Here is a 121,896-nt window from a genome sequence, read left to right on the forward strand (position 1 = left end):
CCAAACTGCAGGCACAAATGAAGTTTGCTCCAATCCAATCCAATGTCTTACACCATCTCTATATTGGAGCTGAGAGCCCATATTACGTTCCCGTCACAAGCCCTACCTCCTTCATTGTTCGCTTTTTCTAGTTCTCTTCGTTTAGTGCTGCACGCGGTGTATTCCTGCTGGTTAACTTTTGTAAACTCTCCATTTCAAGGCAATCGTCGTTGTCAGGGACACGCCTCTGTCATTATATGACGCGGAACTTGCGTTCTTGATGCCATGCGATAAAAAGTTCATGGATGTTGATCGCTTTTACCCCTCACACTAATGTAACGCATGCGCAACGCAAGTGGTTTGTTTGTAGAAGGTTTGTGCTAGGGAATAAAATTTCAGCTGTTTGAAGCGCTTTGTTCGGCTTTCACCTTTTTTTGCGTACTTGCGAGTTCGTGTGTTTGCACCGTTCACGCTGACGTTAAGCATGACAGGTGTATTCAAGTTTATAAATGAGAGAAGTTCTTGTTTTAAAACTCCCACTTTTTCCGTCTTTATTAGAGCAATGATGGCTATTGTGTATTGGCAACTTAAATTACAGGTTGCAGGTTCTGCTGCATAGGAGCAGCTTGGAACATACTATCTGAATACATCTTGGTACATGTTATCTGAATGAGCAGCTGGACAGAAAATATGACTCAGTGCACGTTTGAATACACTGTGGTTAAAGTCATGTTTTCATACGACAGTCAAGGACGCAATGAACACTTGAGCGCGTTCGCCGCCGCACAGGCATACGTCCAAAGCGAGCAACATTCTTGTCAGCGGCAATATCACTCCACCTATTGTGAGCCACCCCTGATTATCGTGAAAGGTCGAGGCCAGGCTCGGCAGGGCGGTTGCTGCAGAACAAGGAAACGCGTGAGCGGCCCCAGCGCGGCGGCGGCGGCAGCCGCAACCATTCTGAGGTATCGCTCAACAGCGTACGCTCGTTCGAGTGGGAAGAGAGGGCAGAGCGCGGAATGTCCTCTGTGCACAGGAAGCTCGACTACGAGCAATAAAAAACAGCGCCAAACAACAGGACGAGTGAAGGGACACACACACACACAAAAAGACAGCGCTGGCTAACAATCCAAAGTGCCTTTTTTTTTCAGTCAGCACATATATATACTCCGCCGCCATCTCAAATCACAGGATCAACAGAATTTGGTATGCGCAGGGGGGATTGCAATTAATGCGATAGGAAGGCAATCTCCTTCGGAAGGAGAGAAATAGAGGGAAGGCTTACACATGCTTCACCGCTAACATGAATGTGGAAAGCTTCGGAAATAAGGCGAGCGCGGTCATCGCTGTAGTTCGACAGGTAGGTCACATATTTGAAAGACGGCTTGCAGCCGCATTCATTGCATTGCAGTGATAACCGACTACCTTTATCTCGTTTTTGAACTTTGTTTGAGTGCTCGCGCATGCGGTCATTGATGCACCGCCCCGTTTGGCCGATATAAAAACGCTTGCATGAAAGGGGACTCTTATACACCACACAGTCACAACAGTCACCAACAAACTTCTGTCTGTGCTGCTTTTTACAACTTATTTTGTTGTCCTTGGTTACCCGATTGACTTGATGGCACAGGTTACCTAACTTATTTGTGGCAGTGAACAGCAACCTGACGCCTGCCCTGCTTACAACCTTTTTGAGATTTTGCGTAACCTGGTGCACATATGGTATATGCGCAACCTTTTGCCATGAGCGATTCTCAGATTGAGCAGCTGCCGACTGCTTTCCTTTAAGGTTTGTTGCGAGGCTTTCAACGAGGCGGGTCAAAAGCGGTACTGGGAAACCTGCGAGCTTCAGCCTGGCTACTTGCTTTTCGAAGCTTACCTCCACTTGGTGGTCACAAGACCTGATGAGGGCCGCCTTCATGCGAGGTCTAGCAATACCACGCTTGACTATATTTGAGTGCGCGGACGAAAAAGGGAGAAGGCTCTTATGAGACCGAGGAGCGTAACCGTAATATTGTGCTCGGAAGCATTTTGACAGGTACGCTTCTACACCGACTGCTTGCAGGTTGTGAACCAGAACGAGCTGCATTTCCACAGTGCTTAGAAGAAGTTTCTTCAAGATGTGCGATTGGCATCTCAGACAGCCGACTTACTGTGGGACAACTTGGTGGTTCGACTGCTTAGGAGAGGACTTGGCAAGGCCAAGAGGTAACAGTGTTGCCGATCCACTGAAGCTTGGTCCTAAATTTTGTGCGCATCCTGCTCTGGACAAGACGGAACTGCTCAGCCTCGTCAGGACAGGTGCTGGTAAAAGAAGCTGACAGATGCATCAGAGAAGGTATTGACTGCCTGCCCCAGCAGCTTAAGAAAGGTAACACAGTTCGGCTCCGCACAGCAGTGACCGTCCTTCGGGATGCGGGGCTCAAGCTGCTCCTATCCGACAAAGAAGGTGGTTTTGTCGTGATGCATGGTGGCTTGTACAAGAGCAAAGCAGATTCGGCCATTCCAGGCAACTTCAAGAAAGTGCATGGAGTGGCTCCTGCCAAGGTGAAAACAAGGGCTGTTCAGCTTTGCGAAAAAGCCGGACTCACCAAGCTGGCCTCGTCCATAAAGGACTGCAATGGAACCAGTCTTTCTGTGTTTTTCAGCGCCAAGGCGCACAATGAACTGGGCCCGTTTCGGGCCATTGTTTCTGGCAACGACAAGTGGGAGTGTTCCTGCAAAGGTTTCTGTGCCTCCTCGACATCGATGACCCCTTCCTCATAAAGACGCCAGGTGCTGTCTCCACCTTTCTCCGTGAGGAATGTCCAAAGACTGTCCGAGCCTTTTCTGTGGACATCAAGGACTTATATTACTCTTTGCCTCAAGAAGATGTATGCATTGAAGTCGGCCATTATATTGACAAATATGGTGTTCTTAGGTTTCGGAATGCATGTGGTATCAATGCCGACAAGGTTTTAGAGCTTTTAAGGTTTTACATGCTTTCCACTTTCGTTTCCATGGAGGATAAGCTTTTTATACAGAAGAAAGGTGTGTGCATCGGTTTATATATAGCCCCTGTTCTTAGTGACATCTTATTAGCCAGCTATGACAGCAATCTTGGAACTAAGCTCAGCCAGACAAGTACTGTAAAAGTGATGCGATACGTCGATGACTTTTTAATTTTTTACAATACTAACACTACTGACGCGCAGCCTGCTGCTGCTATAATATTTGACCTGTCCCGCATAGTTTTAGATTCCTTTGAATTGACCACGGAGCATCCGTCAGACAACAAGCTCCGTTTCTTAGACTTGGAGACATCGTTCTCAAGCAATCATGTATGTTGGGTTTACGCTCCTCGGTCTCATAAGAGCCTTCTCCCCTTTTCCTCCGCGCACTCAAAGATAGTCAAGCGCGCTATTACAAGATCTTTCATGAAGGCGGCCCTCATCAGGTCTTGTGACCACCAAGGGGATGTAAGCTTCAAAAAGCAAGTAGCCAGGCTGAAGCTCGCAGGTTTCCCGGTACCGCTTTTGACCAGCATCGCTGAAAGCCTCGCAACAAGCCCTAAAGGAAAGCAGTCGGCAGCTGCTCAATCTTAAAATCGCTCACGGCAAATGGTTGCGGTTATACAATATGTGCACCAGGTTGCGCATAATCTCAAAATGTTGTCAGAGAGAGAGAGAGCGAGAGAGAGAGAGGGCTCTTTATTGGAAAAACAGAGAATTTTGCCGGCGCGTATATAACCGCTGGCATGCTACTCTGTATGGGGATGGGGAATGGGATTAAACGATTCCAGAGGAGTGTGGGAGAAAAAGAGAATAAAAATAAATATTAAATGTCCGAGTGGACCTGATACTAATATTGACAGGTGACATGGCGGGTAAATTTAGGCTATTCTATATCAAATGGGCAATCTTTAAAGCTTTCCTATTAGACCAATTTCTGACAGGTATTTGAACAATAAATCCAAAATCCGCCGCGGTTTTGAAGGGCCGGGCATTGGACCTAGGATTCTGGGTTGTGTTAATGGATCGTGGCAAATCATGTCCATCTGTTCCTCAAAAAATTGTCACTCGTCGCGGTACTCGGGGCATTCTAGTAATATGTGCTCCATTGTCACTAAGTTGCCGCAGTTATCACAGTAGGGGTTAGTGGTAAACCCTATGCGGTACAGATAACTGTTCTGTATGCCAAGTTCAGTCGAAGACGATGGTATGATGTCTCCAAGTGTCGAGGATGTGATCGTAAAATTTTCGGTCTCATTTCTGGGTCATTGTAACACAGGAAGTTATCTTGGTCAAGCGGCAGATTCCAGATGTGTTTTTTTTCTTGATAGGCATATTTCTTGCCATGTTTGAAGCGTTGGCTTTTGCAAAAAAATGTTCTTTTGAACTTGCAGTATTGGAGCCCATTTCTGGCAGCTTCATCCGCTCTTTCATTTCCCGAAATACCGGCATGGCCAGGTACCCACTGGAACTTGATGCAATGCCCAGCAATCTTAGCCTTGTGGGGAAGATAAGCAATGTCAAGTGCTGCAGGTTGATTGTTACAACGCTTGTGCCTGTTCCACATACTTTGTAGGGCTGCTTCTAAATCCGTGAAAATCACCCATATCTTTGGCGGCAGCTGTGTGTATGTCGAAGTACATACATAAGGGCCTCCTTAATGCCATATAGCTCCGCTGAAGTAGATGATGTCGCACGCTCAAGACGAAACGATAATCGTGCCCTGTAGAGGGAACAAAAAGTCCGCACGCTGAGCGATGTGTAGTTGCAGAGCCATCTGTGAAGATGTGCGTTGCGGCTGCGTATTCTTTGTGAATATATTCCGAAACTATCTGATAAGTCGCTGCTTGAGGCATTTTCTTTTTCGCATTTATTCCAGATATATATGGCACGATTTCCAGTGGGGACAGCGTCCATGGTGAAATGTATCGTGGCATAATTTGTGACGTCTGAGCAGGGATCGAAATAGATATGCTTCCGACGGCCTGCCCAAAGCTAGATGTAGAACGGGTTCTAGAAATATCTTTTAAAAAGTGAGTCTTCGTATGAATGACGTGGCGTAGGTGAATCAGAAGTGTCTCCTGCGAAGATAGCACTTCAAGAGGCAGGCATCCAGCTTCTGCTACAGTTGCTGAGCGGGACGACCCCTTCGGAAGGCCAAGACATAAGCGAAGGCAGTTGTTTCGTGCTGCCTCAAGTTTTCTCGTGCTTGTGGGAGACATTTTGTGCAGGATTGGGAAGTAATATCGTAGTGTTCCGTCGACCTAGGCCTTATGGAGGAGCACCACTGATCGACAGTTGCTGCCCCACTGTGATCCGGCTAAAAATCGGAACCCGTACGACGTTGAGGAAATCTTCTCACTCAGTTTTTTCGCTTAAGGCGACCATGTGAGGTTCCTATCGATTGGCACTCCAAGAAACCTTTGCGTCTTGACGTATGGAAGGGTACGACCACCCAACACTAGTGGGTATTTTTCCGTACACCTCCGCGTGAAAGCCATGGCGACGCTTTTGTCGCGGGACAATTTCAGACCCCTTGGATTTATGTAGGTCGATATATTTGCTAGCGCTCTCTGGAGACGTTGTTGTGGGGTACTGCGGGAACGCGCCGCGCTCCAAATGCAGATGTCGTCCACATACAGTGTGATTTTGACGCCGCGGGGCAGGTTTCTCTTCAGATGGATGAGGACTAAATTAAATAATACCGGGCTTAACACAGCTCCTTGTGGCACTCCTTTCTCGATGGCGTAAAGCGCCGTGGGGCCATCCGGGGCACACATGAAAAGTTGGCGTCCTTGAATATAGTCTTCAATCCATGCCTAAGGTCGTCCTCCAAGACCAAGTGTTTCCAAAGCGTCAAGTATTGCTTTATGATAGACCGAATCATATGCTGCCTTAATGTCCAACAATAATGCAGTAAGTATGTTTCCAAAGACCAATTCCTCTTCAATTGATGAGACCAAGGCAATGACATTATCAATTGCGGACCTATTTTGCCGGAAGCCATTCATTTCCTCCGGGTAAACTTTTGTAGTTTCCAGGAACCAATTTAGTCGTTTGTAGATCATTTTTTCGAATTGCTTCCCTACGCAGCTAAGCAGAGATATGGGTCTGAAGGAGGCGTAATTTGCTGGCTGGTTCCCTGGCTTCAATGTAGGAATAACTTTCGCAAGCTTCCATTCCGTAGGAACCTCCCCAGTTATCTATGAGGCGTTGTAGTACTCCAGAAGGCGTAGGCGAGATGTGTGGCATAGATTTGCGAGCGCTTCATAACTCACACCGTCATGGCCAGGTGATGATCGCTTGTTTACGTCGCCGATTGCTGCCGTGAGCTCTTCGATGGTGAATGGTAATTCTAAGTCAGGAAGGGTAGCACGAGGTGGACTAGGCTGATGATCTGGAATTTGCCGAGAAGGTTGCGCCCCGTTGGAAAGGAGCCTGCAGTACTGCCCTGCCACCTCTTTCAGGGATGCGCGCTCATGTACTGAGAGGGCGATAGAAGGATAAAGCTGTTGCGCCTCTTTGCGAATGCCTCTGACCACTCGCCAGATTTTGATCAGCGGTTGTCGTATGTCCAGTGTCCCACAAAAGTCCCTCCACCTTTTTCGGTCCAGTTTGGAGAGGTAACGTCGTATATGTCTTTGTGGCCGTCGTCAAGTTCTGAGGTTCTCGATATTCTTAGTACGTAGAGCCTTCCTTTCGGCACGCCTTCGAATGGCACATAACCTGTCAAATTCCTCGTCGTTAGTTGGTACATTACAATGCTTAGTTGCAGAGCGGGTACTTTGTTTGAGGCAATGAGATATTGTCGGTAGTAATTCTGCATTCGTAGTCGAGGCTGTGATCCCTTTGTCTACGGCTGCTGTTTAAGCTTCCCAGTCTGCCGACTTCAGTTTCACTTTTCTGGGTGACGTCCGAAAATGAAGGGCAGAGAATAGGATCGGGTAGTGATCACTACCTCGAGTCTCGAAATCTGCACACCATCCGACCATAGGGGCCACTTGACTTGATACGAATGTGACGTCAATGCAGCTAACAGTCTTCGGATTTTTCAGGTACGTTATGCTGCCATCGTTCCAGGGCTCTATATTGTATTTTGCAAGAAGCTTCGCCAGCTTAGCACTCCGAGCACATGTATGTGAACTGCCCCAGACCTCGTTATGTGCGTTAAAATCTCCAAAAATATTATGTGGAGATTGAGTGTTTATCAACAAGTTTTCCAATCTTGTCACGTCGAAAGGTGATCCTAGTTCCAAGTAGGCGCTGATCAGGGTAAACACTTTGGATGCAATCACTATGGTTGCGCAAATATATTCATTCTTGTCATGTGGTGCTACGGCAATCGCAGAGGCAGGCATGTCGTTGCGAAATCCAACGAGCAGTCCGCTAATTCCATTTTGTCGCTTTGAATGATGAAAATAATAACCCTTTATCCTAAACTGCTCGTCGACGTGAGACTCGGAAATGACCATAAAAGGGAATCGGTACACTCGCGCAAGATGCTTAAAGTCTGCTAACTTCGAGCGCAAGCCGCGAGCGCTCCACTGGAATATAGTACATGTGCGGAAGTGTTTGTTGGTGGACACCGCTTGTGAGACGATTGTTGGCGAAGCCATCGTTGCTACTGCGAAGAATCACGGCTTTGCGCCGTGAAAGAAGACGACACCAGCGGTTCCAAAGCCAGGACGACCTCTACCTCAGCGATGCTTTTAAACGATGGGCTGGCACGGAGCCATAGCCTATAGTCTTGATTGCGGCGAACATCATGGGAATCAGCATACTTGATATCTCATTTGCAGCGCTACCATCTAATAGCTTTTCTTGGTTCTTCCTGTTCTTCTGCTTCGACCTTGGGGACACTTGATGGTTTTGTGGGCTTGAGGTTATATCACTTGAGGGCTTTGATTGACTCTTTGCAGTTGAATGCCTTTGCTGGTTTTCTCTCACGACTGAGGCGAAGTACTCTTTCAAAGCCGTGTCGCTGCGCTGCACCGTGTCGTGTTGCTTTTGGTTTGTGGATGTATACATCACATCCGGATTCGGTGGTGGTTTTCGTCGTTTCCGCACTTTTCCTTGGATTTGCTCCATCGTCCGTGCAAGAGTGGCTGATTTCTTTTTAGGGCACCCTCCGTATGACGCAGCATGCTCAGCTCCACAGTTTGCACACCGAGGCTGGGAACGTGACGTACACTCCTTATGCGTATGTGCACCAGCGCATATGTTGTAGTGGATGGGGCGTTTACAATATTTCGCTATATGTTCATGTCTTTGACATTTGAAACATTGAGTAGCAGACCCCATGTATTCCGGCGCGGTATAACTGCAGAATCCAAGCGACACTCGGTTTGGTAAAGGGGCGTCCTTAGAGAATTCCAGGATGACCGAGCGTCTTCGGGTTTCCGTTACTACGCCATCTTTGTTAGGAACGTACAAAACTTGCCTTTTAGCAGATATGGCTCCTTGTTCGCTCAAATACTCCTTGAGGTCGTATCCGAGTACTCAACAGGAACGTCCTGTATCCTCCCGTACGTGGCAGAGCAGGAGTATGGAACTCGAGCTTCTGTCACTGTGAGGAGGCGATTGGCTGCGGGAAGTTTAGACACTGTCACCATGAGGCTGCCATCCTTGTTGAGACAGTGGCTGAGTATCTTTTCTTGGGCTGTTGTCACGACCGCAAAAGCCAGAAGATTTGGGTTTACTTTCCATAAGCTGCTGTCAGGCTGAGTTGGCTTGAATATAACAGGAACACCCGCGGCTCTTTTCTTTTTGTCAGAGACAACAGTGAAAGCTGTCTAGTCTATCTCTTCATTGTCTCCTGCAGATTCCCTTGGGTCGATGTCATCTTCACGTAGCCTTTTCCTTGATTGCTCATCTTCTCTGTAGTCTACAGAAGGAACATGCTGACCTGATTGCTGATTGCTTGCGACGGATGCCATCAGAGCATCACGAAGGGCGACCGACGGCGGAGGCTCGCCGCGCTGCTTCGGTCCGGTGCGCTTCGGGAGCCGCTTGCTGTGCTTCTCTCGCAGGCCGGTGACCCCCAGACCGGCGTTCGGTGAGAGAGAGGCACAAATAGTAAAAATTATCTCCACACTTGCTAAAAAGACTTAAAATTACAGACGGGCGTTCGGAAGCGAGTCTATCGCTCGTCGTCTTCTTCTTCCTCCCAAGAGGTTGTCAGCAGGGCAGGCGTCAGGTTGCTGTTCACTGCCGAAAATGTTAGGTAGCCTTAAAATTACAGACGGGCGTTCGGAAGCGAGCCTATTGCTCGTCGTCTTCTTCTTCCTCCCATAACGTTCTCAGCAGGGCAGGCGTCAGGTTGCTGTTCACTGCCAAAAAACGTTAGGTAGCCTGTCGCATCAAATCAATCGGGTAACCAAGAAAAATAAGTTGTAAAAAGCAGCACAGACAGAGGTTTGTTGGGGATTGTTGTGACTGTGTGGTGTATAAGATTCCCCTTTCATGCAAGCGTTTTTATACTGGCCAAACGGGCGGTGCATCAAGGACCGCATGCGCGAGCGCTCAAACAAAGTTCAAAAACAAGCTAAAGATAGTCCGTTATCACTGGATTGCAATGAATGCGGCTGCAAGCCGTCTTTCAATGATGTGACCTACCTGTCAAAATACCGCGATGACCGCGCACGCCTTATTTGCGAAGCTTTCCACATTCATGTTAGCGGCGAAGCATGTGTAAGCCTTCCCTCTATTTCTCTCGTTCCGATGGAGATTGGCTTCCTACCGCATTAGTTGCAATCCCCCCCTACGCATGCACAATTCTGTTGATTCTGTGGTTTGAGATAGCGGCGGAGTATACCGAATGGATTCCAAGGGAAGGGAAGCGTAGCAGAGGGCGGCAGAAAGTTAAGTGGGTGGATGAGATTAAGAAGTTTGCAGGGACAACATGGCCACAACAACCCGCCGTGGTTGCTCAGTGGCTATGGTGTTGGGCTGCTGAGCACGAGGTCGCGGCATCGAATCCCGGCCACGGCGGCCGCATTTCGATGGGGGCGAAATGCGAAAACACCCGTGTACTTAGATTTAGGTGCACGTTAAACATCCCCAGGTGGTCGAAATTTCCGGAGTCCTCCACTACGGCATGCCTCATAATCAGAAAGTGGTTTTGGCACGTAAAACCCCATAATTTGATTTTTAATTTTAACATGGCCACAATTAGTACATGACCGGGGTAGTTGGAGAAGTATGGGAGAGGCCTTTGCCCTGCAGTGGGCGTAACCAGGCTGATGATGATTATGATGATACATATGCTGACTGAAAGAATAAAGACACTTTAGCTGTTAGTCAGCGCTGTTTTTTGTGTCCCTTCACTCGTCCTGTTGTTTAGCGCTGTTTTTTATTGCTCGTAATCATGAATCAACCAGTCCAAATGGGTACTCTTCTGATGCTCGACTAACCTGCGACGGATGCTCTGTGGAACCGGCTGCTCAAATAACGTACAGATGTTTCTCCCACCGTGCCTACATAACTGGTCCCGACGGCCAAGTTAACGCTCGGGTGGCGGTGGCCTCACGCGAATTAGGTTCACTAAAAACATCCCTCCCTCAGCGGGCCGACGCTCAACAGTGCATCCTCCGAATGCGTGGGGAAAAGAAAAGTGTCCCCCCTGGTTACCAGCGAGTGAAGGTGACGATGGTAGACGGCATGTTTTACGGGGAGAAACTGCCGGACGCGGATGGCACGACCTGCAATGACGCAAGCTACGCAGGTAAGCGAGCTTTTGTTATTGCCGCGTGCCGCGTATCTTCGCTAATCGATGTAGGAACCAAAGCAACAGAATTCAGGAGCTCGCGGCGGAAACTGCGCCGTTACGTAGTAGCAGGAATGGTCGTTGTAGTGTGTCTCTGTTTACGAATACCTACGGCAAGTAGCTGAGAAGAAACTATTAACGATTAACAATGCTGTTGTTATCACTGATTCGTAGATTTTAGCGCCGGTAACTGCATGCAGCGTTATGCTTGACAGTTAATTGCGCTCACTTCGAGTGGAGGAAAATTCACGTTGTAAGATTGGCATTTGATTTTGTTGCTTGAAGTTATTCCTGTTTGAACAGCGTTAACAAAATTTAAAACAAGAAGAATAGTCAGATTGCGCTTGCTTATAACAAATAATTCATTTCAAAAGTACGAGATTTTTGCCTATTATTAAAGCTGATTTTTCCTTTAAATCGCCTGGAGCACGCAACACAATATGTTTTTCTGGTGGATTACTTGGACAGGTGGGTCTTACATACGCGACAAATCGCGAAGAATAGGTAGGTAATCAAAACTGTTGAATAAATACCACTTGAGCTACTAACTTTAGGGCACACGTTGCCAATGTGATATTCAAGTCAGACAATCTTAAAGTCCGGCCCTAATATTTGTGGAAGATTTCATGGACGTTCCAGTTCAGATCGTTCCAGTGAGCTAGAGGAATGCTTTTAGGAAACTCCACTGCAACGCTTAGGTACTTCGAACACATATTTAGGACTAATATTCTTCATAACTTTAGAATACATGCTAAACAGACCTAATTGGCTTACTGCTCAGCTTCGCTTTGGGAACTCCAACATGTCCGGTAGCGGCAATACCTAAAATTGAATCCTCTCCTTGAAGTTGCGTCCTTGGACATAGCGAGTTGTTATGGATGCAATCTCAGCCTTTTGCGAAAATCGGCATGAAAGGGCAGAAGTGTGTTATCGGCCACGAACAAATTTTGTGCGTTCAAACTTAGCAAAAATGAAAATTTTCAAGTACACTCGTGTTGACATTAGTAGAAGAGTTGTTTGCAAGTAAGTGCCGTGCGTGCCTTCTTTATTTGCCATCGTATTTCATGGCGTATTGCATCGCGGGAAAGCGAGCGTGTTGAGCCGCTTTGTGCGTTTAGGTTTGGCCTCGCCAGGCTTAACCGAGGCGCCGTTGAAACGCAGGCGAGAGGCGCGCGCAGACAACGAACGGCCGGATAACACGGCCTTCCGGAAGCGAAGGCCAGCGTGACGTGTTGTCGGGGCGTTTCACTCTCCCCTCAGGCAACGGCTGGCGCGCTACTGCCGCAGCAGATGACCCCTGATTTGTTTATATATGTGGCTATAGGAGACTTGCGGTTTAGAGTTGCGTTAAAATATGCTCGAAAGTGTGTCGCTGAGATTTATCTTTGAGAGATCTGATTATCAATTGTTTATGAGGAACTTCAACAGGCAGCGTCGCCAAACTTTTTGAAACGTGTCGGTGATCGCTGTGCAGATTCCCGGAAAAATACGTATCCCCCATATTTGCAGCGATTAGTACGACGACAGTAACGAGCTCTTAGAATTATGACGCATTCGATACACAGAGATGCTGCAGAACTCGCAGATATCCGTGGTGCTCTGGAGTTTATTGGTCCGAAATAATCACATTCATGGTCCACTTTTTGTAACTCGAAGGCAACTCTCCAGTGTCTGCTGTCCCCTTTCAACCACGGACATAATGTGCAATTAGTCGCAGACATCCAACTGCTGCATCATGACGCAATCGACAAGGGGCACAACATCATCTACCAGAGGATACCGGGTCACTGCGGAACTTCGGGAAATCGCAGGGCGGATGACGCTGCCCGATCGGTCCACGATGGTGCCCATATTATACCAATACCGCTGTCAAGAACAGATGCAGCCACAAGTATTCGCTCCCTCGCACGCGACCTTACGTGATTCTGTGGACCGTCAGTGAATTTACGAACGCCCGTCTCCATAGATTGGATCCACGTCTGCAACTCTGTCTTCCACCAGGGTTACCGCGAGCGGAAGCAACACTTCTGTGCCCCCTGTGGCTCGGCGTGGCATTCAAGAACTCCTATTCCTAACGCATTGGAATGGCTTATAGCCCTGCTCGCGACAGCTGCGGCTGCGAGGAGATGATCGCGCACCTTCTTGTGACTGTCCCCGTTACAATGTGCCAATAAAATGCTTGTGACCGGACCCGAAAAAGTGGGCGATCACCCCTTCACAGAAGAAAAAGTTCTAGGACACTGGTCCAGACGGGTTTCGGCACTCAAAGCCTTAAGAGCTTTGCTGAAGTTTTGAAGGGCTTGCCATTTGTGCGACCGGCTTTGAATTAACGCGTAGCATCGCGTTAGTGTGTGAAATATTTCAGTTTTTTTCTTTCTCCTTTTATGCCCTTTACCCCTTTACCACCACAGGGTAGCCAGCCGGTACTTACACTGGCTAACCTCCCTGTCTTTCCTCCCCTTTTGTCTCTCTCTCTCTCCCCGAGCAGACTTGGGTGTTAGTCTTCCCACATTTTAACTATCGGATCTGCCGCACACTACAAGAAGAATTGCTGCAAGTTATCGTGTCCCCGCCCGCTTTGCGCATTATTACAATGAGTAGTTCGTATAATTAACCATGAACAGGAGTTTATTTAAACTATACCGATTAGTCTGTTAATGACACTCAAGATGAACACAAGGATTGCAACAACTAATGTATAACTTACCTATATGCCGAAATACTTGAAATGAAAGGCCACATAAATTCCGTTGCGCTCTCGTATAGAATGAAATTCTCAATAATAAGTTCCATAAGTATAAAGAGCAATAATTTAAGCCTTGTTTAATAGGCTCTCAAAAGCTGGTAAATAATTTAAGGAAATAAGAAAAATTGTTCTTTCAATTATTTTGTGTACACCTTCAATTTCTTCAAGTTCTAGTGTGAAGCCTGAGTTTGTGTTGTCTTCACTGGCTGTCCAAATATTTTTACGTGCTTCTGACGTCTATCTCCGCCCTATCGCTGTTTTGTATGCCTATTTTGCCATGTATACCAGCCTTGTGGATATGGGTGGACACTTGTATGTTCTTATTTTGTGCGCAAATAAACAGTACTAAATTATGAAGGAAAAAAGACAAAAATGTTGCTAATGTTCTGACTAGGACTGTCAAGTGGATTTTTTAGAAGGACGTATCTGTTTTGAAGCACTATATTACAGGCTAACGTGACCTGAATCATCTACTTAGTAGGAGGGGGAGGAGGAGTAGATTTTAATGAAGAGAAAGGAGGAGAGGTCGGCCTGGAGAGCGTGTCTCTATCCTGCTACTCCTCACTGGGGAAAGGGGAAGTGGGAAATACAGTGAAAGGTAGGTGGCGGGTGATTATGTTAAGGTACAATGACCTACTATATACACGTTGTCCAATATGCGGATCTGCGCTGTAGACGCAATACACGGAAGAGTAATCTTGTCCACACAAAAAGTAATCTTGTCACAAAATGTTATTGCCCAAACACATTTCGCATTGACTGCATGTCTCACAGGTTCTAGAGGCGATCGTCTAAACCAGTCTGACTTCGAAAGTTCAAAAGTGATGTTATGGCACGTTGGACACAGTCAACACTCCTCCACGCGCCCAAAATCTTCCGAAAAGTGGCGGGATTCCAAGCAGCCAACAGTAGACTTGAGTGTTCTTCGTTCGGGCGCATATTGAGGGCATACGTAAAGTACGTGAGCTATTGTCTCGGGAGTGTGACACGCAACAGTCAGGGTCCCGTGCTTGTCCAATCTTGTGAAGGTATCGGTGGGTATATGCCACACCTAGCCGTAATCGATGATTGAGTGTTTCCTGGCATCTCCGCAACTGAAGTGGAAGCCGGAATCGTAAACCAGCGTCAAGTCTATAGAGGTGCTCTTGCCGATGTTCGGGGTGGTCCCATTATCGCGCCATAGAAGTTTTGATGGAGTTATTGAGCAAGGCGTTAATGTCATACCAGGAAAAATGAATTTTTATATTGTTTCTATCGGTGTGCGCCTTTCTTGCTTCCGCGTCAGCCTGTTCATTTCCAGCTAGTCCACAATGGCTAGGAATCCACTGCAGCACGATGGTATGCCCGGATTGAGACACCTCAACAAGCAGAGACATGATGTCATAAAGCAGATGTCTATATGCAGTTCCGTCATTCATATAATTCCTGATGAGTTGCAGTGCTGGTTTTGAGTGACAGAGCACTGTCCCCTTCTCAAGGCTTTGTTGCATGATGCAGCGAATTGCTTCTCAAACTCCGGTCAACACAGCTGCTGTAGACGACGTCCTGATTACTATCTTTAACCGTTGTGCGATCCCCATTCCAGGTTCTGTGTAAGCCGCCGCGGAAGAGGTCTGTGTCACAGAACCATCTCTAAAAACATGTTCGGAATATCCATACATGTAACATGTCAGCAATGTATGATGAGGCGAAATGCTTGAGCCCAGCAAGCGGCATTTTCGACTTCTTCGTTATTCCAGGGATTGAGAGTCTCGCCGTTGGCCTTACCATCGTCCAGAGTGGATCTTCGGGTATGTCATACGGTTCTAAGTCCGGCGGCAATAAGTCTTGCTGCGACAACACGGCTTCCGAATAGGCGGTGACAGACCATATGCTTGTGACGTCCGTGAGTGGATGATTCCTGTGTCTAGTCAGTAGCCTTAGATGCACTCGCAATGGCTAATGTTGCATATAAACTCGAGCTGGGCACGCACGTGCCTCTGCAATAGTGCCCCAAGTAGACTAACATCGTGGTAGTCCTAAGCAAATTCTCAGTGCTCGAGCCTGAACACTTTCAAGTGTGCGTACAGCAGTTGTACTAACCTGAGAAAGTACAGGCGCACTGTAGCGGAGGTAGCCAACAAAAACTGTCTGGTAGAGCTGCAGAAGATATGATTTGGATGGCCCCCATGATTTTCCAGACATATGTCAAATGATCTGAGTAAAGCTGTCCAGCTTTTTTTCTTAATCGGGAGATGTGCTTCGACCAAGATAAGTCACGGTCGATGATGACTCCGAAAAACTTGTAGTGGGTTGCCGAAGGTGTGATCTTCCCATCAATCATAACGGGGTGCCAGGCCATTGACTTCCATGTAAATGCCATAGCTACGCTTTTTCTCGGTGAGACCTGCGGTCCGCGACTGTTAACGTATATCAACGTTATCGACACCGCGCGCTGCAGCTTCGTTTGCACTTGCAAGCGCGTTAAGCTCGTGGTCCATATACAGACGCCATCTGCGTACACAGAGACCAAGACTGTGCCTGCGTGTTCTTCGACCAGTCCAATGAGAACGACATTAAATAAAGTTGGGCTCAAAACACCTCCTTGAGGCACCCCATGATAGACAGGGTGGTTCCTTGTTTCACCGTCTGGAGTTGTCATGAATATCGTTCTCGCTTGAATATAGCTGGCTATCCACTGATGCATACGTCCACCGATGCCCTATTCTTCCAGGGCATTTAAAATTGGAAGATGTATAACGTTGTCAAAAGCACCTTTTATGTCAAGAATACAGCAGCTAGTAATCGACGGCGACGTTTCTGACGTTCAACAGTTGTTACTAGGTCAATGACGCTGTCGATTGACGACCTACCCTTTCAGAAAGCTGTCATTGCGACTGGATATAAGTTACGCTTCTCCAAAGACCACTCCAGGCGCGTTAAAACCATGTCCTCCATGGTTTTACCTATGCAACTGGCAAGCGCCACAGTTCTGTAGGAAAGCATCGCATGGGGTGTCATGCCTGGTTTCAATAATGCTACGATTTTGCTTGTCTTCCAGTGTGCAGGCACAGTTCCCGAGGCCCAAGAGAGATTGTATGAAGCCAGAAGCTCTTCAGTAGCTCGAGGGCCTAGATAGTGCCAGGTAGAATAGGTAATGCTATCAGGCTCAGGCGCACTTGAATGTCTTAAACAGGAAATCGCTGCACGTAGCTCTTGCAGCGTGAATGGGAGGTCGAGACGATCGTCCATTGTTAGAAGAGCACACCTGAGCACTGAAGCTACCTATGTTTTAGATCCGGAGAGGTGCATGCAGAAATCTCCCGCGATTTCCTTCTCACTGCGCGTTTGGATGATAGCCAAAGCTCGGAAGGAACGTAGTTGTTGTGGAGAAGATGGTAGTGCTCGTACAACATGCCATATTGTGGACAATGGTTTTCTTGGGTCCAGGCTGGTGCAAAAGGACCTCCAGCGCTGTCTGTCGAGCTTGTCTAAGTGTCTTTGAATTTTCTTTTGCACACGGCGTGACGTCCTCAAGTGTGATATCAATTTAGTTCAGCTGTATTTCCTCTCGGCGCGACGTCGGACTGCCCGCAGCTCTTCATATATAACGTCAACGGATGTTCTTGAATTTGATGTTTGGATGATGCGTGTTGTTGCGTGCATTGCTGCTGTAATGCGCTTTTCAATCTCTTTCGGTGAAATTATACAGTTCCAGGATTCTTCCAGCTTGTTCTGAGAAGCATCCCTGTCAGTGCGTCGCGTATGAGAACTTGGGAGTCTTGTAAACCATCTCAGTTGTACATAAGTTGGTAGGTGATCACTGCCATACGTTTCAGCATCTGTGCATCAGGAAGCAGAAGAGGAAAGGCATCGTGAAGCGATAGCTAAATGGAGACAGCTGCTGTACGTTGTACTACGAAAAAAATGTTGGTGAGCCGTCGTTCAGGATGTCAAGACCATTGCTGCTTGAGAAGTTAAGAAGTTTTCTTCCTCGAATACTTGTGATCCTACTACCCCAAGGATGGTGGTGTGCGTTGAAGTCACCTATAATAATGTGAGGTCCTTGGCAGGATTAACGAACAAGTTTAAGGTGTCCAGAGTCAAATCTTCACCTGGGAGAAATGTAGCCACCGATGATCAAGATTATCCGGCGCTTTAGCTTCAGTGCTATAGAGTCGTACTCGTTACTCTTATGCACCAGAACTTGGTTTAGCGAATACGTGAAATCACATCGCACACATAGTAAAATTTGGTAGGATTTCCACTTGTCTCAGACGCGAATTGCTCGTATCCATAGAGTCTAAATGGCGATGTCATACTCGGCTCGCATAGCACGATAACCGGAAATCGATGCTTGAGCACTCTCTGTTTAAAATCTCCCAGGTGTCCCCGTAGACCTCGTGCGTTCCACTGAAATATTGCGGAACCGCTTATTCTTTCCTGTAGCGACAACCTAGAAGTTGATGACACCATGGCGTTTGCTAGCTTTTATAGAGCAGCAAGCACTGGTTTTAGTGCGTCAAGAATTTGCACCGCAGCCTTGGCAACGGGCGTCTTCACTCCTATAAGCAGCCTTCGGAAGGAACGAATCAAATGTGCAGGCATTGCCTTGATTTGCCCATCCGACGATGAAGGTTCATGTTCACGCTGGCATCCCGGCTGCACTTCTGTACTCGGAGATGGCAGGGAAAGCCATATAGTAGTGTCCTTGGTGTTCAGAAGAGTAGATGTGGTTAAAGGTGGCTCTGGCGTTTGGGGAATAGCAGTAGCGCGCGATGACGTTTCAGGGCGTACAGGTCCACTTATAACAGCCGCAGATATAACGAACGCTCGCTTAATACGAACGAGGGTGGTGCTACCGTCAAAATATATATTGGGGCAATGGCACAGTGTCTCACATAGAACGAACTGTTGTGGCCTCAACACTCGGTTAGAGCGAGCGCGAAGCTGTCGGGCTGGATGGAACTCACCGCGGAGTGCATAGAAAATTGCTTCCGCAAGGCGGGTTTTATGGGCCCAGGCACCGAGGACGCCATAGATCACCCACCGGAAGGCCTGTCGCACGAGGACTTGTGGCAACGCGTCGTTGACACGCAGCTGGCCGGACCTGACGTTGCCTGGGACGATTTCGTTTCTGCTGATGACGACGCCGACATTGTGGAGCCATGCACTGACGAAGCTATTGTGCGTGAAGTGCGAGCCCTTCCTGACTGCCCAGAGACCTACGAGGACGATGACGAGGATACAGCTATACCGCCGGTTGCTGTGAACGCTTCAACCGCGATCGGTTACATCGCGTCGCTTAAGGAACTCGTGTGCAGCAGAGGCCTTGGCGATGAACATATTACCGCGCTGGAAAAATTAGAAACGGCAGTGATGCGATCAGCTTTGAAGAAGCAGACATGCTTCACGGATTTTTTTCAAAAATAAAGTGAACTTTCGTCTCGCTTGCTCTTTTTTCCCGTATTATAGGTGGTCCACTTATTACGAACTTTGGATGCAACGAACAAATGCCACGTGACGATCAAGATCGTTATATGTGGGCTGGACTGTACCCCAAAGATGGTGGTGCGCGTTGAAGTCGCCTACAATAATATGAGGTCCTTGGCAGGAGTAAAGAGCAAGTTTCGGGTGTCCAGAGTCAAATCTTCACCTGGGAGAAATATAGCCACCGATGATCGCGACTATCCGGCGCTTTAGCTTCAGTGTTATAGAGAGGTACTCGTTGCTCTTATGCACCGGAACTTCGTTTAGCGAATACGTGAGGTCACATCGCACACATAGTAAAGTTTTGCTAGCATTTCCACTTGTCTCAGCCGCGAATTGTTCGTATCCAGAGAGTCTAAATGGTGATGTCATACTCGGCTCGCATATCACGATAACTGGAAATCGATGCTTGAGCACTCTCTGTTTAATATCTCCCAGGCAACCCCGTAGACCTCGCGCGTTCCACTGAAATATTACGTAACCGCTTATCCTTTCCTGTAGCGACAACCTAGAATTTGATGACGCCATGGCGTTTGCTAACTTTTATAGAGCAGCAAGCACTGGTTTTAGTGCGTCAAGAATTTGCACCAACGCTTTGGCAACGGGCGCCTTAACTCCTATGAGCAGCATTCGCAAGGAACGAATCAAATGTGCAAGCATTGCCTTGATTTGTCTATCCGACGATGAAGGTTCATGTTTACGCTGGCGTTCCGGCTGCACTTCTGTACTCGGAGATGGCAAGGAAAGCCATATAGTAGTGTCCTTGGTGTTCAGAAGAGTAGACGTGGTGAAAAGTGGCTCTGGCGTTTGAGGAATAGCAGGAGCGCGCGATGACTTTTCAGGGAGTACAGGTTGTCCTGTTGTCGATGCGGATCTCTTCCTGCGATTACGTGAGTGCCTCTGGTGGCGGTGTACCTTGGTAGCTGCTTCTTTGTGTGCAGATCGATCTCGTACCATCTTCCTTAGCAGGGATATTTCAGTCTGTAGTTTTGGACAGTCCTTCGACGTTGCCTCGTGCGGCCCATCGCAGTTAGGGCACTTCAAGTCAGAGCCAGCACACGTCAACTCATCGTGATCGCCGCCACAGCGGGGACATGCCATCTTGTTCACGCACACAGCACTTACATGCCCGATTTTCTGGCATTTAGGGCACTGCAAGGGCCTAGGGATGTCTTACATAACATGATGCCTCACATAACCCACTTTTACATGTGTTGGTAAGGTCTCTACCTCAAAAATGAGCTTTATGCACCTCGACAGTCCAAAACGGTGAATGTCTGTGATATGGACAGTTAAGTAGGTTAGCGTTGGTATATCACCATTATCAATATCTGTATCCACATTGTAGATAACACCGGCGGTGGTGCTGCCTCCATGTACGACGAATGAGCGGACAAGTATATTTGCTAGCTGAGTTACAGCTTTCAAGGTGTCGAGGATGGTTCGTGTAATCACATCACCATTAAGTATGTTTCTTCCGGGGTTAATTCAGACCTCTCTGATTTGCCCTGAAGCCAGCCTCTCGATATAGGCAGTGAGAGTTTGCCTATTGAGGGAATTGAGGTTGCCTGTAGCAGTGACGGGGATGTAGGCGTTTGTGTGCGCTTGTTTTGGGACGGCTTATTGTAGTTAAGCTCACTCACGCTTCATGTCCTATACAACGTTTCCTCTTCAACCGACGATTTGTAGCCTCGGTATATCCACCGTCAGAATCCATGTCGTCGACGTCTGAGCAGCTAGATGACCTTGGCAGAGTCGTGTTAAGGTGGTCGGGCACAGCAGACCGAATTGCAGCTTGGAGGCCAGCCCCCAACCTTGGCGGCAGAGGGGGCGGAACGTCCGTGATTGCTTTTGATATCGTACCCGCCAAGAGAGCGTCGGTACGCACAAATTTAACTGAAAAACCAGAGCGAAGCAGGACTAGCAGCTGATGAAGAACTCGTCTTTTTCATCTTCCATCTACATAGTAGTTTCATGTCTGTCTACTGTATGTGCAGGTGACAAAAAAATAAAATAAAACAGTGAATCTAACAGCAGGGTCTTTAGGGCTCTTACCTTGCTAATATATATTGATAACGGATGATGACAGCTTAAATTATGCATTTGTCTTCAGATTGTAGCAGGGGGTGGCAGAAAGTTAGGTGGGCGGATGAGATGAAGACGTTTGCAGGGACAACATGGCCACAATTAGCACGTGACCGGTGTAGTTGGAGAAGTATGGGAGAAGCCGTTGCCCTGCAGTGGGCGTAGCCAGGCTGCTGCTGCTGCTGCTGCTGCTGCTGCCGAAGATGATGTAGTGATGTATGCCGCTTTGTTAGGCGACCTTTTATAAAGACTTTTAAATATTTTCCCTCAATTCTCTATGTCACCGCATGCGCAATAACGTTCCTGTTGGTTTGTTTCTGAAGATAAACTTAGTTGCAAGTAAGAGCGTCTTTCCTGTCTAGATCTCGCCTTTCTCTCTTTTGCAATACTTGTGCGCTCCCCTTTGCAAAATTAATTATGAGCTCTGCGGACAATTAAGGAGTGCTGCTTCTTTCCCAATCTTCATATGTAATACTACGCACATAGTAGGCATCCAGATTGTCCTTGGTTAGCTGAAATAGCTAGACAAACCACTTCATATTTTTTAGAAATGGCGCAGGGTACGTCAAGTGTGCCTGGAGAGCTTAATTCGTTTTTGCTATTTATGACTTTATCTAAGCGTTATACTCATATTTTAAGGCGTCTTTGAAGAACGAGACGTGACCCCGGCTTTCATTGTGGAGGAGATGGGATTTAAGCGTGAAATGATTGCTAAGAGACCATCCCGGCCGCAGCAGCCACATGGCACTGCGACCGGGATGGCCAATGGTTGTTAAATGTAAAAATGCTCGCACGCCATGTATTGGGTGCACGTTAAAGAACCCTAGGTGGTCAGAATTATTCCGCAGTCTCCCACTACGGCGTGCATCATAATTATGCCCTGGTTTTGGGACGTAATACCATACAATGTAATTTTTTTCTAAACCTGGCTATTTAATTCATTTTAATTGCCTGTTGACGATGTGCGTTGCTGTTACGTCTACTTCTGTTAAGCGCGAAAATTCTCGGCACGCTATATCAACCATTGCACATCTGCTTCCTCAAAGGGCTGGTTGCGCGTAGTGTTTGCTTGTGAGCTAAAGATCGAACACAGTTCCGGCCACACCAAACAAGGCGGTCATCGGCTCCTAGATGTCAAGTGACACAGAATGTGCAGTAAGCCGGCCTCTCGACTTGATACCGCTCGGAACAGCTGGGCTGACACGAACCGCCAGATAGCCTTGTCTACGTACAATCTCCGCTGAGAGCTGTCTGTATATACAGAGTGGGCTTAAGATACCCCCGTTGCTTTTCATAGAAAAGTTACAAGAGCATTGTTGTGCCTGTACTGTTCTTTTATTACACGTGGGTTAAATTACGTTCACGTGAATGCATGCGAGGTCCATCAGACGATTCCTCCCTTTCTAAAGTAGGGCCACTTGATGGATGTCACCGAAGGAACTAAGGGGCCGTACAAAACTGGGGTGCTGTCCTCACTATCGCACGTCGAGTACCCAATCAAGTGCCTACACTTTGCCGCATGGCGATCTTTACGGGCGTGCGCATTTGGCAGTTTCCACTATGGTTTCGGAATTATGCCGCTGAAGAGTGCTGGAGAAAGAGGAGAAGGTGATGGGGATAGCGGGTAGAGGAAAGCATAAAATGAGCAGTTGCAGCTGGCTTGAACGCTAGCCGAAACAAATTTTGACATCCTGACATTTGGTTATAAATGAGTAATGTATACTATTGAAACAATCAAGGCAAATTTGCGGGGCTGGTAGTTGCCTGGTTTCTTGTTCAAGAGACATTCAAGAAAAAAAAATGTTTCTGTACGAAATGCACGACCAAATTCCCCCATGAAACCGCACGAAGTGGTAAAGGACATAACCAAGACTGTTGCGATGCCGTATGTGCATTTTGTGTCCCACCGCATCAAGAAAGCCGTGGGCCGGGCCTGTGTTAAGGTGGTGTTTACCGCACCTAACAAGTTGGGAAGGTCATGCAAGAAAGTCAACGATAGTGGGGAAACGGCTGGTCTCTATAGTAAGTCAGATACCGCCAACCCTGTAAATTGCAAAACGAATGTACTTTATGCCATTCCCATCTCTTGCGGCTGCGCTTAATAGGACAAGCGGGACGCTGCGTTAATGAACACTTACGTGAGCATGCGCACAGTGTCAAGATCAGGACTGGTAGTAATCTAGCTGTTCACTGTGCAAAATGTGGCTGCTCACCCTGCCTAGAAGACACACGTGTGCTGAGAAGGTACAGCGATCAGATGGCCAGGGAAATCTTTCAGGCCTTTTCAATTTGCGAGTTAGGAGCCACTTGCGTGGGCACCCCTTCTACAGCTCTTTGTGATAAGGAACTTAAGTTCCTTAGAAGTTAATCAGTTTCGATTCTGTACATATTGCGTATTATTTTTATATTTGTTTAGTTTTATATTTGTGACGCATGCATACAGGAGTTGATTGACGATCACTCGCCTTCCCTTTCTTCCTTTCTCTCTTTCAGGCCGTTGCGAATAGTATATATTTGTGCAGGCTTCAATGAAGATGTTGTTGGCAGTCAGCGCTGGTCCTGTGGTCTTTCTTGTCCGTCTGTTTTTTGGCACTGTTTAAAATAATTGTTCACATTTCGCTTAAAGCACCAGACGGGGCTCCGTCTTTAACTTCTTCCTTACGTTTGCGTTCTCGAACATTGAACTCAGTTTAAAATTAGGGGGTTTTACGTGCTAAAATCACTTTCTGATTATGAGGCACGCCGTAGTGGAGGACTCCGGAAATTTCGACCACCTGGGGTTCTTTGACGTGCACCTAAATCTAAGCACACGGGTGTTTTCGCATTTCGCCCCCATCGAAAGGCCGCCGCCGTGGCCGGGATTCGGTCCCGCGACCTTGTGCTGAGCAGTCCAACACCATAGCCACTGAGCAACCACGGCGGGTCGTTGAACTAAGTTTAACGTATTTAGTGCAATAGGGTTCTTAGCGGAATAGTGGGTTCGAAACGTGTATGCGCAGAGCGCTGAGCAACCGATAGCGTTTATCGCGCGTACGCTTTTTATCAGATATAACGTTACTGTGTTTGATGACGATCCTAGAGAGAGAGAGAGATGGCTGGCGCCCCCCTCCCCCCACTTCAAAAATAGTTCGTACGCCACCGGTAGAAGAAGCAGCCTGAGACTAAGCGAAACACGTTTACACAGTCATTTGCTACGAACAAAGTGAATTCTACCAAAACAATGCCAAATTCTGTATATATATATATATATATATATATATATATATATATATATATATATACAGAATTTGGCATTGTTTTATATATATATATATATATATATATATATATATATATGTTGACACGTGTACTTGTTTGTCTTTATCGGGCGACACGTTTTACCGCCTAACAAATGTTATCGCACAGCGTTGGACGCGCTTGCATGTATCGGAAGTTTCTGTAATGTTATCGATGCTTCTATCCGCTGTCTGTTGTCGCCGAACCTTGCGTAATCTGATTGCATGTATGCGCAACGCGAAGGGGGCAGAACTTTGTGGAAGGAACGCGGGTCCCAGCGATTACTCTGGAACATTCGACGATTGATGTATACAAGCCGACGCGCTTGACCGGCTGATCAGATTTTCGACGATCACCGACCGTATTCGCCGCTATCGTTGGGCTATAAGTGTAGCCTGTTTTTGTGGGCACAAGTTCGCCCAATAAAAGCTAGTTTTGTCTTTCACAGTATTGCTACTGTGTTCTTCAACGTCACCACCACGTGACATCTAGTGGAGGTGCTTGTGCGTTCATGTACCAAACGCCCCCGCAAATCCGCGATCCAAGCCCGAAGCCCGAGGACAAAACCAACATCGCCCAAGACCAGCGTGCTAGCCGCCGACTGCAAGGACTGCCCCCAGAGCACGGACTTCTACCTGAGACGAGTAGCAAGATTGCCACCAAGTCCACCCCAATGGCAGCCCCAGCGTTCCCCGTCGTGCTGCAGCAGCCCAGGGAGCCCCCGACGTTCCGCGGTTTAACATTCGAGGACCCGGAAACCTGGCTCGAGACGTATGAGAGGTTCGCTGCATTTAACAGCTGGAACAGCGACGACAAACTGCGATATCTCTTCTTCGCATTGTAAGACGCTGCCAGGACGTGGTTCGAGAACAGAGAAGCCACCTTAACGACCTGGGACCTTTTCCGAAGCGGCTTCCTGCAGACATTCACAAGCGTCGTACGCCGAGAACGAGCCCGAGCACTACTAGAAACCCGAGTGCAGCAGCCTAATGAGACCACCGCGATTTTTACAGAAGAAATGAGCCGCCTAATCCGCCACGGTGACCCGGAAATGTCCGAGGAAAAGAAAGTCCGGCTGCTGATGCGTGGTGTAAAGGAGGAACTTTTCGCCGGTATGGTACGAAGCCCACCGAAGACTGTCGACGAGTTTCTTCGTGAGGCCACCAGCATCGAGAAGACACTCGAAATGCGAAACCGGCAATTCGACCGCCGCACCAACTCTGCAAGCTACGCCGGAGTTCAGTCAATGGCCACCGACGACCTGCGCGAGACTATCCGAGCGGTCGTGCGGGAGGAGCTACAGAAGCTGTTCCCGTCATCACAGCCTCAAGTGGCTTCGATTGCCGACGTCGTACGTGAGGAGCTCCAACAACAACTCGGAGTAGCCCCTGAATCGCCGCAGCCTCAGCCGCAAGCGATGACATACGCCGCTGTAGCCCGCCGTCACGTTCCCCCTCCGCGCCCACGGCAGGGCCTAGTGGCGACACAGTTCCGTCGTCCACCACCACCCCCGCCGCCAGCACGCCAACCCGTCACCCCACGCGGCATTCCAAGGAAGACTGACGTTTCGCGCCCCCGACCACCGTCCGCTTTGCTATCACTGCGGAGAAGCCGGGCACATCTACCGCCGATGCCCATACCGGGAGATGGGACTCCGAGGGTTCGCCGTTAACGCACCGCGACCTCAGATTGGCGAGCGGCCTCGCGATATCGCCGACTACCTCGCCGCCACTCAGTGGAGCCCTTGACGACCATCCCGTTCGCCGTCACCAGGCCGCTACCTGTCGCCGCAGCGCAGACCATACACCGGCCCAGCCCGGGGCCGCCCTACGAGCCCATATCCGGAGAACTAAAAGCAGCAACCGATGGAGGTGCGGTTGCTGTTCGTCGAACTGACGAAGATCCTCCGCCGCCGACGAAGAGAATATCTCGACAACATAATAACGACCCGCTGCCGTCCCGACCAAGTCAGGAAGCCAAGACTACACCGACGAAAGACGACTTGACGACGCGATGTTCCAGCCTCAGTTCAGCACGACGCAGCCGTGATCCGACGCCAAGACCTAGCTGCAACGCCAGACAAAGAACCACCGATCTCGACGTGCTTCTCGACGGCCACGCAGTTGCCGCCTTAGTGGACACAGGGGCTGATTACTTCGTCATGAGTGGACAGATCGCCGCCCAGTTGAAGAAAGTTAAGACTACATGGGAAGGCCCTCAAATTAGGACCGCTGGAGGACACCTCATAACGCCGACTGGAATGTGCGCGGCAAGAATTACCGTTCACGACCGGACTTACCCTGCCACCTTCGTTATCCTCCAACAGGGTTCACGAGACGTCATTCTCGGCATGGACTTCCTGAATCAACATGGCGCAATCATCGACCTGAAGTCCAAGTCAATAACGCTGTCAGAAGATCTAGCGATTCCGCCGCAGAGCCCACGTAGTCACCACGCCTTGAGTGTGCTCGAAGATCAAGTGAGCATCCCGCCTCGCTCCAGCATTGTTATCTCGGTCGGCACCGAAACGCCCGGTGACGTAGAAGGCGTCATCGAAGGCGGCCAACGTCAACTGCTCGACCGTGAAATTTGCATCGCAAGAGGGATCGCTCGACTGCACGCAGGAAACACGAAAGTGTTACTGACAAACTTCAGCCAGGAGTTCAAGCACATCAACAAGGGCACGACGATCGCATATATGGAGGAAATTCTGGAAACCAGCAATGCGTTTGTCCTCTCGGGTTCTGTCGCATCTACCCCGACGACCGTAATTCCCGAGCCAGACTTCGACATAAATGCAAGTCTCCCCGTGATTAAGCGGCAACAGCTCAGAAGTCTGCTTCGACGATACAAAGACTGCTTTTCGACGTCATCGAGGATTCCACAGACACCAGTTGCAAAGCATCGCATAATAATCGAAGAGTGCGCTCGACCACTCCGCCAGAGCCCTTACCAAGTTTCGACGCGAGAACGCGAAGCTATAAGACAACAAGTCGACAAAATGCTGCGCGACGACATCATCCAGCCGTCGAAAAGCCCGTAGGCGTCTCCAGTTGTTTTAGTGAAGAAAAAGGACGGAACCCTACGTTTCTGCGTCGTTTATCGCCGACTGAACAAAATCACGAAGAAAGACGTATACCCCCTCCCACGGATACACGACGCATTGGATCGGCTCTGCAATGCTAAATACTTCTCATCGATGGACCTAAAGTCTGGCTACTGGCAAATAGAAGTCGACGAAAGGGATCGCGAAAAGACCGCCTTCATCACGCAAGCCGGCCTCTACGAGTTCGAGGTTATGCCAATTGGACTGTGCTCGGCGCCTGCAACGTTCCAGCGCGTGATGGACACGGTTTTAGCAGGATTGAAGTGGCAGACCTGTCTTGTTTACTTGGATGACGTCGTCGTATTCGCCGGAAATTTCGACGATCACCTTAAGCGGCTTGCGACAGTATGAGAGGCCATCAAGTCATCAGGGCTCACTCTGAAGCCGGAAAAGTGTCGCTTCGCTTACCATGAGCTTCTATTCCTAGGCCACGTCATCAGCAAATCTGGGGTACGTCCCGACCCGCAGAAGACAGCTGCCATCGCAAAGTTCCCGCAGCCAATTGACAAGAAGGCAGTGCGCAGGTTCCTTGGCATGTGTGCCTGCTATAGGCGCTTTGTCAAGGACTTCTCACGCATCGCGGAGCCGCTAACACATCTAACGAAATGTGATGTCGAGTTCAAGTGGGAAACGCTGCACGCCGACGCATTTCAAGAACTCAAACGAAGCATGCAGTCGCCGTCGGTACTTGCACGCTTCGACGAGGACGCCGATACTGAAATCCACACTGACGCCAGTTGCCTAGGCCTCGGTGCTGTCCTAGTCCAGAGGAAAGACGGACTTGAACGGGCGATATCTTATGCTAGCCGGTCGCTGTCAAAAGCGGAAGGCAATTATTCTACGACTGAAAAGGAATGCCTCGCCATCATTTGGGCTACAGCAAAATTCCGCCCTTACCTCTATGGCAGGCCATTCAAAGTCGTCAGCGACCATCACGCGTTGTGTTGGCTAGCTAACTTAAAGGACCCTTCAGGACGGCTGGCGTGGTGGAGCCTCAGACTGCAAGAATATGACGTCACCGTAATATACAAGTCCGGAAGAAAACACTCTGACGCCGACTGCTTATCACGCGCCCCCATCGATCCCCCGCCGCAAGACGACGAGGACGACGACGCCTTCCTTGGAATAATAAGCGCGGAAGACTTCACTAAACAGCAGCGAGCAGACCCGGAGCTAAAAGGCCTCGTCGAGTATTTGGAAGGGAACACCGACGTTGTCCCTAGGGCATTTAAGCGCGGGTTGTCTTCGTTCGCGCTACAAAACAACCTGTTTGTGAAGAAGAACTTCTCACCAGTCCGCGCCAGCTATACCTTCTTGTTGTACCGTCAGCGCTGCGTCCAGAAATACTGCACGCCCTACACGACGATCCAACCGGTCACCTCGGATTCTCCCGGACGCTGTCGAGCATACAGGAAAGGTGTTACTGGCCGCGTCTGACCGCGGACATCGCCCGTTACGTCAAGACATGCCGAGACTGTCAACGACGCAAGACACCACCGACAAGGCCAGAAGGGTTACTACAGCCGATCGAGCCTCCTTGCCGACCATTCCAGCAGATTGGGATGGATTTGTTGGGGCCGCTTCCGACGTCAACATCCGGGAATAAGTGGATCGTCGTGGCGATGGACTATCTCACCCGCTTCGCTGAAACTAAAGCTTTACCAAAAGGCAGAGCAGCCGAAGTGGCGAAATTTTTCGTCGAGAACATCCTGCTGCGACATGGTGCCCCAGAAGTCCTCATCACCGGCAGAGGAACGGCTTTTACAGCAGAGCTCACCCAAGCCATTCTGCAATATAGCCACACAAGCCACAGGCGGACAACTGCCTACCATCCGCAAACGAGTGGTCTCACGGAGCGCCTGAACAAGACCCTCGCCGACATGCTAGCAGTGTACGTCGACGTTAAGCACAAGACGTGGGACGCGGTCCTGCCGTATGTAATCTTCGCTTACAACACGGCGGGGCAAGAAACAACACAGATCACGCCGTTCAAGTTGGTTTACGGCAGGAACCCGACGACCACGCTTGACGCCATGCTGCCGCACGTCACTGACGAGGAGAATCTTGACGTCGCTACTTATCCAGCGCGCCGAAGAAGCCCGACAGCTCGCCCGCCTACGGATCAAGAACCAGCAGCGTACCGAAAGCCGGCACTACAACCTCCGGCGACGCTTCGTCGAGTACCAGCCCGGCGACCGTGTTTGGTTATGGACCCCGATACGCCGACGAGGACTGAGTGAGAAGCTATTGCGACGCTATTTCGGACCCTACAAGGTCATCCGACGCATTGGCGCAATGGATTATGAGGTCGTGCCAGACGGCATTTCGCATTCACAACGGCGGCGCACACGATCAGAGGTGGTCCACGTGGTGCGTCTTAAACCCTTTTACGGACGCTGACGAACTTTCCTTATTTCGTTGTTTTCTTTGCTACGAGTGCTTTTTTATTACTTCCGTTTGTGTGCAGCATCGGGTCGATGCTTTATTTAAGAGGGGGTATTGACACGTGTACTTGTTTGTCTTTATTGGGCGACACGTTTTACCACCTAACAATTGTTATCGCACAGCGTTGGACGCGCTTGCATGTATCGGAAGTTTCTGGAATGTTATCGATGCTTCTATCCGCTGTCTCTGACCGAACCTCGTGTAATCTGATCGCATGTGTGCGCGACGCGAATGATGTAGAACTTTGTGGAAGGCACGCGGGTCCCAGCGATTACTCTGGAACATTCGACGAGTGATGTATAAAAGCCGATGCGCTTGACCCGCTGGTCAGATTTTCGACGATCGCCGACCGTGTTCGCCGCTATCGTTGTGCTATAAGCGTAGCCTGTTTTTGTGGGCACAGGTTCGCCCAACAAAAGTTAGTTTTGGCCTTCACAGTATTGCTACTGTGTTCTTCAACGTCACCACCACGTGACTATATATATATATATATATATATATATATATATGTTTCTGTGTGTGTGTGCGTGTGTGTGAACGGGAAGAAAGGAAACCAAAGGCCCGATTCTTTTAGTGATATCCTAAAACGTCAGAAAAGAAGGACGCCATAGGGGAAAATGCATGTACTTATTAATTGAATGAGAACGGGTCCAGGTGGCACGTGCTGTAAAGATCGCCTCCTCTGCGGATTATCTGATTTCGACTGCATTAACGCAGGCTGAAAAATGCGTCAGTGAAAGTTATCTTGTCATCACCAAAGCTGGTTTTCAATCGCACATTATAAGCCGTTACACTCTAGTGTTGCCAATATTTTTTGAAGCTTGTCGCTGAAGTGAGACAAAAGCTCACCAAAACTGTCGCTATAGCTGTGATGTGGATTTTAAGAACGTAGGCGTTTTGAAACACTCTAATATAAGGTAATGGGACGTAAATCATTTGTTTAGACTGTCATGATCGTCTAATGCTCGTGCAGCTGAAGGACAATAGTGAAATAGTGAAGCGCTCTATACTAGCAGCGTATAGAGGGCTTTAGCTTTACTAATGTATTTATTATAGGGTGGGCGAATATTTGAAGTTTCGAATACGAGTAGTTGGTGTGTATTATTTAATTTGTACTCGATAATGAACTATTCGCATTTTCGAATATCAAAATTGACCAAAAATTTCGCAACAACCGACTGTTAAAGTCGGGTTACCGTTCTCCACCTGCTGAACAAAGTATGGGAAATTTTATCTGAAGTAAAGGAGTGACAAAATTTCTGCCTCAATGCAGAAGCAAGATCGGTAATGGAAGCATTCTTTTTGGTTTGGCCGTGGAAGTGTGGCGCTGGTTAACACTCCTTGGATTAGACCTTGTGCACATGCATTAATACACGAGTATGCATGGACGCGGGAACTGCCGTCAGCGTAGCACAATTGGCAGCGTAACGCGCGTAGTGCGGAGGTCGTGGGTTCGGCTGTCACCGTCAGCGAGTTGTTTCTTCCTCCATTTCCCTTTAGCTTCTCATTTTTACACCTCATTTTAAAACTACAAGTAATTTCAACTATGCCTTTCTTGTTTTTCTTCATTATATTTAGGTTTTGCATGATTCTGACTAAAAGATATCTGCGAGCCTCTACAAAAACGGTGCCCTTACAAAATCGGGCCCCTCCGTTCCCCTTCATTTCATCCAATACATGATAACCGGCTATTTTTGGTTCCTTGCCTGCCGATTAGTCTTTCTTTCAGTCTAATCATGTATCATTTTTAGTTCTTACGTTACAGTGATGTTATCCTTGTAACAGGCCCTTTATTGTGTCTGACACACAATACCTCATTAGTCTTTCCTTTTCCATAACTTCAGATATTTTTTCAACATCCACTTTTGTGTTTTTGGAAAGTCTGTCGAACAGCAGCCTGACATTCTTGGAAAGCGTGTTTGCCACTAGGCTCTGAATGTCTCAAGAGGCTATTTCTGGAGTTCTTTTCGTGACGGTTGTAGTGATCTCGTGTTTAAAACGGTCCTAGCTGTCCGTAATAGTTGACTGTCTATTCAATACAAGCGTGTTCCAAATTATACCGAAATAAATGTTCCTGCTGCAAATATGTGCGTCTGCGTTTGTCTCTTCGATATTCTATTCCATATTCGATACTTACTATTCACATTTGGGAAAATCGGCATTCCATCGCCTACCTCTAACATTTACATAAGGGGTTATGACAGCTTAAGTGCTACATTACCTTCGGGTTGCAAGGTTAAAAATACAGCGTGATTCAAAGGAACATAAGCAACGTAGTTTTCCTCGTATGAAAATGCACTTATTCTGCACATTATCCCTAAATTTGTTGTGCTTCTCGACGTTCGTGATAGCAGAACTAGGCTCTGCGGAATGCGCTTGGCCGCGCGTTTTTAACACGGCGTTGACAATTGCCCGAGCTTTGTGCACATTATTAGCATATTTTCTCCCTTGATCTACCTAAAAGGCGCCGTGAAGTATTGATTGGTCTGAAAGCTGTGACTAGTACATAAGTGATTTATTCAGACACACGTGAACGAGCTCAGCCCTTCCGATGGTCACGCCTTTTTTACGCAGTCGATGCGTCTAATTCACCTGCTGTTTTGTGCATTTGAACACAAAATATATTCCATTTGATTAGGGTAAATTAGCTCTCTGACACGCTTGCGCACGTCTACAAATGAAATAGATCTGGCGACACCACTGAACCCGCAGCGTTTAAATACATTCAGATATGTTGAGTAAATAATAAAGAAACTCCAATTTCGGGAGCAGTGTGATGGCTATGATGACCACTGCACTCTGAAGCGCAATCGCAATGTGGAGGCTCCGAAATTAAATTTAGGCAACCGTTGGTTCATCATGATCACGGAGCCTATGCATCGTACAGCGAGTTTCGGCAGCACACCTATTGAATACTGAACTTTTGTTCTAGAAGGTCATTTTTCAAGCAAGCTTGATAGCTTATAAGTCGTTAAAATTGTCGCAAATGATTCGTTCAAGTCACTAAACAAAGTAGCTGATTGCTAAATATAAAACTTTGCCGTAAACTTCGTCGTGAAAGGTGTTGTAGCGCCGCGAAACGGCGCTCCCGTGCGCAATGCCAAGATCGCATGCGCGAGGAACCACGTGACTTTTTTTCGTGAGCTTCGGAGTGAACAAACGTTCAGTTGTTGTTTGGGACGCGTGGTTGCTTATACTCGCTTAGCTCAGCCTAGCAGTGCGTTCCAACATTGGTGACCCGGACGTGATAAGGAGCCACCGCGGTTGAGCATCAACGACAATGATTTCGACGTCTACGACGGACGTTACGCCGCCAGTCTCTTCAGTTGACGGTAAGCTGCCCCCCTTTTAACGCGACAGCGTTAAGGAGCTCGTGGCGCAGAAAAGCCGGTGTCGTCGGTGTCGGCGTCTGCGGCGTTGGCCGTGAGCGAAAAATCCAGGCAGGCAATTCATAAATAAAAACAACTTGCAACATGGGAGACGCTACCACTCAGCCATGAGTTCGATGCTTCAAAGCGGTACAAAAGCGCCTCTAGTGAATGCGGTGTTGTCTTAGAAACGTGCCGTAGAAAGTTATACTGCGGTGTATATCGGTAATTATGAGCATGTAACTTACAGATGTTGCAGTTACACGAGTAGCGAAGTGCGTTTCGGCTACATTTCTTCTGCGCTTTCCGCACACGCAGAGCCATCTTGTGGCAAACACAGAAGACCCCCTCCTCTCAATGTACGGCGCTGCCCCGACAGGTGGCGCGCCACGCGCGCATTGGGGCTGTGCGGGGACCGGTGCGAGGCGCGTCGCGGCCCCGACTCCCTCTCCCCTGACGACGCTTCGCCGTGCACCCTCACGGTTTGCAGAATCAAGCGTCCTTCCTTTCTTTAGATCACTATCTATATATCTCACTGCCCGTGCCGATCACGACGTTTGGCTGGCGTAGATCGTTTCTCCCTCCGAGACACCGAGTTCTTGGGTTCATTCCGCTTGCTCAGGCACACGTTTCGTCGCCGCGCCGAACGCTGCGTTGCTCGACGCTCACCGCGTGATTGGTGGGTGCTAAGTCCGATGCGGGGCGCCTCGTAAATGATCGCTGCGCCGTAGCGCATTGTCTTACACCCCTTGGTGGATCGACGGGAACGCTGTCGCGTTTCACTCTTGAAGGCGAAGCTTAAGCGTCCTCCAATTTTTTGGACCGCGGACCCTGCACTCTGGTTTATTCAAGTAGAAGCGCAGCTCGCAGCATGACGCATCTCAGCAGACCTCACCAAATACCACTACGGCAAAAGCAGTCTCCCGCCGCCCACAGCCATTGAAATACGAGACCTTTTACTCGACCCGCCTGCTGAAAAAGCATATGCAACGCTAAAAGAAACCCTCATCAGCCGTGTCACGACCCCCGAGTCGCAGCGACTACACCAATTGCTTCGCGACACGGACATCGGCGACCGTACTCCCAGTCAGCTGTTGCGGCACATGCAACTATTGCGCGGCGAAACAATAAACACTGAAGACGAAGCATTATTTCGAGAACTCTTTTTGCAAAAGCTGCCGTCAAGTGTCCGCTTGGTTGTCGCTGCGTCATAGCAGAAAGACCTACCTGCGGTCACCGAGCTTGCCGATCGGCTCATGGCGATCACGACGCCCACATCACTGGCTGCCGTGCGGGCATCACAGGCTCAGGACAAACTTCAGCAAATGCGTGAAGATATTTCGCTACTTACCGAGACGTTATCAGCTTTGCGCACGAGTAGGAAAGCACCAAATTTAAGCGAGCCAAACACGTCACTATCACAACCCCAGCGGGAGAATATATGCTGGTGTCATCGGCAGTTCGGGAATGCTGCGCGTAATTGTGCTCCACCCTGCCTGCGCTCGGGAAACTACCGCGGCAAGCACTGAGGGCGACCAGTGCTTCTACGTTGCCTTCAAGTCGTCCCTTGGTATTTTTTGTTACTGACCGCAACAACGGGGCCCGTTTCTTAGTCGACACAGACGCCGAGGTGAGCGTGATACCCGCGTCACAAGCCGAAAGGAATAACCCTAGTACATCACCACTACAAGCCGTCAATAACACGGTGATGCGAACATACGGACATCGTTCGCTCACGCTGAACTTCGGTTTCAACAGAACATTCAAATGGGTGTTCATAGTCGCTGATGTCAAGTTCGCCATATTGGGCGCTGACTTTCTGCAATACTTCGGTCTGTTGGTTGATGTTCGGAACAAACGGCTTCAGGATCCTTTATGTCGTGCAGTGGTACAAGCCAAGCCGTGTTTGCGTCCTCCTCTCTGTGCGACATTACTCCTTCCGTCTGGAGAATCGCGCTTCACCACCATAGTACAAGAGTTCCGAGAGCTGACGCGGCAGCAACAGCCATTCGCCGAAGTAAAACACGATGTTCAGCATCACATAGAAACAGGACCACTGGTCTACGCGCGGCCACGGCGTCTTTCACCCGAAAAGCTACGGCTAGCCTGACAGGTGTTTTCGCATATGATGGAACTCGGCATAGTACGCCCTTCGTCCAGCCCATATGCGTCGCCTCTGCACATGGTCCCGAAATCAACAGGCAGCGATTGGCGTCCTTGTGGGGATTATAGGGCACTAAACCGTGTGACTGTACCGGACCGTTACCCAGTGCCGCACGTCCACGACCTCACCTCTTGCCTGCATGGGGCTAACTTCTTCTCAAAAATATATCTGGTGAGAGCATATCGTCAGATACCTGTAGCACCAGAGGATGTTCCCATGACTGCAATAACAACGCCATTTGGAATGTTCGAATTTCTATGGATGCCTTTTGGCTAAGGAATGCAGGCCAAACTTTTCAATGGTTCATGGATGCCGTTGTCTGGGGCCTCGACTTCTGCAAGGTTTACCTGGATGACCTGCTGATTGCTAGCCGCACGCCCAAAGAGCACGAGAGTCATCTACGCTGCGTGCTATACAGCGACTAGCAGAGCACGGCATCGTTATCACTACGGCCAAGTTCGTGTTCGGGATACCGTCGCTACCATTCTTGGGCCACAGCATTTGAAGCGCGGCAGTGCAACCACATCAGGACAAGGTCGAAGCAGTACGACGGTTTCCACAGCCAAAAACAACCCGCCAGCTCCGAGAGTTCCTGGGACTCGTAAACTTTTACCGTAGGTTTGTTCCGAAGTGCACCCACATCCTTCACCCGCTGCACAGCCTACTAGCAGCATCAGGAACTAATGCAAGCGCCATTCAGTGGAACGACCAAGCCGTAGAAGCGTTCCCGCATATTAAGTGGGCTCTCGCAAATGCCGCCCTGCTCGCATACCCGGAGCCCCGCGTTCCGCAATGCGTAAGGGTAGACGCCTCCGACGCAGCTAGTGGAGCCGTACTGCAGCAGAAGTCGAGTGGAAGGTGGCGACCGATTTCCTTGTTTACCAGAAAATTGAGCCCGTCCGACCGACGGTACAGCACCATTGGTAGGGAGCTCCTGGCCATATACACTGCTCTACGACATTTCCGCCACTATGTAGAAGTGCGAGAATTCTTTTTACTCACGGATCACAAGCAGCTGACTTAGGCATTGCGCGCGATCAACTCAGATATGGGTGCACACGTGGCACAAGAGCTCCGCCAAATGTCGTACATCGCAGAATTCCCGAGGGATATCCGCTATGTCAGCGGGAAGGACAATGCAGTGGCAGATGCTCTTTCGCGCAGCCCAGTGAATGCCATCAGCCTACCGAGCGGCATCGACTTCCCCGCACTAACGACGGCTCAACGCAGCGACAGGGAGTTGAAACACCTACTGAAGTCCACAACCAGCGCCTTGAAGCTGCAATGGGTGGATGGACCGACAGGATCTGCATGCTGTGACGTGTCCACAGGTAGGGCCAGGCCGTTCGTGCCCCCCGATCTGAGCCGCAACATTTATGAATTGCTGCACGGCCTCTCGCATCCGGGTATTCGAGCCACTCAATGGCTGTGCCTAGCTAGGTTCGTGTGGCCCGGAATAAACCGGGACGTCCGACATTGCACACAGAAGTGCCTATCATGTCGGCGCTCCAAAGCGCAGCGCCATACTGTAACCCCCTTAGGATCCTTCCCCGTGCCGGACACTCCATTGTCCCATGTGCATTTGGAACTTGTGGGATCATTGCCTTATTGCCAAGGGCAAAACTGCTTACTAATTTGCGTCGACCGCTTCACGCGGTGGGCGGAGGCCATCCCCATCCTAGATATGACTGCCGATACTGTGGCCCGCGCTTTCATCTACCATTGGGTAGCGCGATTCGGAGTTCCATCAACAGTGAAAACGGATCGCGGAACGCAATTCGAGTCTGCCCTATTCGGGAACATCACGCGGCTTCTAGGAATCATGCACATCAGAACAACGGCCTACCATCCCATCAGCAACGGCATGGTGTAAAGGTTCTATCCCCAGCTGAAGACTAGCCTTACGGCAACTTCAAGTGACAGTTGGGTAGAGGCGCTACCCCTGGTTTTATTGGGAATTAGGGTGGCTCTGAAAGCAGACATTGGCTGCTGCTCGGCTGAACTCGTATACGGCACAACACTTCGCCTTCCGGGGGAGTTTGTGGCTGACAGTAAAAACTCAAACGCCCAGGTCAACAACGATTACGCCCTGCGACTGCGGGACATTATGAGCAAGCTATGCGCTGCCCCTCGAGGTCTGCCGGCACCACGACTTTTGCACGTCCACAGTGATCTCTCCTCCTCCTCCCACGTGTTTGTAAGGCACCACGCCGTACAGCGTCCACTCCATCCCCTGTATGATGGGCGGTTCAAGGTGGCGACGCGAGGAGAAAAGCACATCCCGATCAACCGATCGGCTCCGTGATTGCAAGCCAATTACGCAGTGCTAATTACCTCGAACCACAGTTTTGGTTGCAACAATGTGTCCGTGAAGGCCAGCGGTATCGACCGATACCAGCTGACCCCAGAGGTGCGTTTTTCTTTGCCACATTTCGTGACTACTTCTACTGCCACCGTGCGAAGGATTGCTAGGCTTAGGCGTGTTCCGCGGACGCTAGGCCCAGCACGTCGCACCGACAGCGGCGTGCCGTACATCTCGGCGGCTACCGCTCGTCAGCACCAAGATGGAGGCGCCCTCTCAAACAACAATGATCGTGGCCAATCACATGTGCGTTCAAGTTCAAGGAAAAGAGATATCACCCGAGGAGTACCACAGCGACGCCGGATGGACGCTCGCGGGGGAACGCATGTCGAGGCTGCGCCAGCGGACGCCCGCCAGCGGCAAGACCGACGGACCCGGCGGGATTCAAACAAGCACGAGGTCGAAATTCTACAAGAACGTCAGAGCCTCGGCCATCAAGGCAGCACGCATGCCAGCCATGCCACTGGAAGAAAGCAAGATAGCTGTCAGGCCCAGAGGGGGACTGGACATCGTCAAGACCGGCACCACCACCGTCGCTGCGGCCATACTCGCTGCGGCCAAGATCATGAGCGAGGAAAGTGCCGCGGACACCATCTGCCCCAACACGCAACAGAACATCATGGTCGTCAGTACACCGAACGAAGACAACGCGACAAGGTACGCTAAAATCCAGGAAATATATATTCAAGGCAAACCCTACGAGGTCAGCGCATATCGCACGGCACCTCACGACACGTAAAGGGCGTCGTCAGAGGCATCCCTATCGACGCGAGCGCCGATGAGCTAGATAGACACATCGTCAACGAGAGGAACCCGCTAACAGTGGGCGCAAAAAGGATTGGAAGCACGACCACTGCGATCGTGGTGCTACAGGGACCCAAGGTACCGAACTTAGTCCGATACGGAGCCACCCTGATACCGTGCCGCCTCTGTAAGAAACAGATCGACGTTTGCCAGCAGTGCGGCCGAGTGGGATACCGCAAGGACGTGTGCCCGACCCCCACAATCAAGATGTACATGGCCTGCGGACTCGCGAACCGTACAGAAGACCATCGCTGTACCCCAAGATCAAAGTTATGCGGGGACGAACACCCGACCGGAGGCCGAACGTGCAAGGGAAAATACAAGATCCCCTACGTAGTGCGCAAGCGACAATGGGAGCGCCGGCAGGCCGAACGCTAGCTGCTGTCGGAGAGCGATTTCCCGCCACTCGACAAGCCGCCAGGTGCGCGAAAGTCAAGGACCCCATCGGAAAACCGCGCGCTTAAATCCAGAGACAGCAGCTGCTGCAAGAAATGCCTCAGCAGGAAAACGTCACCATCACGTGAGCGAGTGAGCTGGGTCGACGCAGCGAAAGGAAACAATGCAAGGAACGCGCAGAAAATCACTGAACCCACGAAGAAAGAAGATATGGACAAGGTGCGGGAGGCAAATGAGATCCTAAGACAAGACATCGCGGCGTTGCGAGCGACCATCAACAACCTCAAGAGAGAGATCTCCGAGATCCGACATTTGCTGCTATGCAACAACGAGCCTCTACAGATACCCACGCCAAGCACAAGCAACACCGAGGAAACGACAACGAAGATCCAGGAGAAAGCCATAGAGGAACCGGCACCGAAGAAGCGAGCCATCGAGGCCACGCGTACGCAAACAGAAAACTATCGCATCGACAGCCTCGAAGCAAAATTCGAAGCGACATTCACCAAACTCGAACAGCTAATCACGGCGAACATCGCAGCAGTGAAAGCATTGAAACAAACAATGGATACCTACCAAGCCGAGAACACGAACAGATTCGCCTACATCGAAAGGACCCCACAGCCGATGGTAAGCCATCCGACGTTTGCGCCCCTCTTCGCGCAACTTCCACCCAACCAGGGAGCCCCGTGCACGCGAACGCAATTGTGGCCGCCAACCCAACACCAGCAGCAGCAGGTGTAACCGCGTGGCAGTGGAACTGTCGCGGTTTCGGAAGGAAGAAGGCAGTCATCCAACAACACATCGTACATGCCGCGCGCAAGCCGGACGTTATACTACTCCAAGAAACACTAACCGACGCACCGTCCCTCCCCGGCTACATAGTGCATAAAGGACCGCCCGACGGGAGAGGCCTGTGCACCCTGGTCCGGAAGGGACTCACGTTCGTCGAACACGAGCTGCAAAGGAATATCAAGATCGAGTGCACACTCATCGAAATCATCCCGGGCAAGAAGAGAAAAGGAAGCATATTTCGGCTCAACGTCTACAGCAACCCATCGCCGAGAAAACACAGATTCAAGGCATAATTGCACAGAGCCAGCACAGCAGCGCGCCGCAACACGCTGATCGCGTGCGGAGACTTCAACGCGATGAATCCTGCCTGGGGCTACAAGTACACAGCAAAGGGCCGTGACCTGTACCAAGACGCCATGGAACTCGACTTCACCCTCATCACGGACCCGACACATCCGACGAGAATCGCTAACTCCGTGTCCCGGGACATGACTCCGGACCTCACGTTTGTCAAGAACGACATCCGGGGCGCGATCACCTGGAGAAACACGAGGACTGACCTAGGCAGCGACCACACCATCGGGGAAATCAGCATACTGGAACACAACGCCACCAGCATCAAAACAGACAGATACACTGGGATGCCTTTCGAGACGCCAGAGGCCAGAAGAGCGACGGTGACGACGAGATCAAGGACATCGACTCGTGGACGGCCGAAATCACCAAGAGCGTACGCGACGCGACCAAAGAAGTTGAAACGGGCGCGGAGATCGAGAAAGTAGGCAGCCGGCTTGCGCATCTCATCGAAGCCAAAGAGTCGATACTCAATCGCTGGAAGAAACAACGGCTTAACCGCACACTCGGAAAGAAGGTGGCAGAGCTGAACCGAGCGATCGATGATCACTGTCACGCTCTCTGCACGCAACAGTGAACGAGATCTGCAACGCGGCAGACGGGCAGATGCACAGCGGGAAAACGTGCAACCTGCTGCGGCACCTGCTCGACGAAACCAGGACCAAGTCGCACCAAAGGAACAGACTTGCCAGGCTTATACATCGGGCGGTCTCAGCACACTGCGTCGACGAAGTCACCAGGCGCATTAACGACAAATACCTGCCGACTACACCCACCGAACAACACGCGCCGTACAGCGGCCGGCGTAACGCGAAGCTCGATCGTGACATCGACGTTGAGGAGGTACGCGCGGTCTTGCACGACCTCAACAGCCGGTCGGCAGCCGGCCCGGACCTCGTCACGAACAAGGCGCTCAAGAACCTCGACGACGGCTCGATTGAAAACTTCGCAAAATACTTCAACAAGAGCTGGAGAGCGGGCGCGCTGCCAAATTTGTGGAAGACAGCCAAGACCATCCTGATCCCCAATCCGGGGAAGCCGCCAGACACGGATAACCTCCAGCCCATCTCGCTCACGTCCTGCGTGGGCAAGGTGCTGGAGCACGTCCTGCTCAACAGGTGGCAAGACTACCTGGAACGAGAAGGGCTGTATCCGGCCACTTTGATCGGCGTCAGACAGCACCTCAGCACGCAGGACGTGATGCTGCAGCTCAAACACCAAATCATCGATGATGGCGGCAGCGCCCGCGACAACAAAGCAATTCTTGGGCTCGACCTGCAGAGCGCCTTCGATAAGGTGAAACACTCGGCAATTCTGTCCCAAGTCTCCAAGCTCAACATGGGCGAAAGATCCTACAACTACATCAAGGACTTTCTTACGGACAGGACCGTCGAGCTACGAGCAGGCGATCTACAGACGCAAGAGAAGAAGCTCGGGAGCACCGGCACACCGCAGGGATAGGTCATTTCGCCGATGCTGTTCAATCTGGTAATGATCGGAGTGGCCGAAAAGCTCGGGGACATCGAAGACGTCAGGCACACCATCTACGCGGACGATATCACGCTGTGGGTGACCGGTGGCATTGACGCCCACATCGAGGGCGCGCTGCAAGCCGCTGTCGACGCAATAGAAGACCAGCTGGAAGGCTCCGGACTGAGATGTTCGCCGAGCAAATCGGAGCTTCTCATACTCCCACCTACCAAAAACAGCAGAGGCAAGACCAGACAACGCGAAAACGATAAAATCAGAATCGTTACCAAATCCGGCAACGTGATCCCCGAGGTCGGCAAAATTAGGAGCCTAGGCATGGTCATCGAAAAGCACGGAAGATACGGCGAAACCATCACCCGTCTCAATGCAAAAGCAGCCAATGCGATTCCTCTCCTCAAACGAGTCACTTCCCGGAAGGCTGGCATGAGAGAGAAGAGCCTAATTAGGCTCGTCCAATCCTTCGTCATCAGCCACGTTGCGTACGTTGCAGCCTACCACAGATGTCTGCAACACGAACATAACAAAATCAACGTGCTCATCAGAAGAGCATACAAGACGGCGCTGGGCCTGTTCGAGTCCACGAGCACGACCCGCTTGTTGCAACTCGGTATACACAATACGCTCGAAGAAATAGCCGAAGCGCAACGGACCTCTCAACTGGAGCGGCTGTCCATGACCAAAACCGGGAGGAAGACACTGGACGATCTGGACGCTCGAACGAGGTGGAGATGAAGCTCCCCGTCCCCGAAGAGGTCCGACGCCAGACCAGAATAGACCCCATACCGAAGAACATGAATCCCGAGTTCAACAAGGGAAGAAGAGCGGCGAGGGCCAAGGCTCTCAGCGACCAGCATGCGAACGACGAACACGCGCAGTACGTGGACGCGGCCGAATACCAACGGAGTGCCTTCACAGCGGTCGTCATAGAGGCGTCAACCGGCGCCACGAGGACGGCAGCGAGCGTGAGAAGCGCCGGAGCGGAACAAGCGGAGGAGGTAGCCATCGCCCTGGCCATCGCCGACGCAGACTGCCACACTGTGCTGAGCGACTCGCGACAGGCGGTGTGAAACTTCGCCAAAGGCCAAATCTGCAGGGAGGCTGAGAGCGTACTGCGAGCGGTCAAACTACAAGAACGAAAAGTACGACTCAAGTGGTTCCCGGCGCATGCGGGCGACGCGTCGGAACGCAATGAGAACCACAATGAGACGGCACACGCAGCGGCGCGAGAGCTAGCCAACCGCGCCCCGGCGACAGACCGTCCGACGTGATTCGGAACCAAGGAGCGCATGACGGATTACAACGAAATAACGAAGGCCTACCGCCTGGCTCGCAGGTATCTCCCACCCCCGCACCCGAGTCTAAGTCGAGCGGAGGCGGTAGTACTGAGACAGCTCCAGACCGGATCGCTACCGAGCCCGAGACTGATGAATCGCATGTACCCCGAGACATAGCCGACTGATAAGTGCAGAGTCTGCCGGAGGGAGACCGCAGACTACACGCACATCTTGTGGGACTGTGTTAAAAATATAGAAGATGCAAAATCAAGAACGCCCCCACCGCGGCTCGAGGCAGCCGCGAAGAGCTACGACCGAGACGAACAGCTCTGGGCCGTCCAGCAGGTCTTCGAGGCGCTCGAAAGGCAGGGACCCAGCGAGCCGGCAACGGCGAGCGGAGACCCGCGCCGAGTAACGGTGACTTCGTACTTGACGTTGGCCCTCGTCGGGGTGCCCGAGCGCCCAACTTCAGGCATAAACAAAGTTCACTCCAATCCAATCCAATCGTTTGACTGCGTAAAACCAGCGCACGTAGACAGCAACGGTGAAGTGCGTGCATCATCTCGAGTTCTACAGCCACAAGGACTACAAGCAGACCAGACTGAACCGGCCCAACCAGTCGTCGAAAGGTTCACACGGAGTGGACGGCGCACAAGACCTCCGTTGCGAATGAACTTATGAACCGCAGCTCATTGTTGACCCATTCACTAGGGGGGGAGTATTGTAGCGCTGCGAAACAGCGCTTCAGTGCCCAATGCCAAGAGCGCATGCGCGAGGAACCACATGACTGTTCTTCATGAGCTTCGGAGAGAATAAATGTTCAGTTGTTGCTTGGGACGCGTGGTTGCTTATACTCGCTTAGCTCAGCCTAGCAGCGCGTTCCAACAGTGTTCTCGCAGTGAAACTCAGGCAGCCCGAAGCCCTTCGCTTCTCCTTGCCGGCGTTCTTCATCATGCCAGCATTGTGACAGCGAGTGCTCGTGGTCATCGAGTGAGATGTGTTTATACACATCGAGAAGATGTGTACTTGAGTGCCAGCACGCTTGTCATAGGCGTATGTATCGGTTCGGGGAGAGGCATGCGTGCCGTTATAACCATGTTCCATCAAGAATCGAGATTTGCCTAAGTCGCTTGGTGCCGGGTGGTTTTTACTCAATGTGCGCTTGTTCGGGGGTCCTGCCGCCATGCTTGCCGCAGCGCTGCATGCAGAGAGGAAGCCTGGAAATTTACCGCGCATTCTTACGTGACTATCGCGTGCTGGGCCGACACGCTTGGCTCGCGTTGCGCGATACTCCTTCTTAACTTTTTCCTTCCTCCATATTTCTTGGGCTCCCGGCGTATTCTTGCGTTCCTCTGCACTTCGGCACGCCACGGCACTACTTCGCTATGTCTATGACAAGGTGAGAAATCTTGCTTGACAGTCTGCGCTGTATTTAAAGCAATTCGTGTCTGTGGCACGGCAACGAGCGTTGCGACGCAGTTAGCGAGAACCAGCTCGGCTGTCGGGCGCACTTGGTTTCGCGTTGATTAAATCTAACGACGCCAAGGTTGTGACGCCATTTTATGAATCCCCCAACAACATATACCTTCTTTCGGTACTCACGCGAGTCGCTTGTCGAAAACGCGACGAGTGATTGCAAGAGTGATAACACGGGAGTGTATTGCTTGTGCCGGCAGAACGCGCAAAAGATAACGCCGAGTGGCTTAGAAACCAGGAATTGGCAACTCGACAATTATGTCTTCTTACAAATTCAAAACAGGCTTTGTACCCGAAAATTTGTTTTGAATGCGAGTAGAAAGAATTCTACGAGTGTCCAGCATGATCTACCTTAGAGCCTGTGTTGTCCCCGCGTCTGCGTATACGTAGCATACAATCGCGTCGGCTGAAGCCAAGTTGTGTCGAAAACGTGCTGTCGCCCGTGTATTTGCACTCTTCAAAATTACGTGCAGGAAATAAAGCCCTTGAATGGGGGAATACTTGGAAATCGGATGCTTTCGTCATATTTTTTTTGTATGGTACTGCTTGGGATGAGTGTGCTATTGTTTACAATATGACTGTAAAAGCGAATTGCTTTTTATTTATTCAATATACCTTACAGGCCCGAAGAATGGGCATTGGGTAAGGGAAAAAAATTACACAGTATAAAGAGCAAGCAATTATACGAAATTATACAATGCTTTTCTTTGTAATGTCGGTCATTCGGCCCTTTCGTGCGTTTCTTCTCCACATGCAGTTTCCCTATAAGGTCTAAATACCAAAATGACACATGCTTGCAATTTTTTTTCACCTCGTGCCCTCCGGTGGAGCTTCGTGCGGGAATTACTGCTGCTTACCTGGTGCCACAACGTTAGATGAACGCACCAAAAGCCCGGAACAAGTTTTTGTATAAAGTAAAATAAACATTTCCTCATTTAGCACGGCGTCGTGCGTCTACTTTATGAAATTGCACGTTGCACAGAGGACAGATTCGATAGATGCCTATAAAGATCACTCGCAGTCATATTGATTTTACTAAATAAAAAAGGAAGGATTACTCACCAAGACAGCGCACGGTTGAGCAGTAGAAGGAAAAACAAATGCCGCGCCGACCAGCGCAGCATGGGTAAGGTGACGTGTACCATCTAGCGTTCAAACCACGCGTGCCCGAAACCAAAACGGGAAGTGTGGTTCAAGTGCTAATACCAGCCGCTTGGTGTGCTACGGTGAATTCTGCCACGGGGCTCTATGGGAGTGTCCGCTCTTGTTGAATGCCTCTCTATGCGCCGGCTTATTCGCCCAATGAGTCATTGTACGCTTCCGCGTCAAAAAGTTTTTTGAACGTAACGCACCGCTGCGCACATTTCCGGCAGAGCTGTATACTTGCAATAAACTAGTGGTATATGAAAATCACCTGCTGTTTGCTGATATTGCTTGGTAAAACATGCACGCGTGTCACATTCTGCGCACCCCATTGCGATTCTGAGAAAAACCTATTGCAAAGAACGGACCAGTGCTTATAATAAACGTGTGGACGTGGAAGCAGAAAAGCAAATGGCTCCTGATTGGCGCTGTGAGTGCGAGGCAAATGCTTACATGCTAGACTGTGATAAATGCAGTGGAACCTTGTAGTAATTGGCTCAAGGAGGATGCGGGACGATTTGTCGGCACCCCGTTTCGAAGCGGATGCCAGTCGCCATCATCATTATACTCAAAGAGAATTCAGTAATAAGAAAGCGAAGCAAATAGAATGTGTCGATGCGATGTCGTAATAAAGCTAGCCACTCTCACCACAGCAGAGGCTCTCTCCCATTTGTTGGAACAGTGCCCAATATTGCCATTTCTGTCTTATACCATCTCTATATTACAGCTGAGAAACCACATTACGTTCACGTCACAAGCCCTGCCTCCTTTATTGCTCGCTTTTTCTAGTTCTCTTCGTTTAGTTCTGCACGCGGCGTATGTCTACTGGCTAATTTGCGTAAACTCTCCATTTCAAGGCAATCCTCGTTTTCAGCGACGCGTCTCTGCCGTTATATGACGCGGAACTTGCGTTCCTGGATGCCATGTTATAAAAAGTTCATGGATGTTGATCGCTTTTACCCCTCACACTACTGTAACGCATGCGCAACGCAACTGTTATGTTTTGACAAGGTTTGTGCTAGGGAATAAAATTTCAGTTGGTTGAAGCGCTTTGTTCGACTTTCACCTTTTTTTGTGTGCTTGCAAGTCCGTGTGCTTGCGCCGTTCACGCTGACGTTAAGCATGACAAGTATATTCAAGTTTATGAACTTCTCCCACTTTTTCCGTCTTTATTAGAGCAATGATGGCTATTGTGTATTGGCAACTTAAATTACAGGTTGCAGGTTCTGCTGCATAGGAGTAACTTGGTACACGCTATCTGAATACATGTTGGTACATTTTATCTGAATGAGCATCTGGACAGAAACTATGACTCAGTGCACGTTTCAATACACTGAGGTTAAAGTCATGTTTTCATGCGACACTCATAGACGCAATGGACACCTGAGCGCGTTCGCCGCATGGGCATAAGTCCAACGCGAGCAACACTCGCGTCAGTCGCAATATCACTTCACCTATTGTGAGCCACCCCTGATTATCGTGAAAGGTCGAGGACAGGCTCAGCAGGGCGGTTGCTGCAGAACAAGGGAACGCGTGAACGGCCAAAGCGCGGCGGCGGCGGCGGCATGCCGAAACCATTCTGACGTCTCGCCCAACAGCGAACGCTCGTTCAAGTGGGAAGAGAGGGCAGAGCGCGGAACGTCCTGCGTGCACAGGAAGCTCGGCTAACCTGCGTCGGGCGCTCGGTGGAACCGGCTGCACAAATAAGGGACCACTCTTCCTCGCACCGCGCGTACATAACTGTTCCCGACGGCCAAGGTAACGCTCGGGCGGCGGTCGCCTGAAACGAATTAGATTCATTACAAACATCCCCCTCTCAGCGGGCCGGCGCTCAGCAGTGCATCCTCCGAGTGCGTGGGAAAAAGAAAGTGTCCCACTCGTTAACCTGAGTGAGTCAAGGCGACGATGGTAACCGGCATCTTTTACGTGGAGAAGCTGCCGGACGCGGATGGCAGGACGTACAATGACGCAAGCTACGCAGGTAAGCGAGCTTTTGTTATTACCGCGTGCTGCGTAGCTTCACCAAGTGATTTAGGAACGACAGGAACAGAATTCAGAAGCTCGCGGCGGAAACTGCGCTGTTATGTAGTAGCAGGGATGGTCCTTGTGGCCAGTGGCGTAGCCAGACATATCGCTCGGTGGGGGGTCTCACGTTACAGCTCGGCCTGCTCCTTATAGAATTTGTAGAAGGATCAAATATATCAATAATAACTGCATTGCCATTGCCAAAGGCGCTGAAAACAAATTCTCCAACGCTACGCACTGTCAAGAAAAGCAATATAAGCATTTTTTCATTAAAAAATATATACTCGTATGTCACAAAAATTGTGCCCGAAATAACCGATTCAAAGCTTTCATGTTTTTCGCCTACATAATAAGTCAAGAGCATATCGCATGAACTTTGGAACTATATCAGTTCGAAACCAGCAAAGCAGTGCATGCCGCTCGTATGAAAAATGTAAAGGCTGTGAAATGAACAAACTGAGGACAAATATGTAATGAAACTTTGTCATTCAAGGGCCTTGTTTATATTTTTGTACATATGCAATGGCCAGGGAAAAATTTCAATGACGCTGTCCTTTGTCCCAATGTATTGCGCAGGAGCAGCTGTCACCGGTCGTGTATTGTTGCAGCAGAGAGCACATATAAAAACCAGGACTGCAAAATATACGAGGGCGAGTCAAAAGAAAGTGAGCCAATGGGAATGCATGACAAACGGGGTACTTTAATTAAAAGTGGTCTCCATGATGATTTAGACGTTTGTCCCACTGAGTAACGAGTCGCGTGATTTCCGTCTCATAAAACTCAGTGAGTTGCTGCTTCAAAAAGTCGGTAACTGACTCTTTCACGTCATCGTCTCACCCGAATGTCGTTCCCTTGAGCCTTTCTTCAATTCAAACGGGGTACTTTATTTAAAAGTAGTCTCCATGATGATTTATACATTTGTCCCACTGAGTAACGAGTCGCGTGATTTCCGTGTCATAAAACTCATTGGGTTGCTGCTTCAAAAAGTCTGTAATGACTCTTTCACGTCATCGTCTCACCCGAATGTGGTTCCCTTGAGCCTTTCTTCAGTTCAAACGGGGTACGTTATTTAAAAGTAGTCTCCATGATGATTTACACATTTGTCCCACTGAGTAACGAGTCGCATGATTTCCGTCTCATAAAACTCATTGGATGGCTGCTTCAAAAAGTCTGTAACTGACTCTTTCACGTCATCGTCTCACCCGAATGTGGTTCCCTTGAGCCTTTCTTCAATTCAAACCGGGTACTTTATTCAAACGGGATACGTTATTTAAAAGTAGTTTCCATGAGGATTTAGACATTTGTCCCACTGAATAACGAGTCACGTGATTTCCGTCTCATAAAACTCATTGGGTTGCTGCTTGAAAAAGTCTAGCTGACTCTTTCACATCATCGTCTCACCCGAATCTGGTTCCCTTGAGCCTTATTTCAATTGCTCCAAAATGTGGAAGCCGCAAGGCGGCAGGTCTGGGCTGTATGGTGGATGTTGCAGCGTTTCCCACTTCAAGTTTGCCAGTTTTTTGTTAACCACATCAGCGACGTGCGGACGAACATTGTCGTGGAGCAAGATGACCCCATCCGTCAATTTTCCACGTCGTTGGTTCTTGATTGCGACACGCAGTCGATCCGGCGTTTCACAACATCCGAAACGATTGATAGTCTCTCCAGGTTTAGCAATTTCTATCAGTAATGGTCCCTGACTATCGAAAAAGAAAGTCAGCACCTTTCCGGCGGCAATGACAGCCTTTGCTTTCTTTGGGGGTGGTGAATGCGAATGTTTCCACTGTTAGCTTTGCCGTCTCGTTTCGGGCTCGTAGTAGCAGCAACCATGATTCGTCCCCCGGGTCGCAATTGCAGTCAAGAAGTTGTCACCCTCCTTGGGCTACTGGATCAGATGAGTCAAGACAGCACCGAACCTCTCCGTCTTCTGGCAGTGGTTGAAAATCTAGGCTATCCACTGCGCACACAAGAGCCGATAACCGAGATGTTAATGAATTGTAGCGTGAACTGAACCGTTAAATGTTCACACGCTCTGCCAGTTCGTCGATACTTATCTTCCGTTCTTGTCTAATCAGCTCTTCAAGCTTCGTATTTTTGTTGGAGGTGCTTGCGCGGTGGCTTTGGCCCGGTCTTATATCGTCTTTGCAACGTTCAAGTCCTTCTTTGAACCGTTTGCTCCAACGCTATACAGTGGCCAGTGAAATACAATGTTCAACGTACACGGCAGACATATGGCGACTAATTTCTTTTTGGGAAACACCTTCAGCTGTCAAAAACCTCACGACACAACGCTGTTCAACTTTTGGAGTGTCTGTCATGTCACGCAACCTCGTTCAACGCAATGTATGAGAGCATTATTGAATGTTTATAGTCACACTTGCTTGTCAGTTTTGTAAGTGAGTGATGCCTGTGTGCTACGTGCATCCCTCGCAGATAATAAACAGTACCATTTTGCGCGGGGCGGGTTGCCTCACTTTCATTTGACTCGCCCTCGTACATTAAAAATGCGAAGATACAATGGAATATACAAAGGCGGAGATACAGCTTGATAAAGGGCAAGAAAGTGTCACTGGGAACAAAGTTCACTGCTTGTATACTGCAAACCTTGCAACAAGATATTTAAGTATGGGTATGGGCCTCCAATAAATATATGCATCTAAGAAAATGTCGCTCTGTATTATGCGTCAACGAAGGCAAATAAATATGTTGCGCAATCACAGAATGACAGAGCAGTGAATCCTAAGCCCCCACCCCCCTCTCCGCTCCCCCTGACGTATTGCACGCGACGGAAGGCGGTACTTGTGTGCGCTTTCCTCCCTTGCGCACACAAGAATCAGCCAGCATCGTCGGGTCACCCCCCCCCCCCCCTTCGCGCTTTCATTCGCACATACAGCGTGTCATGATCTTATCGCCCTTGGGACTTTATACGGAACATGAGGGCGATGGCGACGGTTGGAATGCGCTAGGAGTATCCACATCATTGCTATCGCAATAATATAATAAGAGTATCCAGCAATTGAAGCTTCGCGTGGCCCATTGCTTTGCGCAATACAAGCAACAAAATCAAACTTTCCCCATGTCACAATTTTCTGCGCCTGAACGTCTTTCTTTTTTTCTTTTTTGTGAAACCGGGGCATCGAAATGGAAGAACGCAAAGGAAAGCATGTTGGCCACAATCGATTGCTAATTGCTTAGTGTGGGCACCTAATGTGGCTACCGAAGGAATATCGAAGAAAACGTGAGATGGGGGGGGGGGAGGGGGCTTGGTCCACAGAAAACACTGGAAAGTACCCTACACCGGCGAGGCAGGACTTTCCGGAGAAGTTGCGCTCAAGCGAACGCGTTGCAATCCGTCGATACCCCACAGTGATGACGGCTAGCGACCATTGTTTCTTTTTCTCGTATGCTAGCCAGAAAGCGTCCAAAACTCTGCCAGGTGAAAAATCCACTCGGCCAGTAGAACGCGCACGGAAGTGCGCCGTGCGGTGTACAGGGCAAACGAGAAAAACGCATGCGCTCTGGCTGGCTCTGGCAGCCCGCGGGTAGCGAGAAGATGAAAATTGAAGAGGCTCAATGTGTCCTTGCGAATAAAATTCAAAGCAGAAAAATAAACAAGAACGTAGTTACCTTTGCTGGCTTTATTGTCTTGACATGGATGCGCTGGCGCAGGGGAAGAAATGTTGATATTCTTTTCTGTGACATGGCGGCACAAATGAACCATAATAAAGCTTCGTCTCATCGAACGTCGCTGCGTGCTTCGTCAACTTGTCTGATGGTGTGTTGATTTTTCTTGTCTCGTTGTATGATCCGATGTATGACTTTAGAAAATTTAATGCACCTTTGGCATCAAATGTTTATAACATTTATTCCACAAAGTTACGGAATTGAAAATCTAAGGCACGACTTTGGAAATGTCAATGCATCTTTCGCATTAAAGGTTCATGAGAACTTTATACCCATAATGTTTCACATTTCAAATCCATGCGCTCCGTAGATTCCGCGGCCTCCGCGAGATGCCGCGACGAGCCCGCTCGCCATCAAAATATCCTTGAAACTTTGTGCTTGGACGGGGCTCCTTATGTTATGTGACTCCAGGTGCATGGTCGTTGCCGCGAAATCCGGTCCGAGTTGGCAATGTTCGCGCTGAAATGTCTTTTCGAGCTTGAAAAAGACATTTTAGACAGAATGCAGAATGATTTACGGCGCCGGGGGTTGGGTTTGTCGGCGGTGCATGACAGCAAGAAAGAATTTCGTGGTGGGGGGGGGGGGGGGCTGAAGCAAGATAAGCTCCCCCCCCCCTCCTGGCTACGCGCCTGCTTGTAGCGTGTCAGTATTTGCGTATACCCGCGGCAAGTACTGAGAGGAAACGATTCACGATTAACAATGCTGCCGTTATCACTGATTGGTTGGTTTTAGCATCGTTAACTGCAGATTTGCGCTTGACAATGAACTGCGCTGACTTCGAGTGGAGGAAAATTTACGTTGTAAGACTAGCATTTGATTTTGCTGCTTGAAGTTATTCTCGTTTGAACAGCGTGAACGAACTTTAAAACAAGAAGAATAGTCAGATTACGCTTGCCTCTCAGAAATATTTCATTGCGAAACTACCCGACTTTTGCCTTTTATTAAAACTGATTTTCCTTGAACTCGCCTGGAGCACACAACAGAATAAGTTTTTCTGGTGGATTACTTGGACAGGTGGGTCTTACATGCCCGACAAATGGCGATTAGTAGGTAGGTAATCTAAACTGTTGAATAAATATCACTTGAGCTACTAACTTTAGGGCACATGTTGCCAATGCGAAATTCAAGTCAAGCAATCTTAAAGTCTGGCCCTTATATTTGTGGAAGATTTCAAGGACGTTCCAGTTCAGGTCGTCCCAGTGAGCTAGAGAAACGCTTTCAGAAAATTCAACTGCAACGCTTATGTGCTTCGTACAACATTTTAGGACTAATATTCTTGATAACTTTAATATATATGTTTACCAGACCTGATTGCTTTACTGTTCATCTTCACCTTGGCAATTCCAACATGTCCGGTAACGGGAATAACAAAATTTTATTAAAATTCCATCCTTGAACATAGCAAGTGTCATGGATGCAATCTCAACCTTTTGCAGAAATTGGCAAGACGGGGCGGAAATTTGTTATCTGCCACAAACAAATTTTGTGCTTTCGCGTTTGACAAAAATGAAAATTTAGAAGTGCACTCGTGTTGACATTAGTAGAATACTTGTTGCCAGTAAGTGCAGTGCATGCCTTTTTTTTTTCTCCATCGTATATCATGGTGCTTTAAAGAAAATCCGCGGACACCTGAGCATTTCTTATGAGCTTGTGAATGCGAAAGTATTAATGTCCATTTGAGCACCCCTGAGCAGTCCTTCGAGTTGTGAACACCTCGTGGGAAATCGAGCGCGTTGAGACGCTCGGCGCGTTTTGATTTGGCCTTACCGAGGCGCAGTTAGAACGCAGGCGAGAGCGTGCGCAGACAAGGAACGCGCGGATAACACGGGCTTGCGAGAGCGAGAGCGATGGTGACGTGGCGTCGTGGCCCTTCACTATCCCCTCAGGCAACAGCTGGCACGCTATTTGCGGCAGCAGGTGCTCCCTGATTTATTTATATATGTAAATATAGCAGACTTGCGGAATAATGTTGTGTTAAAAATGGCCTCAAGAATGTCTCACTGAGATTTATGCGTGTCATTGAGAGATCTGATTATCAATTGCATTTGAGGAGTCTTTACAGTGTTGCCAAACCTTTTGAAGGGGGCCGGTGATTGCTGTACCGATTCCTGGAAGAATACGTATCCCACATATTTGCAGCAATCGGTATGACTACACTAACGAGCTCTTGGAATTATGACGAATACGATATACACAGATTAGAGCAGAGTTGTGTTTTCGTCTCACCGCATTTTAATGCGATAGCGTTAAGGACCCCGTGTCGCAATAAATCCGGTGTCGGCGTTGGACATATTTTCGAACCACACATACACAGGCCCTCAGTGTGACGCAAGAAATTTACTCAACTATTTGAATTTCCCAAGCCAAAATACCTGGAAAAATCGTTAACTACGACTTATACACAACGTACAGACATGATAGCTCTCGGATTGTAATTTGAGTATACGAGAAAACATAATTCTGTTACGTGAAAACTCAAACAAACCCCTTTTCCAGCGTTTCTGCAATCCATAGACCACCGACGTCATCCGCCATTCGCGCGTGAATATCTCGGAGTACACGTAGCGGCGCGTCCGCTTCCTTGAAACACTTCCAGAAGGCGCCCGCCTCCTCTGCATCGCGGCCCACGCAAAAGGCCGCGTTTCTACCACAAAGCCCGCCTTCGTTCATAACGTTCGCCGCGAATTCTTCCCGGTAAACATTACGGTTACATACGCTGCAGTTGCCAGGAAGCCTGAGAAGCAGTTTGGGATCTTTTAATGCTATCGCATTCCACACTCAAAGGCGAAGCTTAAGCGTCCTCGAAAATTTTAACTATTGGATCAGTCTGCACACTGCAAGAAGGATTGCTGCAAGTTTTCGTGTCCCCGCCCGCTTTGCGCTTTTGTTACAGTGAGTAGTTCGTATAGTTAATCATGAGCAGTAGTTTAATTACGCTATATCAATTAGCCTCTTCATGACACTAAAATGGAACACAAGGAGTGCAACAACTAATGTTTAACTTACCTATATGCCTCTATATGTCGAAATACTTGAAATGAAAGGCCAGATGAATTTTGTTGCGCTCCCGTATAGAATGAATTTCTCCATAATATCAAGTTCAATAAGAATATTGAGGGATAATTTAGGCGTTATTTATTAGACGTCTACCAAACTAGTCAATTAATTAAGGAAATAAGAAAATTTGCATTTTTCGCTTATTTTGTCTACATCTTGAATATGTCAACTTCTGGTGCGAAGCCAGAGTTTGTGTTTTGCTCACTCCCTGCCGAAAAATTTCATGTGCATGTGACCTCTATCTCCGCCCTTTCGCTGTTTTGTGTGCCTTTTTTGTCATGGATGCTAGCCTTGTGAACACATGTACGTTGTTATTTTGAGCGAAAATAAACAATACTAAACGCTGAAGAGGAAGTGAAACAAAAATGTTGCTAAAGTTCTGACTAGGGCTGTCAAGTGGATTTTAAGAAATCGTAGCTGTTTTGGAACACTATATTATAGGCTAACGTGACCTGAATCATCTGAATCATTTCTCTACTGTGCGTGCCGGTGACACAAAAAAATAAGTCAGTGAGTCTAACAGCAGGGTGTTGAGGGCTCTTACCTTGCTAGTATACTTTGCTAAAGATGACAGCTTAAATTCTGCATTTGCCTTCAGATTGTAAGGTTGCAAATAAAACACGATTCAAGAGAACATAAATACCCTAGCTTTTCAACCACATAGGCATACACATACAAAAAACACTTAGTCTGCATTATCCCTCAATTTTTCTGGTTTGTCAGCGTTCGTAACAGAACAAAATTCTGCGGGACGCAATTGACCGCTTGTTAACACGGTGATGACAATTGTTCGAGCTTTATAAAGCTTAAATAGCACACTTCCACCCTTGGCCGGCCTGAAAGCCACCCTGGTGTATTGCTTGGTCCGAAATTAGTGTGAAACGGAAGCTATTTGTTCAGATTCACGTCAGCGAGCTCAGCCGTTCCAATACCTACTCCTTTCCATGCAGCCGATCGGTGTTATTCAGCCGCTGTGTTATAAATATGAACATAAATATTTTCCAATTTGTTTTAGCCAATTAATTTACTCCTACGCTTGCAAACGTCCAGCCATCGAATGCGTTTAGTTATACTACAGAATCTACGGCGTTTACATCCGTTCAAATCAGTTTTGTAAAGAACGAAAACAGCACTAATTTTGTGAGCGTAATGTGGTGTCTCTTATCACCACTATGTTGTGAAGTACTACAATGGGAAGGCTACCATACCCGCCGTGGTTGCTTAGTGGCTATCGTGTTGGGCTGCTAAGCGCAAGCTTGCGAGATTGAATCCCGGCCACGGTGGCCGCATTTTGAATGGGGCGGAATGCGAAAACACCCGTGTACTTAGATTTAGGTGCACATTAAAGAACCCGAGGTGGTCCAAATTTTTGACACGCGGCCCACCCCCAACACGGCGTGCCTCATAATGAGGTCGTGGTGTTGGCACGTAAAACCCCATCATTTAAATAATGGAGACTACCACAGTGAAGGCCACCGTTGCATAACTATGCACAAAGCCTATGCGTTGTGCAGTAAGTCGCGGCCACTTGCGTGTAGCTTTTCAATAATAAAGTGCGTTCGAGAAGGACATTAGGAACTTTCGTACCTTCGAAGTGGCTGAAATCTGCAATTGTTTGTTCAAGTTGCTAAAAAGTTGCCTGTCGCTAAAGAGAAAACTTTGCCGCTAAACAGGAAAGGAAACCGCTAAATCTAGCGACAGAATTGCTAAAATGGCAATACTGATTATTACAGACGAGTAAGTTATGAAACGTAACGCTGATTTTATGTTTCCAGAGATGGTTAGGTTAGACTTGGCCTCGGCTGTTGTTTTGTTGAATTTGCCAGTGAGGAGGGAGGAGGGGAAAATGGCCTACTTTGCTTCCTCACTTCTGACAATGAGGGGACAAGTGCCCCACCCACCCTTCTCCGCTCTGCCCCTCCAGTAGATACGCCTTTGGATCCTAGCCACAGGTTCGCTATATAAAGCTACAAAAGAAGACAAGAAATTATTAGGGACTGGCATAAGCCATACCAGTGTAACAGTGGCGCGCACGTCAGAAGCGGTGCACAACGCGGCCATGGTGGTCTGTCATATGACGTCCCTGTCAAAAGAAAGGTCGGTGACAAGAATAAGGTGAGATATGGCATGTTGCTGTTGGAGCCCGTTTAGCTCTGATTCAATTTGGTGACGCTCGCACGGCAGTTGTTTTTGTTTGGCTCATTTCGTGCCCTGTGTCGCACTGTTAATAAGGCTCAACCAACCCAACTATGTAAGTAAGCTTGCGCTCCTTCATGAATATCTTCGCGCAGCGCCTAAATGTACAGTAAGACGGCGATCGGTAACAGTTATATAGAGCCTACCTCGCCTGTCTTTACTGCATGTTTACAACACAGATCGGCGGTACTTAGAAGTGTACCTATTGGCCAAGGTCTATTGGAGGGACTTGTGACGCTGTTGTGAAAAATTGAGATGATCCACAGTTTTCTTCGTACTGCTGAGTTAACACTTACGTGCTACGCCATGTCACGTCATGTTTAGAGTCAGTGCGTTGAGTAAGTTGAGGCCCATAACATTTATTATTTATTCAAATACAAAGGTGCTTACGAGTACAACTTGTTCTCCCCAAAGTACAGCTATAGATATTCATGAAGCCACTTTTAAAGAACATGCGGCGTAGCAACATTGTTGTGCTCTGCCTGTGTTGTTCTATACGTTATCGTTTGTTCAGTACTTCCTGCGTGGCGTAGTTACGCGAAGCCATCGTGCAATAACGTCATCCCTAGTCAACATGGTCGTACGTACCGTTAGTGGAGAGTGGAATGAATATGACGAAGACAATGCGGTTCGCATTTATCATTTCTTTATTTTGCTTTGTTGTGCATATTTACAATAATATCGACCTATTAGGACGATGAAAATTACGCTTCTAAGTCAGGTAGGCCCGATTATGCTTTGGCCATTGAAAATACAGTTGCGTTAATAACAATTAAGATGTTTTGGAGTGGTTAACTGAGGCCCATTGTAAAGGGTAATAACTTTTTATTTAGCAAGGCTACTAACGCGATCACCGCTAACTGCAGGTTACTACAGGTTACTGCCAGTGCATGTTGCTGCATGTTAATATTGTAGCAAACAGTTAAAGTTAGAACTAGTTAAGGATGATGTTATGTACGAGAAATTGCCATGTCGAAAATGTTACCGTCTTTCCTCCATAAAATATATGATTTGTTTTTTAAAAGATGTACATTTCTATGAAAACTTCCTCATGACCTCTTGCTCTGACCATATATTCAATTATTTATGTGGCATCCTATCAAGCCGACACAACTGCGATGATTCAATTATCTAAAAAAAAAGCACACTGAAATGGAGCTAACTGGCTTGCCGACGACTCCGCTGCTGTAACAGATAGCAAAAATTATAAGACTTCCCTTTACCACGCCTTTTGTTAAAAGTGTTATGTTTTTCTCAAGAATAACAGCTTGGGCTTGTCGGTTTTCCATCCTGGTGTTAACAGCGCAAAACGTAGACGGGACCCGAGACGAGAAGACGACACCACAAATAGCGCTTGTGGCGTCGTCTTCTCGTCTCGTGTCCCGTCTACGGTTTGCGCTGTTAACACCAGGAATGTTCTGTTGCGTATTATGTTACTGATTCATATGTTTTTTTGGTATGTCGCAATTGTTAGTTTCGCTGCTCTCTGTAATGCTGCCGTGCTTAGAAGATATTTCAAATAAATAAATGGATGAAATCAAATTTGCTGGAAATGACGTACGTTGCGCTACACTGACATACAGACGTGGCAGGTTCATTATGCAGTGTTTCATAACTTTAAAGATATCTTGGCACGCTTCCCCATTGTATATTTAGTTATTACTGAATTTAATAACGACGAAAGATCACTGATGGACTTGTTTACCGTAGGAAAGAGCTGCTTCTTTCTACTCAAGCTACATTAAGACTACACCCATTTTGAATCCTCAGAATACACTATATGCGATTATTCTTACAGGGTTGCTTATCAAGCGAGTACAGTCCAGCGGCGCACAGGGATTTTTTTGGCCAGCACACATTTCGCGGTTAGATTTTGTCGCTCCTACAAAGCTGCAATACTTTAAAAGTTGCTATGGTTTACAAATAATGGGGTTCGGACTGTGGTGCTTGGCATACAACTGAATACAAATCGAATATCAATGGCTCCGAATAATTATGAATCGCTTGCATGATGGTGTGGTATAAAGTATAGGCTACACACCTCCTTTTTTTAAAAACATTGGCATAGAATACTGAACATTGAGTAGTTGTTTATTCGTATTGATTTTTTTGATATTTCTAGTCCACCAACGCGCAAGTACGCATACACATAAAACATCAAAGCATACACATACACCTAAAGGTCATATTTCTTTAAACACGCCTGTCGTCAGTGCGAATACATACATACATACATACATACATACACACATACACACATACATACATACATACATACATACATACATACATACATACATACATACATACATACATACATACATACATACATACATACATACATACATACATACATAAGACGAAGATTTTTTATAGCGAACATCTGATTCGATTACCAAATCAATTAACAGCCGATTCGAGTCGCCATTGTACCAAGATGTTGAAATTTTTGCTCTTTCTACGGTCCTAAACGGTCATTTATTTTCTGAACATGCCTTTAGTGCCCACCTTGTTGCAGCGGCCAAGTTCTGGGGCAATATGCCCCGTCAGAGCGACGGCCACAGCATGAATGGCACCCTGTGTTCGTGGCATTTATTTCTACTGGAACGTTTCTTTTTCAGTCAGGACAGGTCGCAAGCTGCTGGGCGCCTTCGGTGTGCTCAAGGAGTCTTGGCGCCTCGTGTACATCATATGTGTACCCACCCTTCTTATTCCAGTGGCAGCGAGCATAGGAGGAAAGGTATGTTCCTCAAGTGTTATCCCGTGAAGACGCACCTTTAACGTGGGTTTCTCTCTCACTTTCGTTTTTTTCTCTTGTGCCACCTATAAGGCAAGGCGCGCTAGGCGATCGCTGCGATTCCTTTCTCGCAGAATGGCTCTATGGGCCTTTAAAAAGACTCTGTAACCCCGACAGGTTCCTAATATATAGATAGGTAGAAACAAAGTAAGCTCGCCCCGAATAAAATCTCCGAATGAGCGGCAAGGGGGCTGACATGGTTTGACCACTCATAGGCATTGTAGTACCGATATCTAGGTGTAAATTGGTCCTTGCGCTTACCCATTTTAAATAGGTCGGCTCCTGCTCCGCACATTTCTATTTCCGGAACGCCGCGGGACGCGTTGGTCAAATCTGTTCTCCAGCTTTATATCTGCATTTTCAGTCTTAAGGTATAGCCTACCCTTGACGGGTTACATCGTTAACCTCTGTACGCTCCAAGGTGTACAAATGCAAGCTCTATAGACGTGCTGCGATAATCCTCAGTGTCCAAGCTACAGCCGTCAACATTACCATGAACCGGGGCCATCCAATCGTAACGTACGTTGCTGTGTCCACTGTTATAGGGAACACTCTACTCGGCGCCGCTCAATCTGCTGGAGTTCTAGCTGAAGGGAGCGCTGAAACTGCGTTATTGCACTGTACGGGTGCCAGCGCCGCCAACCACAAGACATCCGCGGCAAAGCCAGGCGCTTGCATTGTTGCCAGAACAAAAAGTTCGCACGTATCATGCACTATTTAACCGCTGCCCGCACTGTACATTGCGGTAGAAACTCAAACAGTGCACATTTGGCATGTCGCTCGCGTACATCTCCACCACCTTGACCACTCGCCTAAAAATGGGCCCCTTGCGAGTTTATCCCGTATCCTTGCTACTCACTGCACCTGGCTGTGCCGAACTACACGGCTACAATATGGCAGTAATCGCCGTTGAAGCTTATGTATTCTGCTATAGAGTATGGCTTCACAGGAACGTTAAGCTCGGGACCAACTTGGATGTCGCCTATACAAATACATAAAGAACACAGAAATGCTCTCATGAGGCAACGTCCTGACCGATTTGAACGAGAAAAAAACAGCAAAGATAAATTTTAGGGACTGTAGGAAGCAGAATTTTGATTTATGTCCTAGCATTTTTTCAGCGATAGCGAAAAAGAGGCAGGTTAAATAAAAACAGAGGCACGAAGTTTACAAATCCCTAACTCTGTACCGAAAACAGATATCGCAGTTCTATCAACTACATTCGTTGGCGCATCTAAATCGGGCAAATGCGATACACGAATTTATGTTTTACCTGAATTTAACGCAACGCGTACAAGGGTATTGCAGCAGTCTTAATCACATATTAGGGGTATACTTGTGAGCAATGGAGAGAGCAGTATATAATATGTCAAATTTGTCTGCTTTAGATGTATTATTAAGCGCATCTTAGAGAATTGGGAAATTATTTTACGCTCAAGCGTAACTGTCTAGCTGTGCAAATCAGTGGTGTCTGCCTGAGTTCGCGAAGCAAGCGAACGAGGAAGACGCCTGGAGGTGAAGAAAATCGCGTGCCGGGGAAAGCATGAAGTAGAGCGAGGATGGATGGATGGATGTTATGAGCGTCCTCTTTGGAACGGCGTGGTGGGTTGCGCCAGTAGGCTCTTGTTATTATTTTATTGCCTAATGTCCTACGAATGTTAAAAAAACACGAAAGAAACAAAAGCAAAATAAAACCCACGATGAATTCCCACGACCAAAGTTTCTGAACCCCTATTGTGAACTGTTTTTGTATGCCTCCGTTGTCTGTCGTTTCCATACCTTCCTTCCACCAATCTTCCAATTGCTTCTTACTAATCTCTATTGCTGCACTTGATTTCATTAATCAGGAACCCCAGCAACAATGGACAGTATTTAGTGACTCCAAGGCAGCCCTTAAGTGCATATACAAAGCCCAATGTGCCACGGACCCAATAAGCAACTGGCCTCAGGAATTCGACACATGTATTATCGCTGCCATGAAAAGGGACACAACATATCCTTGCAGTGGTTTCCAGGTCATTGCAGTATCAGCGGAGATGACCACGCCGACGAAGCCGCCCGATGTGCACATGAAAGCGGTCAGCGTGTCTTGATTCCGCTTTCGCGAGCAGACGCTGCGGCTGGGCTGCGACTGATGTCCCGTGAATGTACTTTGCCTCTGTGGGACTCGAACGCTTTCACCATGTCTCGTTTGCGTTCGTTGTCTCCGGACATACGGATGCACCTACCGCCTGGATTACCACGACGGGAACAGACCATGATGTACAGTCTGTGGCTAGGCATTGCATTTACGAACTCGCATGCTTTCCTTATTGGAATGGCCAACAGCCCCACGTGCGACACATGCAACATCGATGAGACTCTCGCGCATATTATCCGTGTCTGCCCGCGATATAGTGCCCAGAGACAAGTGCTGGGCAGAGTACTGGACCAGTTGGACAATCGTTCACTATCAGAATTCAAAGCTTTAGGTCAGTACTCCCTCAGAACACCCACGCTAAAGGTCTTACTCGCGTTATTAAGGTTCCTGCGGTCTGCGGGGCTTCACGATAGACCAACAAAACGCAAGGCTTCTTCGTTTAAAGAACGCATACTCAGAGTGGTGTCTTTAGAAATGAACGAACACATTACTGACTCCTTTGCAGCAGCTAGAAGCCTCGATCCGGTGGCTGCGGTGGCGGCAGCAGCAGCAGCCTGTTTTATGTCCACTGCTAGGACGAAGGCCTCTCCCTGCGTTCTCCAATTACCCCTGTCCCACATATAGTAGTTCAAAATGTGAATTTTCCAACGACGTAAAAATACACATCACAAATCATTTTCAAATGAGGTATTCCAATCCGATGAAAGCTACTGGGGAAGGAGTGCAAAAAAAGTTACTTTGAATTCATGTTACCGTGCAGCGATGGCTGTACTTGTATAGACACTTATTTATGTTGTGGTAGACTTACCACATATTTTATGCTAATCTTTTTGAACAATGTGACACTTCTTTTCCGGTACGCTGCCCTGGGCAGGTTATCTCGATAGCAGTTACTCTCAAAGCCGCTGGCGGCCGTAGCCACCACTGCGGCAACGCTATGCCTAGCCGCTTCGAAGTTCGCTATGAAGCTTCTTGCCGTTGGGTGTCGCGTTTTTTATTGAAAGAATTAGCTGGCTTAGAAGCTTGGAAAGCACGTTGCGTTGCATAATGCGGGTTTCCGAAAGTCAGCTTTGCTTCCGTACAGATATGTCACTTGGTGAAGCATACGCAAAAGTACTGCAGTGAAGCATAACAAGCGTGGGAAGGGGCTACTGGCACGGGCTACAGTATGCATTCCTTAATTATACACTCGTGTACCCGGTATTTCCTCTCAAAGTGCAAGCACCGATATGCCTAATACGTGTATCGATAGGCCTTCAGAGCGTTTTTGAATGTGCCTGTGGTGGTTTGAGCCCTTAAGGGCAGTAAATGACATGCATTAATTTTTTTTCTAACTGGCCGATTTTTCGGACCTTTTCGCGGCCCCTGAGGAGATCGAAAACCCGGACGTGGAGTGTGCAACTGACCAAGAAGATGCTTCAAATGGTCCGTGGGGCAAACGAGTGGCGGAAGGTGTACAAGAACAGAAAGGACCTACGCATTGAGGAATGAACGGGAGAGGAAGTGTGCTGCCGCCGTATTGAAGGAGCTTGAGCTCAAAATACAGTGTTGGCTGATGCCGAGATGCAAGTGTCCCTCATCCAAACCAAAATAAACTCTTTCAAGCAGTGAAACACAACACTGAGGCGTCGTGCGCGGGCTGAGCCACAGCAAGTATGTCAGGACAGTTGAGGTTGACTTTTGAACTGTTGAGAGAGAATCTCAATTGTGACAAATTTCGGGCCTCATACCACTGAGCTTGCTATCAGTTCATTGAAATGCCTCATATTCGAAAATATTTGATTTTGTATGCATCTCCTTTTTTATTCGTGTTTGACAATGTCCGGCTCGATTTGCAATTTTTTTCGAAGACAGTTTATTTGCAGTGCATTTTACTAACCCCTCCCTTCTATTCTCTTTTTGAATGACAGAAACACTTCTCTTTAGTATTCAAATTGGATTAAGTCCTCTTTTTTTTTCATATGCTTACTAGATAGTAACAGCATCGGGCGATATAATTTCAGCTCGTCTTGATATAAAACCTAGTTTTGCATCACTCAGGGAATTTCGCAAAGGCACTCAGGGAAAAGCTGGAAAACTCTGGGAATTTCGAAATGTCAACTTTGTAGACACCCTGTTACTGAAGGCGGCGGATGAATGACAAATAGCAATTACGAATGATCAAAAGCTTCGCCATTTCATGATTTTAATTACGACCACCATTTGAGATGGTCTCATGTCTCGCTGCGCCTTTTTCAAGCAGGAAAAAGTCAGCAGCAGTTGTCACCTACAGGAGTGCTATCTGTTGGCCGCAACTCTTGGCGCCTAAATGGAAAGGAGCGAAGATTGCAGAAAACAGCCTCGTGCGTGTTTTGTTAGCGCCTATTACGTGATGCCTATTACGTATTACTCTTTTCCGATCCTTCGGTTGTATCCGTGATGCTCAAATACTCGTTTTTTTTTTTCATCATACGCGTGCTAGATAAGCGTGACGTCCTTGCACACTCAGTCTGTTTTCTCGCCCCTTTTTCCTCTGAGCAAACTTTCACTCTCCATGCGTCTAGACAGTTCTCGCACCGCAAGCGGCATTTTTGTGTGTGTGTGTAGTCTGGCATATGATAGTTTCTACACACTGGCGATAGAGTTTATGCTGTTTGCTGAAAAGTTCCATGAAAGCATGTTGTATGACAGCGATTCCCGTCTCATGCAAAGAAACATAAAGCGTCGTTTCTATTTAATTTCGAAATGAAGAAAAAAAAGAGAACTGCTCGCATACATCAATTAAGAATGAAAAGAAATGCAATTATCGTGTGAACCTACAAAATTTATCGAGTCGCCCCGCTTCTCGAGCTCAAAAGCTTCAATGCTGGCATGAACAAATATTTTCAGTGAAACGTTCGTCCATGGCGACGTAGGTCACACTCACGTGCCAGCACATGAAGACACGCAGGTGGCAAGCACGTGGTGTGTAATGTGCTGAATTTCACCAAGACATTGATTCCGGCTAGCTCGCCTGTCATACTAGGAAAGTCAAAAGCGCTTAAAAGAACGGGACATTCGTAAAAGCACCGTGTGCCATTATGTCTATGTCTGTCCCGGTCTTTCCAGCACTATTGAGGTTCCCAGTAAACTGGTTAACATCCCTGCCTTCCTGATATTCTCTCTCTCTCTCCCGTGGCATCAAAGCAACTGCGCAATCAAAAAAATTTAATGAACGCGCTAGGTGTTAGGCGACTGAACGGATGCGAAACACGAGGGGCTTGTGCGCCTATATTGTGATCCCGCGTGTCTCGTCTTTCACTTTCTCTGGCATTCTTTACTGAGCGCTGCTGCCATGGAAAGGGACGAAAGGTTGTCAGATTTTTGCCGCAAGTCGACTTGAAGTCCTCTAAACGCATTCAATCACTGACGCTTCCCGAGGACCTAATTTTGGTAAATTTGTTAATGGCCTATAATGCGCGAGAACTTAATTAGTGAAGCTAAGAATTTGTGTTGTCACGCTGATGAAACTAGTACGGTTGCAATCATAGCAACTGTAGTCTTCTCCGTGAAGTATCACGATGTTTAGGCATGCAAAGGAAAATGGACTCAAGATAAAAAAGAGGGCGTTAAAAGAAAGAAAGAAAAAGAAGACCATCAATTGAACAGACTGAAAGATTTCAGAAAACTGCTCGCTGATCGACTTCATTTAACCGAAATGCAAATTACACGGGCTTCATGTCAAAGCGGGGACGTTGTAAGTGTGGTTCATAGAGAAGTTTGTTGCTTTCAGCCCAACCTGACACCAACGCTACGATCAAGGCACTCATGCAGGACCTTACAAAGGCATACAGAGCCCACGATGACAACATCTACAGACGCTTACATATGATCGACCCAGACGGTAAATTCTGCTCGCCCCTGAAATTTACGCGGAGCAGAACGTCATTGCTACACAGGATTTGCCTGGTTGTTGCTTTCACCCGTCGCTACGCACACCTCATTGGTCAGTCGAACAACCCTGATTGGGAACACTGCCAGACGCCTGAAATGCTAAAACACATATTGTGCGATTGCCCAGCATATATGCTGGAGCGAAGTAGGTTGGAAAGTCTATAGACAGCGTTGGCAGGCAACCACTGTCAGAGGACGCTATCCTCGGCCCATGGCCTGAAACTGCAACTTCAATGCGGGCAACTAAAGCGCTGTTGAAGTTTCTGCAGGACACGAAGCTAGACGAGCGGCTCTAGTAGGGTTACTGTCTAATATACATAAGCATTCACCACTTCTCTTAATCATCATCACCCATCCCAATACTTTCCCTCCCCTCCCCTCTTCTCCAGTGCAGAGTAGCAGACTAGAGCGCACTAGCTCAGGCCGACCTCTCTGTCTTTCCTGTCAATAAGCTCTATCTTATCAGCGCAATAATAAGGAAACTTTTTTTTGCTGTCGTACGCAGCTCGGTTGGTGCGCCTACAGCTTGCTGTTGATGGCTTTCTACTGGTCGGCAGAAGTGGTACCACTGGCGGCCACTTCACTCATGCCAGTCTTCCTATTCCCGTTCTTGGGGATACTGCCATCCAGTAAAGTGGCCACCTTTTTTCTGAATGTGAGTATACAAAAAGGCATACAGAAAACCTCTCGGTTATCTGCTTCTGATAATTTAGAGCCATTCTAGACAATATAAACAGCTGCCGTTTTATCTCGCCAAGAAATCCCGGCTTCTCAGCGAAGAACCGTGCTTCATTTTCGCACGTGATGCTAAGGTTTAATAGGTGGCTAAATTTAGGAACGAAAGCATTGCTTTGCAAGACTGATTTAGAAAAGTGCACGGAAAAGTGCAGGAAACAAGGAGCGAATGTTGTTTCCTGCACCGAAACCTAGGCGGGGTCCAGGCCCGCCCCACCAACTCGCAGGGCACTCAATAAAGCTATTTGAAGGAATGAATGAAGGAGTGAATGCTTTAAAATTTAATGTTTTCCCCATTCCCTGTTGAGGTAGCGTAAGGGCACATTACGTTTGCGAGCAATATATTGTTTGAGTGGTTTTAACTGCTAATATCGCATCGTCTTCAAATCCTCTCGGACGGAATCAATCGCGAGCCAACTCATATTATATGCGCCCTATCTTGACTAGGAAAGGCAACAAGCACAGAGGCGGTTAATATTTACGTATACTGCAATCACCAAAGGTGACTTCAGCAGGGTGGTACAAAAAAGTCATGCATCAGTGGCAACCTTGCTGTATGAAAGTGGGATCATGCTAACAAGAAACTCACAGTGGTCACGTATCACGCTGGAATATTGTGGTACAGACACGTATCGCAAATTGTTCACACTACTTAGGGAGAAAATGAACATACGATAATCACAGTAACCAGTACAATAATTACATTATATAGCTACATGACTATAGTATACAATAAATACAGCATATGACAACTATAGTCCTTCAAGACTATAGAGTACCTAATTCAGTACATCGAAACAAAAGACACAATAGAATAATGTATAGTTTACAAAATTCGAACTTCAATTAGTACAGACAAATTTAGGGTATGAAATCTTCATAAAAAAGCGGTTTATTAAAAAATTGAATTACACACTTCTAAATCGGAAGGAATAGGCATTAATGACTGTGCTGTCACGGTAATTTTCTTAGGCTGATTCCAGTCTACTATTGTTCCTGCAGAAAAAGAAAAATTGTACTGGAATATAATGTTGAATGTACAAAATGGAGTGATTGCTAAGTCACGCATTTGTCTCGTGGCTTATGCTGTATAAAATTAAGATATCTTAGTTACAGCGACCTTAAAATGACCACCGATCAATTTATATAAAAACTCCAGTCTGGAACAGCGATTTCTCTTTTATAAAGGCTTTTTTTTTTTACAGATACGTAATTGATGCCCTGGAGAAATTATTAAAGGCAAAGCGCGCCGCTCTTCTTCATACTTACTTTTTCTAGCTCATTAATGTTACTTTACGGTATAGTCCAAGATTGGCTCTACTACAGATTTGTAGGCCATAAGCGGGGTTGAAGGAATCGGTAAACTTAAAGCTCGCCTCAGAAAAATAAAGCTTGCTGTTTGCATTTGCGACAGCACAATTAATATGCCTATTCCAGCTAAGATCGCTCGAGATCCAAAGACCTAAATATTTGTAATTAGTTACTTAGTATAAAATAACATTCTGGACGCCATATTGAAAGTGTAGTGACCCTCATCTTCCACTTTTCCCACCACAAAGCAAGTTTCTGGAAAGCTTGATTTAACAGCAACTGGCCGCACCATGCTATCAATTTCTGAGTATAAACTGCAATAATCTGCATATAGTTTAATGGAACCAGAATTTTTCCACTATATTATCATTATATATAATGAAGAACAGGGGCCCAAGAATGTAACCTTGGAGAAATACCGAGAGGACTTTCATTGACCTGGAACAATGATCACGGAAATATACATACCGCCGTCTTCGTGACAGGCATGCCGAAATCCATTTTATTAACAGGTAATTTTGGAATGTCATGTCTAATTTAAAGATTAGCTTATTGTGTGAAACTTTATCAAATGCCTTTCTAAAGTACTTAAAAATCACGCCAACCTGTTTGCCATTATTGATTGCTTTTGCCAAGTAATGGACCCTGGGACGAGCTGAGTGCTGGTTGACTGCCTTTTCTAAATCCATGTTGGTCTTTATTAAGAAAAGGATTGCTGTCAAGGAACCCTACCATATGATTATCAATTATGTCCTCCAAGATCTTCCAGGTTGTTGAAATCAAAGAAATAGATGGCCAATTCATAACGCTTTCTTTTCCTGCCCGCTTTATGTGTTGGTCTACTTTATTTGATATCAGGTCCACGATGCCTCTTGTCGAACTGGCGTTTCATCGCTTCACGATACCTGCTGCGGTCCTCGGTGGTTTTTCTTCGCTCAGTTAGCTGAAGTTTGTCGGAAATTCCAAGCTCCTTGTGGGCGGACAGTTTTGGCACTTCACCATACGCGGGGCAATGGGCGCTACATCCAAGGCTTGTGGTATGTGTCTTGTTATGGTGTGCAAAGGCTACTTCTAGGCACCAATTCCATCCTCCTCGGAAATTAGGGTACATTGACATAAAGTGCTTTATATCACGGATTGCTCTCTCCACCAATCTATTGGCTTGGGAGTGATACGGAGAGCAGCGCCGCAGCAGAAACCCGCAACTCTGCCCACTGCTGAAACTTCTTGCTCATGAATATGCTTCCATTGTCAGGGACTATCACCTTCAACTCCGAAAACATCGCTCGGTCAAGAAGCGCAATAACACTATTTGTATCTTCTTCTCCAGGGCGTACAGCTACTATTCTTTTGTATTGGTCGATTGCCACTAGAAATTAATGTGTTTGCGCACATCTTCGCTCTTGTTTTTCAACTCGGCAAAGCCCACATGCACTACTTCGAAACATTGTCATCGGTAATACGAGCTCGTCCGGCCGTGGCCAAGAGTTTACCTTATTGACCTGGCACAAGTGACATTATCGAACATAGTTGTATACATCTCTCTTCATATTCTTCCACGTAAACCTCTTTAGAAGCTTACTATAGTTTCGCCAGAAACCATCATGACCGCCAGAGTCGGGAGTGTTATGGTACATGTGGAGCACTTTTGGAACGAGTCTCCGGCATCACGAACCTTCCATTGGCAAACTGTAGACTTTTGCATCCTTCCCATAGTTTCATCATGTTTAATACTTCATGTGTAACTTCGATCGCCAGTCTCGATAACGCATCTGCCTCCGTCAACCCGCTGCCTGCCCGGTGGAGAACCTCGACATCACACTTATGCAGTTCGTTTATCAAGTGCGCTAGCTTTCTTCTTGGCTCCAACTGAAAGAGGAGATAGCTCAGAGCTTTATGGTCCGTATACAGTTTGATTTTTCTGCCATCTATGTACAATCTAAAGTATCGCACTGCCATGAGGACGGCAAGGGCCTCTTTCTCCGCCGTAGAGTAGTTGAGCTGAGAAGTGTTAAAGGTGTATGAACAGTACCCTACGATTCGAAGTCAGGTAGACTTCAGCCTGCCGAATCAGACCTAATAAAAGGAACATCCTTTTTTGTCAGCTTGGTCAGGCACTTTACATTCTTTGCAAAATCCTTAATGAAAGCTCTGAAGTGGCCTGCTAGTCTAAGGAAAACTCGCAGCGAATGAATGTCATGCGGCTTCTTAAGTGTGGAAATCCGATGTGCAGACTCTTGTTTGGTACTTTTGGTGGCAGCGTCGAACACTCTACCTAGAAAAAGCACCTTGGGCCGAAAGAAATCACTATTTTTTTCAGTTATCTTCAGATCGGCACTGCTGAGTGCTTGTGAGACCTTTTCCAAGTGTTCGGTGTGCTCCTGCTCAGACCTAGAATACAGAATGATGTTGTCAATGTAAACATTGCAAAAAATTTCGATATATGACTTCGAACCTTGTTCATCATCTTTTAAAACCATGCGGGTGAGTTCTTCCAGCCAAAAGGTAGTCTGTTATATTCGTATATGTTGAATGGTGTCCCGATGGCGGACAACTTTTTAGTCTCCTCTGACAGTGGCACTTGCCAGAAGCCTTTGTACAGGCCCAAGCGCGAGAAGATCTTAGAGCCCCCGGTTTCATTGATGACTTTGTCCATAAGTGGCATTGGAAAGGAAAATAAGTCAGTCTAATTGTTGACCTGCTTTCAATCAGTACAGAGACGAAATGTGCCATATCCTTTAAGAGCAATGGTGATTAGAGAAGCGAAGGCAGATGTTGATCGGTGGATTACACCGGCATCGAGCATCTTCTTTATTTCTTCCTTCAACCAACGTTTCTTCTCTCGCGACATATTGTAGGCCTTGCGTTTCACTACACTCTTGTCGCGAAGTTCAAACGGTACATAAACTTTGCTGTGGCCTTCGGATAGCCCCGATGCATATTAGCTCTGGATGCCGCTTGACAACGTCCGCCGCTGTAGTGGCGGATGTTGATTGATGTGAGTGGCGGACGCTTCTATTGATGTTCAGCAAGTGAAAACGAAGACATTTGGTGGTCATCTCGAGTAGTGACTTCCCCTTCCCAGCAAAGGGTAAGGGAAGCTTTAGCTCGGGCCCAACTCCGACGCGGCCTATTCAAATACATCTAAAATGCAAAAACGTTTTTTCTGAGATAACCCCTTTACCAATTTGAAGGAAATGTGTTGCATTTGAGACAGAAAGTCAAATTCTAGTGGCTCTTGGTAGCGTAATTTAGACTAAGGACTAAATTTTATCGCAAGAATTTTCAAAAATTCGAAAATTTTAAGAATTAGAAGCACGAAGTTTACAAATTAATAGCTCTGCATCGAAACACATATTGCGGTTCTGTAATGGCACCCGTTGGATCATTGAAAGCGGACAAATTCTATATGTTATATTATATATTACGCGAATTTAATACGGTGTGTACAAAGGTTCTACAAAAGCTGTATTCCCATATTACTAAATTTTTTTTTAGATTCATGTGTAAGATATCAGTTTTGTCCGCTATAGATGTCCTGTTAGACGCAATTCACAGAGTTGTGGTATCATTTTTCATTGTTGGGTTACAAAGTTGTAAACTTGATAGCTTCGTTTTTTGAATATTTTGGATTTTTGCCCATTTTAATAAAAGATTGATGACCACAATCAAAATTTCAAAACCAATAGTCACTAGGACTTAAGTTTTTTTTTTAATGCAACAAACCTCGTCAAATTTGGTGAAGGTGCAGTGGTTCCCGAGAAAAACGAATTCTCCTTTTACATGTATTTAGATACGAGCACCCCAAGCTAAAGCTTTCACTTAAGTGGTAGCTGTTTCATGACTGGGCGATACAAGAGCAACTGATATTTTACTTCATCAAGTACGAGAGCCTTAGGTAAGGGGCTTTTTCCTTTGCATGTGATCAGCACTTCCGCCCACTCATCATACGTCTGTTTCTTGCCGTCGTAACCACACGCCGTCACAAGACAATCTTCCACGATGCTTAGGTCCGGAATTTCGCTTTTGTTTACAACTGTTATCGAAGCTCCATTATCTAGTAACACATTGACGCTCCTCCCATTTCCTTGCACAGAAATGTACACAAGCTTGGCACGATCGGTAAGGAAGATGGTCTCTTTAAATGAGAGAGGGTGACCTCCCGATGTGAACTTTGTCACCTTTTTACACCGCAGTGTGTTATCTTCATTGTATGAAGTACTGTAGCCGTTAGAAGCACTATCTTGATGCTGCAAAGTGCATAAATATTTCATATTTGTAAGGAAGTCATCAAAAAATGATTATGGGGTTTTACGTGCCAAAACCACTTTCTGATTAGGAGGCACACCGTAGTGGAGGACTTCGGAAATTTCGACTACCTGGGGATCTTTAAAGTGCACCTAAAGCTAAGTACACAAGTGTTTTCGCCTCCATCGAAATGCGGCCGCAATGACCGGGATTTGATCCCGCGACCTCGTGCTCAGCAGCCCAACACCATAGCCACTGAGCAACCACGGCGGGTGAAGTCATCAACAGTATGCGGCGTTCGTAGTTGGACCATGTGCTGCATGCTCTTTGGCAAGCCTAATATAATCAGAGGTACGAGGGACAAGTCCGATAACGCGGAGTCAGCAACATGTAGCAGCCTTCGCTTCTCAAAAAAAGTATTCAACCAGAGTGCCGAAATTATACTTGAAGGCTATAGCGCTGTTCCAGCTCGGGAGCTTATTCTCGCAGAAAGACGTCAAAAAACTGTCTCTGCACTCAGCCCATGGCCGGTGCGCTCTTTGGGTGATTCTCAAGTCACGCCAGATTTTCGTCGTCATGCCTCGTAGGTACAAGCGCATATTCATAACCTTGTCAAGGTCTTGACGCCACGTATTTTGCTCGCACGCGTACTCAGAAACTCAGCCAAGCTTGAGCGGTTGCAGGTGACCAACCGTCATAAACATCCGGTTTTACCGGTTCCAACAACGCCCTCCGAGAATGCCGGAGGTCGTTTTTTCGTCACGAGCTCTAGTATTTGTTGCTGGTGTTCACTACTTCTCTGCTGTATTTCCATTATATGATGAAAAATGTCTTGCGCACTGTCATATATTCGGCCTTGTTCACTCGTGCTGGTCGTACACGGTTACGTTGTACCACCAATAGCAAAAGGTCGTTCGTGAGCATTTTGAAGAAGGGATCAGTGCTCACCCAAAGCAACAAACCGTCCTCCATGAAAAAGGCTTGCCGCGCTCGCGTGCTTGTCGACGTACGCACAGATTTCAATAGCGTCTAAGCGCATGGCCCTCGGTAAAACGAGGCAGATGAAGTGCACAATACAGGTTCGGTTCCTGTCGGTTGTGCCAAATGTGTAATAAAACTGAAATACGTCAGTTTCACAAGGTAGCCATCCTTGTTTATGATGATTAGGCTGCTGAGCACGAGGTCGCGGGATCGATTCCCGGCCACGGCGGCCGCATTTCGATGGGGGCGAAATGCGAAAACACCCGTGTACTTAGATTTAGGCACACGTTAAAGAACCAGAGGTGGTCGAAAGTTCCGGAGTCCTCCACTACGGCGTGCCTCATAATCAGAGAGCGGTTTTGGCACGTAAAACCCCATAATTAATTAATAGTTTATGATGAAGATGATGCTCTTGATGAGTTTGGCGCATACCCACTCAGGGGGATTGACCAAGAGTCGGGCAGACTATACTTATGTGCTCAGGCAATGAATTTAAAAATCTATAATATTGTTGCATAAATTCAAACGAGGACAGTTCAAAAAGGTTCACTAGACTGTCATTCAATCAAGAGAAAACATTATGTATAATATAAATGAGACAATAAAGGAGGAATGAAAAGAATAATACGGTCAACAATGAAATCGGTCTGATTCAATAATGAATTTTTGTAAGGGGATTCAAACATTTCTGTGTGAATGCCCAAGCACAGACGCTCCGAAAGACAGCAGGACCGGAGTGTTCAATGGTAGGCCGAGCCGTCACAACTGTAATTTCTAATGTCATTTTTCTCTTCTCCCAAACTTTTCCCTTCTTCTTCTCCTTCGCAACGTGGATACTCGCTGGGAATATTTTTTTCGAAAATGCATAGGGAATTCCATTTGGGCCAGGGTTTTTTTTAACGTCTATTTTCAACACCATCTTCAGAATGCCATTTCCTTTGATAGTGAGGTTCGATATAGATGGTAAAGTAGCGCTATAAAATGTCCAAAAATTGTTATCGCTTGTAAAACCCGGTTTGAAGCGCGAATTGAAAGCGTCATAAATTATCGTGGAATCATTAATTTGTTTGCCCTGCACTTGAAACGTGTCGTAATTCCCTGATCTTGCCGACACCTCACGCCAGCACTTCTCAGGTGACGTTGAAATAAAGTTAGGCAATGATTTCCCATATGAATTTTGCTTCTCTTGGCCCACCTTATCTTTAGGTCGAGAGGATACTTTCAATACATTTTGTTTATAATGCAGGACATTATAGCAAAGTTTGTTGTTCTTTATTATTTAGAACCTGCCACGGTGGGTTAGAGGTTATGGGGTTGCGCTGCTAAGCACAAGGTCGCGGGATCAAATCCTAGCCACGACGGCTGCATATCCACGCGGGGGGGGGGGGGGGGCGAAATGCAAAACGCATTTGTCCCGCGCATTGGGGCCGCGTTAAACATTCTCTGGTGGTCAAAATTAATCCGGAGTCCCGCACTACGGCGTGCCTCATAAATCGCATCGCGGTTTTGGCACGTAAAACCCCAAAATTGAATTCAATTTATTGTTTTTAATTTCCTCTCCAATTTCAATGCCTCCCTAGAATCCCACCGGTTTTCCATTTTATTTTCTTTAGGATAGTTGAAACAAAGCGTGCGCTGCAGTCATTTACGATGTCCTTAGAGCACTCCCAGAGACGGTGCGCATCATATGAGCTGCAACAAAGGCGTTAAAATGGAAAAGAAGTTTGCCTAATATTGATACATCATCTGCCCTGCAAAAATTGCGAAACACGGAAATTCTTACGGCTTGGATTCACGAGAATATTTGAAACTGTGAGTAAAGCAGCATGGTGACTTGAGATTCCAAGTACAACTTCACAATACCTGTTCGCGCTTATGCTGCCACTAACAAAAGAGAGGTCAAGAAGTGATTTAGAACTTCCTTGGACTCGAGTGTAGTTATCAACTGATTGGGATGAGTAGAACTCAAAGGCAATAATCACGTGCGATTTTAAGAAGCTGGAGTATTACCGTGATAACGGGACATAGTCGTCCAGTGAATGATGGGTAGATTGAAGTTGACCGTCATAATCTTCCGATCACCCGCCTTTATATTTTATTGCATGTAGATCTATCATATGAGCTACTGGAGATGCAGGCCTGTACATGGCCCCCACAACATATTTAATATTGCAACAGTACACTTTCCAAAAGATGCATTGTACGTTTGGCATGCCCGGCATTCTAAGCACACCTACTGACTTTAAAAAACACACACACACACATCATATGCTTTGTGCCACGGCCTTTTATAAACACGCTGTACCCAGGTTCAACGAACTCACCATCGTAAACTACACCTGTCAAGCAGGTTTCTGTGACAATTGCTACGTCAGGGTTATGTGTCATAAGAATCACTTCCAGTATTTTTTTTTTACTTATTGACAACGCTGCGACAGATAAGTTGAGAATTTTTAGTTCCTCACGTTGGGCCTTTCTGTGTCATTTATTATTTTCCTTGTCGATGCGGTAACGAGACAATTTATGTGCATTCAAACAGTACGAGCACCACCAACGCTCAATTTATTGTACGTCAGCTTTACCTTCGCACCCCATTCTTTTTCTGCGCTAGCGCTTATCCATAGGTGCCTCCGAATTTCCCGTGCTCTTTTCGAGAAATCTTCAAACACTGAAAGGTCGCTATATTTTATTTTATAACAGTTCTTTAGCACCATTGTTGTTTACCGGTAGTCAAAAAATCTTATGATGACAAGACAGGTTTCGATCCCGCTAATCCCGCAATCCTGCTTTCAATCCCGCTAAAGTTATTCCAAAATTCTTCTCAAATACCTCTACTTTCACTTTTCTCTCTGGTGTTTCGGTAGTCTCAGAAGCAGTTTCTTTTATGCCATAGACAATCAAGAGTTTCCGGCTGCTTCTGTTGCAAAATTCGTCCACCTTATTCACTAATGCTGTTAGTTTTCTGTCAAAAGTAAACACGGCTGCTTCCATAGCAGAAGCTTTTCTCGTCCAAGGCCGTTAAGCTGCTTAGCTGTCGCTCCGTAGCATCGGTTCTTTTCGTTGGGGACGTGACTTGCTCTTCAACAGCTGCTTGAGATTATTTAATTTCCTTCATGATAAATGATATGTTGTTCTGGCCATCTAATATTTTCTGTAGACGTTATTTCTCAGTGGGTCTCGCATTCGCTCCAACATCACCACAAGCCAAGAGACACAATTCAAAATGCAATATATATGCAGTGGACTTGGCCCAAGCAGCAAAAAAGGGTTATCACTTCGATATCGGTTATCAGGCAGAAGATTACTAAACTGCACCGCCAAGCAGGTTGGATTTTTTTCAGCATAATGTCTTGTGCGCTGCTGCGATGCCCACTGCCGATGTATGGTCCCGTAGCTGGCTTTATAGGGGCAGCCCCATCCACGTGCGCTGACGTCACCGATGTCGCCTTGATTGCCGTTGCAGTGGCTAAAGTGATGAGGAGATGAACATATAGGAAAGATGCTCTCCACGTGCCTGTGCCGGTCGATTAGAATCGGGAACGAAGCTTCCTCCCAATGAGGCTTGAAGGCTGTCACCGTGGCACCATGTCGCTGAGGCAAAACCACCTTGCTTCAGTAAATGCGTCGTATAATGTGTGTGTGCGTGTGCGTGTGTGTGTGTGTGTGTGTGTGTGTGTGTGTGTGTGTGTGTGTGTGTGTGTGTGTGTGTGTGTGTGTGTGTGTGTGTGTGTGTGTGTGTGTGTGTGTGTGTGTGTGTGTGTGTGTGTGTGTGTGTGTGTGTGTGTGTGTGTGTGCGCGCGCGCGTTGTATTGTGTGTGCGTTGTACTGTACGCTTTCAACATTTCTTTCCCCTTTCACCAATGCATGTTCACTTCTCTGTAAAGATTATAAAAAGCTTTTCATCTTTCGCAGTTCACTCATTGTAAAAGTACAGGCGCGGCCACTGTTAGAGGTCACACGGAGTGGGTGGCCGCGCTTCGCGGAGCGCCACGAGGGGCGCCGCGCGAAGTAATGCGACGCAAGTGCACTCAGCGCCAGAGGCGGAGTTAGCTGCGTGTCCTCTGCTACGTTTCCTCGCACTTCGCCGCGAGCAGCGAAACCTAGATTGCGCGCGCTTTGGAGTACACAAACCCTGTAGCAATAGTGCGTCAACAGGTAGTATTCTAAATCAGTTATTAAAGCACGCAGGCATGCTGTACGCCTAAAATTCTTAACTGCGACTTTTACTTTTAAAAAAGTCCCTATTGTCACAGAGGGTCGATTACAGAATTCGCTAACTAAGGAAGTAAGAAATCACACTACAAACAAGGGATGTTTATAAAGCTATGCTTCACATTTATTATATGGTGAACACGAAGAAGCCCAGACCACTGCTGCAGATGAAGCTTAGAAGAAGGTCTCCTTCCTTTCGAGCATCATGGCTACAGTCTTTTGTACCAGAGCGCGTGTGGCAAAGTGGGAGGCACCGTAGCAGACGGCGTGCAGCCAACTCCGCCTCTGGCGCTGATTGTGCTTGCGCCGCAATTCTTCTCGCGGCGCCCGCTTGGTGGTCCGTGGAGCGCTGCCACGCTCGCCGTGTTACCTCTAACAGTGGCCGCGCCTGTGCATAAAAAAATGAATCAAGTTTGATAACGTAAATATTGATCAGTGCTAGCAAATGCTTACTCAAGGTGAAGAGCGCTCTGTCTCTGTAGTTTTACTCTGGAACCTTCGTTGTCGACATCAGAGAGACATCCGCATCGGAAAGCCTCACATGCCTAGTCTTTTGTACTAATCGTGAGGAATAGGGTAACTTGAAAAGAGCCGCCAGGTATGATGAGCTAGCACCTGGAATAAGATCGGTGATAATCTCAATGCCACATATATTTCGCTTGTGTTTTAGGTATGCTGCATATTAGTATTTATTTTATGCTCTTTAAAGATGATAAATAATACATTGTTCGGACTCCAAAGCTGCTTGTTATGTGAATGTAAATTTTTTTTTGTTCTGATGCGATCATGATCCTCGCCCCTTTTTGCATGCCTCGTCACGCAGGACCTCGGAATGATATTGCTGTGTTCACTAGTCATGGCCGGAGCGGTGGAAACCTGCAATCTGCACAAGAGGATAGCCCTCAGGTCTTTACTCGTCATAGGAACGAGTAATATCAGGTACAAATGCGCCAGAAAGAAAGGCCATGTTACTGCCGTCAAACATATAATTATGGGCGAAACGCGACGACTTCTTTTGGTAAATATGAATACAAAAGCCATGTTAAGCAAAGGGCTTAAGATTATCTTCAGTTTTAATTTTAATAACATTTCTTACCATTGCACTTTAATATCACTATACTACAGTCGAGGCAAAATGGGTTCTCTTGTTTATTTGGGCTTGGAGGATGAATGGGAAAACATAATCTCTTAACTTTTAATTCATTACACGAAAAGCGTGCCCTTCATAACAACAGTGAAAACAAAAATTATGCAGCATAGTATACTTTCGCTATATCTCTTTAAGAACCCCATATCTGAAGTATTGCAAGAAGGACGGCAATGACCGAGAAAATAATTCGCGGTTGATGACCACATTCACGAAAACGTCATGACTGCATTATTGAAGGTTACCAAACTGGTCACAGCTGTAACCTTTTTCTGCATATTTACGTACCGCGTACAAAATATAGTGATAAATTTTTACTTCTGTAAAAGTGTGCTATCACCATAGTTACCTTGGTCTGTGTTTTATGTAGTTTGCCTTTTTTTTTGCAGACTGCTACTTGGATTTATGCTAGTCACCATGTCATTATCCATGTGGATTCCGAACACTGCCTCGACGTCCATCATGGCACCCATAGTCATGGCTGTCGTAGACCAGATGCACACCCCGACTAAATCGCCTTCCAAGGACGTAGAAAGCAAGTAGTGTGCCACCAACAATTGTCTTGCTTACGTCACACTACGGGTGATCCCCCCTGCTGAGCCTAAAAGAAACCGTATAAGTTATTGAGTAAACAAGTGTGGGCTTCTGACTGCAATTAATAGCATAAAGCTAGAATAAAACTGTCATGATGAGGAACTACAATTAGTTTGCTGGCTCTTGAGAAAATCGAGAAGGGTGTGACGATGTGTAACAGGCCAACGTGTTCTTTTGCGAGCATTTGAGCAGCGTCCTACAAACTTCAGTTGTTACGTTTGAAGGTGAGCCATACCCAATCATCCCAACATAAGATAATCTCATATGAACACATGTGTATTCCGCATAAATGCTCATATATCCCCGTGCATCACACGGTGCATGTCTCATATGATGTCTATGTACATTTAACCGGGCCTTTCAGCGATAAATGTATCCAATCATCAAATGTCGGGGTATCGAAACACAATAATAATAGCAGACAACACTGCGAATACGAATGCACGTCCAAATAACCTCAATACTTCAACACCCTTAAGGAAACCACGAAGCATGACATTGCGTGCCCAATTCACACGCGTGCTTTACAGGAGAAGGAAGCTAAGGGAGGCTGATGAAAGTGTTATCGTTAGGCAAACTTCTCCATAACCTTTTTTTACATTCACCATCGCTGTTTCTACGTCAACGGGGAGCGTCACAAATATGCCGAAATGAAGCATGTGAATATTTAGCTTCCTAATAGTGAATGCATGTGAACTGTACCATGCTATAATTACTGTCGATAGAAAAGCTTGTGTATAATTCCTGGTTGCCACTTTTACCAATTTCATTCGAGCACTGTATCTTTCTGTCATTAAAGCCTACAATCCCGGGTCGCTCGTGCGTCGCAGGTTCTGATCTTGAAACTCTCACCAGTCGACGACAGCCAGTTTACAAAGATGGCGAGAAGGCAGGTGGCGAGGATTCTTCGCTGGCTGCGGATTCCGAGTAAGGTTTGACCTAAATTCAAGAATAATGTTTTGAATTCCTAGTCTGCAGGTATGTACATTCGAGTATTTCAATTCGGTGAGCCATAGTTTTGGCTTCGTCAATAATCATCTTTCATGCGTCTGAAACAAATGAACTTGCGGAACGCTTTACGTATCAGGGGAGTCGACAGTGCTGAGCTTCCGTCAATTACTTCGCGTTCTAGGTATAAATGGGAATCGAAACGTTGCTTATGACCATTCTCTCACAAATGACGACACAAACATCGATGATACGGATAAAATTCGTGTACTTGCCATGAAAAAGGCTCCAATTAATTATTTTTCAATTTCTAGGAAACCATGAAAGTTGCAAAAATAAATCATTTGGATTCCTATTTTTGGCAAGTGCACTTATTTTCTCGGGTACACCGATTTTCGCGTCGTTCTTTGTGAAAATATGGTAATAAGCAACACACCTATCCCAGGCAAGTATAGAATGCAAAGCACGTGAAAAATGAAAGAAAAAAGAAAACTGGCGATCCCGCGCCGCTATAATGGATGTCCAGCGAAGCTGAAAGAAAACCACCACTGCAACTACTGAAGGAGTTATGCAATGCCTCATGGCTTTAGAGTAATGGGAGTAATAGTAATTTTAACAGCACGCCGTCGCCCATAGCGGTGCTGCAACAACATTGGAATCAGTTGCTAGGCTTGTAATTTTACATACGAAAGGCAAGGGACGTCACACCCCACGTCTCAAGCTGGTGTCACCGCGGCCGCTAGCGCAGCAGTAGTCTTTACCGGGAAACGTATGCGGGGAGCGCTATGGGCTTCGCATTGCTATCACGAACGCCTTATCACCAATTATGCGGTTCGGATACTTGTGTTGAACTTGGTTTTTATTGACACGTATGGTGTTCTGTATGTTGTATGCGTCAATCCAAAGAATGTATGCACTGTTCGCTTCATTTTGCTGAGTGCTTTTAGCCTCTGCCTTACGGGGGTATGGGCCATTGATCGTTATAGCTTTCGACATGCTGTTCTGTAAGTTGCATGCGCGGTTTCAAAGAATGTGAGCACTGTTCGCTTTACTTTCCCAAGTGCTCGTAACCTGTGCCTAACGGTACTACGAGTCATTGCATTTTTGCTTGCTTATGTGGGGGTACGAGTGATTACGGGGGCATGGGCCATTGGTCGTTATAGCTTTCGACATGCTGCTCTATAAGTTGCATGCGCGGTTTCAAAGAATGTGAGCACTGTTCGCTTTACTTTCCCAAGTGCTTGTAACCTGTGTCTGACGGTACTACGAGTCATTGCATTTTTGCTTGCTTATGTGGGGGTACGAGTGATTACGGGGTATGAGCCATTGATAACGATAGTTTTCTGTCGACGGACGGGAAAGAATCCCGGAATCCATGCCATATACAGCTTCGCTGTAAAAATTGCACATCTTTAGATTCCCAAGTTCCGGATTTAAAAGAAGAAAAAAACGTGCGCGTACGTAGCTTTAACCAGTAAACCACAGGAAGCAGCAGTGGGTAAATATAGCTGGTATTCCTGACGCCACTGCAACAGAACGTGCTTTTAAATGTCTGTCTTACTGCTCCAGAAATAAAATCAGTAGTTGCAGTTTACCGCCGAACATTTCAGTGACTATGCAGATTACACGTTCTTTCAACAGTATAGATTTGTGCCATCTCAGGTTTTAAAGGTGGGAGCTGCACGCGCCTCGTAGAACACGGCGAGTAAATGAAAACTCAATACGTTGCATAAAATTTAATGTATGCTTTTAAAGTACGTTGACAACTTAATTAAAAAAAATTGCTCGAAATCTTTACTGTAAACAGTATAATTTATTTGACAATGGAGAGCTGAGTTCGGCGGGTCGCTCGGAGCGATACTGTGGCGGCTGCATACCCTCGTCCAACTTCCCTTCCGAAGGTCCCAAATAAGTAGCAGTTGCTACGAAAACCTCTGGTCTGTTTAAGCCAATTTAGTTAGTCAATACAGGGCGCACAACACTTCTAAGTGCGTCATCTTGGCCACTGCATCACCCGAAGACTTGAGCACCCGAAAGATGGAAGATACTTCGCCAGATAATGATGTCTCATGGAAAGGCTCTGCGGCTAGACCTGGTGGCTCAGCCTCAGCCGAGTCCCATCCAGATGCACTATAGGGCTTTCTACGAAGGTAGTAAGCGGTGTACCAGGATCAACGCTGACGATAAGAACAAACGCCGAAGCCCAAAGGTCGGCACCGGTCATGGCACCACTCAACAACGAGGAGTCGCCCCAGCTTGAGACGAGTGGACCACCAGAATCTCAACAGTCCATGGACAGTTGTTCGCTGACGAGTGGCAGCACTTTCACTTCGCAGACTGTTTCCAAGATGCCGAGGAAGAGCGGCGTATGGAGTGCCATACTCCACTTGTTGGTCTCATCTCAAAAGGCAAATCAGTGGCATTAAAGTTCGGTTACCAGTCGCCACTGCTTGCGAAAAAGGTGGAGGCTAGCCCAATTCAAACGAGTACCGCACATTACCGTACACAACTTCCCGAGCTTTCGCTTAAGGTGCCAAAAGACCGATTATGTGTTTTCACCTTACACCTGTTCCCATACGAATGATACAATACGAGATAGGCACAAAGAAATACGAAAGCTTCGTTTTGCATCTTGCATCATACAGAATTACTGTACACCTTGCTTTACTTGAGGATACACGATATTTCATTGATCTCCTTGCATGTCGGAAACCAGTTTTCCGCGGAAATATATTTACCTTCTGGTCCTAAAATTCAGCGTTGTGTAGTAGACAGAAGAATGCAAGAACTTATGTCCCCAACCCCAACGGTAATTGCCGTGCGTAAAATAGGGGCAAGTAGTACTTGTTTGGTCAAGTTTGGAGGCCCGTCTAACGAGCTGAAAAAAAAAAACATCTGCTACGATGGGCGTATCCGGCGGCCCAAGCGGCCCAAACTTCGAGCTGTTTACTGTAATCCCTGCTCTCTACAAGGACATGTGTAGTGATGTGTAGTGATGCCCGGTGCATCATATTCACCAGTCAGCAGTCACGTCAAAAGGGACAGCTCGCTATAAATGCGGCTTATGAAAACCTGGTGAGCATGGTATTGCGTCTGCTCTTTGCCCAACTAAAAGACGTGTGGCCATGTGAATCAGGAGGCATCGTGGCCTAACAGATCAACATATTGTCACACAAAATTGATTTTCTGTATCATAAGAAGATGGCGATAGTCCAATCGAAGAGCGTGATGCATATCCCCGCTCGCGGGTGCTGTATTACAACATGCTTTAAACAAAAGGAAAGCCACAAGTACACACTTCTTCCGCACCAGCTGCCAAGTTTCCGGCACTAAATTCTAGTGGCACTGCCGAGAAGTTCGCGCGTGGCCTCCAAGACGAGAAGTGTGGCGCACCGGTGCCTGCGGCCACTGAGAATTGTTTCTTGTCTTGCGGCAGACCCAGCGGCGCGTACTCGATGACCCAATTTACCAAGGGGTTCATTGAAGGACGGCACGTATCCATTGAATTCATGGCACAGCTCGCTAAAGTGTTGGCGCGAAAGAGGTTCATTGAAAAGCGGCACATACCCAGCGCATTTTCGAAACAGCCTGATAAAGTGCCACAAGCCTGTCCTTGAGGAACACCTGTGACGTGGGTTTAATACTGCTCAACATCGGAGAAATTTAAAGTATATCTTTCCGTCTGTGGATCGGCACATTCCCAGTGGCGCATGCCAATTTACCCAGGTTCACGTGAAAGACGTTCATTGAAGAGCGGCACAATTACTGGCACATACCTTGTGACGCAACTTGGCATCATAGAGAACCATTGAAGAACAGCATGGACCGAGTGGCACATACGCCGTGCTCCAAGTAGGCATGAAATAGTTCCACGTAACAGTGGTTCATAACCAGTCCCCGATCTAAATTGGCACATGTCGGTGCGAAAGAGGTTAGTTGAAGAGTGGCACATCTGAACACAAGGCCACATACTCAGTGACCCATGTTGGTCTAACAGTTGGTTTCGAACCCTGTTTACTCAATTTAGAACTTCGATGGACTACCCATTCAACCATGGATGGCACAGGAACCCATGTAAGCGGGAAAACGGTTTGAGACAGACAGACGGACGGACGGACCGCTTTGTGCACTCTTCAAAAACACGTGGTCCGACTGAATACCATAGCGGAATGGGTAAGCCAACGTGAACGACCATGCGAATTAAAGAGGTAACATGAGTTGGTTGGTGCGGGATTGTACGATTATTTTCGCAAAACATCGCTTAAGATACCTAAAGTGTATCAATTGGCGCCTTGGAAGTACACTTGCGTAACAAACAAGCAATTGCTCGGCTGCAAGAAGAAGCCTAAACCGAAGCTGCCATGCACATTGATGCTCTCTTGGACCCCTGTGTTTTGTAAACGTGACAGCAGACGCACGGCATGGATCACTCCTATGGATCTTTCTCTGCAAGTAAATAAGGAATATACAGTGGATGTCAATGACATTACCTTGCTTGAGCTCCAGGCCATGCACGGTGCCACTGATGATGCCTCATCATCAGATTTTACAGAAGTGCACATATACACCGTTTCCTTGAGGCTCATGAAACAGCTGACGAAAATCAGCAAAGCAACATCAATTTGCAAAAAGAGACGTACATTTCACAAAAACACGTCTTTACATGGTCACGTTCTCTGGGCACAAGGACATAGCTCTGACTTGTTCACTGCAATAGCAGATAGCCAACCACAAAGAAAGAACACGCACGCACCAACGCATATTGTGTCAGAATCATTTACGACTTTCCTAGCCCGAAACAATTTCTCACACTCGACACACACCCACCTTGGTGGCGTAGTGGATTTGACGTTGCGCTGCAAAGCACGAGGGCACGGGATTGAATCCCGGCCACAGGGGACGAATTTCGATGTGGGTGAAATGCAAGAACGCCCTTATAGTGTGCGTTGTTTGCGCGTTAAAGAACCCCAGGTGGTCATACTTAATCCGGAGTCCTCCACTACTGGATGCTTCATAATCATGTCGATGTTTTGACACGTAAAACTTCAGAATTTAATTTTTATTTTAACGTAGTACGTGTTCTTATCGCTCCGCTGGCATTAAACTCAACTTTTATCATGTTTCTAGGGAGGCCTCTCGGCAGAAGATACTCCGCACGACAATGCTTCTTTCTGTGGCATACGCTGCGAATATTGGAGGAACCGGATCTCTCATTGGCACGGGGTCCAACCTTATACTTAAGGGTCTCATGGATGAGTGAGTAACATCTGGAACAGCCCTTCCTTGTTCGAATTGCTCGTGGTGCAAGTAAGAGGAAATGGGGATACTAATGTTTCGTACATTACATTGGTTGTCCTTCACTACGTCCGCGTAGCGGCCATCAAAACTCGTGGCAGCTCCATTGGCAGATGTAGAGTCAAACTCCTCAACTAAAGCACATTTTTTTAGTTGCTCCTCACTTCAGGAAGAAAGGGAGTAGATATTTTTATTACCTAGCCCGGTGCCTCATAACTAACTCCATGATGGCTTTGACACGTGAAACGAAGGTCTCCTGGAAGAGCCTAGAGAGTACAGAGTAGCTTGTAAAGAAGCTCCAAACGGCAGTGCGGCCAAGGCAACAAAGTATTTTCAACAGGGAAGCTTCGAGGAATGTTTCGGAGTAAAAGCAAGGCCATAAGACATCAACGTTATCGAGATAACCACCACAGTATTGGAACTCTGGTTGCCTCACAGTGCCCTAAATGTAATGGACGATACGACGATACAAGAAGGCCTGTGCAGCTGGCCAAAGCGTGCTCACTCTTTGAGAAAGGTTTGGATGCAGTGGGACGACTTCAGAGAAGTAGTGATATTGCTGTTCGATAATCCAGGCGAAGAAAAAATATATGCGGGGTGAGCGAAAATTTCAGATAACTATTATATTATTGCTTTAGTTGGCTCCTTCTTCAAATAGAATACCGGCGCTATTCGTGAATATGAATATTTTTCCAATAGTTTTCCCATATTGCAAGTCACCAGCTCAGAGCAATGGAGTGAGAAATTTGAGAAAAAGCGCAATAAATCTCATGTTTGCGGCCACAACAGAGGAGTTTCGTAGTGGAGCAGCCATGCATTTCTGACTAAACGACAGTCATTAGCACATTCCAATCAGTTCAGAGTATGCCAATACACTGCTCTTTTGTTGCTATCACTCCATTTGCGTTTTTAATAAAGAATACTTCATAACCTGTTATGTAATGATTGAAACTCGCTAACTTTGTGAATAGTGACTAGGATGTGAAGCTCGTTTTACATGATTCATTCAGTTGCTGTTCATTATTCGAAAGCTATTAAAGATGTTCTCGACATTCGATTTGTGTTTACTCGTTCCTGGCGCTATTAAATTTGTGCTCGATTCCGCCGCGAAAGCTGCTATTCTCACACCTTCAGAAATATTCCAGCTGGAGGTGAGTGAATGTATATAAGTGTATAAGTTCGTGAACATGGTTGCTTGAAGTGAACCACTAAGCTCGCAATGTCAGTTCGTACGCTTCGGAAAGTCTAATATTCGCTCCTGTTTGTTTTCAATCAGCACTTTTCCAGAATGTACAGACTTGAGCTTTGCAACATGGATGCTTTACAACGTGCCGACCATGCTGATTTGCGTTTTCATCGGGTGGACATACCTCCTATTTTCCGCAAGGAGAGCAATGTAAGAAATTAAATGTCAGATGCAGCTCTTATGTTCTTTTATTAGGATACCATGTGTCACTGAAAATTATGTTATACTGAAAGAAGCAAGCGCAATAAATAAATGTTAGTATTGGTGGTGCAACATTGAAGGGCGAACTAGCTTACCACCTTATGACTTTTGAAACTATGACATGTAGCTAGGTTACAGCTTGCAACAATGTAATGCAAGACAGACTTTACCTGAAAACAGAGAGACTTAAGTTCTTTTTAATTTTTCAGAGAATGCGATGTTGGGTGGCTTACAAGAAATAAGAATGCACACAATTCACGAGCTTACTGGTATATTAGCCATATAACAATACCGCAGCATTAGGAGTAGCATTCTGCGTTTAAAAGTACGAATAAGTATACTTGGGGACACGGAACGTTGAAAATATGATAAACTGAGCACAGATATAAAGTACAACAAACGCTTGTGAAAGATCTACCTGCTGCAGCTACGTTGTCAAACAAACTTGCTTTGTTTGAAACATAACATTGCATTTTCATTGTGAGCGGCGTAAGATTGGTTCAGACATATGGCTAGAAAAATGTTATCGACTACAATAAAAAAATACAGAACAGACGGTTATTTGTTTGCAGTTTGTCGAATATTTTTTACATCAAGTGAAATTATACCGCAACATACATTTGTGTTTCGGGAATGTGCTGCAGGAGAGTACCTTCCTCAGGTGCAGCGGACGAAAATATTCGTGAGCAGATTTGGAGCAGATACCGGGACCTGGGTCCTATGAGGCAAGTACTAATGTGTCTGCTATTACGGCCAATCCTAGCGCAATGCTATCGACTCTTTATGGGTTTGTTGAGTTCGCACTTAATGTGAAAATTTGCAAATTACAGAATTGAAGTTACCACTACTGGCATACTATAACTTGCTTTTTCCAAATGAATCTAGCTAGCGCAGCTCTGAACGAATATTAGATGTGCAGCCGTCGATTAACTTCCAGCCTTTCTTTATACGTTCCTGTAGAGCGTTAGTCTGAGCTGACAGAATATACAGTTAAAAGGTTAGCCGAGCTCGTTTTGAAGCGAATGTTTGTTGCGGAGTCGGGCGGGTTTTGGTGCTGTGGTCGGGGGGTGGACTAGGTAATTATAGAGAGCATTTTCGGCATTTCTGGGGTTATCTGAGAAGTTTCTTTCACTGCAAAGTTCTACAACTGGCCTCTGACTCGTTCCTATGTTCTGCCTGGTGGTTGGTGTGCGTAGAGGAGAGAGAGAGAGCAAATGATAAATGAAAGGTAGGGAGGTTAACCAGGACTGAGCCCGGTTGGCTACCCTACACTGGGGAAAGGGAAACGGAGACGGAAAGATTAAAGAAAGAAGAGAAAGTCCACCGGGGATATCGTTCAGTCACTCAGTCCGGATCACAGACGCTGACTCAACCCTGTATCTTTCAAATATCGCAGCAGCGCTTTTGTGGCCTTTTGTAGCTGCGATATGCGAGGCCATGGTCCCAAGATCTTGTTCAAGGTGAACGGTTTTCTATCTAACTGGTTGAGAGCTGTGCAGAGTTCTTGTCTTTCATTTTCAAATGATGGGCAGTAGCACAGTAGATGGTCTATAGTTTCTTCGACACCGCAGGCATTGCACTCGGCGCTATCAGCCATTCCAATTAAAAACGTATATGCATTCGTGAATGCGACGCCCAAGCGGGTGCGGGTAATGATTAGGAGGTGGCATCGAGAGGGTGGGATGAAAAATAACAACGCGCGCTTGTTGGTTATCGCCAGCGCTGACGTTATCGGCACAGTGAAGAGAGCTAGCGCGCCGGGGGTCTCATGATGCATTAAAGCGCGGTCAGCCACAACGGTGAAATGGACGCAACAGCTTCCCTTGCACCGATTCCCACACTGTATCACTGCGTCGGGTCGCATGTTCTAAAACGAACCTTTCCTTGCCTCTTCGTTCGACTTTGACACTGCTGCTGTCGCTGTCTTGCGTGCCGCACCTAGAGGTGGTTGAGAACGCATGGTAGGGGTCTGGGAGAAGAGAAAGGCAGTGTCAAAGGGCATGCCTTGTTTGGGGGGAGCTTCGCCAGAATGCCCTCGCCCCGCAAGAAGCATTGCAGAAGCTGCAGGACTTGCTTTCAGGATCATGAGCAACATTCCGGACAGGGAGAAAAGAGAGAGGAGGAAGAGAAGCGGTAGATCTTGAATGCGGCCCTCTATGATTTTCGGAGTTCTGGCAGCCCGCTGGTAGCCGGAGGGCAGTAAACTAGTTCCGGTCCTGATAGGAAGCCACGTCGGCTGGAATCGCAAGACAACGCGAAGCTGGCTGAAGTTTGCAACATCGAACGTCGGGAGAGCTGGCCGCGGGGTAAACGCAAACGAGCTACCAGCATGGCAGCGGCCAGCGAGGCCGGAGTGCGGTCGTCGTAGTCGGTCCACTTATGTGTTGCGAGCTTGAAAACATATAGTTGCATTCGAAGATATGATCACTTTCGCGAAATTTCGCGCGACTCGGTCCAGGACGTACAATGGGCACCTCACATTGCACAGCGCAACAAACGGCCGCCTACACGTCCGATGTCAAGGCGTGAAATCGTGCGCAAGTGATGCATGCCCAAAAGCGATCGCGCGAGGATCGCTGCTTACCGCCATCACGTCCGCCACGGGTGGAATTGATTAGTTGGCGTTTTGTAATCATTTGACAAGACACGAAAAAGCAGGATGTCGGGTACGTCTCATAGGCTTAACATTTCGTGCCGACATGCTTAAGCTTCCATTTCAGAAAGTTTTTTTCGGCAGATGGTTCTTCTCATCTGCCCCTCTGCTGAAGGAGCTGGTGATGCGTGCCAGACCAGGGCGAATTTTTCTTCAACTCTGAGGCTTTTCTTGCGAGAAACCCGTATGGGTTTCCTTTGTAGAAATTGCTACGAAAGGGTGGGTGTCTGATTTACCCTTTATTATTTACTTCTCTCCACCATGCGGGTTTGCGCAGGACTACTACGCAAAACACTTGTCTTTGCTTCGTGTTGCCGAAAAATTTGACTTCGCCCTGCCATCTGCTAGCCGCCTGGTTAGCTAAGATGGTAGAGCGGCTGCCCCGGAAAGGCGGTGGTCCTGGGTTCGAGTCCAGACCAGGAAGAATTTTTCTTCAACTCTGAGGCTTTTCTTTTGAGGAACCCGTATGGGTTTCCTTTGTAGCAATTGCAACGAACGGGTGGGGTGTCTGATTTTCCCTTTATTAACGGCTGGTGCATGACAACAAACGCCGTCTGTGACTAGCAGAAATGTTCACACAAAGAACAATATTGGTCGCAATCATGAGAGCAATAAGCTAATGTACGTGTGGTAATTGCTCAACCAGTGCATACATTTAACATCAAAGGACTAGTTGGAATACATTGGTTTCGAGCTGCCAACCAAACATACGACGTAGGGAATGAGCAAGCACTGGCTAGCTGCCACGCCTTAGCTAATTGAAGAAAGACTGGATATCACCGCATATACGCGAGAAATGTGAAAAAGGATAGCATCAGGGAAAGATCAACCGCAAAGGCACCATAATGTATGTAAATGAGCGTCTGCAAGTTTTGCGGAACAGGATACAAATAACATGCACGCATGAGAGCGGGGCGCGCTGTTCACAGCCGGGAAGAAGCCTTCGCGGGACACAAACATAGAAAAATCTTCAAATGGTTCACCGCCGTACGTACCAAATCGTCTCGCAGGGTCGAACACTGCGTTAGAAGCTAAGAAGATAGCGCTAGAAGTAACGAAATCTGAATGTGACCATAGCCTGGTTGCTGAGCGAGGTAAACGTCCTCAAGCGCCCACGTCGCAACCAGTCAAATCCTCTCAAAGATGACGGCGAGCACTCATCGCCTCATTTTGTAGTATGCTTGCCAGATGAATTCCAGAGAACAATCAAACCTAAATTGTCCATAGCGGTTCTGGCAGCTGGCGGTTAGCCAGAATCGTCCAGCCAGAGCAGAACGAACGCGTGGCGGAAGGGCGTCGCGCGATGGGCGGGGCATACCGAGAAAAGCGGAGGTGCTCTGGGTACCTCTGGCAGACCGCGGGTGGCCAGAAGTGGAAAATCGAAGAGGCCCACAACATTAACCAACGCAGTCGCCAAGCTATTGAACAACTCTAACACTCTCCCCTCGTGGCAGCTCGCCTAAATGGCGTGGGTGGGGGCAGTACGAATTCAGAAAGCATGCGTCGCTTGGGGTGTCATTAGGAAAGTCAGAGTTTCGCTCGAAAGTAGAAGCATTAGTTGCGATAGCAAATTATCAGACAGCCATACAATGTAAGGATAGTAACTTTATCGCCCTATCAACTTGTAAACGTTCGCTCGCTAACTAAATTAACAAGCATGTTACCAGCGCGAACAGCAAACACGCACAGATCGCACGGAATGACCGTGGACACTCGCTGTGGAAACGGTGGCGCTTGAAACGCGGCAGCAGCAGTGAGCGAAGTGATCTTCGTGCTGTCAATCGCTTCAACGCAAAGTGAGCGCCGAGAGCACACAGCACACACAAAGCTGCGAGCCGCTGACGCACCTAGACTGTGGCCCCAACGCAGATCGCTCTCAACATACGGTTGCGTGACTGGGCGTAGCCGGCACATGCGCACTTGCAGCCGTAGTAAAACGTTGCCCCCCCCGTCCCTCCCCACCCCCGGTGGCTCGCAGCGTTCAATTCCTTGTGAGCCACAGAAGACAGCGCGCTTCCTCTTCGCTTCCGTCCGTTTAGCACGGGCGAGATTAATCCGCCATCACCGTTTCCCCTCGCACGTCTTCAGTCGCACATACAGCGCAGGTGCGTGGCATTGGTGTTATCGCCCTTGCACTATAAACAGTACGTCACGGTGATGCCCACGCCGACGGGTGAAATGCTCTTGTAGTGTCCGTATAATTAATATCGCTATGGAAGGAAAGGCTACACGTGGTAACAGTTGAGGACCAAGTGGACAAAGTTTTATTCAATGTACAATGAGGGATGTTTCTTAAGTTTCTCAAAAAGAATGTCCAAAATGCCACGGTGCTCATGAGGCTTCATCATAGGACTGCCCAAAAATTAAGAAAGAAATTGCTATCCGAAAAGAAATGGCAAGGGATCATCCCTCTCATCGAAAAGCCACTGTTAAAATCAGGAAGCGATGCTCCGTCGTCGACGTTCTTTAAGGAAGGCTTCTGCGTCAGCGACGCGTGTGCCACGTCCACTGGCACCTGCTCCACTGCCACCCAGGCCACACACATCAGAAAGGTCTACAAATGACAAGGGCACCGACAAGAATACGGACACCGAAGCCTGGCCTGCGTTGTCGAAACGGCAATCACCAGCAAAATCACTGCACACTGACGGAAGTAGTACACCCCGAGCATCTCCTGCCAGTGTACTAACTTAACAGGATCGGCGAGTGGTTATGATGGTGCGATCACTAATGAATACGATTCGCATACTACTGAACAAGCTGCCGACACCGACAGCTCAAAGTGCTTTACAAATACTGGATGCACTGAATACAGTACTTGCAAGCCTCATATAAGCACCATGGCTAACCCCATACTTCATCTTCGTACTGAAGTGAGAAGTGCGAAGATTTTTCAATAGAATGCCAGAGTCTTGAAGTCCCGCATCTGGGATTGGCGCCAATTAGTCTTGAAGAATCGGTTTCCTACACTTGTCATTTGCGAACCGTACGTATCAACTCCTTGTAGATTATCTGGTTACGAAGGTTTTGCTTCTTCCACGAAGCAACGTTCACTTTTACATCCGCGCGGATTAGACCTGTTTCACGTACTGCTCAGCCTTATGACTTCAACCAATACATAGGCCTCCACGTCAGAAAGAGCGAAGTGTCTTTCACTCTTTTTGGTTGTTACATCTCCCCATCAAGGCAGTTTGAGTGTGAAAGACTGAAATACATATTACAGGAAACTGATAACCCATGCATGGGTCATCACTGGGGACTTCAATGCGCAGCACTTGCAAGCACGAAGATCAACTTCAGAGGAAGGAATGTTGTGTACCTTGCCTCTGATTCTGACCTGTGCATCATGAACAATGGTAGCCCGATGTATCTGCGGTGTCCTGCGTATAGCAGCTGCCTGGACTTGATCTTAGTGTCACAGAGCTTCACGTTACATGGTAAATGGTTTTGTGACATCGAGACTCAAGGTAGTGATCACATTCCCCCCAACCGAAAGATTATTGGACTCAGTCGGTCTTTCTCTCGTGGTGTCTTGAAGAGCATTGACTGGACTGTGTTTACGTCGCTTATGGAAGAAACGTGTCGGGCAGATTTCGCCGGCAACGTCGATGACACCATCGCAGAAGCAATGACAGCTGACAAGTGTTTGTTATCGCTGTCGTCAAACCGAACGGATTTCGACATTGAACTTGAGAGACTTCGTGCGCTTCAACGGCGTGCAGACAGGCGATACAAACACAATAAATTAATTTGTGATCTCCGAGACGCACGACAGATTCAGAAAAAAGTTCAGCGTCGCATAGACAAACTAGAGAGTTTGCGATGGACGAAATTCGGTGAATCACTGGACCCTCGCAAGCCGCTTTCACATATCTTCAGGGCAGTCTGTTGTGTTTTTTCATCCCAGCAACAATGACACCCGTATGCAGCTTTGGCCCTCCATTTCGGCCAAACTGAGCTTGGTTTGGCAGAGGAATTCTGTGCGAGATTGACTGGCGAGCATACCAACACGAACGTTGATATAAGCCCTGCGGCTCAGGTACTAGGAGTGGACGTGCCCGTAAGCATGGAAGAACTCGAAGCTGCCCTGGCCGTTTCTAAACGATGATCCTCTCCAGGCCCTGACGGCGTCACCTATGCTACCCTGGGACACTATGGACAAGAGGCAAGAAGAAGGCTTCTGAATAGTTTCAACAATTCATTGCATAGAGGTACAGTTCCCCGGCAATGGAAGTTAAGTTGACTGGTACGTTTGATAAAGCCGGGAAAATCTCCGTTGGACTTGGCGGCATGTCACCCTATCGCTCTGGCTAGCTGAATCGGAAAGGTGATGGAAAGGATGGTCCTTGCATGTCAAGTCAAGTCAAGTCAAATCTAGAATGGTTTCTCGAGCGTTACAATATCTACCCCGCTTCCATGTCAACCTATCGTCGGTGTCGTTCCTCAATTGATAGCGTTATTGGCTTGAAAACGTTTGTGCAAATGGAGAAAAATCCGTAAGCGCATATCAGTTGCGCTGCTTCTCGACGTGAAAGGCGCGTGTGACAACGTTGCACATGACGCCGTCATTAACTCCCTGGAGACTATCGTAACCGGTGGTCGCATGCTTCGCTGGTTATCCGACTACATAACTCACCGGTCATTCTTTGTACAAACAGAAGATGGCCCCACAGCTGAATATTACACTTATTGCGGCATGCCTCAAGGAGGAGTATTGAGTCCCATGTTGTTCCATGTGACACTCATAGGACTTGCTGAAATTTTGCCTAAAACAATCTACCTTTCGATATACGCAGATGACATCTGCCTTTGGATGTCTGAGGTCACTCGCCTTCAGGTTCGCGCGGGTTTGCAGCGGGCATCAATTTGACATCAGCATACATTGAAACACAAGGCTTGATTGTATCGACTGAGAAATGTGCATTGATTGCATTCCCACGTAAACCTATGACACCATATCCGGTCTCCATTAATGGACATACTATCACCTATGGAAAACCCCATCGATTCTTGGCTGTAATAATCGTCCGAAATCATTCCTGAAGCCCTCATTGCACGTACCTGAAGAAAAAACTGTTGTCGATTGCCCAGGTACTGAGATTCCTGTGCGGAAAAACATGGGGCACATCTGTACGCTCCATGCTTCAGTTGTACAGTGCTCTATTCCTAGGTTATTTACGCTACAACCTTCCAGTGTTGTCCAGTACGTGCCAGTCAAATATTCGCTCATTAGCGAGCTTACAGAGCCAGGAACTCTGCACGAATTTAGCACTTCCTCACTGTGCATCAACAGCTGCAACAATTGTGCTCGCCAAAGATCATTTCATCCAAACATACGGTGCCATGAATTGTCTCAGGACGCATGTCTGTCATCTTTGCCGCGTTTCTGATCATCACTTGGCGTTCTAGCCATTGCAGAGACCTCGTGCAACGTTTTCTTTCGATCTCCTCTCTCTCTCTCTTTTCGTCCCTATTCCCCTTCCCCACTGCAGGGTAGCAAACCGAACGGGCGTCTCGTTAACCTCCCTGCCTTTCCTTTCTTCTATTTCTCTCTCTTTCAGTCTCAAAAAGAAACATCGCAATTTTTTTTTCCTGTGGAGCAGTGACGCAGGGCGCGCTGACGCCGAACTGCTATAAATCACCGCAGCGTCAAGACGGCGCTACGCCAAGCGGCCGCCCAGCAAATCAGCACTTTTGTACCCGACGTGGTATCTTAGTGACTATGTCGTTGCTCGAGGTCTTAGGATCGATCGCGACAGCGCCGGCCACATTCTGACAGGGGTGAAGGGGAAAAACGCTAGGTGCACGCCACAAAATTCCACGTGGTAAAATTATTCTGGAGTCCCTCATTACGGTGGGCCTAATAATCAGACGGTGGTTTCGATACCTGAAGTAGTATATTTTATTACTGTCGAACACTTCTGCCATGATGCGATGTGTCGTGTGAGCCAGTGACCGTGATAACATTCTCGCAGGCTATGAACAATGGCCCACAACAACACGTCAAGAAAACGCGTCTCGCCGTGTGTTCTGTGTAGTACGTGGACAAACACAGATGAAGCACAGAAGAGAAGCATACCTTCACCACTCTCGTGTTGCACAATACGCTCTATACCTTAAACATTCACCGTCGACGTCACTGCTAATTACCATCGATTATCGGAACCAGTACGAACGCTTTACTTGCACCGATTCCCACAGTGAATGGAATTTCCATATTTTGTTCTTATTGTTGACGACCTACTGTCGGTTGCCACGACTTCGCGGCCTACTAATTCTGATCACCAAAATATCAACAGTAAGCTTAAGTGGCAGAGCGCCGGAATTTCATTATTTTCGGGGTTGTCCAACACAAGCTTGTCGGTGTGTCATCATCTGGAGAGAGGCAAATGAGACATTAAAGGCAGAGAGATTGGAGACTTATAGCGTGTCCGGTATTCCGGCAAGCGTGAGCGGTTTGTCGGTTTAGCGGGGGTGTAAACGTGAGCGGCTAGACTGGTGGCGTCAGCTGGTGGCGCAAAGCTCAAGCACACAAACACAAAGCTAATTACTATATTCTGCTTAGCTGCTGGTGTAAATTTTTGACAGTGGCGTAATCGTGTTCACGGTTACGCCGCTGCCAAATATTTGCACCAGTAGCGAAGCAGGATATAGTGGGTTACTGCAGCTTTAGCTCTGCGTTTGTCTGGTTGAACTCTACGCTACCAGGCGGCTGCACCGCTTTGGCCGCTCACGTTTACGCCCCCGCAAATCCGGCAATCCGCCCAAACCGCTCCCGTTTACCGGAATAGCGGACAGGCTAAAAGTCTCTATTAACTTGAAGATGGATAGGTAGATCGTTCCGTTGCAACACAGATATCCAGTTTTCTACGCTGTACTGGGGAAACGGTAAAGGGAAACGGAATGTTAAAAAAGAAAAGCACACAGAGAAAGACAAAAAGATAAAAAAGCAATTCACCGTCGATTAGAATACATCTTTCAAACGGAGCGAAGTATGGCGCGACTGCCTCGCTAATCTGGAGATCGCGAAATGAAGTGCGTAGGTGACGCGTGGGCGCTATTTACAGCAGCCGCGACAGACAGACCTCCCAGACGACGCACGCTACTTTGGTGCGATCTCGTAGCCATCATCACTGCATTACGGTTTTCTTCTCACGCTTTCACCATACCCTCCTCCTCCGCTTTCCACCTCATGGTTACGGTGCATGCTGCTCCTCCGGTTTCCTCATCTCGTCTTTCATACCCCGCTGCGCTTCGCTTTCGCTCTTTCATCTTTCGCTGTGCTCGTTCGCTCGGTACGCCGACACCCACGCTCGCCGCAGCAACGGGCGCCTAAGTTTTGCACTCTAACCCCCGTATTCAGAAATGCAACTTAAGTTGGAGCCCATGCTTGACTTGATGTAAGTGGCGCCTATCATGACCGCGCCGAAAGAAACGCAGTGAGCGTCTTTGGGCATGTTAACGCCAGGCGTCATCTAAATCAAGTCAAGCATGGGTTTCGACTTGAGTTGCATTTCTGAATACGGGGGCAAGAGAAAAGAACCACGAACACTCACAAAAGCAAGGCGGGTATTATAGTAGTTCAACCAGGTTGGTTGAACGGAGGAACTTTAGTAGTGTCTTCCTCACCTTCTGGTGTGAAGATCGTATCAGCCGGCAGTCCAAGATGCTCGAAAGTAGCCGGTTGTCGAGAGGTGTCAACGCCGTCACGAGCGACTTTTCTGGGAGCTGTAATGCGGACAATAACGGAGGACATGCTCCACGCTTTCCTCGCTGCCGCAACTGTTACAGACAGCACTATCAGCCATTCACGTGCGGCATGAAAATGCATTCGCACAAGGCACTTCACTCCACAGCCGGTAGAGAACAATAGTCTCGATTCGGGATAGTCTAGTTGGAATGTGGAGTTGGAAGAATAGATCCAGGTGGTGGAGACAGGCATGCCACAAGTCTAGCGTATTCCACGCGGATCGTGTGACATCAGGCGCGAGTATGCGAATCTTTGTTGCTCCGTCGGTTCTTGATAGTGGCGTGGGTTCCTTCAGGGCCGTTTTCGTGAGACTTCCTAGCAGCTTCATCGGCATGTTCGTTACCCATGGTGCTGCAGTGACCGGGAAGCCACTGAAAAGTTAGGTTATGTTCATCTGCTGGTTGGTGATATAGCGGTCCTATTTCTTGGTCTAGTGATTCTTGTCGTCTACGACGTATAGTGGATAGCAGACATCTTAGGGCTCCCTCCGAATCTGCAAATATACTCCATATTCGCGGTTGTCCTTTAAGAATGATACAAAGTGCACTGCGACCTGCGTCAAAGTCCGCAGCAGTCGAATTATCCGCTGGGAGGCTTTAAATTGAGTGGTGACAACTTTTGCGGGGAAGATCACAGCTTCTGCAGATCCCCCCACAGTTGTCGAGCCATCATTGCAAACCTGAAGATTGTTCTTTTGTGTCTCGTGCAGCACGAATAGAAATAAGTGCTTGAGAGCTGGTGAGGAGTATCCTAATTTTGTCCGAATTTCTGGTGCCGAGGGTCGAGCGTGTGGTAGAGCCAAACACCAAGAAGGTGCCGCCAGCTTCTCGGCAGGCGTATATTTTTTAGGGAGGCAGTCATGGTGCACCGATATTTTCTTGCAATAAGAGGGCCTGGGGTGATCTCCTGGCAACGGGGCGAAGTGATGTGGGTAATGATGTGGATAGCGTGGGTAATGTGCCTGATGTGTGCTCCAAGCACTCCCAATGCCATGTCAATTGTGATTGGGTATTATTGGGATATTTCGATGGTTTCTGCTGTTGATGTGCAGTGCAACAATTCAAGACAAACGCTGGGTGCCTGTGCCCGAGCATTCTCGATTGTGCGGATGTTACTTCTTGAAGTATTGGCCAGTACAGGTAAGCTGTATATCAGATATCCGAGTAACAGCGTTACGTAGAGTGCTAACCTCTCTTGTACTGATGCACCCCACGAATATTCACAGCACACATTTCTCAAGTGAAATATGGGACCTTGTTTGCCAATGTACCACGATATTGAAGTTACGGCTGGTTGAAGCCTCGCTCGCACTTGAGGGCGTATTAGACATGATGTCCAAGCGCAGATAATACCGACATACGTTCATATCTGGACAACACTTGGTATGCGTTCCACTAGACCGAGAAGAACAAGGTTGAATAGTGTGGGACTCAGGGCGCCACATTGGGGAACTCCAGGGTGTGTGTGGTTTGACAAGTCAGGCCATCGTCGATCGGCGCGAAGTAATACTCCATGTCTAACTACGTACAGGTCCCGCGGTACGCTCCACCACCAAGGCCGGCCGATTTACGAGCACCAAGTATGGTGCCATGAGCAACATTGTCATGAACTCTGTTTGCGTCGAGAAACATAGCGAAAGAAAAGCGTTTACATCTCTTCGGAAGGTGAACCTAAGTGACCAGATTGATGACACTATCCATGAAGCAGCTAAGATGTCGAAGTCCGGCCATAGCGTTTGAGCCATAGCGTTTGTAGCGTTCCAGGTATCACTCCAATCTCGCGAGGATAATGCGTTCTATCGCCTTACCTATGCAACCAGCCAGCGCGATTGGGCGATATTACGTCAGTTCTAGTGAAGACTTGCCAGGTTTGAGGAGTGGCACCACGCATGTAAGGCCACCGATCCGCTGAGAAAGACGAGCCGAGGCTGCGCAAGAAACGATCGGGTGCCATTTGTGCACTGTGCGCAAGGTGTCATTTATCGGTTCCCTTTCACGTGTGGCAAAGTATACATAAGGCAGACAGGCAGATGTTTCAATGACAAGCTAAGAGAACACAAACAAAAATTGAATTATCGAGATAGACATGTCTCAGTGCATTGTGATGATTGTAGCTGTAAACCAATGTTTAATGATTGTATAGTTGTGTTTAGAAATGCAGATAAAGATACAAGGGAGATTGTAGAAGCAAGCTTGATTACAAAGAAGGTGGAAACTGCGTCAGCACACCGTCGATCTCTCTGAGCAGAAAAGAAATGGCCTGTCTGGAAAATGCTGGGCTCCGCATGCGATGATTTTCACTCGTGTGAGCCGGTATAAATACCATGCTTTCTTGAAATAAAACTCAGTTGATAGTTAGCGCACGTCCTGTCGTCTTTCATTTCCCCGTCAATACAGCGCTATGACTGCAATTGATGCAATGAACCAACTAGCCCAAAAATCTGAACTCGTGGTGGTCGCTGAATGTACCACTGACGAAACATGACTGCATCCGACGCCATCTGAGCTAGCCTGCTCGCCCTGCGGTCTCTCTTCGACAGGCTTGGCTTCATCGCTATCATCTCGGCCTTCGCAGCTGGCCTGACTTAGAGGATCAAACTGGCTTAACAAGGTATTCTAAGCCTAATCGTAGTCGCGTTTCTCCTCATCAATCAGGTGTTCCAAAACACACGTTAGATTACAAGGGAGCAAGAGGATGAACCGTATGGACCGGAAGCCGCTGTTTACACCTTCTCTTCCGCAAATTGTTTCGAAGTCCGCAAGAAAAGTAAAACTGCTCTCGCCTGACTTAGAATTGTGGAGATGGTATCGTCGTTTGTGCCACATCCACAGCTTGAATATCTCGACCGCTCTGTCGCCATGTCTTTTGCCGACTCTATAACATTGGGTCGGCTCTGCCTTAAATCCCTTTGGGCGTCCCATCGACAGCAGGAACGATGCAAAGCCGGTGCTGACATGAACCGCGTCGCCTTCCCTTTTCGTCGAGGGAGAAGCGCAAGGAGAACTTTTTCGTCGAAGTAGAAGTTCAAGCTGCATAAAACCGAAGTCCACATCAAGGGGTCAGCAGTTGTGTGGAACTCTGAAGGCTGCCAATGGATTTGTTGTGGTCCTCTGTGCCCCTGGACACCTCAGTTCGACCCACGGAAAGGGTTCGGCAGTTTCCTGGAACTTTGCAGCTTGTCAGCAAGGGAAACTACTTCAGAAGGACGAGGGGGGGAGGGGGGAGTGCCCGTTGCCTCGATGTAGGCAAGCAGTGTGGCGCAGCAATACTAACCAAAATTAGGTATCTATAGGATATGAGTCCTCTCTCATTCCACTGGATGATCGATGCTTCTCTGCCCTCTTTGCGGAACGATCACGGATTCTCAGCCATGACTACACGAAGGTTCCCAAGACTGAGGTGAGCGCGTTAAACACTTGCAGGCACTTCTAGCCGTTGGAGGTGTGATACCTTTGAGTAGTTCTTTGATGACATTCATTAGGGACCGCAGCATCAGAATCATCTGTCGGTAAACTCTTGGTACTTCATTAACTGAAGTCGGAGTAGCAGTAAACACTAGTTGGGAGGGTTCTTTGGTAGACCCTGCGTGTGAAAGCGGATGCTAGTTACCCGCTAGTTACTTCTCCGTCTGATTCCTCTTTGTGTTTGCAGGATTAGTTGTTCGCAAAAATAATGAGTTATGTATAAGCTGCATATAGCAACACCCCGTCGTGTACCGTCTAAGACAGCGCTGTGGAGCGGGAGCTTTCATTCCAAGAAAATACATAGCTGAGGAACGCATGCGGCTGTAATATCTGTAGTACCCCCAATTTAATGGAATACCGATAACATCTGCGACGGTTCATCTTCCTTCAACGTTTACAGGCATAGTTATAAAAAATAGAAAAAATAAGCACGTGTGAATATACAGCGTTTATATCTCGCTTCACGCCCGTTTCACTTTTATACAACAGGCCAGTCGATTTTGCTCAGAGGAAGAAAAAAGCTGCGTGGTTCCTCTTGAACATTCGAATGTCATATCCACCAAGGTTGAGGTACAATTCAAATGGGTTCATTCAGGCAAAGAAAAAATTGTGGCGTTCGTTAAGGCGTTCGTCTTATAAAAAAAATTCTAGAATGCATCTTTTCTGCAAGTTTATTTTTCGTCTATGGCTCAGCTGCTTTTCCCGCGCAAGATGCAGTGACCGCCGTGGGTTATATATATATATATATATATATATATATATATATATCCGTATTTTCAGCTATCGCCACACCGACGCTATGATTTTGGTCTTCGTGGTGCTTTAACTTTTCGCCAACACTTTGATCGCAGTTTTTCCGAGTGGTGCGTCACGTTTCTGATGACTTCAATGATCCTTCTCTGGTTCACGATGAAGCCCCAGATTTTCCCTGGCTGGGTGGAAATGATTCCTCATGGAAAGTAAGTCTGCCATGAAGGCGCTCACTTCATTTGTTTTTGTCTTACTGCTAATTTATTCTCCATGTTAAGGCAATAATATAAACGTCTGTCGCTATACGAAGGCGCCATTTACAGAAACTGTGCTTCTGGCCAGAGATGCAGACTAGATTGGACTAGAGTGGAAAGGGCCTCTGCCTCTCCTGTTCACTAGCTGACTGATTTAAATATTTTCACTGCAATGCAGATGCGGGGGGCTCAGGGCATCAATATTTAGGCTGCTCGCGGGTAATTGGTTTTCAGAGGTGCATATGAAAACCGAATAAAATACTACTGCCACGATGACTCAGCCATATAGGTTGTTGTATACAGTATTCTAACCAAACCTAGAATTATTTCAGCTAACAAATTCAGCATAGGGGTTCGTATCTGCCGACGTGGGCAGCTTTTTTGAAAAACGCCAGATTACTGTTGCCGCTTGCACAGAACATAGTGAACTGGCTCATACGTTTGTAATGTATTGTTGTAATTCACCTTCACCGCACTGCACGCAAAAGATATGCGTTGACGCAAGTGCATGTACTCCGGTTTTACTTGCGGTATTTTATGCATGCCTGACGCCGCTCATTACGAAGAGCGGGAACTGGCTTCCTGAGCCACGCTTCCTTAACTAAGAGTTACACCCAACCTATTTTCGTGCAGGTACATAAGGTCGTCCGCCCCTGCCATGATGGCCACGTTCCTGCTTTTCGTGATTCCCAGGGATCCCCGCAAGCCCGGTGGCCGAACACTCATCACGTGGCGAGAGGCCAACGAGCGCGCTCACTGGGGTATCATGCTTCTCATCGGAGGAGGCATGTGCCTTGCTGAGGGCTGCAAGGTAGCACTACTATTTCAGGCTTTCTCAGTGCATCGGAGGTTTTTTTGTTCCATTATTATCATGTGGCTGAGTAACGTATTACACCGCCAACGTATGTGTTTAAGAGTGGTTAAACGAGGAATGTCGCATGGAACAAGCGTTTCGACAAATAGGCTTGTTTTCGTCGGTGCAGCAGTTGACTTCCCAGCTTGCCTCTTCTTCGTCAGGGCGGCACTTGCTGAGCACTCTATATCCTGGCGAAGACACCTTTCGTGGTCGAATGGTTTTCTCTAGCGACTTTCAGTGTTCAATCGCTCTTAATCGCTTCAAGCCTGCGTGTTCATTTGAACTTTTGTCTTGCTCGGACTCCAAGAGTACGTAACTTGTTGCTGCGATAACCACAAAGAAAAAGAACGCAGGACCCTTTTTACTGTCTGTTTACTGTTTTTACAGGACCTTATTTTACTGTCTTTTTTGACACTGACAGAAGCGGGTCACTGTCATATCAGCCATGACATGGACTCACTGTCCACGACATCCTCCTGTACTTCTTCGCAGTTTCATGTTACTATGTCGTCTGAGCTGGGAGCTTTCCTGAGCACGCATTGGGAAATCAATAATCCCAGGAAGTGATATCTAAGCCAACTTTTTTATTTTACGTCATTTATTGAAGCAGACGTTGGCATGCATTAGGCAGTTCGGGCAAAAAATCGACCATGTTCCTTGTCTCATGCGAGTGAGTGAGAAAATTTTATTTGGAGTCTGAACGATTCGCGTCCGGCGATTTAGTGGGCTGGGGCACTCGCCGAGGTTACGGCCAAGGGTTCTTGCCTCCCGACGGCTTCCTTGACCCGTTGGACTGTCCAGAGTTGGTCTTCGAGGTTCGAGTTGAACAGGGCGACCTCCCATCGCGCGCGGAGGCGGTTGGTGGAGGTCTTGCTCTCATTATTGTGTATTAGTTACTGGCATTCCTATAGCATGTGTTTTAGCGTGGCTCTGGTGCCATACACTTTGCATCTATCTGTGTATGTCTGGATAAATAGCGTGCATTAGTATCGGACTCTTTTGTGATTTGGTTTGTAGTTGTCGCCAATGGACAGCTTTCGAGTTGCGGATGGGGTGGCGGATAAGTGCATGCATCTTGTAATGGTTGGTCATGTCGTCGAACTTGGTCATTTTGTCTTCCCATCCCCATATTTCGGAGGGCCCTGTCGAGGGGTCTATGTTTGTCGCAGCTTGGAAAGTAAGTCCTTCAGCTACGTTGTGTGCCACCGCGTTAGGGTTATCCTCTCTCGTCGAGTCAGGGTTGTGGGCTGGTATACATAGGATTTGGACGCATCTGTCTTCCGTTGTTGTTTTGCCTTTTCTGAGTATGTTAAGCACCTCAGGTGAGATCTGGCCGTTCGCAAAGTTGCGTACTGCAGTTTGGGAATCGCTGAATATATAGTATACGTTGGTTTGTGCTATGGCTAACGCTATAGCTGCTTCCTCCGCCGTTTCGATGCGTGTTGTGTTTATAGTAAAGCTCGTGCAGCATTGTCTGTTGTGGTTAAGTACTGCTGCGACAAAGCTGCGTTTGTGTTTGTAGCGTGCAGCGTCTACAAAGACCGCGTCCTTTTCTCTTCCATAGTTCTACGCCATGTTCTTTGCCCTGCTTTTGCTCCTGCCCTCGTGGTGCATATTCTGGGATACATAATCTTGGGTAGTGGATGTACTGTGAGTTTGGCCCTTATTTCCTTTATGTGTCCTGTTTGTCTCCGTGTTCTTTATGGCAGCGGATCCCTAGTTTATCTCATACGAGCAGTCACGAGATATCTGAATCTTTGAAACCAGGCGTGCGAAGTCGAAAGATAGTAATCATGCTTTCTCTCTAAATAACACTCCGTTTAGTGGTTCGTATGCCGTTTCTGCATATCTGTTCATCCACTTGGAGCTCATTTCGGTGTATTTTATTATGCTCAGCGTGATACCAGTTATACTGACGCTTTATTTACCTATAGACACCGATCATGGCGATCAGTATGGGCAGGAACGTTCACTTCCTTGCGTCCTATAAGAAATAAATATATAATTTACTGTTATCTGTCTGGCACTGGAAATAAATTACGATTCATCCCTCATTAGGATGTTCTTCCAAAGAATAGACGAAAGTCGAAAGAATTATTTTGGTAAATGCACCACAGTAGCAGAAAAGTTTGTTTCTAAGCTACTGGTACTTAAATTGCTCTTTTATTTCTTTATTCTAGCAATCAGGCCTGTCAGCGCTTCTGGTGCACCACCTGAAGTGCCTTGACGTGCTTCCTCAGCCGCTGATGGTCTTCGTCCTCTGCTTTGCCACGTCCATGTTCACCGAGGTGGCGAGCAACCCGGCCGTCAGTTCCATACTCTTGCCCGTAGTTTTCGAAATGGTGAGGATACATAGAGAGACAACGGTGATAAGAGAAAGCTAACAGGCTACCCGCTAAAAAATTGATTACCTACCTTTTCTCTAGAGAAACCGCTGCAGGGGTTAAAAGACGGAAGGGATAAAAAGAAAAAAGTCACAGTTTTGCCCGAAAGGCGAAGCATTCATTGCGATAGCAAATTGCTATTGAACGGCTATACGAAGTAAGGTTGGCTATCAGCTGCATAAAATGCTGTAAATGTTAACTTAGTAACTGAATTTCCAAGCACATTGTCACGCGCACAAGGGCGAACACGAGCACATATCACTCGATGACCACGGACACTCGATGTCGGAACGCTCGATGGATGAAGAAGCAGGAGCGGCTTGTTCATTTCCCTTCGTACTTCCTCTCGCTTCAACGCAAGCTAGACCCACGAAAATTTAGCGCACACGAGTCCATTAGCTATTTCAGGTCGGCTAGCGTTTTAACGCACCGAACATTGCCTCCAAGGTAGGACGCGTGCCGCCGCAATCAGCAGCCGCAACTGTAGGAGAACAGGAGATGCGCACTAACCTGTGCCCCACCCCCAAGCTCCCGTCCTTGTTTTAGCACGTGCACATCTCTCCACTTCTACCCTTGCGCTGCTGAGAGGACGGCGTGTACCTTCACGCCTTGCTCCTTTGTGACCGCGAGAAGACACCGGCGCATCTAGCCACCGTCCCTCTTGGCTCACCCTCACAAACATTCCCTCGCACCTGCAGCATACGGCGCGCGATCGCGATGGTGTCGCACTTGGACTTTATATGGAACACCACGACGACGACGACGACGACGCACGACAGCCACAACGAAGGTGACGTCGATTATCAGAAATTCGAAACAAAATTGCAATAAACATTGGTGGTGTCCCGTAACGATCGGCACGCATGTGAGCGTGCCTGCAACACTGTATCGGTCCATCCCATTGACTGCGCTTTTAGAGCGATAGCTGTCCTTAGTTAGTTCGCCCACTTTGAATGGATGTCGGTGGATCTTGCATATTAACTGGAGAGGGCTACATGGACGTACAGGAGAGAGCACAGAAGAGTATCACAATCGATGCTTCGCCGAAAGGCGAAGCATCGATTGCTATAGCAAATTAGCAGACAACCATGCAAAGTAAGGATAGTGCTTTTATCGGCCATATCAAGTTGTAAACATTCGCTTGCTAACTAATTTAACAAGCATGGTATCAGCGTGCGCAGCAAACATGGAGAAATCGCACTCGATGACCGCGGACACTCGCTGTCGAAACGCTGGCGTGAGGAAGCGTGGCAGCAGCAGCGAGCAAAGTGATCGTCCTGTCTATCGCTTCAATGCAAAGTGAGAGCCGAGAACACGCAGCACGCACAAAGCTACGAGCCACCGACGCACCTTATACTCTGCCCCAACGCAGATCGCTCTAAAGATACGGCCGCGCGACCGCACGCAGCCGCCCCATGCGCAGTGACAGCCGGAATAGAACACCGCCCCCCTTTCCCTCAACTCCCACCTGCGCCTCTCAACGTTTGGTTCCTCGCGCGCCGCAGAAGACGCGCGCTTCCTCACTGCTTCCACCCCTTTCGCGCGGTTTAGATCGAAGAGCGATCGTCCTCTCCTCTCGCAAGCTTTCACTCGCACATGCAGCGTAGGGCGCGCGGCGACGATGTTGTCGCCCTTGGACTTTATGCGGAACCTCACGGCGACGGCGACGGCGATGACGACGCCGATGGCAGAAATGCGTTTGGAGTGCCCGTATAATTGCTATCACATTCAAAGCGGAGATAGAAAGCGCAAATGCAGAAGCGGACCGCGAAGTACTCGACTGGCTGGCGTGCACGCGGGTGACGTTTACAGGAGAAGGAGGTGAGGAGGACGCACAGCGACTGTGGGCGCCCCATCCGCAGCAGGCACCTGAAGAACTAAGGAATGTAAATGTGCCTTTAGTTTGTCCTGTTTACTAGGGTTGAGGATTGGGCGAGTTGGTATTGCATTCTGAAACTGGTACAGTGCAACATAAAAAGGAAGAAAGAAGCCGAGCCGGCCAGATAAAGGCTCTGTTCCTTTAATCTCGCCAGCTCGGCTGGTTTCTTTCTTTGTATGTCGTGCTGTACCAGTTCTATAATTTGTCCTAGACCTTCCACCGTCGAACGCTGGCACTTAATAGGTAGTCATGGAAACGAAGATGCACCTAAGATGCTAGGGATAGTGGATGTTGCTATGGAGTTTCAACTGGCGTGCTGCAACAAGAACAACATACACTAAGTCGTAGTATCATTTGGCGTTGTGGTTGGCTGCTAGACTCTTTATCATGCAGCTAAATCTATCAACACGAGCACTTTATCATATCGCTCCCACCGAAATGCGACGGCCGGGGTCGAGTCTATTCTAACAGATTCCTAACTGGTTTTCTGATAATTAGCATTTCCAAAAGCATACCACTCTCATTTTATTGGATCGAAGCAAGCAACGTATAACCACCACTGTAATTCTTGCATTCTGTAGCTTAGTGGCAGTTTTGGTCTAGGTCTATCAGGACAGCGTATAAACCGCCGCTTGTTTTAAGGCTCCAGGAAGATATTTATTGGCCGTCCTCACAAAATGAATCATCTATAATTCATTGCTCAATAATGTAGATTGGTTGGTTGACTTTTCGTTAAAATATTTATTTTATGCACTCGCTCATGTTTCCTTCTTTTTTTTCTCTTTTGCAGCTGACCTGACTATATATCTTGGAAATATAGCTGCAACACTGTAGAGTAATCTTGAAGTAAGCGATAACTGTTGACAACGAGTCGACGGCGAATGCTTATTATGAAATAGCCAAAAATTCGGCAGACGTTCTTGCAGAAGGCAAATTTGACAGGAATGCGTCATATAGAGGCGCCATATAGAGGTGCCCTCGCGAAGTCTGTGCGTGGATTCCGAAATGTATGGCGCGCCGGAACGTGCGAATGCTGGAAAACGCGTGCTGCGGCAGCCGGCCTCTCCTCTCACGCTTCTTTCTGGTCACCCTGTGCACCCTAGTGACGCCGCTGAGAAGTCCACACGCAGCCTCCTAGACGAGAAGCATGGCAAGCCAATGCGTAAGAACGCTGAGAATTGTTCGCTCGCTTGCTGCGCACCCTCTGGCTCATACACGTTGAGCCAAGTTGGCTGGAAGTTCATTGGAGTGCGGCAGATACCCAGTGGATTCACGGCTCAGGGATTCCACTTCCGGCCACCGAGCGTGACGGACGTGTATGTCATGTGCTCCGTAGGAGCGGCATCAGCGGCCCAGACGGGCCGCGGTAACAGGATTTCTGCCTCGGACAACGAGTACCAAGTTGTTTTGCCTAGTCTGCCCACAGGGCGTTTTGTTTTGAATACGGTTTTCCAACACTGGTGCTATCAGGGCCCGCCAATACCGGGTGAAAGATTTTCGCGACGCGCTCGCTCAGTTATTGCCCCTGCCTGAAGTGTTTGCCCTCGGGGCCTACCGTATGAGCCATGTGTGGGCCATGACCTTCAAGGACCGCGACGCGGTGAAAGAGATCGTTAGCGTTGGAGAGCTGCAGGTCAAAAAGGGCCGGTGTCTCGTCATTGACCCCGCCAACCAGGACGTATGCCTGAAAGTGCATTGGCTGCCGCCCAGCGTTCCTGACGAGGATGTACGTCTGGCCTTCGCGCCGTTTGGAAAGGTCACGGACGTCATCCGCGAGCGCTGGCGGGTTCACGGCGTTGTAGATAAGAACTCACCAACAAGGCTGGTTACGCTTAAGTTGAAGTCGGGCGTAAAGCTCGACGACCTTCCGCATCAGGTGAGCGTCGCCGGCAAAGTGGCTCTCGTGGTTGAGCAGGGCAGGGCTCCTTTCTGCCTACGCTGCCGCGGCACGGGTCACATTCGTCGCGAGTGCCGCATTCCACGGTGTGGTGCCTGCCGACGCTTCGGTCATGAGGACAGTCAGTGTGAGCGGACGTACGCTATCGTGACCGGACACGTGGGCAACGAGGACAACTCTGCCATACTCATGGACGAGGCGGACATGGAAGGCGCGTCGTCCGCGGCTGGTGAAGCAGCTGACGTGTGTACGACTTCAACAGCAGGAGAAACAAGTCGCTCAGGCTGCCGCCACAGGACGCGAACAAGCGACTGCAGAGGGCATTGCGGCCGTGCCGAATGCTGAAGTGAAAACCCCACTTCAGACGGGCGCGACCTCCTGCCTCCTTGAACCTGAGTGCATGAACACCTTTAGCGGCCCAGCTAGCCAACCGACGGGGAAACGGCCCCACGACCAGAAAGTTGACCGGGCGGAGAGACAGAATGGCAGCGGTGGCGATGAGCCACCGCCCAAAGCGTCAGGTATAAGGAGGTCGACCTTGAAGCCGCGGCCGAGCATTACGGTCGATCCACGGCAGACGGGTAAACCGCCTCCGTAACTCCGTGCTCTCTAGCTCGAGTGGGGTTGGGGGTTCGGTGAGTGCAATGGCCGTCATTCTGAGTGCTACTTTTTTAGATTCTTGTCAGGAAAGGAGGCGCAAGTTGCACTTGAGTGCCCTTTTCGGAAGGTCGAGCTGTGTTTCCTTTAGTGGCATTCGACGTGGTTATCGGCGCGCCATTATGAGCACTCATCCCTGTGTAACTGTGATGGGCACCATTCTACCGTGTAGCCATGGCGGTTAATATCGAAGCAACGCTATGCGTACCCACGTTAAATGTACGAGGGCATAGTGCAAGAAGACGGCAATGTCGGTTAAGTCGGCTCCTCTTAGATAAGGACTTACATATATTGGAAATACAAGAAACGAAAAGTGAAAGCCAAGAGCTAACCGACATAATGGTGTCTAATTTTCATGCTCACTTTGACGTGTCTGTTTGTCACGCGGTTGGTGGATCAGATGGCTGCGCTATATTCATACGAAATAACTTTAGCATTTCTGTGCAGTCGGTGTTTTCGTGTGAAACTGGGCTCCTCGTAGTGGCTGATTTTTGTTTTTGGGATGTGGATTACCGTGCCATTTGTATCTATGCGCCGAATATTGAAACGGACCGTCGATCTTTCTTTGAGCGTCTTGAAGTATACGTAAACTGTTCCAAGGTCGTAATACTGTTGGGTGATTTTAACTGTTTGCTACGCTGAAGACCGAGCAAAATGTGGACGCGTTCGCGATAAGAGTGCCGAATTTGTAAACGCAGTGGTGCATGATTATGACCTGGAAGATCTGGTTAGTGCTTCTGCCAGCGGTACTCGCCCGCGATTTACCCACTTCCAGCGTGACAGCCACGCTCGAATGGATAGATTATACGCGTCAGCCGAATTGGTGCCCTTATGTTGCGAATATGATGTGCAGGCTGTAGCATACAGCAATCACTGCTTGGTAACTGCCACGTTCGGGAAAAGACAGAGCAAACGGCCCTTTAACTGGGATCTCTGGAAAATGAAAGCGCAGTTGTTGCATGATGATCCTTTGTCGATGCTGTAGGGAAGGAACTAGAAAACCTGACTTCAGCCAAGCCAGTAAGCTTTGCCATTCAATGGGAAGAATTTAAACAGAAAGTAAAAACAATGGCCATTGAAAGGAGCAGTGTCAATAGACACAACCTGAAACAAGCAAAAACAAAGCTTCGCCAGCAACTGCAATTTTTTATTAGCATGGAAAGTGTCGAGCCTAGTGTGTATGTTAACGAAATTAAAGGAAGTGAAAACTGAACTGGAAAGGAAAAATACAAAGCAGCACTAGTGAGATCAAGGTATGAGAAGTTGTGGGCGGAAGAAACTCTAAATGAAGCGAGCTTAATCAGACGAGAAAAGGTACGCATGTCGGAAGGAAATCTGCCAGCTAGCTAAATGCAATCACATTACATCCGACAAAAATGACATCAAGCAAAGGATTGCCGATCACTTTAAAGGAACTTTAGCTCATCCGCGCAATCCTAAATATAACTACCAGAATGAATTTCTCTCACTGATGCCAAAGCTCAGTGAAGAAGGTAGGACATAGCTGGAACTGCCAATTAGCCTGAGTGAGATAGAGCGCGCCATAGACAAGTTATCCATCGGTAAGCACCTGGGCCTGATGGCTTGGGAGCCACTTTCTATACAACCTTCAAGTCTGCATTGGCTCGTGTTCTTCACGAAGTTATCAGCGAAGCGTATTAGCGAAAAACATTGCCCTTGTCATTCACAACCTCGTATATCGTGCTAATTCCGAAGAGTGATGACGAGGAAAAACTTATGTTGCCAAGGGTCATGTCGCCCGATAACTCTAGCCAACGTCGACTATAATCTATTCACGAAAGTTTTGGCCAAGTGTAATTAAAACATTGGTAGGGCCACACCGGACTTGTGGCATTAAAGGCCGCAGTATCGCAACAAATGTACACGCGACTTGAAGTGTGCTTGAGTGCTGCGATGCGATTGGCGATCACGTCGCGATGATGCAGATCGATTTGGCCTTCGACCTCGTCTCGCACAAGGCTTTGTTCTGCATACTTGAACATGCGAACGTTGGCAAAGTCATAACGGAAGGCTTCATGATGGCGTACAGAGAATGCTTAACGCGCATCATTGTTAATGGGGAGCTGACCAATAGCTTTCGCGTGCTCTCGTCTGTGCGGCAAGGATGCCCGCTGCCACCCCTTCTATTTGTTGCTTATCTCGAACCACTATGTTTATTATGCAACAAAGAGGTGAAGCATGCAGATAGGACACAAGAGTAGAGAAGTGGACAACACGAACGCCGACTATCAACTGAAGGGAACACTGAGGCGAAAAAAGAAAGAAAACACAAAACTCACCTGCGCAAGCTCAGGAACGGTATCACCACGTTTCAGTCGCGTATATGTGCCGATCTACGTGATAGGTAACTGTTACAGCACTTAATCTCTTCCTTATGTAAAGTAATCGAAGGCTGACTCACGCACGCCCTTCCACCATTATAGATATGCCATGCATCTACCATAAGACGCGTATCTTCATTCTTATGCCTGTACAATATCGCGCATTCATCTAACTCTGGGGTGCAGTTACAATCCTGGCAATGTAGGGAAAGATTAGAAGGCGATCCACCGGTTAACGACCTTTTATGTTCCATTAGCCTCTGACTGATGCACCGTTCCGTTTGCCCTACGTAGAACTGGGCCCAGCTAGGGGGAATATTATAAACCGCACCCATACGACAGTCAGTAAAACTGTTGTTCTTATTGTGCTTCACTGGACAAGTATCTGTTCTTTTTTTTTTTGCCTTTTACCGGCTCCTTTTTTCTCTGTACGGCAGCGCATATCTTATGTAGCTCATTGGGAGCAGTGAAAGCAACATTAACATCATATCTACTTGCAACTTTGTTAAGCCTGTGCGACACTGAATTAATGTATATAGGATAGCGACTACTCTTTTTTTGCTATTACTGCTTTCTGTAATCACGTCCATCCCCCTCGAAACCGACTTCTTTAGGCGCTCAGCCACAGCGGCCACTGCTACACTAGGATAACCTGCTTCTAATAGGCGCCGGACCTGTGCATTAAAATTGGCGCTCATTTTGTGCATGCAGGATCTGGTGACAGAAGACTTATGGTGACCCAGATAGGTGGGGAAACGATCGAAGGCATACACATAGACAGTTAGACCACAGAAAGTGCGTGAAGTGTCGCAAGAATGGTAACGCTCTAAAATCTCCTTTTCATTTCACGCAGGCGATAGCGATGCGGTTGCATCCGCTATACCTCGCAATGCCGGTGACGATCGGCGCTTCGTTTTCCTTCATGCTCCCTGCTGCCGCACCACCTAACGCGATCGTGTACGAACTGGCGGAAATAACAATTCCTGATATGGTGAGCCTTCTATCTCTAAAACATGTCCTGCTAGCAATGCATTTGGGCACACACAGAGTGACTATTGCTCTTTGGTGCGAGATGACGGGAAAATCAGGCACCCACCCGTACGTAGCAATTGCTACAAAGGAAACCCATACGGGTTCCTCGAAAGAAGAGCCTCACAGTTGATTTTTCCTGGTCCGGGGCTGGAAGCCGGGACCACCGCCTTTCCGGAGCAGCCGCTCTACCATCTGAGCTAACCAGGCGGCTAGCAGATGGCAGGGTGAAGTCCAATTGGTCAAGAACTCGAAACAAAGGCAAGAGTTCGACATAATGGTTCTGCGGAAACCCGCAAGGTCGACAGAAGTATTTAATGAAGGGAAAATCGGACCTCCACCCGTTGGTAGCAATTGCTACAAAGCCAATTGAACTATTACGTGAAACTCTTGCATTTGCTTCGAGTTGTTGACAAATTCGACTTCGCCCTACCATCTGCTAGCCGCCTGGTCAGCTCAAATGGTAGAGCGGCCGCCCCGGAAAGGCGGTGGTCCCGGGTTTGAGTCCCGGACCAGGACGAATGTTTCTTCAATTGCGAGGCTTTTCTTTCAAGGAACCCGTATGGGTTTCCTTTGTAGCAATTGCTACGAACGAGTGGACGTCTGATTTCCCCTTCATTAATTACTGCTCTCCCCCTTGCGGGTTTCCGCAGAACTATTGTGCGAGATAGAGCGCCGCAGAGCCTTTCTTCGCCTGGGTACATTATACCATGGAGTAGCCAGTTCAACTGGTCTGACGGCTTGCTAAGTAGTCAGAAGACGACTACGCTTTATGTAATTTTACGTAATTATACAAGACATGGCAGCACTATGCATTTGTTTGAACTTGCATTTGAAATTTTCGGTGTACGAGGCTGTTTGGAGTCGCGCTTTTTAGCTAATTCATGCGTTGTCGATTCAAATTCTTTTAGTTGATCCCTAACGCTCTCAATGCATTACTTTTGCATATATGAAGGCTGGTACTTCTCGTTACCACTGTCCAAATACTTGAGTAAGACAATAAAGATAAAAATTATCTGGCATCGAGAAGCAAGATCTCCCTTGCTTCAAATAACTGCCTTACATCTAATATTCGACCCATTGTGGCACGGCACGGGATGACATATAGAACGGCGTTTTACGCAAGTTTATTTAAAGCACTCGCTAAATTATCTTGCATGGAAATATAAGCGGTGAAACAATTTCAACTCGCATAAGAGCACCTTAGCCTACATGTATAGTATATAAAAAGCCGATGTCTCATTGAACTTCAATGAAACAATTTTACATCTCTGGAGAAGTTGCAATGCGGGAGCTGTGCTGCCGCAGATTAAGTGAAGAGTAATTGTGCATGCACTGCTCCACATTCTTTCTTTTGCCATTTACAATTTTGCCGTTTGTTCTTACACCCTTGCTTTATTTTCACTTTGTCGTTGTGTAATGACGTCGGAATCCTAAAAGGAAGCACCTCTAGCTAACTTTTTCTTTCCGGGACGCTTCATGGCTCATTTCCATAGAATGCACGATCACTCGGTTTTTGTGTATTGTAAGACATGTTGATAGGGTTTCACAAAGTTCTTATTATTTTTTTCCTTTTAATTCCACAGGCAAAGCCAGGATTCTTCATGAACATGATCTGCGTCTTGGTGGAAGTCGGCATGATTCACGCAATAGGCTTTCCCATCTTCGGCCTTGAAAAGTTTCCCGCCTGGGCTAGGCCCCCCGAAGCTACGGTATCTTTAACCGCTATCCCAAGCACGACAGACTTTATGTCGTTGCCAACAGGGGTGACCACATTTAACTACACACAAGTCTCGTAAAGTATGTGCTTGACCAGCGGCAATTTGTCCCTCTTCATTTCTCAGTTGCCTGTGGAGCTCCGACACTAAGTATGTTTTTAGTTTCCACTTCTTCGTTATTTTAGACCCACAAACTGAGTAACTTTGGAAGCAATAACGGCAGTTTCGAAAACAAGAGGGCCAATCTCTAAACACGTTTTTTAAGGATCTTAGCGGTACACAACCACTGCACACCTTTATGCAACCCCCCCCCCCCCAAAAAAAAAAAAAAAAGCATGCACACACTGATAAATTACTGCAGCCTTGACATCTCCGATGCTGCATTTCAAGGAAGGATGGAACGAGTATACTGAGCGGGAAGTAGATGCACCCACTTTACGATGGTGGACCAAGCTGTACCGAAGATCTTGTTTTTCTAAGACGAAGTCGCCAGCTAATTAAGGAGCCGCTTCCACTGCTCTTTTCGTACAACTTCTTTGTGCAGGCTACTATCGTGTACACTACACCAAGCTGAAGCCCCACCAACAACCATAACACAAAGGAATGCTTCCGGCTGCGAAGTTCTTAAACGCGCCGCAACTTTCAGAAAAAACGTTTTCGGTGGTGTAAAGTAGAAGTGACGTATTCTTTCTCTTCGTTGTCCTTTTTCTCCTAAGGGAATCACTTTTGCAGCCATTTATTTTGCTGCAGAGTTTTTTTTTTTTTTTGAACATGTGACCGACACTGTTACTGAGCCTTTCACGTTTACGACTTATCTGTTGGCTGCTTTGAGCAAATAAGAGAGCTCGAAATCTCTCACTCCGAAAGCGCAGACCACTGACATGTGAAATTAAAAGCGGGTGCTAGGCCTAAGAATACAACGTAGTTTGGCTACTGTTGTACGTCTGCTGGTTAAGCGTCATTGTGAAATTCTAGAGAAGAAGTCAGGAGTCAGCATATTTTTTCTTTGGCTAATCATTGTTTATCTGCTGCATTGTGCTAATTCTTAGAGTCAGTTCTTTTTTGCCAAGTCTAATTTGTGTCGGTAAAGGAAGGCAATTATTGTAAATTGTCACGAGCTTCTGGACCTGCCTTCGGAGAAAGGGCTATTTACGGTGCGCTTATACAGGACAAGTTAACCACACCCCGCTATGTGCCTAAGCTTGGCGTAATGAAACTAACATGGTTGACAGCCAACATGCCTGATTAACTAAACACATGGGCCGAGAAAGAAGGCCGCATTTTGAAGTCACGAGTCCATCAGGGCGAGTAAACTTCGAGTTGTAATCATAATCACAAGTCAACTATGTTTGTCTCCAATCATAATCATCAGTCAGAAGCGCTTGCCGAGCAACATTGCAATTTTTACTTGAATACTAACATCATACATAACATTACGCATAATATTTGACACGAAGGCCGCACCTTCACGAGAATCAGGTTTTGCGGTACCTTCGGTTTTTCACAGTGCTCTGTTTTGTAGCACCTTTATGTGTACAACATTTTGCTATGTTTGCTTCACTTCCCTAATTGTATCGCCATGTACACACACACTAAGCGCTACGCTTCCCACACCCTGCTCGCGGGAACGAGTGCGTAAAGACGCGCCTGCCTCAGTTTCTAAGCGAGGAATATTCTAAGCACCACGTAAGAAAACGGACGCTTTTCTCTGTGTGACAGCTAGTGTGCATATAAGTTGTAAAAAGTTCGTTTTAACCAATAACAGTTTTTCGCATTGGCAGAAAAAATGTTTACCCTGCAATACCCAAGGTAATACCCAATGCTACGCTGAGATTGATGAAAGAGAAAGCTGATTTGAGCGTGGGAAGCTAGATGCGAAGTCCATGCTTGGCATTTTCGATAGCTAGAAGGAAGTTTCAGCAGTGAATAGTCGAACAAAGAAGTCACTACATAACTAAATAATATAGTTATTAGGCCTTACCTCAACGTTCCAATGTTCTTGCACAAATGTACTACCAAAGGGGAGAAACAAAGGTTAACGATTAATTCTACTTTTCTTTGACGTGGAACAGTGTTTCTGCATTGCATAGTTGGTATGAGACGTGACCATCTTTGCACTGAACTCTTCAACACCGGGTGAAGCAATGAACTGTGAGTATGTCTTATAGGGCACCTCACCAGGCCCCAGAGCCAATTTCCGTTATACGCTGGAAGTTGTTACATGCGCTCTAGGGAGCGTTCTGCCGCAATAATGTTTCGAATCGGCTCATTAATAGCGGAGATAGAAATAGTTCAGTGCCGCGAACCCATGATTTCAGCGGGCAGGCTTTACTGCCGAGCAAGACAGAGCTCTCTCCACTCGCCCCGTCTAGCCTCCGGAAGCGAAATTCCTTCCCTGCGTTCTCCCATACCGGACCTCGAGGATCGCATGACGCATACGTCACAGTCCCCACCTTCATTTGTGTTTCTCCTCGCTGTCTTTTTTTTTTTTTTGGCGCTACGCACTTCCGCTGACGGCGTCGCGCGCGAGCTGTTGTCTCGTTCGCGCAGCGCAAGATTTTGCGCGCTGTGCACAACGACACATGACTAGCGGTATAATTCAGTGCTACACGAATACTGAGGCAGAACAAGCTGATGGCAGAGCATGATCACGCGCTGGAACACGGTAAAAAATGGCATAATTTCGGTACCTGCGCGGGTGACCGCAAGACCGTGGGAAAAAGCAGACGAAGCGAAAGTACATTTCTCTTGCTTCGGGGCGAAAAAGAAAAACACGCAGGCATTCCGTTTGTGTGTTTTATTATTTCTCTAAACTTGAATTCGTCAATTCAAGCCATAGATCGCACAGATAACAGATGTTGTCTTGAATACTTCTCAAAGTCACGTGCCACCACGAGCGACGTCACACTGCGGACACCAGCACGTAGGCGCAGGTACACGAGTACGTCATCCTCCTGTCTGGAGCACCGCGGCGACGAGGAGAAGGAAAAACGGCGTTCGGCTTGAAATTTCAGATCCTTCCGCGGCGAGTAGCGACGTAATACTTTGCAGACACGATCACTATCGCGCAATGTATGCTCGGCGCTTGTCAGCTCAAAATGGCCAGATCTGGTGAGGGGCCATTTAATTAAAGCATATATACTAATTTCTTCGGTGTTTTTCTTGGCTTCATTGTCTGATGGCTTTATATGGTAACGATTAAGAAAATTAAATCCTCGGTTCCTCTTCTTCCGTCATCTATACTAATTGTTTTTGAATGTTTAAAGGTGAGTTTTCTGAATGTACAGCTAGATATTTTTGTGCGTGTTTATTCTCACAATATATTGCCGCAGATCCGCGCACTTAATGAATCGATCAATTAACTATTTTCCAGCGGAAGTTTGCCGGCTCAGCCAGGAGAAAAACGGTGGTAAACCCCTTTAGTGTGCCTGAGGACCCATGTACATGCTGGGGTTTTAACAGGCGCGGTGTTTACTAACGTACACTAATGCATTACAGCAGTCAAGAGAGAGTCGAAAATAACGCACAAAATAGCGAATGTCAAGATACAAACCCAACGAAGGCAATCTTTGATTAATGGCTTACATTGCGAAATGCTCATTACACTGTTAGGTTTGGAGGACAATGCCACTGCTGGCAACCAGTTGTAAGAGTTTGAGGGCAATCCCACCGCTGCTACCAGTTGTAAGGTTTAGACGTAGTTGAAGGGAGGAGCTTCCCAGCGCTGGCTAACAGTTGTACGAGTTGGGGTCGGGCATGAAATATGTGGCAGCTGGCCCTTGCCGTCGTCCAACTCACCCCCGCTTGGGACGTGATTGTAGGGAGGAACTTGCTCTCATCTAGAACTAGGAGTAATGGGATATACATACAGTAATTACATTACGACAGCAGATACATTTCAACAGTCTAGCATGACTCCCAAACGAAGGACGCAAGACGAAGCACACGGCACACGAGCACGAGTAGCAGCCGACAGAACGGCTGCTTAAAAACCCTCTGGCCTCCCTAGATCCCTAGGTGAAGAAAAACTGCTGTCCAACCTTCGTCCAATCGGACCGTCTCCAGTCGTTGGAGGTGTAGTCGACCCGCCTTTGAGGGGGAGGGTTTACACACTCACATCTGCACTTTGGTCTCACTGAACACATTGAGGTGAGAGGGTCCTCATACACATGGGTTGTCACGCTTGACCCCAGCGGGCGCCTCTTGATTCCAGAGCTGACTTCTCAGGTAGCCGCCGTGACTGTCAGCCTACTGTGATGCATTCTGGGGCCCGCGAAAACGAAGCGCAAAACCTCCTTTTCCAGGCGTCACCGTGCTCGAATTAGACAATAAAGTCGAGATCGAATCAAGTGACAATACTCGGTCCGCCGAACGTAGCTGGACGTTGTAGCATTTGGAGCACAACCCCAATTGCTGTCCCCCAGATATTGGACCTTACCGTTGAGTGCAGGAGTTGGCCGATGTTGAGGAGGACTTTGAGATGAAAACTGGAGGTTTATTTACATTATTTACAATAAAGATACAAAGAAATGAACAGTCATAAAGTCATCGCTGGCCCGCAGCAACTCGGACGCTGCGGCCCGTGGCATGAAGCTCGAAAGAGATGAATGAAGGAATGCTTTCCTACTGCTCCCGGTCTCTGGCTTTAAACCCCTTCGGTGTCTCGAGGTAACGTCCTGTTCGGCCAATCGTCGAGCCCGCTCAGGTGTCGTCATGTTCGGCGAATGATGATGATGATGAAAAACATTTATTTGCTCTATTTTAGAGTGATTTTTGCGGCTTCAGATATGGTAGGCGCCCGTGCGAGTGTAAGTCACACTCGGCTCAGAGGGCCGCTCCATTGGCTCCACTTGTCCGGGGGATTACTTGTCTGCGGTATCGCCTTCCTGGTCTGCAACTGCCGTAACAAAGGCAGATGGGGGGTTGCTCCCAGGGCTTCACGGTGCATTACAGTCGTTGCCTCGCGGATTGCAAGCGCTCAGCAGGGGCAGGCCGATTGTTCTCGAGCGACCTTTCAGAGCCGCAAAGCCTCTTTCCTCGGGACCTAGGTTAACCGGAACCGTGCCATTTCATGTTCAGGAAGAGTCAAGCAGTGGGACAATAGCTCCACAGAAAGGCGCACGAGATGGGGGACGCCAACTTGTTTGGACGTGCTGCGCATCGGGAACGTAGTAGATGTACTTCTGCGCTCCTTAATTAGGTGTGACGCGATGCAATGTAGTCTGATGAGCTCGAAGGGGGCTCAAGAAAAGGTCCCGTATCTAACTGCTCCTCCTCGCCTCGGAAGTTCGGAATGGCCTGTGAAATAAATTCGCTGGCCACGAGGACGCTGAAAGAACATGTAGGGTACTGGTGACGAGCCTCGTGTGACGAACTTCGGGATCCTGGGCCCTGGAGAACGTACGTCAAACAAACAAAACAACATAGCGCTGCACCACGTGCAAGCGCAGGCTCTTCACCCCTGACTCGCCAGGCTATTACTAAGTCAAAATGAACCCTTATCTTTTCTTTCCCCAATTTTGACAAAGCAGTTCAAACCACCTTTCTAAACTGCTATCCATATCCCCTCGAATGCCGACAAGGCCAGAGTGATATTGTTGTTGCAAAACAAAGGGGAGAAAGTTAAACAATTAATGAAGAAAGCCGAACGTAACTTAAGCGACCTAACTTCATGAACAGCCTGTTCCTACCGTATCGCAGTGGCGTACTTATCGCACGTACTGGTGCGACTGAGCAGTCTGGTCCACTCCACAGGTATGGAATCACAATCGCGCCAGCTTTGTGTTCCCTATTTGGAATATGTACTTGCATCGTAGGCAAACGTTCCATTACGCTTACTCACGTTTCTTCTTTTAGTCCCTACAGGACACATACCTTATACAACAACTAAACTTGCGTAACTTACGCACTCCGCAGAACCCCATTAAAGGAAAGCGTCCTCTAAGAACTGGTTCCACGCACGCTTACTAGAGAGGTCAGAACTTGGCCGTCCTCAACATACACGACCGACCCAGTCATAAACATTCAGCTTCTTTCTGTTCGCACAGGACACGCGCTAATGGAAATAAGAACGCTTCTCAGTGCAAATTATTCGCTTACTGATAGACTACGCGCTTAACCTTAAATATTTCAAAAACACTTTTAAAAATAAAGAAGGTTAACTAATGCACCCGCGCGTTACTACAGGCCTCTCACCGATAACCTGGACGCTTCAGTTTACTCACAAGAAAAAAAGTAAATCTACTCATGAATTAACACTTCGCGAAACTAAAGTTTTACATAAAGCGCGTCTTTGAAATCTCGGAGGTTTTCAAACCAAAACATAAACAGAGCTCATACCTTACATATTGAAAGAAACATTAGTCTTAAATCGCGAAAATATTCAAATGTTGAAAAATAAAACAAAACAAGTTTCACTTTCACGGAAGCTCTCTTGGTCTCCCGTTCGAAACGTTTTACGACGGACTCATATTTTTTAGACGTACTCGAGGTGGTCGCGGTTCGAAAGCTATTGCGGCTGCCCAGGAACAACGAAAGGGCTGACACATTATCAGCTCCTTCAAGACATTATAGTCTCCTGCCAATTTGCGTCCTGGCGCCCCGCTTTCATCACGAACTCGACTGACCGCGTCGCGATTCCCCATCACCTCGTCTCGTCTTGCCACCTTGCGCTCCTTCGCATTACAAGCTGCACTCTGAAATAAACGACGGAACAATGAGGAACCTAACTGCCCCGTGCCCTTTTTTCGCGTTCGTGCAGAATATGCTTCTCGGTGTCTTTTTGACCGGTGGCTCGAACGTGTTTGATGCGCACGTGTCGTTCACGACGACCGCACCTTTCTTTTCTTCGCGCCCTGCCTTTTTTGCGTCTGTCACCGTCTTTGGCAGCGCTAAATTATTCACCGCTTTCCGATCTTTACGGCGCTTCTTTCTACGGTGTTTTTTACTCGAGCTCCCTTTCATGCTGCCATCTTGCGCATCCAGCTCGCCGGTACACATATCGTCGGCCCGGATCGCTCTCCTTCCACACAGTCTGAGTGATTTTCTTTTAAATCAACTCTCCCTTTGCCTCGACTGGCGGACAGCTCAACCGACTCTGGAACAATGCAGCAGGCTTTACTCGAGCTATGCAACTCGCACTCTTGCGAACTCCGCTCTACTGCACTGCCCAGCTCACGTTGTGCATCTGTACACAATTCGTCGATCTCGATCGCTGTCTCACGCGCACAGTCCGAATGATTCATAACTAAATCACCCTTCCCTTGGCTACCTAGACTGGCGGTCAGCTGCACCGATCCCTGAACCACGCAGTTGTCTTCCCTTGAGCTACGCGGCTCGCAATCCTGCGTACTGCCCTCAACTGCATCGTCCAGCTGGAACTTCCCTTCTGCACACAGATCTAACTTGACATGGGTGCTCGCGTCTGTGGGGTCAGCAGTATTCTGTGCTTCGTTAACTACCTCGTTAGCATTATAAGCGACGCGCACACGTGGTGACTGTGCCAATTCATTCACAACTGGCCTAGCTGTCTCTACAGTGCTCTGTTGGCACAACACCTCGTCGCTCTCACTACGCCCTTTAACGGCCTCTGTTGCCGCTAAGGCATCGTTAGCATCTAGCCCTTTTCGTTCACCTGTGAATGTGCCACTAATCTCACAGGCACTACTCTTCTCGTTGGCTTTTGGCGAAAATCCGCTAGCTACTTCCTCATTCTTTGGTCTGTACTACCTACAGAATCTTCAGACAGCCGTTGTCTCGGTGCCTTTAACTGCACAAACTCTTGTAGTTGTTTTTTTCACTGCTGCTAGCTCTTTCTCACGCTCACGCTCCCTCTCTCGTTCTTGACGGTCAAGTTCACGCTCACGTTCTTGCCACCCACGCTCACGTTCTTGACGCTCACGCTTCCATTCATTCTCACGTTTTGGACGCTCACGTCGACGTTCTTGACGCTCACACTTACTCTTAAATTCTTGAAGCTCACGCTTCCGTTCATTCTTGCGTTCTTGACGCTTACGCTCACTCTCACGTTCTTGACTCTCACGCTCA

The 121,896-nt window shown here is 47.6% G+C and overlaps 3 protein-coding genes across 3 annotated transcripts; all 3 read left to right on the plus strand.

The window, feature by feature from the left end:
* Positions 1-18,344: 18,344 nt before the first annotated feature.
* LOC126544149 (uncharacterized) lies at positions 18,345-18,927 on the plus strand. Its single transcript, XM_050191388.3, has one exon. It carries the CDS (start codon positions 18,422-18,424, stop codon positions 18,890-18,892), a length of 471 nt encoding a protein of 156 aa, XP_050047345.1. The 5' UTR covers positions 18,345-18,421; the 3' UTR covers positions 18,893-18,927.
* A 27,755-nt stretch (positions 18,928-46,682) lies between these two features.
* On the plus strand, positions 46,683-78,526 carry LOC140216740 (Na(+)/citrate cotransporter-like). The gene is made up of 5 exons (XM_072287238.1): positions 46,683-47,469; positions 59,072-59,190; positions 65,805-65,954; positions 77,610-77,725; positions 78,323-78,526. Exons 1-5 carry the CDS (start codon positions 47,394-47,396, stop codon positions 78,474-78,476), a joined length of 615 nt encoding a protein of 204 aa, XP_072143339.1. The 5' UTR covers positions 46,683-47,393; the 3' UTR covers positions 78,477-78,526.
* Positions 78,527-79,363: 837 nt separating this feature from the next.
* LOC126543028 (solute carrier family 13 member 2-like) lies at positions 79,364-115,257 on the plus strand. The gene is made up of 9 exons (XM_055061256.2): positions 79,364-79,454; positions 84,603-84,731; positions 86,047-86,166; positions 86,862-86,942; positions 100,936-101,043; positions 101,722-101,899; positions 104,125-104,286; positions 111,957-112,094; positions 113,719-115,257. The coding sequence occupies exons 2-9, from the start codon at positions 84,637-84,639 to the stop codon at positions 113,929-113,931; spliced, it is 1,095 nt and encodes a 364-aa protein (XP_054917231.2). The 5' UTR covers positions 79,364-79,454; positions 84,603-84,636; the 3' UTR covers positions 113,932-115,257.
* The last annotated feature ends 6,639 nt before the right edge of the window (positions 115,258-121,896 follow it).

This window comes from Dermacentor andersoni, chromosome 3 (assembly GCF_023375885.2).
Source record: "Dermacentor andersoni chromosome 3, qqDerAnde1_hic_scaffold, whole genome shotgun sequence".
NCBI classification, from domain to species: Eukaryota; Metazoa; Arthropoda; class Arachnida; order Ixodida; family Ixodidae; genus Dermacentor; species Dermacentor andersoni.

Bases quoted from the DNA above. Each gene is read 5' to 3' on its own strand.
- LOC126544149 (XM_050191388.3), top strand. From the start codon at position 18,422: ATGGAACTCACCGCGGAGTGCATAGAAAATTGCTTCCGCAAGGCGGGT.
- LOC140216740 (XM_072287238.1), top strand. From the start codon at position 47,394: ATGGTAACCGGCATCTTTTACGTGGAGAAGCTGCCGGACGCGGATGGC. The intron at 47,470-59,071 runs GTAAGCGAGCTT...TTTCTTTTTCAG, and splicing joins CAATGACGCAAGCTACGCAG to TCAGGACAGGTCGCAAGCTG. The intron at 77,726-78,322 runs GTACAAATGCGC...TTTTTTTTGCAG, and splicing joins ATAGGAACGAGTAATATCAG to ACTGCTACTTGGATTTATGC.
- LOC126543028 (XM_055061256.2), top strand. From the start codon at position 84,637: ATGCTTCTTTCTGTGGCATACGCTGCGAATATTGGAGGAACCGGATCT. The intron at 101,044-101,721 runs GTAAGTCTGCCA...ATTTTCGTGCAG, and splicing joins GAAATGATTCCTCATGGAAA to GTACATAAGGTCGTCCGCCC. The intron at 112,095-113,718 runs GTGAGCCTTCTA...TTAATTCCACAG, and splicing joins AAATAACAATTCCTGATATG to GCAAAGCCAGGATTCTTCAT.